The sequence below is a fragment of the Salvelinus fontinalis genome, unplaced genomic scaffold (genome assembly GCF_029448725.1).
Source record: "Salvelinus fontinalis isolate EN_2023a unplaced genomic scaffold, ASM2944872v1 scaffold_0648, whole genome shotgun sequence".
In the NCBI taxonomy this organism is placed as follows: domain Eukaryota; kingdom Metazoa; phylum Chordata; class Actinopteri; order Salmoniformes; family Salmonidae; genus Salvelinus; species Salvelinus fontinalis.
The window spans coordinates 1-111,436 of record NW_026600857.1 but is presented as its reverse complement, the minus strand read 5'-3'; the positions used below and the strand labels follow the sequence as shown (position 1 = coordinate 111,436).

At 44.8% G+C, this 111,436-nt stretch overlaps 4 protein-coding genes across 5 annotated transcripts; 1 reads left to right on the top strand and 3 right to left on the bottom strand.

The window, feature by feature from the left end:
* Positions 1 to 32,644: 32,644 nt before the first annotated feature.
* On the bottom strand, positions 32,645 to 67,106 carry LOC129846913 (ubiquitin-conjugating enzyme E2 H). Of its 2 annotated transcripts, none has more exons than XM_055914726.1 (7): positions 66,847 to 67,106; positions 41,991 to 42,067; positions 39,058 to 39,129; positions 38,815 to 38,854; positions 38,157 to 38,209; positions 35,923 to 36,051; positions 32,645 to 35,512 (listed from the first exon to the last, which is right to left on the bottom strand). In XM_055914726.1, exons 1-7 carry the CDS (start codon positions 66,897 to 66,899, stop codon positions 35,388 to 35,390), a joined length of 549 nt encoding a protein of 182 aa, XP_055770701.1. In that variant the 5' UTR covers positions 66,900 to 67,106; the 3' UTR covers positions 32,645 to 35,387. The 2 variants fall into 2 exon arrangements, with proteins under 2 accessions (XP_055770701.1, XP_055770700.1); XM_055914725.1 differs by having other exon boundaries at positions 39,058 to 39,132; positions 66,847 to 67,104.
* Positions 67,107 to 72,172: 5,066 nt separating this feature from the next.
* On the bottom strand, positions 72,173 to 80,146 carry LOC129846912 (zinc finger C3HC-type protein 1-like). The gene is made up of 10 exons (XM_055914724.1): positions 79,969 to 80,146; positions 75,613 to 75,715; positions 75,201 to 75,351; positions 74,956 to 75,039; positions 74,621 to 74,748; positions 74,242 to 74,390; positions 73,674 to 73,938; positions 73,259 to 73,474; positions 72,730 to 72,945; positions 72,173 to 72,408 (listed from the first exon to the last, which is right to left on the bottom strand). Exons 1-10 carry the CDS (start codon positions 80,103 to 80,105, stop codon positions 72,337 to 72,339), a joined length of 1,521 nt encoding a protein of 506 aa, XP_055770699.1. The 5' UTR covers positions 80,106 to 80,146; the 3' UTR covers positions 72,173 to 72,336.
* An 11,945-nt stretch (positions 80,147 to 92,091) lies between these two features.
* Positions 92,092 to 108,297, top strand: LOC129846911 (kelch domain-containing protein 10-like). The gene is made up of 9 exons (XM_055914723.1): positions 92,092 to 92,477; positions 100,013 to 100,234; positions 101,848 to 102,002; positions 104,165 to 104,313; positions 104,502 to 104,586; positions 104,947 to 105,013; positions 105,110 to 105,157; positions 105,451 to 105,590; positions 106,124 to 108,297. The coding sequence occupies exons 1-9, from the start codon at positions 92,393 to 92,395 to the stop codon at positions 106,331 to 106,333; spliced, it is 1,161 nt and encodes a 386-aa protein (XP_055770698.1). The 5' UTR covers positions 92,092 to 92,392; the 3' UTR covers positions 106,334 to 108,297.
* Positions 108,298 to 109,242: 945 nt separating this feature from the next.
* LOC129846914 (uncharacterized) lies at positions 109,243 to 111,425 on the bottom strand. Its single transcript, XM_055914727.1, has 6 exons — positions 111,290 to 111,425; positions 111,003 to 111,142; positions 110,511 to 110,605; positions 109,680 to 109,758; positions 109,398 to 109,506; positions 109,243 to 109,316 (listed from the first exon to the last, which is right to left on the bottom strand). Exons 2-6 carry the CDS (start codon positions 111,084 to 111,086, stop codon positions 109,243 to 109,245), a joined length of 441 nt encoding a protein of 146 aa, XP_055770702.1. The 5' UTR covers positions 111,087 to 111,142; positions 111,290 to 111,425.
* Between the last annotated feature and the right edge of the window lie 11 nt (positions 111,426 to 111,436).

Sequence of the window (111,436 nt, the reverse complement as noted above, 5' to 3'; positions counted from 1 at the left end):
TTACAACGCACCCCTAACGTTACAACGCACCCCTAACGTTACAACACACCCCTAACATAAAATAATAATCATGCCTTTTGTGAACTAACACTGGCACCCCCCCTTTCTAGCTCTGACTTTGCTGATAGCTACTTAATTGATGGAGAATGTACTTACTGTGATATGTGGTTGTCTCACCTAGCTATCTGAAGATAAATGCAACAGTAAGTTGCACTGGATAAGAGTGTCTGCTAAATTGCTTAAATGTCAATTCAAACAACAGCCCTAACATTGAACCGATGCAGCCCTAACATTGAACCGATGCAGCCCTAACATTGAGCCCACGCAGCCCTAACATTGAGCCCACGCAGCCCTAACATTGAGCCCACGCAGCCCTAACATTGAACCCACGCAGCCCTAACATTGAACCCACGCAGCCCTAACATTGAACCCACGCAGCCCTAACATTGAACCCACGCAGCCCTAACATTGAACCCACGCAGCCCTAGCGTTTGAGCCCACGCAGCCCTAGCGTTTGAACCCACGCAGCCCTAACGTTTGAACCCACGCAGCCCTAGCGTTTGAGCCCACGCAGCCCTGGCGTTTGAGCCCACGCAGCCCTAGCGTTTGATCCCACGCAGCCCTGGCGTTTGAACCCACGCAGCCCTGGCGTTTGAGCCCACGCAGCCCTGGCGTTTGAACCCACGCAGCCCTGGCGTTTGAGCGCACGCAGCCCTAGCGTTTGAGCCCACGCAGCCCTAGCATTTGAGCCCACACAGCCCTAGCGTTTGAGCCCACGCAGCCCTAGCGTTTGAACCCACGCAGCCCTAGCGTTTGAACCTACGCAGCCTTAGCGTTTGAGCCCACGCAGCCCTAGCGTTTGAGCCCACGCAGCCCTAGCGTTTGAGCCCACGCAGCCCTAGCGTTTGAGCCCACGCAGCCCTAGCGTTTGAACCTACGCAGCCCTAGCGTTTGAGCCCACGCAGCCCTAGCGTTTGAGCCCACGCAGCCCTAGCGTTTGAACCCACGCGTTGTTTCATATACGCCATGCATACAAAACGACTACATCACTCAGTTGAACATAATCCTCCCATATCATGATGACCTGTCTGGAGTGTCAGCTACAGGTGAAACAGCACATACAAACACACACCTGTCCCCCTGCTCTCGCTAGGATAACCCAGGTTCCCCAGTTGTGCTGTTTGTGTGTGTGGCTCGTACTCAAAACAAGAAAATAAGTATTTCAAATAGTTAAATAGGCATATGTATTTAAACCCAGGTCTGGACAGTATGTGAGGGAATAGGACAGGAGCTGCCAGTGAGCTTCTCTATTCTAGTCCACTCTGTGTTGATGCCACAGATGGTGGGCGTGGGCACGAGAGACCCATATGAGTATGTCTCTACAACTCTGCAGCAGACCGTTCATACTGTAGATGCACATTTACAATACATACTGATTAGTTATTTAAATTATTTCAGTTCGTATGATACCAGCTCTCATCAGCTGATGGTTACATCATGATCTCAGCAGCAGCTTTTATCCACGTAACATTCCACCTCCATCATTCCAGAAACTCCATCCCTCAACCCAACTCCCATCCTTCAGGCCGTCCCTCTCTGCCTTCAGGGCTAGTTTCCTGTCTCTTCACGTCACTCCCCTGTCCTACAGTTGGTGACAATCCCTACCCCCTTCCCCCCAGGCACGGGGGCGTTGTCATCTCCCTGAAGTGCTCTTGCTAAAGAGGCTTTGATCCACTCCATTATCAGTCTATAGTCTAATCACTGGGCCAGCTGTCATCGCCCTGGGACCGGACAGCAACCGGCCTCATGGTGTCACACACACTGTCCCCTCCTCTACCACTGCCCACAGGCTGCATTAGGAAGAAGGCCACTAGCAAAGGCGTGTCTTTAAACACCCAAAGCTGATTAGCAAGCATTACAACTACATTTAAAGAAATGGACATCGGGAAGCCTTCTTTCCCCCCCACAATGTGCCTGCCCATCATTTTACAGTCGCTGCATTGCATTGCAATGAGAATCTAATGCTTTTCTCTGTGAAGTTAACTAAGTGAAGTTAAAGCTGTCCCTATTGGATGTGGTATGTTTCACAGGAGTGACCGACAGTATGACACACGAAAAACATGTTCCGATTTGGACATGCATCATACTGTCATTTGCAAAATGGCTACCCTTTTTAAGATGCCCATCTGTTGGGTCGTCACTAGTTAACACAGCCACAACGTCGTAATTATGGCTAAACCCACCCCTTTCTGCAATGTATCCTCATCAAATCTGATTTTAAACCTAACTTTAAGACCAAAAACACCATTTAGACTTTGTGGCTGTGTTATCTAGTGAAACCCCATCTGTTGTGGCTTTTTGTGAGCCATCAAAAACTCTGTTTGGTGAATGGACAGGGAGGGAGGCAGCAGAACCCAGGAGACTGGAAAAGGAAAAGGCATTGTGGGATAGCTGGAGCCCCTTCCGTGCCCCATCATTCTACAAGTGGGTTATTTTAGCCAGTTGATAGAAGCCACAGCGCTAAACCTCCCTCCCTTGTAGCTTCTGCTGTTAGGGTGCATCCCAAATGGCACCCTATCCCCTATATATTTCACTACTTTTGTCCAAAGCGGTCACAAGTAGTTCACTGTATAGGGAATAGAATGCCATTTGGAACACATCCTTAGTCTGTTAGCTAGCAGCAGGCCCCACTCAGCTAACAACCAGCCCCTTCACCTGTTGGCCCAGTACTGCTCCTCTCCTGAGCCTGTTGACCTTTACCTAATCACCGTAATGGAGGAGTGGAGGGGCCACTGTTTGAAGTGCTGCCTGATTGGCTAGCTTTGTACCTAGCACACATACACACTCGCACACACTCGTCGACCATGGCCCTCAATGTCACAGTAAGTGAAGTGTGAGCGGCTTGGCCTGGTACTTGACTCAGTAAGCACCGGGCTCTCTCTGAATGCCAGGCTACCTGCCGCATATTGACAACATGTAAACTATATTAGTCTCCAAATGTTTATTGAAAACAATTACATTTGCACAATGAGCGCTTGTCTCTCAAATACAGTGTTACAGTTGTTGGTCAGCTAGCTAGCTAATTGTGCCATATTAGCATTGACTTGAAATCAGTCAAGACATGGTAAACTTACTATGCCAGACTGCCCCCACCACCGTATTGTATTGCCCTGCTACTATACAATCATCACAGCCAGTCAATCAACACAACTTGATTCTGTCATGTAGCTGGACCGAGGGGGCTTATTAGACTACTACAGAGGGGGACCTGTGGCCTCATTTAGAGAGAGCATCATACGAGTCGACCAAATGGATTTACTTGGCATTACATTTAGTGATTTTGTAAATGAAACATAATTGAGACTTTATTAATGTGTCTAGACAGACATTGTTTAAATTGAGTTTCTAACGTTACATTTTAACACTAAAATGTGGTGTTTAAACACATGTTATGGAGGAGGGGTCTGGACCTGGTGGATAAGGTAAAGAGGTGTGGGTTATCATATTGTTGATCACATTTATGCATCATTTTCAAAATGCCCGCATTAGTTATCATTATGCCAGTGTGTCACTAAAATGTGGAATGACCACGAGCATCCGCCCGCCACCATACCCAGCTATGACCTCCTTCCCCTAGCCTGTGACACTGTGACAGCTTGTGGGGCTGGGCAGAGACCCACGTGACTGCAGTAGTAATCCCCAGGCAGAGTCTTTCACACACACACTCACACACAGCTGGGCAGGGAGGAGAGGCAGTCAGGCTCAATTGGACCATTGTTCTGCAATGCAGCCTCTAAAATGGCTGCCTAACGCGGTTTGACTCTAGCATGGCTCTCTCTCAGGCCCTAACCCCACCTTAAAGACCCTCATGGACCAAGGCACAATACAGCAGAACTAAAATGGCCATTTATCCATTTCATCAGTCCCTTTGTCAATACTGCATTGTATGTGTGGCCAAAATATAGAATTGCATAGAAAAATGGATTGTCCTCTCATTCTGGGAAATGAATATTTCACTTCAAGAATTACATTTATAACATCAGACAAGAAAATATGGAATATAAATGTTTATTAGGATCCCCATTAGCTGACGCCATGATGTCAGCTGGTCTTCCTGGGGTCTGACACATAACTAAAAATAAATGTTCAAACAATTACAATTAACGACATTAAACATTGTAGAGGTCCTTGGCTGGCATGGTTACTACACGTGGTCTGCGGTTGTGAGGCTGGTTGAGCGTACTGCATTGAACGACCTCTCTTTCATATCGTCTGAGATCCCTAAAGATTGAAAAGCTGCCGCGGTCATCCCCCTCTTCAAAGGGGGAGACACTCTAGACCCAAACTGCTACAGACCTATATCTATCCTACCCTGCCTTTCTAAGGTCTTCGAAAGCAAAGTTAACAAACAGATCACCGACCACTTCGAATCCCACCGTACCTTCTCCGCTATGCAATCTGGTTTCCGAGCTGGTCATGGGTGCACCTCAGCCACGCTCAAGGTCCTAAACAATATCATAACCGCCATCGATAAAAGACAATACTGTGCAGCCGTCTTAATCGACCTGGCCAAGGCTTTCGACTCTGTCAATCACCACATTCTTATCGGCAGACTCAACAGCCTTGGTTTCTCAAATGCCTGCCTCGCCTGGTTCACCAACTACTTCTCAGAGTTCAGTGTGTCAAATTGGAGGGCCTGGCAGTCTCTATGGGGGTTCCACAGGGTTTAGTTCTCGAGCAGACTCTTTTCTCAGTATACATCAATGATGTCGCTCTTCCTGCTAGAGATTCTGATCCAACTGTACCCAGACGACACCATTCTGTATACTTCTGGCCCTTCTTTGGACACTGTGTTAACAAACCTCCAGACGAGCTTCAATGCCATACAACACTCCTTCCATGGCCTCCAACTGCTCTTAAATGCAAGTAAAACTAAATGCATGCTCTTCAACCGTTCGCTGCCCGCACCTGCCCGCCTGTCCAGCATCACTACTCTGGACGGCTCTGACTTACAATACATGGACAACTACAAATACCTGGGCGTCCTGTTAGAATGTAAACTCTCCTTCCAGACTCATATTAAACATCTCCAATCCAAAATTAAATCTAGAATCGGCTTCCTATTTCGCAACAAAGTATCCTTCACTCATGCTGCCAAACATACCCTCGTAAAACTGACTATCCTACCGATCCTTGACTTCGGCGATGTTATTTACAAAATGGCCTCCAACACTCTACTCAGCAAACTGGATGCAGTCAATCACAGTGCCATCTGTTTTGTCACCAAAGCCCCACATACTACCCACCACTGTGACCTGTATGCTCTCGTTGGCTGGCCATCGCTTCATATTCGTCACCAAACCCACGCCTTATCTCAGCTCACTGGCCACCATAGCAGCACCCACCTGTAGCACGCGCTCCAACAGGTATATTTCACTGGTCATCCCCAAAGCCAACTCCTACTTTGGCCGCCTTTCCTTACAATTCTCTGCAGCCAATGACTGGAACGAATTGCAAAAATCGCTAACGCTGGAGTTTTCTATCTCCCTCACTAACTTTAAGCATCAGCTGTCAGAGCAGCTTACCGATCACTGCACCTGTACATAGCCCATCTGTAAATAGCCCACCCAACTACCTCATATTTATTTTTTTGGTCCTTTTGGTCACCCCGGTATCTCCACTTGCACATTCATATTCTGCACATCCTCCCTAATCTTACTACATTTGCACACACTGTATATAGACTTTTCTATAGTGTTAATGACTGTACTTTTGTTTATTCCATGTGTAACTCTGTGTTGTTGTTTTTGTCGCACTGCTTTGCTTTATCTTGGCCAGGTCTCAGTTGTAAATGAGAACTTGTTCTCAACTGGCCTACCTGGTTAATAAATGGAATAAAAAGACATTTAGGTCGATGGAGAACAGAAGTGCTACTTTTTACTATTTAAACGTGTCTAAGCCTGTATCCCCCCGTCTGTCTCGCTCCAGGCCTGGTGCAGATCCCAGTCAGCATGTACCAGACGGTGGTTACCAGCCTAGCCCAGGGGAACCGGCCAGTACAAGTGGCCATGGCGCCCGTGGCCACACGCATCGACAACACGGTCACACTGGACGGCCAGGCAGTAGAGGTAGTGACTCTGGAGCAGTGACACTGAATCCTCCCTTGGCAGGTGTGTTCCACTGGAACAAAGTCCCAAAATGGCCGCCGCCGGGAGCTGAGGGAGGGATAGTCCGTTTTCACCATAGAGATAGATAGAGGGCTCATCTTTGTATCTGTGCCATTATAGCGTCTATGACAGCATGGGCAGTGCCATTGAGGCCATCTCCATTTTGAATTACTCCATTTTCCTCTTCACAATTGACTGATCCCTCCTGATAACCCGGTTTGACATTACTCCGTCAGTGGAGGATCAGCCAATGAAGTTGGAAGTCCCCCAACAGTTGACTGCATTAAAATGGTGGAAGCCCTAAATGGCGCTGCCCATGCTAATACAGCCTTTTGGCCAGTAGAGGCCTCTATCATTCTCTATGGTTTCCACATGCTGCGCTCTGTACAATGTAAAAAAATATATTTTTTATGTACATCTGCAGGGGAATAAAAAGTGACGGATTTATCAATGCATTGTTTACTATGTGTGTGTATATAGTAGGAGATGTTTTTTGTTTGAATGTCCATTTTTAGCTTTGATGTTGAGCATTGTGTGACATGGGTTAGAGAGTATTTAGTATTTATTTCTGCACACCTTAACATTTACTTAAAGAATAACCAAAAAGCCAAGGAGGACGCCACCACCACCACCAATTCACCTTTCATTCTGAACCTATATCACAGTCCCATTAATGATGTTTTGGTACGATGTGTGTGAGTGTTATTCCATGTTTGTTATAGAATGCGGTTACCAAATCACAATCACTCTCTGCTCTGTTGTCATGGACTTCATATGCAATCAGGTTGTGCTGAAACCCTGGAACCTTTCCACTAATTCCACCCCCTGCTATATTAGTCAATGTTCCTCTTGTACCCTGGATGTCTACGAAGCATCCCAATTATCAACTGTCCACTGTAAGACACTTCACTGCCTAGAATGATTCCAATGAAACATTACTTCTGAAATATGTTACCTGTTGTTGTGTGGTTTATTGTACTGTAGTCCACTCCACACACATACTGGGATTTGTGAAGACTCAGGATTTATTAGTAAGGTATTTTTTTGTGCTGGATATTTGACGACCTGGCTAGGCAGCCATTTTGACTCCAGAGAATATCACAATTGGTGTCTCTAATGCATGAGTAGCTGTCCCTTTGAGTGTTTTTTTTTATTTTAAACAAAGACGCTCCTTTTGATGTCAGTGGTAGGAACGTATTCTAAATAATTTTATAAATTGAGGGGGACTGTACTGTATACTACAGAGCATTCGATGACTTTTGTATTTGTACAGAATACGTGTGCATTTGTCTGGTTTGATATGACGGTATGAATAAATTCAGCTCATTACAGAGAATCCTCTCCGTAGAATTAATGATTTAGGAAATACATGAGGTGACTGAATTACACCAAGCATGCAGTCCATGTGATCGCCCAATAAAGTGACTACTGTTCACCGGTCACACTAGCCAGTGTCATCATTGAACTCTGAAGGTGAAATACTTCCTTTCCAAAACCCTACTATTATTCTTCACATCATACACTATATTGGTTGTTGTGGGACTTGTTGGTCCATGCCCCTCTTTTTCTACATGGTTTACCGATTGGTTGGTTTACCGACCTCTATACACTCCACTGTCATCCCCCTACCCGCCACACACACTCAGAGCCTGTCGTGACGGACGGTCAGGGTCCTGGTTACATCATAAGCTGTATTGCACTGTGCAGCCCTCCCCGTGGTTAAAGCCTGGGATTTGCTAGCTGGGTCCTTCTGTTGCGGAGTGGGAGAGAGAGACGTTGGTTCGGGCCCTAATCCGTCAGGCGTCAACGCACATCCCATTCTGCCTCCCAGATTACAGCAGAGGAAGCAGGTTACAACCTCATGGATGGAAAGATACACCATGTCCTGTTTCCTGCTTTGCTGTCTTCTCTGTATTGAAGCGCTTGTTTATGAGACATTTTAAGGAGATAATTTTGAGAGGATGTCTAAATGGTGTTTGTGTTAATGTGGGTGGGTGATGTTGTGGGTTAGAGGGCAGCTGGCCACTGGGATGATAGGAGCGTGACACGTGTGCATCACCCTGTAGCACCAGATTAAAAAAGCCTCAGAATGCTTTCTGAGAAACAGGCCTTGCCCTCTCTCTCGAAAATATCCACCTATACAGGGAATTTAAAGCCACATTCGTTCTTACCTCGTCTCTCATGACATACTGCTACATAAATGAATGGACTCTAATGGAGTAGCTGGCCAGTGGCAGACACCAGATTTGGTTCTGCGTGTGGAGATTGATTCTTACCATGCCTGTTTGTTGTTTTGTCCATCCAAACATATTCTTGGGATTTATAGAATGAAGTATCCACTACAAAATAGGAATTAACAAAGTAGCAGGAAGTAACCACTAAGTGCACATAGTAACTCAACATGAGCAGCAGTGTACGCGCCCTGACATACACCTAACACCTCTCAGCACCCTGCGTCCCAAACAGCACCTTATTCCCTATAGTGGATGTTCCCTGGTCAAAAGTGATGCACTATAATAGGGAGCCATTTAGGACGCAGCCTTCATGTTAACTGTTTCATGTCCAGGGTCTGATGAAGGCAGGCTCACTGATGAAAGGTTCTGTGGTAAGCCGGTCAATCAGTGAGGTGGGTGCTGGTGATGTAATCAGCTAATGGTGGCAGCAGATGGATCCATGCGGATGCCTGTCGGGGGGCTCGGTGATGCGGTGAGGTGTGTGACCTGACCTGTAAAGGCTGAAGAGAAGGGGGCATCTGTGGTGACAAATCACCTGTCCACCAATCCTGACTGCTCTACATGCCCCCGGAAACCAAGGTCTTTTTCAAAAGGACACACCGTAATAAAGTGATTTGCAACGGAAAGCAAAAACGTGCATTTCTTATTGGATTCAGATAGTACCTCCCTGTTTACCTCTGTTTCTGACCGTTTTTTTGCCTTTTCGTGACAACTGAACACGACCCAGTTATGTTTCAGCACTAAGCTACTCTGTCCAAGGGAATACCACTCAGGACAATACACTGCAGTCAAGCCTTGTAATATCAATAGCATATCATTTTATTACATATGACATCATTGGCTGTGTGTGCTGGTACTCAGTTGTACACAGTACCTACACAGTACCTACACACACAGTAGTAGTAGTAGGAGGCGTATTGATATTGATTCTCTCTGGCTGAGCCAGCTCCATTCTTGTTGCCTGGAGTCGTGCAGACTCTGGGGCAGGCCTTTAATCTCCACTAATCGTTTCTTAATACTCCAGCACAGGGGATAATCTCCACTCCCTCCCCTCGTCCCAGCACCAGCCTTAGGAGATGAGGGGGTGGGGCTGATAGGGCAGGGGGAAGAAGGGGTCGGCTGATAGGAGATGGGGGAGAGGGGGTGGGGCTGATAGGAGATGAGGGGGTGGGGCTGATAGGGTAGGGGGAGAGTGGTGGGGCTGATAGGAGAGGGGGTGAGGCTGATAGAAGATGTGGGAGAGGGGGTGGGGCTGATAGGGGATGGGGGAGAGGGGGTGGGGCTGAGGGGAGAGGGGGTGAGGCTGATAGGAGATGGGGAGAGGAGGTGGGGCTGATAGGAGATGGGGAGAGGGGGTGGGGCTGATAGGAGATGGGGGAGAGGGGGTGGGGCTGAGGGGAGAGGGGGTGAGGCTGATAGGAGATGGGGAGAGGGGGTGGGGTTGATAGGAGAGGGGGTGGGGCTGATAGGAGATGGGGAGGGGGGGTGGGGCTGATAGAAGATGTGGGAGAGTGGGTGGGGCTGATAGGGGATGGGGGAGAGGGGGTGGGGCTGATAGGAGATGGGAGAGATGGGGTGGGGCTGATATGAGATGGGGAGAGGGGAAGGGGCTGATAGGAGATGGGGTGGGGCTGATAGGAGATGGGGGAGAGGGGGTGGGGCTGATAGGAGATGGGAGAGGGGGTGGGGCTGATAGGAGATGGGGGAGAGGGGGTAGGGCTGATAGAATGTGGGAGAGAGTGGGTGGAGATAGGGGGAGACGGGGAGGGGCTGAACAAGACTCCACTGTCCACACTTCTACACACACACAATGTGTTGGATGAACCAGGGAATAATTCTGAATTATAGCAACATTTACTATCAGTATGCTAAGTGCTCTACTCTGTCACATAGTGGGTTATAACTATGATAGTTAGCATATGCTCTACCTGTTTCATCATAGATTAGACTAAATATTTCAATGGAAAGGCATATTTTGCTTAACGTACAGCTGTATAAACTTTGAATTGGGTTGAATTAATTGCACCAACGTGTAACACATTTCATCTATTCTCTAACCTCTCCTTAAGATCACCCAAAGATATTGACAGCCAATCAGCATGTGCTGATGCTGCATCCTCTAGTCTCCCTTCACGCCCCAATAATGGCCTCCACACCTTCCCCAGCAACACTACTAACTCACACCACCTCTGTTACCCTCCCTCCGGCCCAGACACTGGCGTAAGAACGATGGGTCCTAATCTCATTTCACTAATGCCCCTGGGTGCATTAGAGGAGTACAGGCACGGCTGTCTCTGCCCTCAGCCCAACTCTCCCAATCTAACCCTGAGCACCACTCATCACGCCTCTGAGGGAGAGAGAGAGACAGAGAGCAACAGAGCGAGAGAGACAGAGAGAGAGACAGAGAGAGAGACGGAGATTGAGAAGGGCCGGGGTGGGGGGCTGGTGGTAGAGAGAGACACAGAGAGAGAGAGAAAGAGAGAGAGAGAGAAAGAGAGAGAGACAGAGACAGAGTGAGAGAGAGAAAGAGATACAGAGAGAGAGAAAGAGAGAAAGAGAGAGAGAGAGAGAGAGAAAGGGGGCTGAAAAATGTGGTGTAACCTGAGAGGTGCAGCCCATCTGGAGAAGGCCCCTGCATTGACGATGGCTTTCCCACAATGCACTATACTACACCAGAGAAAATCGTTACAGGAGTCTGAGACAATGGGCTAGTCTTTTGAATAAGTTTATTATTTGCATGAGAGAGACTGTGATTTTCTATGGAGGAAAAATGTAAAAGCTAGAATGTCAACAGGTGCACTTACATTACAAAGTCAGGACTGGGTTTCACAAGTCACATAATCATCACATTATCAAGAGATAAAAATGCATTTTCCTTAATAATGAACATGTCGCCCATGCATGTTAAGTTCGGCAATATGAGACTAAAATAGAGTCAAGTGAATCTGAATCTGTTAGTCAAGCAGAAAACAGGTTACACCACTCACCAGAGATTTGTCTATCGAGGCTTACTGGCTGTCTATCGAGGCGTACTGGCTGTCTATCGAGGCTTACTGGCTGTCTATCGAGGCTTACTGGCTGTCTATCGAGGCTTACTGGCTGTCTATCGAGGCATACTGGCTGTCTATCGAGGCGTACTGGCTGTCTATCGAGGCTTACTGACTGTCTATTAAGGGCATACTGGCTGTCTATCGAGGCATACTGGCTGTCTATCGAGGCATACTGGCTGTATTGAAGCATACTGGCTGTCTATCGAGGCTTACTGGCTGTCTATCGAGGCTTACTGGCTGTCTATCGAGGCATACTGGCTGTCTATCGAGGCTTACTGGCTGTCTATCGAGGCTTACTGGCTGTATTGAAGCATACTGGCTGTCTATCGAGGCTTACTGGCTGTCTATCGAGGCTTACTGGCTGTCTATCGAGGCTTACTGGCTGTCTATCGAGACTTACTGGCTGTCTATCAAGGCTTACTGGCTGTCTATCGAGGCTTACTGACTGTCTATCGAGGCATACTGGCTATCTATCAAGGCTTACTGGCTGTCTATCGAGGCTTACTGACTGTCTATCGAGGCATACTGGCTATCTATCAAGGCTTACTGGCTGTCTATTAAGGCTTACTGGCTGTCTATCGAGGCGTACTGGCTGTCTACTAAGGCTTACTGGCTGTCTATCGAGGCTTACTGGCTGTCTATCGAGGCTTACTGGCTGTCTATCGAGGCTTACTGGCTGTCTATTAAGGCTTACTGGCTGTCTATCGAGGCATACTGGCTATCTATCAAGGCTTACTGGCTGTCTATTAAGGCTTACTGGCTGTCTATCGAGGCTTACTGACTGTCTATCGAGGCATACTGGCTATCTATCAAGGCTTACTGGCTGTCTATTAAGGCTTACTGGCTGTCAATCGAGGCTTACTGGCTGTCTATCGAGGCATACTGGCTGTCTATTAAGGCTTACTGGCTGTCTATCGAGGCTTACTGGCTGTCTATCGAGGCTTACTGGCTGTCTATCGAGGCTTACTGGCTGTCTATCGAGGCATACTGGCTGTCTATTAAGGCTTACTGGCTGTCTATCGAGGCTTACTGGCTGTCTATTAAGGGCATACTGGCTGTATTGAAGCATACTGGCTGTCTATCGAGGCTTACTGACTGTCTATTAAGGCTTACTGGCTGTCTATCGAGGCATACTGGCTGTCTATCGAGGCTTACTGGCTGTCTATTAAGGCTTACTGGCTGTCTATTAAGGCTTACTGGCTGTCTATTAAGGCTTACTGGCTGTCTATTAAGGCTTACTGGCTGTCTATTAAGGGCATACTGGCTGTCTATCGAGGCTTACTGGCTGTCTATCGAGGCATACTGGCTGTCTATTAAGGCTTACTGGCTGTCTATCGAGGCTTACTGGCTGTCTATTAAGGGCATACTGGCTGTATTGAAGCATACTGGCTGTCTATCGAGGCGTACTGGCTGTCTCTCGAGGCTTACTGGCTGTCTATTAAGGCATACTGGCTGTCTATCAAGGCATACTGGCTGTCTATCGAGGCATACTGGCTGTATTGAAGCATACTGACTGTCTATCGAGGCTTACTGGCTGTCTATTAAGGCTTACTGGCTGTCTATTAAGGCTTACTGGCTGTCTATCGAGGCTTACTGGCTGTCTATTAAGGCTTACTGGCTGTCTATTAAGGCTTACTGGCTGTCTATCGAGGCTTACTGGCTGTCTCTCGAGGCTTACTGGCTGTCTCTCGACCACAATCTTACCACTTCCCTTCTTTTAAAATTTGAATGGCTTTCAAACACAAAGCTAAAACCACCGCGGTGCAGGTCAAATGACAGCATGCTCACAGAACAGACACAGCCCCCGGCTGAATGAGTGACGATACAAATCATATAAGCCGACGCTGAAGTGTATAGCAAGGATTTATGCAAAAGCAGATGAAGGGTTTTAACCCCCCCCCCCCCCCCCCCCCCCCAATCCCCCTGTCACCTACACTAGCAGATACCCTGACCCTGATCTACTGAGCAGAGCACTGCACTAGCTTTCTGGCTACGGGCTTCTCTAACAACCAAAGTCATTCTCTCTCTGAAAATACAGACTCCTACTCTCTCACTCTTTTCTCAAGCAGGTTGGGATGGGAAGGAAAAAGAGGTGCATTGAAAGAGATTGTAAGACGACACCACACAGTTTGCTAATTCTGTCTGGGACTCCAGAGAGGGAGGCATGGCCCCCTGTTGGCTGGCCATGGGCAGAACAGACAGGGGGCTCATTATACAGACTTGGGAACTGGACTCGCATTCTATTCAACTATGATGGAGCTATAGCCTGGCACTAGATCTGTTTCTGCTGTCTTGCCGTCTTATGGTTGTTTGGCATGACAAGGGCCATTGGGGTTGGCAAAACAGCACAAGCTGATATGGGACCAGGCTAGTAAAGCAAGGTTAAGTGCAACAGCAAGAAAACAGTACTTACTCATTCTAAACACACAGCAATATACAAATACACAGACTTCACAGTGAAATACCAGCAGACATGACAAATAACATTCTCTATTCAAAAGCTATTTTTTACTAGCATAACTACTCAAGAAAAGTCTGGGTGCATTACATACACAGTCACGTCCAACGGAGGAGAGACCAGATCTTGTCACATTTCCTGACTGATATTCCTGTAGTTGGAACACAAACCCTCTTTTCCTCTGAGACTGTTGCCTGTATGGTTGGATCAATGGAGCTCTGAGACTGTTGTCTGTATGGTTGGTTCAATGGAGCTCTGAGACTGTTGTCTGTCTGGTTGGTTCAATGGAGCTCTGAGACTGTTGTCTGTATGGTTGGTTCAATGGAGCTCTGAGACTGTTGTCTGTATGGTTGGTTCAATGGAGCTCTGAGACTGTCGTCTGTCTGGTTGGTTCAATAGAGCTCTGAGACTGTTGTCTGTATGGTTGGTTCAATGGAGCTCTGAGACTGTTGTCTGTCTGGTTGGTTCAATGGAGCTCTGAGACTGTTGTCTGTATGGTTGGTTCAATGGAGCTCTGAGACTGTTGTCTGTATGGTTAGTTCAATGGAGCTCTGAGACTGTTGTCTGTATGGTTGGTTCAATGGAGCTCTGAGACTGTTGTCTGTATGGTTGGTTCAATGGAGCTCTGAGACTGTTGTCTGTCTGGTTGGTTCAATGGAGCTCTGAGACTGTTGTCTGTATGTTTGGTTCAATGTAACTCTGAGACTGTTGTCTGTGTGGTTGGTTCAATGGAGCTCTGAGACTGTTGCTTGTATAGTTGGTTCAATGGAGCTCTGAGACTGTTACCTGTACGGTTGGTTCAATGGAGCTCTGAGACTGTTGTCTGTACGGTTGGTTCAATGGAGCTCTGAGACTGTTGCCTGTAGGGTTGGTTCAATGGAGCTCTGAGACTGTTGCCTGTAGGGTTGGTTCAATGGAGCTCTGAGACTTGGTGTAAGGTTGGTTCAATGGAGCTGTGAGACTGGGGTGTGGAGGGGAGGAATACAGAAGACTCACCCCACCCTTCACCACCAACAGCCACTCACTCAGGGAGGAAGCTATCCCTATCCTAGCCATGCAGAAGGTGTCTTCATTTGGAGAATGTTGAGATACGTTATAGAAACATTGAAGAGTTACACCATAGAGAGTGCCTTGATGTCTTCACCGGTCTCGATGGGCTGAGCTGAAGCTCTGGAGCAGTAGTTGGCAAGTCTAGAACCACCGGATCCAGCTACCTCACCAGTGTGAGTTCTACCATTGCCAAACACCGCCAGAGAGCTGCCTGGCCAATCCAGGCCTGTCCGTCCGAAAAGCGAACCAGTACCTCCGATGGATGGGACATGGATGGTTTAAGGTTGCGTCTAGCATTGTCTCTAAAACCACGGCTATTACAGGGGGAAGAAGGTACAGGCAATAATCAATCTGCTCCTATCTGCTGTCATGCAACATTCCACTCTGCTATTATATTTAATACATATTTTTGAGTTTAGGCAATAAAAACCCATGACTTTCATCTTCATCATTGCCAATGCTAAAAGGAATGGTTTCAGAGGGGATGGCATGCGAGACTCCCACACACTTGCAGTCAGCAGAAAATATTTTGAAAGTGGTCCATTGGTCTATTGAATTTTCTGTTGATCCATTCAGATAATGAGGCTCAGATTCCATTGTACTGAGAATAGAAAATGACCTACACAGGACAGGGGAGCAGGGAGAAGACAGATCAATCAAGTCAAAGTCCTACAATGGTCAATGCAGGAGACAAGACAAGGTAGTATTAGTACACAGTGAATGTTGAATTCCCCCCCAAAAAACGACGTCAATCTATCTTGTCCTATATTGGCACTACACATGATTGCTCAAAGCATATATACAGAAGCAAAAATGTGCTAGTGCCAAAATGGGCGAAGAAGAAAAGCAGAGGCGGAGACGTCCCAATGTAAGTCGATGCGGTTGTCGTGAGGGACGCACCAAAGCTCGATTGACCCACAAAGATCCCAAAGGCCCAAAGGTACCCAATCAAAGATCCATAGCAGTACTCATACCACCCGAAACAGAGACATCACATTCACCCCAAGCAGAAGAAGACAAGGGAGAGTTTAGTTAGCTCTAGGAATGGACGGGCGTCATCCAGTGGTTCTTTCTCTGCTCTGTTTATGGCCCTATGGTAATTCACTGATAGTGTGCTTTCACAGTGAATTCTACCAGTGCCATACACAGAACAGGAGTCATCATCACCCCAACACATATAAGAGAACCAGCCAGCCAGCCAGCCAGTCAGCCAGCCCTGTAAAGCCAAATTCTGCAGGAAACGAGAGACCACAGGAGAGAGAGAGGGAAGAAGAAGAACACTGAAGAGAGACAGAGAGAAAATGTGAGGAGGGAGGGAGACAGGTGAGAGGAGACTGTAGAAAGAGAGATGTAAACCGAGTGAGAGAAAGGTGGCAACATTCCAAAACTCAATGTTTTTCCCACCTGAATGGAGTGACGCAGCTTAGCCAAAGAAGCCCTGCTGCAGTGGATGGAATGGCGTTCGAGGAAATAAATGGATGGTCAGCATGCCTTGGAGATGTGAGACTGACCGTAAGTCCACTTCCTGGGATAGTAGACCGCCACGACTAATTCCTCCCCGCTAATCGCCCTGAGCTGCCATCTTTGGATTTCTGGGAAAGGCTGTGTGATATTGGCAATTCTGGCAATTGTGTGTGAGCAACAGAGCGAGTGATCACACAGTCACTACATTTAGTGCAGTGAAGAGGTAAATGTGTAATAATGTGTAATCCATTCATAACATAAATCTCACTGTTTCCGAGATGTTACTGCACACTTCATTCACTTGAGTTGTAAGTTTGAAAACAGGGCATTTCTTGTGCCAATCATTTGTTACAAAACCGGCATCTTTAGTTTGAATATTTTCAATTTAGCTGGAAGATATGCAGTACTTTTACACAACGTATGAAGAGGACTACGAGATTACCCCAGCCCTTTGGTAAAGATGCCAGATGGTCCTTGGCCAAAGCTAGTCATCTTGTAAATGTTGTAAAAGGCTGTTCAACATCAGTATTCACCCATCTTTATTAGATGTCTGGGATTTGTTTTGGGGTCTTAATATCCTTAGCATTAAAAAATATATATATTACGCTGTTATAACACATTGATATAACAAGGCATCATTATACAACCACAGGATACAGAAACACAAAACCAACTGGGCAAAAACCTGGCTGAATCAACATTGTTTCCATGTCAACCACAAAAAGTCAGGTGATGAAGTTGAATCAACATGGAATTTGGTATTTTTTTAACCCAACTTTTAACCTAAATCCAATGACATGGTAAATGTTTATGTTGATTTCACGTTGAATTCACGTTAGTTGACATCTCAACCAAATGTAAATCAAAACTAGACATTGAACTGATGACATCTGTGCCCAGTGGGAACGACCTTCAGAACGACTTATTACACCATCTTCACCTAATAACACCGCAAGTGAAAAAGATGGCACAACATAAAACTATTAATAAGGACACAGAATATGCCAGTCATCCTCTCACACTAACCACCATTCTAACCTTCCAAAGGGTGTCAATGGCCCAACATTCGGTTATCCAAATAGCATGGCAGTAGCACCAAACCCTGAAGTAACCTGAAGTCTTCCACCTGAATCTAGACGATTACCGTCTGCATGGAGACTCATTGAGAAAGAGCCCGTCTTAGAAGCATCCAACATTTACCTATAAGCCTTTTTCCCTCAAGTTTAAGGGTGGGTCATGCTCATTAAGCACAAAATGGAAGAAAATGTACTGGAAAAGGGAGGGACTACCTGGCACCACGTGCCCTAATGAACACGACCCTGGTTGTGACAGCAGTGGTCCTGAGGACCCTAATGAACACGACCCTTGGTTGCTAGGTGATCTCTTTACATCTACCTCTGTTCCCCTACTCTCTTCTGTCAGAGAAATGCTGATATCGTCCGGTATGACGCCCTCCAACTGACATCTTAATTGGCTATACTGGCCTGGCAGATAGATTACCCATTGATACATTGACACATTAGGGTCTTTGCACAGGCAGGCCAGAGAGAAGGCAAATGTATCATCCATAGAGGCTTACAGGCCTCTTTTAGGAACTGACTGTTCTGCCCAGCAGCTAAAATATTTCCATCATTTAATCTTCACAGATTAAACCAAAATTCAAAATAGAACAATATTGTGGATGACATCCACGGGAGCTGTTGTGCCCTGCCAAACTGCAACTGTTTTCATCAAGGTTGTTGTTGCACCAGCTTTTACACTAGAGACACATGGCTGCAATGGAAAGATCCGGAAAACAGACGATGTCCCTGACTCCCTAACATCCTGCGTTGCTGGATCGAATCCCCGACCTGACAAGGTAAAAATCTGTCGTTCTGCCCCTGAACAAGGCAGTTAACCCATTGTTCCCCGGGCGCCGAAGACGTGGATGTCGATTATGGCAGCCCCCCGCACCTCTCTGATTCAGAGGGGTTGGGTTAAATGCAGAAGACACATCTCAGTTGAATGCATTCAGTTGTACAACTGACTAGGTATCCCCCTTTCCCTTTCCATTGTGCCAAATAGGCCCTTATTTATAAATAGCCTACTGTTCTATGATACCAGCACACTTAAAACCTTTCCCTTGACTATAAAGCACAGACAAACAACATACATATTGCAGCGGTAATCGATTTATAAAGAGAAAACCTCCAGCATAATGTTATCATGCATAGATTCCTTTATAAGGCAATGAGCATAGTCCTTTATGGTGAGTGTGCCGCCAAGCTCAGGACGCTGCAGTGCCCTCTGTCCACAACAGAGACAACGGTATGTGTGTGTTGACAGCCAGTCAATGGGTCTCACGGTCACCCATGGGTTTCTGGGCTATGCAACACAGTCCCTGTTCGAAACAGAAAATGGCCGCCAGCCTGCCTTTGCACTAGGCGTTGCAGGGAAAGTGCAGCAGTTTGACATCATAACTGCAGTGTCCTCTATCCAATCCAAAGGCTATAGGCTATACACTCTTAGAAAAAACAGTTCCAAACGGGTTCTTCAGCTGTCCCCATAGGAAAACCCTTTTTGGTTCAAGTTAGAACCAAATTTGGTTCCAAGTAGAACCCACGCATAAAATAACCCCCATCAAACAAACCTATATTCCTCCATAGGACATAAACCAAGTTCTCCCTTACGAGTCATCTAGCCTGTCTATTTCTCATTTACAGCTTAATATTTCCCTACCATCTGTCTGTGAGTGTGATGTTCCATCCTAAACTCTGCTCCACCCCGATGGGCCCCACACTCAGCCATTAGCTCCCTCACCCTGGGCCCTGCAGTGGAGGAGAGCCCACATTGATTCCAGCTCTCAACCCATGTTCTAAGTGATTTCTCAGACACCCAAATGGCTCCCAGAGCAGGACTCCTGTTGCCATTTCCTGGAGAAATCAATAGCACTAAAAAGCCCAAGTTGAAAAAGCACTGCATCCAGTCAGATTGACCTGTCTTCAGTTCTTTCAGCTGATTAAAGAGCCTAATTTCTGTGTATCATTGGCCATTCATTCTAATTTAAAGAACCTGAGATTTACATACGGTAGCCCCCCCCCCCCCCCCCCCTTATTGCTTATCTAAAAGCCGTTTGAAATTCAGAAGATTCTATGAAAAAACAAACAGATTTGAAATGAAATATAGTATGGTAAACAAGTCATTCACAAAATGTTTTATGTGACTGAAGATGAGATTTCAATCATTTCAATAAGATGAGTTCAAATTTTGAAACAGAAAATAAATGACATTTTGGTTAGAGATTGAGTTTTCATTGATTTGAGACATGTTTAAACATAGACATTTTTAAACAAATAACAATTAAATTAGTAAACTGATCCACATGTATTATGTAGCCTAGGCCTATCTATGAATTGAGCTATTTTGAGTACAGAAACAAAACAATCCTTAGCCTACTCAGTACTCACTGCCAACTAAAGGTGCTGTGTGTTGCGTGCCCGTCTCTACCATGGTGTATTCTGGACACCCATCGTTCATTTAACCCCAATGACAGTTGCAAAGCCTTTTCGTCTAATCGCATTTGTCTGATTACGGAGTCTGCAAGTCCTCCAACTTCGGTTATTTTAGGAGAGATTTGACGCGATGTTGCTATGGTCTCTCTCTGAGGTCACGATAGGGTTGACGAAATAGTTGACAAAAAACAAGACTGGAAAAATGGGAAATAAAATCTGAATTAATAATATATATATATAAATGTGCAGCATGATATGGCACATAAATAAAACAAACGAAATTGTAAATAATTTAATTTTAAGATCATCATATTGTAGCCTAGATATATGGGGGATTTCGTTATATTTTTCCATTTACAAATGATTGTAGCCGAAATACAATTCCAGAAATATTCTACACTATTCTACACTACAGTTAGACTAAATGAAATACAAACATATGAAACTAGTCCATTTCCTTTGCAAAACGTGTAAACTACTGTATAAACAGGTGTAATGGCTCAAAATACACTAATTAGCCTACACCTGCTCTAATTTCACCCCTAGCCTGTGGCATGATGCAAATAATTTCCGTAAAACATTTTTTAAGAACGATATTTCTCATTACGATGTAATAGCTAGGCTACAAACTTCCAGTAAAATATTGTTCGAAATGTTTTATTGTAACAAAATAATAAAATTAAATGTTAGGCTACACATGGTTTATATATTTTACTGAATGTATTTTCTAGTCTAGCCTAATTTATAAGCTAATAATTGTTCTAGTTTGCTGAAGCATGTCCGAATTGCTTTATCTTGGAATAGGCTAACGGATTACAGAAATGTAATTTTGCCAGATGAAATGTCTCTCCAACAAAATAAAGACATTTTTTAAAGGAAAATACAGTCATTAAAAAAGTTTTTGAGGACCGATGGTCTACCAAATCGAATTATTAGCCTATATAAAACTATTCTCAAAAAAGAATCAGCCTACCTGTTCTCGATGCGCGACGAAATGTGCATTAGCAAATCGAATAAAAAATTAACCTAACCTAAGACTAGACTTATTCTAAAAGCTGGGGGGAAAATAAACACTTAATTGAGGTCCCCTTTACTTTTTTTTCAGAGCTCACCACTTTGAGCAAAACATATTCAAATCAACATTTGACTAGCCAACGCTTTTTAAAACATAAAGCTATTTGCTCGCCCCATTTTGACAAAATAAAACGTCGTTCGAAGCTCCCTAGACCTCAGCAAAACTGTAGAATTACAATGAAACAAAGAAATCCAAGCGGCGTCGTTAACTTCCTGAGTATCAAATGTCAATTCCAACCCCGTTCCCCCCATACGATTCGCCTCTCTTTCCCAACCTTTCTTTTACCTGCGAGAGAGGCTCAATCCGCGGCGTTTTGTCGACTCCAGGTGCGCTAGTCTCCTGTTGCCTCGTTTACTGCCTTCTATCCTGCCGCATGCTGCAAAGGCTCTACTTCTGCCCACAAGCCGTTGCTCCTTGTTTGGGCTGTGAGAGCAAGGATTTGCCAATGGAAAGATAATTAGTTTGTAAGCATCTTACTATCGTACCAAAGGAATAATCCAAACCCGCCTCTGTCTCTCGTATTCTGCGATGTCACTGGCTCAAGTGCTTTTTTTTCTTTTAAGGTGGAGCTCGCGGGAGGCAAGGCAACATTAAAAGTGCTTCGATTTTGGCTGGAGGACTATTGCAGCCTGAGCAGATGAGGATTGGTTGCTCCCTGGATTAAATTATTTAATGGAGAATCATTTGGTCCAGCCCCTCTTTAGCCTATTGCTTGATTTAACAAGAGGCTCTCTGTGATTCTGTATCTATGTTGCTCTGATGGTTTTGGGACTACATTGGAGAGAGACCTACGTTTTAACCATTAGGGATAATAATTTTCTATTTTAATGCCTTTTAATTAAGTCTTTTGACCTCACATACACTCACATACACATATTACAAATTAAATAGAAGTTATCCGAAATTCGTTCAGCAAAATCCTGCTGTGGGTCATTTTACTATTGTTTTATGGGGGACAATGATACAACATGATACATGTTATATAACATCTAAACATAATAGTAAGTACTTTTTTGCAACGGACATGTACGCAAAACAGTCCTGGTTGTGTCTGTCTGGATAAAGTTCGACAGGTGTTTACCTGCGGTGCCCAGCAGACAAAAGAGGCTCTGTCTAGGGTGGAAAGGAAAGGGAAAGGGGGAGGGGGGGAGTATAACGGATCGACGGACTTGCCCTGTATTGAATTGTATTTAAAAAAAAAAAAAAAACTTTTAGAAAGGGCTATTTGATATTACCTCTGATGATTACAATTAGCTATTTATGGATGTAGGGCAGGCACAGCCCATCCAATTGCCATTGCGAATTTCACGCAGCCTTTTTTATTTGTTATACCGACAATCTCTACATATGGTACAATACATAAACTAAATGAATATAAATAGTTAGTGCACTACTTTTTAGCTTCCCACAACATCAGGCATTGCATTTTATACTTTTTATTTTAATTTAATCATATGATTTTTCTAATTGTAGAATAGGTCTAGCTATGCTGCATTTTCTGATATTAAGCCATAGGCCTGTGATACAGAGAAAATGGCTGCATCTTCCCAGCCCCCACTCAAGGATTAGGTTTAGTCGGCTGGAATACTGTTGAGCCTGCAGTTCTTGGGTTAAATTGATGTAGGAGGATCAAATGACCGCGTCCAGGTGGCCAATAATTATCAAGAAGAACTAAAAAGCAGCATTTCATATGAACAAGCTGCCACAATGCGGTATACGTCTGTCCCTATTACCCATCATGTTAAGGCTGACAATAGGCTTACACAATTTCAGTCTACCAATATGTGTATTGTAATTTACCAAACAGTTGAGATAATTGCCAAATAAATCATCATGCGCTTGTTGGATGCATGTAAGACTAAAGTGAATGAAATGTTGCCAATTGTCCGCCGACGACATCCCCTTTCTGCTGTACTACTATTTCAGCACAATCATGATCTTATACAACCTGAAGAGTGAGGACCATGACGTGCAGAGAGTCCAAGCAGTTGACAGTCAACTCTTCGGCGAAGACGTCACTCGATTCGTCCATAACGCATCGTCCATAACGCACAAACCCGTGAACCGATAGCCAGGCCGTGCGGTTTTACGCAGCTGAGCGCCTCACCACTAGGCCAAGGTCGCTCTACTAAGCTAAACTAGGTTTGGCATTCTTGAGCTTTGGATGTCTAATATATGCAGGTGAATTCTACCCATACTCCTCTCTGAGAGCTAACCAGAGTCCATTCACCTGCTGTTGATAATTGGACAGATATCGCAGTGGGAAAAAACGACCTAATATTTTGGAGTAATCCAAACGGCTTTAGTAGCCCTATATGTCCGATCTGGTTACCTCCCTTTCAAAAATAATAGCGACAGTGAAATCTATCCTTGGTAACACACTGTCGTAGTAGTCAGCGGTGAACCTGAGCGCGGCCTAAACCTCTCCAAGTCGCATACTTGGTTTCCACCTGGAAAAGTGGAAATTCGAGCTGCGAATCATCTGTGCACGAAGCACAATATAGAAGAAAGAGTAGCCCAATAAATATTTAAAATTCTAATTTCGCTCTGCCCCACTGTGCCATGCCATTCCAGATTACGTTTTGGGTTCAGCCTACTCTTCCACCTGCCAGGAAAGGTATCGGATGTACCGCTGCTCGTGTGGCATGGCGTCTCCTTTTCAGGGTTTAGGCTATGCGATAGCGGCCAACTGAATAAATAATGCGGGCCCTCAACATGTACACTTGTTAATGATGGACATCCGTTTTTTGATGATCATTCGAGATCTGAAGTTGATTCCTCGAGCAAATTGGTGTTACAGTCTGCACTTTGTTCATCTCCCATTCACCTTTAGGGACAAGTGATGTGAAATATGCATACTTTTCCGATCACATATTCTCCTTGGTAGACCTTCAGTAATAAGAATAATCAAATAAATAACTTTATCCTGTAGAATAGTAGGCTTATATGACTTTTGGCAAAGTCAAAGGCAACCCACTGGGCACAGACTTCCATTCAAAGTCTATTCCACTGGCCCAACGCTGTAACCACTAGGCTAACTGCTGCCTATAAGCCTAGGATGCCACTTTTCCAACAAGTCAGTTAGTCAAGTTTCTGCCCTGCTAGAATTGCCCCGGTCAACTGTAAGTGTTGTTATTGTGAAGTGGAAAGTCTAGGAGCAACATTGGCTCAGCCACAAAGGGGTAGGCCACACAAGTTCACAGAACAGGACCTCGGTGTGCTGAAGCGTGTAGCATGTAAAACTAGTCTGTCCTCGGTTGCAACACTCACTACCGAGTTCCAAACTGCCTCTGGAAGCAACATCAGCACAACTGTTCATCGGGAGCTTCATGAAATGGGTTTCCATGGCCGAGCAGCCACACACAAGCCTAAGATCACCGTGCGCAATGCCAAGCATCGACTGGAGTGGTGTAAAGGTCGTCACCATTGGACTCTGGAGCAGTGGAAACGTGTTCTCTGGAGTGATGAATCATACTTCACTATCTGGAAGTGTGATAGACAAATCTGTGTTTGGCGATGCCAGGAGAACGCTACCTGTCCGAATGCATGGTGCCAACTGTAAAGTTTGGTAGAGGATAAATAATGGTCTGGGGCTGTTTTTCATGGTTCGGGCTAGGCCCCTTAGTTCCAGTGAAGGGAAATCTTAATGTGACAGCATATTGTGACATTCTATATGATTCTGTGCTTCCAACTTTGTGGCAACAGTTTGGGGAAGGCCCAAAGCAAGGTCCATACAGAAATAGTTTGTCGAGATCGGTGTGGAAGAACTTGACTGGCCTGCACAGAGTCCTGACCTCAACCCCATTGAAATTGTTTGGGATGAATTGGAACGCTGACTGAAGGCCAGGTCTTATCGCCCAACATCAGTGCCCAACCTTGCTAATGCTCTTGTGGCTGAATGGAAGCATGTCCCCGCAGCAATATTCCTACATCTAGTGGAAAGCTTTTAGTCACGTAGTGTACGTGAAATTGCACATTGATAGAAATAACACTATCCTAGATGATAAAAATAAATAGTCTGATTTATTATGTTGTCCCTCTACATTCTGATTCGCTATCATTTAATTTGTTTTATCTGATCACACTATTCTTTGCATTTTCCCGAGCCTATCATACAAAATGTATATAGCCTATAGACTAAAGGCATAATATCATGCGCAGTATGACACATAATCATTTGGAAAATCCCAAAAATTTGTTAGGGGTAGGATACATATTTTCTTTATATCACAGTGCATATTTTGTTTCATGTTGATATGATACAATGCCAGAATGTGTGCATAAATAAATGTCCAGAAAGTTTGAATACTTTTCTTAAATGAAAACGTATACATCCTCGACCTGAATTATATATTCTTAACACATGTAAGAATATGCTTATTGGATGAAATATGTTTGTTCCAAAAAATTCATTTGCTAGATATTTCTGTCTGATTTCGAACGCAAATCTGGTGCTGCTAATCCACCCTTGTGTAGCGGATTACGACGCATTAATCTTTCTGGGATGGAAAGGACACCGCACAACGCCATTTACCCTAAAAATATCAACCAGTAGGCAAAGATGTCCATACATTGGTTTTAGGTTAGATAGTCTATAATATATTGATATGTTTAGAAGGCTGGATATTTGGTGCAGGCTATGGCTACATGCAATTGTTAATAAATACAATGAAATAGGCTACACCAAATTCATTACATTATATACAATTTAAATATTCATTTAAAATGATAGCCCATATTTAATATGATAGGCTACTCTGTAGGGTCCATTTCTCACACGATGCAATCATTGAAATAATATCAAATTAGAATAATAGAGTCTCCATATACAACTACGGGGGAATCATTGTCAATATACATTTAGAATATATATAGGCAATATTTATATATATATTAGCAACATATATATATATATATTTTCCAATGTAAAGAACGTCACGCTGCTTGCTTACAGAGTACCACTTCCTTCTGACCATACTAGTGGGTATAATGTTTTGTATTTTTTTCCTGAATCGAAAATGATGGTGATGATGCAATATTGCTGCAGAATATTGCACTACCATTGGGCATCAGCGGCACTGTTATCCATAAACGTTCCCTCTTGAGAGTCTCTGATCATGTGAATAACATACAGCACACTTGAAGGAAAACTCGACATCAAAGCATGAGGACTTCATCAACACCAATAGTGTTTTAGATATTATTTCAATTTTCCATCCAAGTAGTCTTTAGTTAAAAAAAAAAATATATAGCTTGAGGTTGTAAATTGTGTGTGTGTGTGTGTGTGTGTGTGTGTGTGTGTGTGTGTGTGTGTGTGTGTGTGTGTGTGTATACCTGTATATGTGGACTGGGAGGCCTTTTTAATCAGTAGGTCATCCATTAATAAAGACCTGGGATCAATGTTCAGTAGGCCCCCACTGTGCCCCTGAAACTGAGCTGGAAACCTGAGAGAGTCTGCTGCCTGCCTGCCACCCAGCCCCAGCCAGAGAAACCCTGCCATGTTGCATGGTGTTACATTCCCCCATGGGGATGTCATTTCATCCACCTGGGACCGGCACCCAGTCTCCTGACTGCCAGGCTCAGATGAGAGGGGAAAGCCGTCTTGTAGTTGTACCTTCATCACTAGTAGGCCTAGGCTTAGAGTTAACTCGTTTCTAGCCTCAATAGCCTGGGGCGGAGGTTATACTTAAACATACATGTATTTGAAGCCAGGTCTGGTGTGAAATGGTGTTTGGGTGAATACCATTTCAATTATATTAAATGGAAATGGACATAGATGGAGTAGCGTGAACTGAACTGTTGTTTTTAATTAAAATCGTCAAAAAGGAACAAAAATAGCTTCTTAGTAAATATTTTTTTTATTTTACCTTTATTTAACTAGGCAAGTCAGTAATGAACAAATTCTTATTTTCAATGATGGCCTAGGAACAGTGGGTTAACTGAAATAGCAATTTCTCAAGCAAGAACTTTGCTAGGACTGTGGAAGGGGTCTGAGTGGGGAGGGGAAAATCAAAATGTAGCTGTTATTGGCAGATGTTTGGAACTCTCTTTCTTATTGGTCTATTAACTAATTTAACCGCATGGTGATGTCACCATTGAAGGCCAAAATTCCATCCCACCAAAACTGGCTGAAAGTTCAAGTAGTCTTTTCAAACAGCTACAATTTCACAGTATTATTCCAACCTCAGTGTGGAAATACATAAAACACTGGAAAATCACCCGTTTGACTGCACTGGGCCTTTAACCATCAGTGGGGGACATGCTAAACTGACCCAAAATCAGCCTCTATGGGCAACTTCATCCTACTCCGTTATAAACAGAGAGGAGAGAGCATTTGGGCGGTGACCATACCTCAATCCCACTGCGGCATTCTGGGACAGCAGGATTCTGACTCCACACCCTTGTACCAGCATCCTGCATTAAGCTCACAGAGAGCCCCACCCCTAAGCAGTGCAGCAGGAGATGCGTGCATTGTGCACGTTGTTTACAGAATTAGATTTCTCCCAATCTCAAAATGTTTCTGCAGGTTTCATTCAGTTTGGATGGTTTTAGATTGACACAGTGTGTTAGGCAATGACATTCTGTAACATTGTACCATATTTACAGAGTTTTTATTTTATTTAACATTTAAATATACAGTTTAGTCTCACTGACATCAAATCTATTTCACAAGAGAGATCTGTTAGAGATGACAGCAGTCACTGATGACAGTCAGTAGCTCAAAACATACACACTGATGACTGTCAGTAGCTCAAAACATACACACTGATGACTGTCAGTAACTCAAAACATACACACTGATGACTGTCAGTAACTCAAAACATACACACTGATGATTGTCAGTAACTCAAAACATACACACTGATGACTGTCAGTAACTCAAAACATACACACTGATGACTGTCAGTAACTCAAAACATACACACTGATGATTGTCAGTAACTCAAAACATACACACTGATGACTGTCAGTAACTCAAAACATACACACTGATGACTGTCAGTAACTCTTGGGTAAAACACAGTATTGACAAAGGAAGGCCGCTGTCCTGCAGTCCTTGCCAGTGAGTATCTTTACTCTCAGTATTCAGCTAATGGGTCCACAGGTCATGAGGACATCATTCACCAACTAGCCTACAGTAGTCGAACCAATAGCAGTCCGCTGTGGAGCCTGGGGGAATTGGGATGGTTTATAATAGCGCCAGAGGCACAGCCCACGGGTCACCTGACCAAACGGGCTCTGCCTCGTCCTATCAGAAGGTCAGTATGAGGTTGTGCATTACGTCATGCAGCCAGGCCCGGGTGGCGCAGCCCTTTTGACCAACGCACTGCGGATAAAGCAGCAGCTCTAAATATTTCATTGAGGAGCTCGGGTTTCTGGACTCTTGGAGGTCAGGCCTGTGGAAAGAAGCCTCTTCCTCCGCCCATCCTCCACGGCTACAGGGAGAAGGCAGGAGGGTGGGGGGGGGGTGGGGGGGGGGGGGGGGGGGGGGAGTGGTGTGAGGCTGGTGTTCTTCCTCTCTGTGTAGGCTGTGGCCCAGTACTGCGTGTTTCAAATCCCACCTCTGAAGACCAAAGTGCTTGTGACTTTGAGCGACGACCAGAGGCAAATCTTGCTCATTTGTCCGTTTAAAAAGTTCCCCCACAAGAATATTAGGTTCATGGCTCCCGTTAGCAACAATTAAATCAACCGACAACTGAAGTCGACAGTAGAACAGTGGTGGTCCTGTATAACTCATGTCTGTGTTGGGGCCTATTGGCAGTAACACATGTCCATCACTGACATTCCTCCCAGTGTCCATGTCCCTTTAGGGGAGAGCCCTGGACAGGCTGGGGCTTGTCCCTTTAGGGGAGAGCCCTGGACAGGCTGGGGCTTGTCCCTTTAGGGGAGAGCCCTGGACAGGCTGGGGCTTGTCCCTTTAGGGGAGAGCCTTGGACAGGCTGGGGCTTGTCCCTTTAGGGGAGAGCCCTGGACAGGCTGGGGCTTGTCCCTTTAGGGGAGAGCCCTGGACAGGCTGGGGCTTGTCCCTTTAGGGGAGAGCCTTGGACAAGCTGGGGCTTGTCCCTTTAGGGGAGAGCCTTGGACAGGCTGGGGCTTGTCCCTTTAGGGGAGAGCCCTGGATAGGCTGGGGCTCGTGGGCTACGACAGGCTGGGGCTCGTGGGCTACGACAGGCTGGGGCTCGTGGGCTACGACAGGCTGGGGCTCGTGGGCTACGACAGGCTGGGGCTCGTGGGCTACGACAGGCTGGGGCTCGTGGGCTACGACAGGCTGGGGCTCGTGGGCTACGACAGGCTGGGGCTCGTGGGCTAGGACAGGCTGGGGCTTGTGGGCTAGGACAGGCTGGGGCTTGTGGGCTACGACAGGGGGCATGTTCACAGAGGGAGAACAATGGCAGGGGTGAGGGAATTTAGAGGTTTAAAGAGGGAGACAACAATAGAGAATAGAGAAAAATAGGGTGAGAGAGAGTGAGGGAGTGAAACTGAGGTAGAGTCAGTGAGTGAAACGGAGGTAGCGAGAGAGAGAGGGAGTGAAACAGCGAGGTAGAGAGTGAGTGAAACAGGGAGGTAGAGAGTGAGTGAAACAGGGAGGTAGCGAGAGAGGTAGAGAGAGTGAGGGAATAAAACAGCAATTTAGCGAGAGAGTTTTGTTTTCCCTGTTTTGCCTTTTGTACTTTAACTACTTGCACATCATTACAACACTGTATACAGACATATGAACCTTTGTAAGTGTAATGTTTACTGTTCATTTGTTATTGTTTATTTCACTTATGTTTATGTTTCACTTGCTTTGGCAATGTAAACAAACATTTCCCATGCCAATAAAGCCCTTAAATTGAATTGAAATTTAATTGAGAGAAAGGGACAGAGTGAAGGAGGAAGTGAGGGAGGCACAGAGAGAAATATAGGGAGATCTACCTTCAGATCCCTGTGAGTTCTAGGGGCTCCATCCTCCCTAAAAAAAACTAACAGTGAGAAGGAAATGACATGACACATTTTAATTCTGCTCCTCAGGACTCCAGTGTTCACATGAAAGCAGACAGAGATAGATTACAGATTTCTATGTGAGTTTATATTTTTGGGTGGAGGAGATTAATAATGCTTTATAACGTAGAGTTTAGGTACAGCAGTGATAAGGAAAGCAAATGTGTAGCAGCGCCATCATCTGGGCTAATGTGGAACTGCAGGATCTTTGGGGATCAAGTGGCATCATGGCAGCTACAAACTACCCATCCCTTCACAGTAATGTGCCTACCCCAACCATAGTGTGGTGGCTCAGATAGTTATTTTCACAATGGTGGCCGTGTAACCAGTTCACCACAGTACAGCTTGGCTCAGTACTGGTATATCAAGGTTCATCCAACTCCCATGCCCAGCATGAACTCTTTGTTAGCCCCTAGCAGAGACACTCTATGATGGTTGCTTGATCGTTCTGAAAGGATCTGGTTTCTGTAAGCATTAAAAGGCTGAAACTCCCTAGCCCTCATGAGAGTTTCTGCCATGTTGCTTACACTGATCCAGTTCTTTCCTATCCATCTTCCAAGGTCCACCAATAGCTGTCTGGTTATCCACACTCCAAACTGGTACATATTGAATAATGATAAGCTCAAGCTTTCTGCTCATTTATTCAACTATCAACTTGTGAAATGCAAAGATTGTTGGTTGCAGTCATGAACAGGTTTCAGCCACCTAGGCCTGGCATACTAGCCTGAATCTCAGGATTCGCTGCACCCTGGCTGTTCATGTGGATGTTGGAACAGTGGTCCACATTGTTCGGAGAGTGACACAAGTACGTTGTGGGAGAGTGGACTGTAGTGAGAGGCTGCCATCTATCGGTAATAAACAGTATGACAACCATTAAAGATGTAAGGCGGGGCTCTAACTCTGGTTCATTACAGTTAGGGCTCTAACTCTGGTTCATTACAGTTAGGGCTCTAACTCTGGTTCATTACAGTTAGGGCTCTAACTCTGGTTCATTACAGTTAGGGCTCTAACTCTGGTTCATTACAGTTAGGGCTCTAACTCTGGTTCATTACAGTTAGGGCTCTAACTCTGGTTCATTACAGTTAGGGCTCTAACTCTGGTTCATTACAGTTAGGGCTCTAACTCTGGTTCATTACAGTTAGGGCTCTAACTCTGGTTCATTACAGTTAGGGCTCTAACTCTGGTTCATTACAGTTAGGGCTCTAACTCTGGTTCATTACAGTTAGGGCTCTAACTCTGGTTCATTACAGTTAGGGCTCTAACTCTGGTTCATTACAGTTAGGGCTCTAACTCTGGTTCATTACAGTTAGGGCTCTAACTCTGGTTCATTACAGTTATCTAAAAACTCTACTTTGAGTCAAGGCAGATCAACTCAATAACCGTTCATAAAGGGACTAATAATTCTAAATTTATCTTTANTTGTAGATAGTGTTAATGTGCATACATATACACAGTTCACTACACTATGAGGGGGAAAAACTACTAGTATACACAAAAACATCTACCCTGGGAACAGAGTGTTATAAATACTGAGCTAGATGAGGAAAATCCCCAAACTGAAACAGACAGTTTATACACAGTTAATGTTTATTTAAAAAAAAGAACTTACAGTTTATTTATACACAACTATTTATGAGGTTATAATCCTGTAGATAGAGAGCAGTGGAGGCTGCCGGGAGGAGATATAGGAGGATGGGCTCATTGTAATGGATGGAATGTTATAAATGGAACGGAGTTGTGGTTTCCATATGTTTGATACTGTTCCATTGATTCCATTCCAGCCATTACAATGAGCCCATCCTCCTTAAGCTCCTCCCAGCAGCCTCCTCTGATAGAGAGCGTCTGTCTTGTGACAAGCATGCCCACTTCACAATGCAGAGTAAACGGAGAGGAGAAAATGTAGAAGAGAGAGGGGATGAGGGAGGAAGAGGACTGAAATTCACGTAAGACCAAGGACAGATTTTAAAAAATGAAAACACCCTTGACTTTCAAGTAGTAGACAGGTACCAAATACAGTTCCGATAATGTTTTTTGTTAAGCATTTGTCCATGCCGTGTGCCCAATGTCCCCTGTAGTGAAAGCAGTAGGACTGTCTGGGTGTGGTGCGTTCCACTCTGGAGAAGCACAAAGACAGAACGCGAGGTGCACATGATGAATCGAGCCCCTCCACACCAGATGCATGCAAGACAAGTGCATGGGAGAGGTACAGTACAGTCAACACAGGGGTCAGGGGTGACGCCACGAAACAGGACTAGGTGGGGGGCGCCGATGGTGCAGATGGAAGCCAGGCCTCTACTTTCCCCTCTAATGTAATAGTCTGGACAGAAGCCACCAGCTGAGTCCCTCAGTACTGACTTCACTATGCACAAAGTGTGGTTGTGTGTGTGTGTGTGGGGTACCACTATCTCTTAGTAACACTAACCTTACTACAGTAATTGGTTTGGCCCCCTCCCACCCTCGATATTACTTGGAACAGGTTGACTTGGGTCAGTGTTGATAGTGTGTTGGGGGAAATTAGATCTCACATTGGGTCAGTGTTGATAGTGTGTTGGGGGAAATTAGATCTCACATTGGTACACCTATGGTCTAATGTATTTAAGAGAGCGAGGGGCTAAAAATCTAATCAAGTAGAAAAACTTTCACAATCTTTTCAAAAATAATTTCGAATCAAAGTTGCAATAGAAGCACACATGTTTATTGGAGATTTTTGGATTGTAGGAGTCATTGAGTCTTCGACTTGGGAATTAAAAACAAACAGAAAAACAAAGGTTATAAATAGTCCTCTCATCATTGAATTAGTTTGGGGGGAATAAAAAGGAGTGAAGGAAAACAAAATATTTACCATGGCAACAGACCACAGCTGAGTACATGTCGTCTTTGGATCGCCCCGTTTGTGGGAACATCGACACTTCTGCTTGAAAACCAAAACCATAGTTATAACAAGGACAACACAAGAGCACTCTCTTTAAAAATACCGAAATATCACATTTGCTCCTCTATGCAAGTGTCCAAAACACAAAATGGCCTCCATTGCCCTTTTCCACTTATTCTGGTTCTGATTTATTTTTCTTTCTTTTTCACTTTAGTACAATACTGCATAAATGTGAAAAAAAGAAAAAAAAAACATTAAATCCAAACTGAATACTTAAAATAGAAAGAAAATTCAAGTTCTAATTCTCTTCAGCATGACACAATTTGGCTGTAGCCTAAGTACATACACCTTTGTTTTAACAGCGGTGCCCGTAAATGATTTGATTAAAACGAGAAAGAAAAGCGAAGGTTTCAATATAGAGTGAATAAATATAGGCAGCTCAGGAAACGGCAGAAGCCAATTGCAAGGTACTCTGCTGCGTATCCTTGTGACATCATTCTGTTTTTGCAGGCTCCATTTGGCCTGTGAGGAAACATGGGAACCCCAAACCCACTTTCCTGTCTTATACCAGGCAATGGATTGGAACCCAATCCATATTTGACCATCTTAATCCAGGAGCCTTGAACAGTCAAACTTTTAGGGAACACTGAAATTAAAACCGTGGTCTCCCATCCAAGCTCTATCCCAATGTGGCCTTGATCACACTGTGCAGTGTCTGATACTTTCATCGGGCCCAATGCTTTTGTTTTGCACAGACTATCATACATTCAGTCTAGTTTCTCCACCAGTCAATTCATTGCCATTGTCTGATATCACTCTCACGTTGATCTGTACATCTCTGAAGGGGACCAGCAGGTATAGATCTATGGAATATCTGATGTAAACCCTACAATGGACATTACCTTCAAACTTAAAATCAGCTATTGTTGTTTTACTTATCAGACAATTGCCTGAAACAAGCTAACTCTGTAATATACCCATATATGTCTTTAGTTGAAGACACCGCCCAGTAAACTAACTATCGCTACATCAAGTCAAAAACACATATCATAGTTTAGCGCGAGCAATAGGCTAAGTTGGTCATTTCAACAATGTTAGCAAAAAAAAGACCTGCAGATATCCCCCCTGCATTTCCCCCCATCTAAGAGTGAAGGGTAACCCAGGTAAATCACTAAGCCTTGTACACAACGCAACTCAATACTTCAGACAGTAGCCACACAAGCAGTACTACTTTAGTTGAGCCTTACACTAGCCTAGCGCAATACAGACCAACACAACGTCACTTCTGGATCATGCCCAAACTGTACAGAATGATGTCCCCCCCGCCCCAAAAAAATCCTGTCTTTGCCACCAAAATAAACAAATCAACAAGGTCCAAATCATCTAGGAGGGAGGAGTTTGTAGGAAATAAAACCTTGTGCTTTTCTTTTTTGTTACAAAAATGCTTCTTGCGATTTTTTCTACGCTCCTTTAACTTTTTTTTTACAAAAACAGAGCGGAGGAGAATTTGTTGGGCGTCTGTGCTGTGGCCGGTGAGGTAAGGTCGGCCACTTCTACCTCACTTTCCAACACATCAGCGTCCAATCCCTCATTCTGGGCATTATTCACCCCCAAAACTTCAGTGGATACATAATACCTATGGCGTTCCAGGAAGTGATGTACTTTTCTAAAGGGGTACAGGTAGTCTGACAGCCACACCAGCTCGGACAGGCTCAGAGAGATGTAAGCGCTTTGATTGACGCGCTGGCTGGGTTCATAAGGCTCTAATGAGAAAGGTGAAGTATCACTGTACAAGCTAGGTGCTGCACACACACACCATAGGCAGCTCCTAACCCCAGCCAAATGAAAAGCACAAATGACAAATGAACACTAGAAAAACATTGGTGAAAGAAAATAGATATTGAAGCTGCAATTCCCCTCTTACATATTACTTTAAAATACCCAATCACCTGTCTAGCAGGACAAGTCGACAGCCAACGCCGGCAGGGTGATGTATCCAATTCAAATCCAACTTTACCATTCAAACAAAAATCAGATCCAGACAGGTACGAATTCGGCTGAAGACCTGGACCTGAATTGCCATGACCATGAATATGACCTAACTCTCTAGTTCCTCTTCTTCAACACATTCATGAGATAAAGAGAAGGGAAATCCCCCGGTGCCCACCTCCCATTCAGCCCAGCCCATAGAGCTAGTCTCTATTTTGTCCGGTCGTTGGTGCAGTGAGGGTAAGGCCGAAGGTCACCGGGTCAAAGGGGACATTCCAACTACCGGTGGAATGTGGGGACTGCTACCGCTAAGTCCAACGCACCTTTACAGGGATTGAAGGAGGAGAAAGCGACTGGGACATGGCAAAAACACAAAGCGGGTGGTGTGTGATATACGCCGAGGCTTGATATCCACAAAAATCCTTGTTTTAGCAATAATAATAATAATAATTATAATAATAATAAAAAAATCAATTTATATGAATATGATGTCTGCTTTCTCATGGTTAGGAAATCATACAGTCTGTGGTTTTAAAGGGGAGTTGTCTCCCATCACTACAACTCCATATCCTGGGCTTCGTCTTCAGAGAAATCCGACATGGAGCTTTCCGATGAGGAATCGCCCTGGCCCTCCTCCTGCTCCTTGAGAGCCTCCTCTGTTGCATATTTCTGGATGTACTCTGTGGAGAGCAAGGCAGCAGGGTCAGTAAGACTCAACCTCGTTGGCTAAGAGCTCCGAGCCAGGGAGCAGACAGGCGCTTTAAAACAGGGAACAAAGCAACAGCCAGAAGTGACAGACAAGACACACACACACTTTGCTATATCAAATCTGAACAAAGGGTAGACTATGGCTTAAGGCAGGGGTATCTACTTCACATGATCAAATAGTAATAAAATAAAAAATGCACACAGAAAAAAAATGTAGCTGCTGTATGTCAAAGTATATTATTGACCAACAGTATTAATTTCATTAGTGAGCCTCCTGATTCTACATGGACCCATTACGCAACGTTTGAAAGAACATCTGCACTTCTGAATTCCCTTGAGACAGACAACACTGAGAAAGCAAGGCGTAGGGAGAGAAGCGTACCTTTGATTTTCTGTTTGTACTCCTCTGGTCGGTGGAGGTACATGGCGGCCGCGTCTCCGTTCAGCGGGTCGATGGGGTTGGGGTATGCCAGCAGCTGAGGCAGGAACGACTCAAAGATATTGGTGAGATCTGTGGAAGTGGACGAGAGAGGCAGAGAGAGACAGAGAACAGAATGTTATTGATAAAACAGGGCACAATGAACATACATATGACTTTGATAAAATATTGACTCTTACAATTAAAGCATTCTTTTTAAAAAAAAACATCCTTTCTGACATAACTGGATAGGTGATAGTTATGTAATAGAACCCTTGCTTACACCTATCCAATCATTTTAGGATTGGGCCTCTATGTAAGAATAAAATAAAAATCCTGCCGGAGGAAGGACCTTCCACTAGACATACGGTTGCAGGACTTGCTTTGTCTCTGCAAGAAAATTAGCACTCAACGGAAAATGGGCAATGCTGCAGATGTCTACTGGGTGCAATGATTTATATATACACACTAGATTACCCCTAGGGGGTGCTGTTTTGAAGCCACCACACCTCCATCTTGGAACTCCACCACCATTGGAAGTTATAGAAATGCATGTATTAACGTCTACATTTGTTTTTACCACGTTTACTCTATTACAGACTTTTAATTATATTATGGAAGCTAAACATAATAAAAAATATATTTTTTCCCTTAAAGTAAATATATTTTTTAGATTATTAATATTAATTGTCCCCACGACAACAACAAAATACTTAAATACATGTCATCTTGTCCTTGAAACATTTAATTGAAATACTGTAGAATTCCACTCATTCTTATGGAGGACTGCTCCTACTGGGGAGTGCCAGTATGGCCGACCGGTGGCTTCAAAACCTCTCAACGGTCAATACACAGCATCAGCAATCCAGGGTTTATATACATTGACTGGGTGTCACTATTGGTCAAGTACAAATATGACGAGAAAATACATTACCGGGTAAAACTGTAGACTGACTGTAACCCAGTGTTTTAGACATCAAATCAAGTGTTTGTTCCCTACCCACAATCAGGACCCAGGCCTAGAGTAGACAATGCTTCACTGATTGGCTTGTTTTTGTCCCAAGCCCTCCACTACAGTTCTGGAAATCTAATTTGTTAGAGCTCTCAAAGTCCATTACACTGCTGGAAGTCCACACAAAGCCCACAATAGCCAAATCAAACATATCAACTACTCAACTTGAGTGACTCATCTCGAACAACAAAGCCGCGGTCCAAAACACACAGAACGAACGCCGCGTGGAATGAACCAGGAGGCTTCAGAACTTCAATAATCTTCTGATAAGAAATCCATTCCATATTGATTAGTCTCTAAAAACCTTCAGTTTCTATAACTGCAGAGGTCAGCAATGTTTGGTGTCCCGTATGGGTTAATGTGAAAACTCAGTGAAAGTAAATAGTGAAGGCTAATGAAACATCTGTTGTGGACCTGTTATTGACTTGTTATTGTTTACTCTATGTGTAACTGTGTTGTTGTCTGTTCACACTGCTATGCTTTATCTTGGACAAGTCGCAGTTGTAAATGAGAACTTGTTCTCAACTAGCCTACCTGGTTAAATAAAGGTGAAATAAAAACATTAAATGAAAATAAAAGAAAAGGTCATTTACACCAGTGTGCTGCTGTCTTAACCTTGTCAAGCAGGTGGGGGGGGTCAACTTCATTCCATGGAGGGCCCAGTGTCTGCTGGTTTTGGTTTCTCTTTTCAGTTAAGACCTAGACAACCAGGTGAGGGGAGTTCCTCACTAATTAGTGACCTTAATTCATCAATCAAGTACAAAGATGGAGTGAAAAAAACCTGCAGACCGAGAGACTGGTCATTATTACTGAGGAATTAATTGCGATATGAAGGGGGGAGACAAACAGACAACCAGTGCGGTTTTGTTCTCTCAGCTGAAGAGTTGTTCATTATTAGTGTCAGGAGAAGCAGCTAGGCTGTCTGTTTCCTGACTTTGCTGGCTCAGGGTATTACCTTGTTAGTCTTCTAGCACCAGTAAGAGGATTACAGGAGAACTGACCACGCTGCGCTCCTACATGAAGCCACACGCACCACTTTTTACACTTGTTTCTCATGTTTTTGTTTTCTTTTACACTGGACAGGGGAACTGTGACTCATGTGCCCGTGTCTCACATATGCATAGACAAAAACACAAATTCCCACACACACCTCCAAAACATCCAAGCTCTGAGTCACCCCACTCACCGTAAAGGGCTGTCCACGTCTGGTTGATGACATCTAAACACACTGTTCCTGACCTGGAGATGAGAGAAGAGGGGGTTAAGGAGGAGGCTCTCAGACACTTCCTCTCTACACAACACGAGGAGCACCCCAAAGTGAGGTTGGTGGCAGAGGGGAATACATTCCTTAAAAATAACCCACTGAAATGCTCGAGGCAGTGTTATCATCTTGAGTGTTTGATGTTTTGTATTCACGTCAGATTATTATGGTCAGTTAACGTAGAGGATCAGACTGTTGTTCTGTGCTTTAGATCCTCCAATGACCCCTCTCACCATTTGATCTGGGAGACAAGCCAAACAAACCATTGATGTCCTTGAACGGAAATTCAATGAAATGGTATTAGATTACGCTACAAGACCTTAGAGATGGGTTTGCAAGTGGGGTCATCACTAGATGCTTGCGCAAGCTCATTAGCTACACGTTCTTATTTACGAGTTAGGGTCAAAAGGTCAGGGCCAGGGTTAAGGTCAGGGCTGGTGGTTTAAGATAGATGTGGTTAGAAAAGCTCCCTGCTGCCATTGCCTCCAGCAACACAAGACAAGGTTAAGGTGATGAGTCTCATGAGAGGGCACCCTCTACTATTTCAGTGTTCCTTTCAAATCGGAAGTCGTGATCAACTTACGCTTCATCGATGTTGGGATGGAAGATTTTATTCATGAATCCTGCAAACGAAAGAGAAAAACAATACGCAAGTCAACTACAGATGTTACGGGTTACTTCTAGTAAGAGGGAGCCGTACTACAATGGCTGACCCTGTAAAACTGCACCTATCCCGTGTTTGTGACAATAACAATACATATCTATGTATTTTTTGTGTGTGTCAACTGAGAAATGAACCCCCTCCGGCTGTATGCCGTCCCCCTACCTATTGATGGGGATTTGAAAGGGTATTTGTCCGGTAGATCTACGCGCACCTTCCATACGCCCCCCTCGTACGCTGCTGGATGGGAGGAGACAGAGAGAGAAGGGAGATAACAGACATGCTACAAGAAAAGATCACATATGCACATCCACTGTCTTTGAGCAGCCGCTGGACATCAAAACGGTAAATGGTAGAATTAGAGACTCTGCAGGTCGCAATATGAGACCTATGAGACTCTGCAGGTCGCAATATGAGACCTATGAGACTCTGCAGGTCGCAATATGAGACCTATGAGACTCTGCAGGTCGCAATATGAGACCTATGAGACTCTGCAGGTCGCAATATGAGACCTATGAGACTCTGCAGGTCGCAATATGAGACCTATGAGACTCTGCAGGTCGCAATATGAGACCTATGAGACTCTGCAGGTCGCAATATGAGACCTATGAGACTCTGCAGGTCGCAATATGAGACCTATGAGACTCTGCAGGTCGCAATATGAGACCTATGAGACTCTGCAGGTCGCGATCTAGACCTATGAGACTCTGCAGGTCGCGATCTAGACCTATGAGACTCTGCAGGTCGCGATCTAGACCTATGAGACTCTGCAGGTCGCGATCTAGACCTATGAGACTCTGCAGGTCGCAATATGAGACCTATGAGACTCTGCAGGTCGCAATATGAGACCTATGAGACTCTGCAGGTCGCAATATGAGACCTATGAGACTCTGCAGGTCGCAATATGAGACCTATGAGACTCTGCAGGTCGCAATATAGACCTATGGAGACTCTGCAGGTCACAATATAGACCTATGAGACTCTGCAGGTCACAATATAGACCTAATGCTGCCATGTGGTTGATTGGTTAGCAACATTGTCACCAAAAAAACACATTAGGAACATAGAATGCAATGTGCAGTGCCTTTTTCCCACGCATGTACATAGACATCATGTAGGATTCAGTCCTGGGTTCACAGTATCTGGTATTTAAAAATAAAAAAACTATGAGTATTTTCAAATGCACAGCCCAAAACAAGTACTTGAGTATTTGAATGGTTATTTGTAAAAAAACACAAAAAAAAGTTGACAGCATTTTCAAATACATGGGAGTGTATTTGAGTATATCAACTACTTCCCAAGTGTATTTCCAAATACATTAAAATATTCAACAACTTGTCTTTTCAAATGTAAGATATGAATACTTTGAATGCATGTGAAAGCAAGTGAGATCTGAAATAGTACTTCAACCCAGGTCTGGTAGGCTTATATACTACTGACATTGAGGGAGATACTTAATATGAGTACAGGGATTACAGCAGTTAACCATAGAAACCCTATGGACTTGACACTGCAAGGCTGTAGCCCTTCACAACGGTCAGAGGAACAGTCTTCTCCACACCACTGACATCAACAGTCTTCTCCACACCACTGACATCAACAGTCTTCTCCACACCACTGACATCAACAGTCTTCTCCACACCACTGACATCAACAATCTTCTCCACACCACTGACATCAACAGTCTTCTCTACACCACTGACATCAACAGTCTTCTCCACACCACTGACATCAACAGTCAGGAACAGTCTACTCCACACAACTGACATCAACAGCCAGGAACAGTCTTCTCCACACTACTGACATCAACAGTCTTCTCCACACAACTGACATCAACAGTCAGGAACAGTCTACTCCACACCACTGACATCAACAGTCTTCTCCACACTACTGACATCAACAGTCTTCTCCACACTACTGACATCAACAGTCTTCTCCACACTACTGACATCAACAGTCTTCTCCACACTACTGACATCAACAGTCTTCTCCACACTACTGACATCAACAGTCTTCTCCACACTACTGACATCAACAGTCTTCTCCACACTACTGACATCAACAGTCTTCTCCACACAACTGACATCAACAGTCAGGAACAGTCTTCTCCACACCACTGACATCAACAGTCAGGAACAGTCTTCTCCACACCACTGACATCAACAGTCAGGAACAGTCTTCTCCACACTACTGACATCAACAGTCTTCTCCACACAACTGACATCAACAGTCAGGAACAGTCTACTCCACACCACTGACATCAACAGGCAGCGTGGAGGTAAAATGAGCAGGAATTGATTTTCCTTTGATTCTACACAGTAATGTACTTTAGCCATAGACAGCGAAGAGCTCTTTACTTCCAGATCAATCTCCATAATATAAAGACATCCCATGACTGGGTCCCAATGGAGAGGGCTTGTGTGGGTCCTGATCCACCAGAATACCTGGTATAGAACCAGAGGGTCGTGCCGAACTGGAACGGGACAGCACATGCATACACACACACACACAAAGAAAACAGACACTAGTGTACACACTCCAAAGAGTAATTTCCCAGAATGCTGTTGTCTGCATCATAACCACACACAAACGTCCTCTCTTTATTGCTGTGCAATCAGGGGAGGGTTTAGTGCTACAGATGTGAAAAACATGGTGAGAAGTACCTCCACCTACACCTTCTGTACAGGCCACGTTCCAATCCATTTTACACCCTGCCCTGGAACTTCACTCAGCATTCAGAGCAGGAGACATTCCTGTGGTAGCTGACCTGAGGGCTTCAGTCCAACAGGACCTTCATAACTGACTCTCTGTTGTGGTTCTCTTATGAGTAAACTTCAGACATGATAGTGATTCATGACATATGAACAAATACTTGAAACCTGTGATAATTCATTTCAAAGTCAATGTTTGTCAGACGCTTTCAGACCTCAGTGGTTTAGTCCGGGATTAATTTTGTAATGAACTAGGAGATTACTTTAACAATGGAGAATGTCTTTAGTTATTTGATTAGGGGCGGGACTTCATAATGGCATCTTGAACAGAAGGCAGTTAATAGGTAAATAGGACAGAAACATTTCCATAACATAAAAGACACTTACTTCCTTGTTGTCCATAAAACTTCACTACAAATTCATTGAGTCCGCTGAGGATCGTGACTTCGTGTTTGCTCTCGATGCTGTGTTGAAGGAGGTTAAGGATAATGGATATTGGACACACTGGATTTGAATTACAAAACAACCTGAAATGCTAGCGGAGGTGGCTGCAGCTAAATAAATAATACAAATCTCTCATTTCTCTTTGTTTTGGGTCACAGAAATGTTTGACCTCATTAATATGATAATGCACCTGTTGATGAGGAAACACTTTCTCTGTGGAATGTCACCACAAGCTTCCTCACAATGGAGTGGAGGAGAGAACACTATAAACGGGTTGGTCGTTTAGCAACAAAACCGACACGTGCGCAACTATGGACCAAAACTGACGGGTTGGCTTAGATTGTTGACAACATGTAAACAATTTTTATATTTGGGGAGGCAGGTAGCCTAGTGGTTGGAGCGTTGGGCCAGTAAACGAAAGGTTGCTGGATCGAATTCCTGAGCTGACAAGGTAAATATCTGTCGTTCTGCCCCTGAACAAGGCAGTTAACCCACTGTTCCCCGGTCGTCATAGTAAATAAGTATTTGTTCTTAACTGACTTACCTAGTTAAATAAAGGTTAAATAAAATACAAATATTTAGTCTCCATTGTTTATTGAAAACAAATACACTGCTCAAAAAAATAAAGGGAACACTTAAACAACACAATGTAACTCCAAGTCAATCACACTTCTGTGAAATCAAACTGTCCACTTAGGAAGCAACACTGATTGACAATAAATTGCACATGCTGTTGTGCAAATGGAATAGACAAAAGGTGGAAATTATAGGCAATTAGCAAGACACCCCCAATAAAGGAATGGTTCTGCAGGTGGTGACCACAAACCACTTCTCAGTTCCTATGCTTCCTGGCTGATGTTTTGGTCACTTTTGAATGCTGGCGGTGCTCTCACTCTAGTGGTAGCATGAGACGGAGTCTACAACCCACACAAGTGGCTCAGGTAGTGCAGCTCATCCAGGATGGCACATCAATGCGAGCTGTGGCAAGAAGGTTTGCTGTGTCTGTCAGCGTAGTGTCCAGAGCATGGAGGCGCTACCAGGAGACAGGCCAGTACATCAGGAGACGTGGAGGAGGCCGTAGGAGGGCAACAACCCAGCAGCAGGACCGCTACCTCCGCCTTTGTGCAAGGAGTAGCACTGCCAGAGCCCTGCAAAATGACCTCCAGCAGGCCACAAATGTGCACAACCTGGCCTTTTACCGCGCCGCTACTGTTGTCAACCTGGCCTTTTACCGCGCCGCTACTGTTGTCAACCAGGCCTTTTACCGCGCCGCTACTGTTGTCAACCTGGCCTTTTACCGCGCCGCTACTGTTGTCAACCTGGCCTTTTACCGCGCCGCTACTGTTGTCAACCTGGCCTTTTACCGCGCCGCTACTGTTGTCAACCTGGCCTTTTACCACGCCGCTACTGTTGTCAACCTGGCCTTTTACCGCGCCGCTACTGTTGTCAACCTGGCCTTTTACCACACCGCTACTGTTGTCAACCAGGCCTTTTACCCCACCGCTACTGTTGTCAACCTGGCCTTTTACCACACCGCTACTGTTGTCAACCTGGCCTTTTACCGCGCCGCTACTGTTGTCAACCTGGCCTTTTACCACACCGCTACTGTTGTCAACCTGGCCTTTTACCACGTCGCTACGGTTGTCAACCTGGCCTTTTACCACGCCGCTACTGTTGTCAACCTGGCCTTTGACCACACTGCTACTGTTCTCATCTGGGGGCTAGAAGCAGTTTACAGAACATATACACACACACATATTTGTTTAACCTTTAACTAGGCAAGTCAGTTAAGAACAAATTCTAATTGACAATGACGGCCTAGGAACAGTTGGTTAAATGCCTTGTTCAGGGACAGAACGACAGATTTTTACCTTGTCAGCTCGGGGATTTGATCTAGCAAACTTTCGTTTACTCGCCCAACACTCTAACCACTAGGCTTCCTGCTGCCCCATAAGTCAAGCTCTGCAGACCTACAACACGTTTCAATAGAGAGTGAGAATCAAATGCTTCCAACAACTGGTGTTCTGTTGCTTTGTGTGGTGTTGTCTTTTACCGGTTATGTAAAGGGTTTATGAGATTTGTCAATCTCTAGCCTGGTCCATAATCTGTATCTTTAGCCAACAGTCCTGGTGCTATTGTTGTCCTGCCATACATGACATGTTGAACAATAGTCAGAGCTGGCAGCTGAATCAAGAGTGGCACATACAGATCTGGGACTAGGCTTGTGTTTTTCATGTGTTTGACTCCCTCATCTGGAGTGTGACATACCCATTTAAATTCTATTCCAAAGAGACGTTGGATAATCTGCCAGTCTTCAGGTGGATCTCTCCTCTTCTGGCCATTTAATGCCCACGACTCCAGATACACCAAGTTAATTACAGTAATCACTTAGGATTTCATCCCAAATGGCACCCTATTCCATATATAGTGCACTACTTGGTCAAAAGTAGTGTACTATGTAGGGAATAGGGTGCCCCCTACCCCTTAGCGCAACTGGTTAAGAAAAGGATACATCCATCTCCCGTTACCACTCAGTACAGTATGGGGTCATGTTATCCCCCATCTCCCGTTACCACTCAATACAGTATGGGGTCATGATATCCCCCATCTCCCATTACCACTTAGTACAGTATGGGGTCATGTTATCCCCCATCTCCCGTTACCACTCAGTACAGTACAGGCTCATGTCATCCCCCATCTCCCATTGCCACTCAGTACAGTATGGGGTCATGTTATCCCCCATCTCCCATTACCACTCAGTACAGTATGGGGTCATGTTACCACTCTGTACAGTATGGGGTCATGTTATACCCCCCATCCCCCATTACCACCCAGTACAGTATGGGGTCATGTTATCCCCCATCTCCCGTTACCACCCAGTACAGTACAGGGTCATGTTATCCCCCATCTCCCATTGCCACTCTGTACAGTATGGGGTCATGTTATCCTCCATCTCCCATTACCACTCAGTACAGTATGGGGTCATGTTATCCTCCATCTCCCGTTACCACTCAGTACAGTATGGGGTCATGTTATCCCCCATTACCACTCAGTACAGTATGGGGTCATGTTATCCCCCATCTCCCATTGCCACCCAGTACAGTATGGGGTCATGTTATCCTCCATCTCCCGTTACCACTCAGTACAGTATGGGGTCATGTTATCCCCCATTACCACTCAGTACAGTATGGGGTCATGTTATCCCCCATCTCCCATTGCCACCCAGTACAGTATGGGGTCATGTTATCCCCCATCTCCCATTGCCACCCAGTACAGTACAGGGTCATGTTATCCCCCATCTCCCATTGCCACTCTGTACAGTATGGGGTCATGTTATCCTCCATCTTCCGTTACCACTCAGTACAGTATGGGGTCATGTTATCCCCCATCTCCCATTGTCACTCTATACAGTATGGGGTCATGTTATCCCCCATCTCCCATTGTCACTCAGTACAGTATGGGGTCATGTTATCCCCCATCTCCCATTGTCACTCTGTACAGTATGGGGTCATGTTATCCCCCATCTCCCATTGTCACTCTATACATTATGGGGTCATGTTATCCCCCATCTCCCATTGTCACTCAGTACAGTATGGGGTCATGTTATCCCCCATCTCCCGTTACCACTCAGTACAGTACAGGGTCATGTTATCCCCCATCTCCCATTGTCACTCTGTACAGTATGGGGTCATGTTATCCCCCATCTCACGTTACCACTCAGTACAGTATGGGGTCATGTTATCCCCCATCTCCCATTGCCACTCTGTACAGTATGGGGTCATGTTATCCCCCATCTCCCATTGCCACCCAGTACAGTATGGGGTCATGTTATCCCCCATCTCCCGTTACCACTCAGTACAGTACAGGGTCATGTTATCCCCCATCTCCCATTGCCACTCAGTACAGTACAGGGTCATGTTATCCCCCATCTCCCATTGCCACTCAGTACAGTATGGGGTCATGTTATCCCCCATCTCCCATTGCCACTCTGTACAGTATGGGGTCATGTTATCCCCCATCTCTCATTACCACTCTGTACAGTATGGGGTCATGTTATCCCCCATCTCCCATTACCACTCTGTACAGTATGGGGTCATGTTATCCCCCATCTCTCATTACCACTCAGTACAGTATGGGGTCATGTTATCCCCCATCTCCCGTTACCACTCAGTACAGTACAGGGTCATGTTATCCCCCATCTCTCATTTCCACCCAGTACAGTATGGGGTCATGTTATCCCCCATCTCCCATTGCCACTCTGTACAGTATGGGGTCATGTTATCCCCCGTTACCACTCAGTACAGTATGGGGTCATGTTATCCCCCGTTACCACTCAGTACAGTATGGGGTCATGTTATCCCCCATCTCCCGTTACCACCCAGTACAGTACAGGGTCATGTTATCCCCCATCTCCCATTGCCACTCTGTACAGTATGGGGTCATGTTATCCTCCATCTCCCGTTACCACTCAGTACAGTACAGGGTCATGTTATCCCCCATCTCCCGTTACCACTCAGTACAGTATGGGGTCATGTTATCCCCCATCTCCCATTGCCACCCAGTACAGTATGGGGTCATGTTATCCTCCATCTCCCGTTACCACTCAGTACAGTACAGGGTCATGTTATCCTCCATCTCCCGTTACCACTCAGTACAGTATGGGGTCATGTTATCCCCCATCTCCCATTGCCACCCAGTACAGTATGGGGTCATGTTATCCCCCATCTCCCGTTACCACCCAGTACAGTACAGGGTCATGTTATCCCCCATCTCCCATTGCCACTCTGTACAGTATGGGGTCATGTTATCCCCCATCTCCCGTTACCACCCAGTACAGTACAGGGTCATGTTATCCCCCATCTCCCATTGCCACTCTGTACAGTATGGGGTCATGTTATCCCCCATCTCCCATTGCCACTCTGTACAGTATGGGGTCATGTTATCCCCCATCTCCCATTGCCACTCATTACAGTACAGGGTCATGTTATCCCCCATCTCCCATTGCCACTCAGTACAGTACAGGGTCATGTTATCCCCCATCTCCCGTTACCACTCAGTACAGTATGGGGTCATGTTATCCCCCATCTCCCGTTACCACTCAGTACAGTACAGGGTCATGTTATCCCCCATCTCCCGTTACCACTCAGTACAGTATGGGGTCATGTTATCCCCCATCTCCCATTGCCACTCTGTACAGTATGGGGTCATGTTATCCTCCATCTCCCAATACCACTCAGTACAGTATGGGGTCATATTATCCCCCGTTACCACTCAGTACAGTATGGGGTCATGTTATCCCCCGTTACCACTCAGTACAGTATGGGGTCATGTTATCCCCCATCTCCCGTTATACCCAGTACAGTACAGGGTCATGTTATCCCCCATCTCCCATTGCCACTCTGTACAGTATGGGGTCATGTTATCCTCCATCTCCCGTTACCACTCAGTACAGTACAGGGTCATGTTATCCCCCATCTCCCGTTACCACTCAGTACAGTATGGGGTCATGTTATCCCCCATCTCCCATTGCCACCCAGTACAGTATGGGGTCATGTTATCCTCCATCTCCCGTTACCACTCAGTACAGTACAGGGTCATGTTATCCTTCATCTCCCGTTACCACTCAGTACAGTATGGGGTCATGTTATCCCCCATCTCCCATTGCCACCCAGTACAGTATGGGGTCATGTTATCCCCCATCTCCCGTTACCACCCAGTACAGTACAGGGTCATGTTATCCCCCATCTCCCATTGCCACTCTGTACAGTATGGGGTCATGTTATCCCCCATCTCCCGTTACCACCCAGTACAGTACAGGGTCATGTTATCCCCCATCTCCCATTGCCACTCTGTACAGTATGGGGTCATGTTATCCCCCATCTCCCATTGCCACTCTGTACAGTACGGGGTCATGTTATCCCCCATCTCCCGTTACCACTCAGTACAGTATGGGGTCATGTTATCCCCCATCTCCCGTTACCACCCAGTACAGTACAGGGTCATGTTATCCCCCATCTCCCATTGCCACTCTGTACAGTATGGGGTCATGTTATCCCCCATCTCCCATTGCCACTCATTACAGTACAGGGTCATGTTATCCCCCATCTCCCATTGCCACTCAGTACAGTACAGGGTCATGTTATCCCCCATCTCCCATTGCCACTCAGTACAGTACAGGGTCATGTTATCCCCCATCTCCCGTTACCACTCAGTACAGTATGGGGTCATGTTATCCCCCATCTCCCGTTACCACTCAGTACAGTACAGGGTCATGTTATCCCCCATCTCCCGTTACCACTCAGTACAGTATGGGGTCATGTTATCCCCCGTTACCACTCAGTACAGTATGGGGTCATGTTATCCCCCCCATCTCTCATTACCACTTTGTACAGTATGGGGTCATGTTATCCCCCATCTCCCATTGCCACTCAGTACAGTATGGGGTCATGTTATCCCCCATCTCCCGTTACCACTCAGTACAGTATGGGGTCATGTTATCCCCCGTTACCACCCAGTACAGTATGGGGTCATGTTATCCCCCATCTCCCATTGCCACTCAGTACAGTATGGGGTCATGTTATCCCCCATCTCCCGTTACCACTCAGTACAGTACAGGGTCATGTTATCCCATCTCCCGTTACCACTCAGTACAGTATGGGGTCATGTTATCCCCCATCTCCCGTTACCACTCAGTACAGTACAGGGTCATGTTATCCCCCATCTCCCGTTACCACTCAGTACAGTATGGGGTCATGTTATCCCCCGTTACCACTCAGTACAGTATGGGGTCATGTTATCCCCCCCATCTCTCATTACCACTTTGTACAGTATGGGGTCATGTTATCCCCCATCTCCCATTGCCACTCAGTACAGTATGGGGTCATGTTATCCCCCATCTCCCGTTACCACTCAGTACAGTATGGGGTCATGTTATCCCCCGTTACCACCCAGTACAGTATGGGGTCATGTTATCCCCCATCTCCCATTGCCACTCAGTACAGTACAGGGTCATGTTATCCCATCTCCCGTTACCACTCAGTACAGTATGGGGTCATGTTATCCCATCTCACATCATCCAGAGATTTTAGTCTACATCCCACTCTAGTACATTAGAGCTAGATTCATCACAGAGAGATTACCCACTGCTGGCTGAGGGGGGGGGGGGGGGGGGGGGGGGGGAATGCTAGAGAAGAGAGCGGGGGGGCTAGAGAAGAGAGCGCGGGGGGGGGCTAGAGAAGAGAGAGCGGGGGTCTAGAGAAGAGAGCAGGGGGTCTAGAGAAGAGAGAGCAAGGGGGTCTAGAGAAGAGAGAGCAAGGGGGGGCTTAGAGAAGAGAGCGCGGGGGGTCTAGAGAAGAGAGAGCGGGGGTCTAGAGAAGAGAGAGCAAGGGGGGGCTTGAGAAGAGAGAGCGGGGGGTCTAGAGAAGAGAGAGCGGGGGGTCTAGAGAAGAGAGAGCGGGGGGTCTAGAGAAGAGAGAGCGGGGGGTCTAGAGAAGAGAGAGCGGGGGGTCTAGAGAAGAGAGAGCGGGGGGTCTAGAGAAGAGAGAGCGGGGGGTCTAGAGAAGAGAGAGCGGGGGGTCTAGAGAAGAGAGAGCGGGGGGTCTAGAGAAGAGAGAGCGGGGGGTCTAGAGAAGAGAGAGCGGGGGGTCTAGAGAAGAGAGAGCGGGGGGTCTAGAGAAGAGAGAGCGGGGGGTCTAGAGAAGAGAGAGCGGGGGGTCTAGAGAAGAGAGAGCGGGGGGTCTAGAGAAGAGAGAGCGGGGGGTCTAGAGAAGAGAGAGCGGGGGGTCTAGAGAAGAGAGAGCGGGGGGTCTAGAGAAGAGAGAGCGGGGGGTCTAGAGAAGAGAGAGCGGGGGGTCTAGAGAAGAGAGAGCGGGGCGTCTAGAGAAGAGAGAGCGGGGGGGCTAGAGAAGAGAGAGCGGGGGGGCTAGAGAAGAGAGAGCGGGGGTCTAGAGAAGAGAGAGCGGGGGGTCTAGAGAAGAGAGAGCGGGGGGGCTAGAGAAGAGAGAGCGGGGGGGCTAGAGAAGAGAGAGCGGGGGTCTAGAGAAGAGAGAGCGGGGGGTCTAGAGAAGAGAGAGCGGGGGGTCTAGAGAAGAGAGAGCGGGGGCTAGAGAAGAGAGAGCGGGGGGTCTAGAGAAGAGAGAGCGGGGGGTCTAGAGAAGAGAGAGCGGGGGGGCTAGAGAAGAGAGAGCGGGGGGTCTAGAGAAGAGAGAGCGGGGGGGCTAGAGAAGAGAGAGCGGGGGGTCTAGAGAAGAGAGAGCGGGGGTCTAGAGAAGAGAGAGCGGGGGGGCTAGAGAAGAGAGAGCGGGGGGTCTAGAGAAGAGAGAGCGGGGGGTCTAGAGAAGAGAGAGCGGGGGGGCTAGAGAAGAGAGAGCGGGGGCTAGAGAAGAGAGAGCGGGGGGTCTAGAGAAGAGAGAGCGGGGCGTCTAGAGAAGAGAGAGCGGGGGGTCTAGAGAAGAGAGAGCGGGGCGTCTAGAGAAGAGAGAGCGGGGGGGCTAGAGAAGAGAGAGCGGGGGGTCTAGAGAAGAGAAAAGCAGCAAAAGAGAAAGGAAGAGGGAGAAAAAGAGAGAGTGATTCAAACAGAGAGCCATCATGTTCTGACACACAGCAGCAGCTGGCTGTGGATCCTGACAGAGTAGGCTGGGATCCCATTAGTGGAGTAGTGACCCACCCCCAAAGGGTTAAATCAAACTGAAGGTTATTTTAAGCTCTGCGGAACATGCAAGGGCAGATTGAGTGAGTCCCGACATGTCACAAGAAGTGTTGCTCTCAGAAAGGAAGTACTGTAGTGTGTTGGGTAGCAACCGATAGCCATTTTGGATGACACAATTTCAAAACAAGGCTTTGACAGAGTCTAATACAACACAGACATCAGTTGATTTGATGAAGTTAAAGGAAACCGCAGCCAGCCAGCAATACAGCTAACACGCTGACCACACCGCTTGCGTCACAAAATAAATTTTTCACATACATGTCACTCAATCATTGCAGCCACACTGCTCATGCGCGTCTGCGTAGCCAGGCACTAAATTAGAACTTGGCTTCGTTTGTGACGCTTGACTCGCTGCAAGTCCCGCCTCTCGTTGTTTTGTTTAGGAGCATATACCCACGTGCCATCTCATTGGTTATTAGGAGCATATACCCACATTGGTGATTGAAAGAATAAAAATATATATTTTATCCCTTTATCTCTCTAATGTTGTGGTATCCAATTGATAGTTACAGTCTTGTCTAATCGCTGCAACTCCCGTACGGACGACTCGGGAGAGTTGAAGGTCGAGAGCCATGCGTCCTCCGAAACACAACCAAGCCGCACTGCTTCATGACCCAATGCCCACTTAACCTGGAAGCCAGCCGCACCAGTGTGTAGGACGAAACACCATACACCTGGCGACCATGTCAGCATGCACTACACCCGTCCCGCCACAGGAGTTGCTAGTGCGCGATGGGACAAGGACATACCTGCCGGCCAAACCTTCCCCTAAACCGGACACTGTGACAATTGTGCGCCTCACCATGGGTCTCCCGGTCGCGGCAACAGTGCCTGGACTCAAACCCAGAATTTCTAATGGCACAGCTAGCACTGTGATGCAGTGCTTTAGACCACTGCACCAGTGGAGAGGCCGGGTGATGGAAAAACGAACTGAAGTTCACACTCCAGTCGGTAGTGGTAATGCACATTAAAGGTGGTTGCCAACCGTCATATCAAGTCCAAAGACGCTTGAAGGACGAGAGATTACTAGAAACGGGCTCTGTTGACCCTTTTAACTGTGACTTAATTATCGGAGTAGAGGACCTTGTGCATTTCAGGTAAAATAACAGCCCAATGTTGATATCCCAGGACAACAGCAAGCTAGCTAGCTAACTTACCATAAATGTTTAATGCTTTTTGACCTGTCCCCAAATTAATATCGTTGATTGAGAGTATTGATATTTCAACCTGCGTGTCCTGATCGCGTCTGGTGTGGGGGGACAACATCAACATGCGAGTGATGGTGCGTGTGCGGTCTGATCAGCATGTCAGCCTAGTACTTATCCCTTAACGAGGACACAATGTACACACTTATGAGTAGCCACTATTGACAAAACAAACCCTTCATGTGCTGTACTTGTCTATAGGAGTCTGTCTGAACACAATTCAAGACAAGGGATCAAAATGGTTGTTTTATCAGAAAGCTCAAGCCTACTCTTTGTCTTTATCTCCATGTTAATCCAGCCTTCATGTCAGGGGAATCTACCAGTAGGGAATTACTAGTGTGTTAACTAGGAGACAAAAGTTCCCCTTGAGGATGGGAAAGGGATGTGCTGGAGGGTAGGGAGGAGGAGAAGGGGGTTAGGGTTATTAATGGGGTTGAGTCAGCAGTAGTGACCAGCAGACGCCTCACAGACTAACTGACACTGGGCATATTGAGCACGGCCACTAAACAGGTGATAGAGCTACATCTCCTACAGAGCAGAGTCGGCCTGCCAACACCAGCCCTGCCTGGCCCAATCACACGTGGCAGAGGACCTACTGTCTTTGTCTGGGTCACACACACGACAGCAAGACATGAACACAAAACACACACGACAGCAAGACATGAACACAAAACACACACGACAGCAAGACATGAACACAAAACACACACGACAGAAAGACATGAACACAAAACACACACGAAACCTGCATATACAAAAACTAAAAATACATTCACACAGGAAGAAACACACACTCTCTCTCTGCCTCCATACCCAGTGGCCTGTGAACGAACCCGTCCGCCGATGGATTCAAGGGTCTCACCGTCCGTCATGATTTAGTAACAGTTTTACAGTCAGATCCCACTGTTTTTTTTATATTGAGACAGCCCAGGAAGCTATGTAGCAGTTTATTCACTCATTCTTCCTGGCAAGAAAATAAAACCATGTCATTGTCAACTCCACACACACAGTGATGTGAGGGCAGCTCAGGTGTTAAGAGGGTGTTGGGCTACTAACCTGCCTAAACTCCAACTGTTACACTGACTGATGCAGCAGAAGACAGTTGGCTATGCAGCCTGACAGCTACTAAAACAGAGGGAGATGAGCAGGTTTACCTTGCCTCTCAAGTCCTACTGCAATTTACTAACAATTCCATACGAACTTCCACTAACTCCAGTTTGACATATGTCATGATGGTGACACAGGAGAAGCAGTCGCTAACTCACCCTATCCTTCCTTTCATCCCTCCTGTTTTCTCCCATCTCGTCACCCCTCTATCCCCCCACCTGGGATCTGTATAGATTTAGTCATAATCTGCGGAGGGCCATTAGGTCAATATCCCGTTACGCACACACATAATCTAATATCTCAGGGGCCCAATCAATCGGCTTCCCTGTGAGACAACAGACATGTTTTTTAATGTATTCTGTTTGGACACTCACCAACACTGGTTTGGTCTGGTCTAGACATCACGTCTTGCCTAAGGGCCTAGCCCCTCAGGCCATTCTGACCAATACTATCGTCCCTCTCTGACCCACCCGGAGTAAAAATATCCCCGGAGCAAAAAGACTGAAAACACGATAATTATCATAAATGGCTATGTGCTGTAACGTGGTGTAACCACTCAAACATTTTCCCTCTTTAGAAAGCAAAGTAATGGGGAAGTTCTTCAGAGACCTGACACGACATTGGCTGAACACTGAGGTGAAGTGAGCTCTCTTCAAGAGGAATGCAGACCAGACAAAAACATCTCCTGATCGAACTCCCACCAACATAAACAGACAGAAGATAGATGGCTGTCCCATGCTGTGGAGTGTATCAGGCCCACTTCCAAATTCTTGCAGAGCCAAGATATTTATAAAAAAATAAAAAAGAGAAAACAGACAGACAGAGAGACAGAGAGACAGAGAGAGATCATCCTGGTGAATGCTGACCTAGCCTCACGGCAGATCTGGTGATCATAACAAATCCAAATGACATCACAGCACACTGCAAGGCCGATGGCTGCAGTAATGTCACTGTGTGTGAGTGAGAAGAGGATGATGATGAACCATAAAGGTGCTGAGAGAGCAGAGCAGAGGCCAAGGGCTGGCAGGCAGCATACTCCTCCCTCCATTCATGCCAGGGCTCCAGTAGGGCTCTGGTGAAAGGTAGTGCACTATGTAGGGAATAGGGCTCCAGTAGGGCTCTGGTGAAAAATAGTGCACTATGTAGGGAATAGGGCTCCAGTAGAGCTCTGGTAAAAAGTAGTGCACTATGTAGGGAATAGGGTGCCATTTGGAACACTGTACCACTTTACACCGGCCTTGTGCTGCAGGACAAATATTTACCAACTACCCATGCCATGGTCAGCTCATTAATTACCCCCTGATTACCTGCCTACATGGATTACCTACATTATTTGTGCTTGATTGAGCTTGCCTGGCTTAAAGGACCAAGAGAATAGACCCAAAACAGCAAACCCTTCCCATCTTGCACTCCAGGCAGGATAGAGCAAATGACTAATTTGAAAGGGTGAACTCAGATGCCCTTCTCAGATGTGCACCGGCACCTTTCACCAATGTTCACTGGTGAATAGTGCTTCTGAACACACCCCCTCTCTCTCTGGGCCCCAATGTGCAATCAAAGGCCTTGCAGATGAAAGGCAGGAAACAAAGAAGTCCTTAAGGGTGAGGAGGAAGACGGAGAGAGGAAGAACTAGAGAAAGACGCAAGTTCAAAAAAGAAGAGCCAATATTAGGACAGAGTGCTGAACTCCACAAAAATAAGCCAGCAACAATGCTGTCCTTTCTCACATGACAGGTCCACTCTCTGACATAGGGCATTATAGAGAGAGAGAAAGACAGAAGTGTTGCCATGTGCCAATGCCAAGCAGGATTACTGTGAGTGACCTCACTACACTGAGTCTAGGAACACAAAACACAACACAGGCTACCAGTATGGCATGGCAACAGTCCTCGACCGAGTCCACGGCAACACGAGGAAAAGTAGGGCCATTCCGAGCGTGATTAAATCTGCTCGCCGCCAAACTAAAACTCCCCATAGTACACCGGCAGGAAACTCCAGTGACCTGCTCCTCTCTCTCCCCCCGCCCTGATCTATCACTTCATCCGCCCTTATTGTTCATTAACTCCTTATTGAATCACGGACATGACTGCAGCTGTTAGCTGGAGAGTTAGCCAAGCATTAGCCTGCACTGACAGAGCTGGGTTCACAGAGCTAGCAGCCTCTGGAGTATATAGGCCTTGTGCCTTCACAGGCTTCAAGGGCGGTAGCATAGCCAAACTTCTGAGGAGCCACCAAGTCAGCCATTTTACTTTCATCAACACTTAGACACCCACTGGCTCCAGGTTATCTACAAGTCTCTGCTAGGTAAAGCCCCGCCTTATCTCAACTCACTGGTCACCTTAGCAGCACCCACCCGTAGCACGCGCTCCAGCAGGTATATCTCACTGTTCATCCCCAAAGCCAAGTCTTCCTTTGGCCACCTTTCCTTCCAGTTCTCTGCTGCCAATGACTGGAATGAACTGCAAAAATCACTGAAGCTGGAGAGACATTTCTCCCTCACTAGCTTTAAGCACCAGTTGTCAGAGCAGCTCACAGATCACTGCACCTGTGCATAGCCCATCCAACTACCTCATCCCCATACTGTATTCATCTATCTATCTTGCTCCTTTGCACCCCATTATCTCTACTTGCACATTCATCTTCTGCACATCTACCATTCCAGTGTTTAATTGCTATATTGTAATTACTTCGCCACCATGGCCTATTTATTGCCTTACCTCCCTTATCTTACCTCATTTGCACACACTGTATATAGACTTTTCTACTGTATTATTGACTAAGTTTGTTTATTCCATGTGTAACTCTGTGTTGTTGTATGTGTCGAACTGCTTTGCTTTATCTTGGCCAGGTCGCAGTTACAAATGAGAACTTGTTCTCAACTAGCCTACCTGGTTAAATAATGGTGAAATATATATATATACATTTTTTAAGACAGGCTGTCTTGAATGATTCGCAAAAAATGCGAAAGTTAAAGACCAGTTACTGAGACAGGCTATTAGGCTTTTGCTTTAAGAGCAGCAAAGCAATTAGCCTAAGCAATGTCAATGTAACAAACTTGGAAATCAGGCTGTGAAAAGGCCATATCATTGAAGTGCTAGGTGTTGTCGTCCTCCCTCCTCCACTCCCTGGTCTGCAGTGATAAGTGAATGCAGGTGGGGTGCCACGGTAGGAGGGAGTGGGACTGCTGCAGCCTTCCACCAGCTGTTCCCACTTCCCTTTCCTGCCCTCGCCTCAGGGAAGGGTTTTGTGTCGACTTTTACTCACTGTCCCAACACTCCTCCAACACTGCTATGGGGCTTCTCAACTGGAGCCCTGTTGTGCAGGACAACTCCAGTCTCTTAGACTAGAGCTGCATCCCATGGGGCTCGTGTTAAAAGTAGTGCACTATGTAGGGAATAGAGTGAGATTTGGGACGCAACCTAGGGCTTCCCACCACCCATTCAGTAACCCCAAGCCTAAATTGTAACTTGGATGATCGTATAGCTTTTGGCCTAGAATAAACCAAGTTGCCACTTAGTTGTTCTCCGTTTCCTCACAATTCAGTATTGAAAAGGAGCAGCAAAATCTAATCCAAAAGGAAACCGTCTAAAACCAACACCGGAGTCAAATAAACGGGAAAGACTGAGGAGAAACATGTCTATTCATCTGAAGGACAGGGTATGACGGCATTTCTCCACAGATACTATTTTCTACAGTACAGGGGGTTTTACATGACCAGATGGTCAGGCGCACTTAGATTTTTCTTGTACAAATCCCAAATATACACTACTGTTCAAATGTTTGGGGTCACTTAGAAATGTCCTTGTTTTTGAAAAGCAAATGTTTTGTCCATTAAAATAACATCAAATTGATCAGAAATACAGTGTAGACAATGTTAATGGTGTAAATGACTATTGTAGCTGGAAACGGCTGACTTTTTATGGAATATCTACACAGGCGTACAGAGGACCATTATCAGCAACCATCACTCCTGTGTTCCAATGGCACGTTGTGTTAGCTAATCCAGGTTTATCATTTTAAAAGGCTAATTGATCATCAGAAAACCCTTCTGCAATTATGTTAGCATAGCTGAAAACTGTTGTTCTGATTAAAGAAGCAATAATACTGGCCATCTTTAGACTAGTTGAGTATCTGGAGCATCAGCATTTGTGGGCTCAATTACAGGCTCAAAATGACCAGAAACAAAGAACTTTCTTATGAAACTTGTCAGTCTATTCTTGTTCTGGGAAATTAAGGCTATTCCATGCGAGAAATTGCCAAGACACTGAAGATCTGGTACAACGCTGTGTACTACTCCCTTCACAGAGCAGTACAAACTGTCTCTAACCAGAATAGAAAGGAGTGGGTGGCCCCGGTGCACAACTGAGAAAGAGGACAAGTACATTTAGTGTCTAGTTTGAGAAACAGACGCCTCACAAGTCCTCAACTGGCAGCTTCATTAAATAGTACCCGCAAAACACCAGTCTCAACGTCAACAGTGAAGAGGCGACTGCGGGATGCGCTGTTCTGTGAAGGGAGTAGTACATAGCGTTGTACGAGATCTTCCGTTTTTACATTAACAATGTCTACACTGTATTTCTGATCAATTTGATGTTATTTTAAATGGACAAAAAAAGTGCTTTTCTTTCAAAAACAAGGACATTTCTAAGTGACCCAACTTTTGAATGGTAGTGTGTACCTGGATACGTTTTCATCCAAGACTGGCAGCTTTGATGTGAACTGAATATGGCACCTACAGTAACGTATAGGCCCATTTAGCTTTCTCTAGAAACAGTGACCTATAGAAGTCAACAAGTTAAGCTCAACAACATTTAAGGGACTGATTTCCCTACTTCCACTGGTCCTTGCATCTCAAAAGAAGTGGATATCACAGAGCTCATCTTCAAGACACTGGGACAGAGAAACATAACATGGTCTATTTAATTCTATACCCTGAGACTAACTGTATAATACACAGCAATCTTACTAACTTGTCATCTAGCTTCAGGCATTCCAATTCTATTTAAATCTCATCTATAACCAACTGCATTTCCCCACTGAGGCATGAGGAGTGAAGTGGAGTACAAGCAGTAGAATGCTGCCATGCTACGTGCTGAAAATGTACTAGTCACCGACTCTACTATGGTACATGCTGGAGATGTACTGGTCACAGACTCTACTATGGTACGTGCTGGAGATGTACTGGTCACAGACTCTACTATGGTACGTGCTGGAGATGTACTGGTCACAGACTCTACTATGGTACGTGCTGGAGATGTACTGGTCACAGACTCTACTATGGTACGTGCTGGAGATGTACTGGTCACAGACTCTACTATGGTACGTGCTGGAGATGTACTGGTCACAGACTCTACTATGGTACGTGCTGGAGATGTACTGGTCACAGACTCTACTATGGTACGTGCTGGAGATGTACTGGTCACCGACTCTACTATGGTACGTGCTGGAGATGTACTGGTCACAGACTCTACTATGGTACGTGCTGGAGATGTACTGGTCACAGACTCTACTATGGTACGTGCTGGAGATGTACTGGTCACAGACTCTACTATGGTACGTGCTGGAGATGTACTGGTCACAGACTCTTCTATGGTACGTGCTGGAGATGTACTGGTCACAGACTCTACTATGCTACATGGTCACAGACTGTACTTTGGATGGGTCACACGTCTGATATGGTTAAAAAACAACATGGAGTAATTAAGGAGAAGTGGATCCCCCTACTTTTGCTCCAGAGGCCCAAATGGCAACATGTTATCAGCAATATACATATATTTGTAATCAAATATCTCATGGTTCTCTCTTGAACCTCTGCAGCAGACATAGCCTACTATGGTAAGCAATGTGTTTGGAACATCAAATCACTAAATTGCAGTATTGAATTGTGATATAGAATCGTGATACATCAGATTTTATTGGATGAAATTATATAGCGTATATGATTTGAGACTGCTAGACCAATTGATCCAGCCTTTCCCAGGCGCTCTCTAGCAGCCAGGCCTAGAGAGACACACCCAGCCTGGTGATAGAGGCCTTGATAGTACCTCCCTGTCCCTGGTGGTACCATCTACCCCTTGGGGTGGGGCTGCCTGTGACAGAGCTACATTACAAAACCACTAAAGGCTAAACCTGTGTGACCCAGAAACAACACTGACTAACAGAACAGTCCTGGGGCACGCACAGCATTATGGAACATTCAGATAGAAATATGTTATGTAGAACAAACATGCCACTTCGACATGTAGAATAAGGAATCATGTCAGCTCATGTCATTTCTATCTGCAACAATCTACTAGTCTTCTTTCTTTGGATTACCTGCCATTTAGGGACCTACCTTCTGCAACAACGCAGCATGTTTACCACAGCACAGGATCATGTCTGGGAACAGAGAGAGCTAGCTAGATCAGTGAGCTACACTACAGGCACTTTCCAGGGCCTAGCTCTCTCTCTGTCTCCTCTCTGGTGTGAAATCCCCCCCACTGCAGTAATAATGACTCCCTCCCTGAGTGAGCACTCCACGCCACTCTCCCCCTCACTAGATGAACTATCTATTTACAGAGCATTGTGCCACGTACGATCAAACAACCAAACCAGGCATCCATCCATAAGCAGGCAGGCTTGTGATTGCATTACTTTGAATGGAGAGGGCTGAGAAAAACAAAACGCTAGGCGATTGCTTAAAGAGTGCTGCTCACTGTAGCTAAGAATAAAGGAGATGTGGACAGAGAGAAGACATCTTTGGCAGCTTGTTGTGGGGTGGATACGGCTGTAGCTAGCAGCAGCCTTTGTCGGGGAGCTGGAAAGGGAGTGAAATTAATCATTGCACAAAAACACACACGACAGGGGCTGCTTTTAGTAAGCTGATCCAGGGAGAGCCACAGAGAGCTCCCCATCACCAGATACAGTCCAGGGAAGTGTTGATAGGACGGATTACTGTACACATTAACTTCACTCTCATTCCACTTCTATTTAACCAGCTGATGGGCTATGGAGCACGCTGTAATAAGGTAACATTGCTATTCCAGAGAATGATTAACATGTAACCTAGTGTTTCAAACCGTTGGACAGGACAAGCCATGTACACGCAGCAGCAACAGCAGCAGCAGCAGCAAATGTTGGGAGACAAAGACAGGAACTGGAGTCCATCTGTTCTTCTGAGACGACTCAGCCATGCGTGCAGGAAGCCTTTACAGTTAGCGCTGTGGGATTACAGAGGGCCTCAAATCTCCCACTGTCACAGATGCCCTGATCCAAGACCCTGGAAAACACAGCCCGTCACTCAGGTCTGGGCCCCTGCTATAGAACCCTGAAACAGATTTACGAATCGTAACGAAGACCGTTACAAATATTGACCAATGCGAAAACAAGACGGTAGGCTGTGGGGGTCTAATGTTTGAAAGTGTAAAACAGCATCACAAATGTAATACAGCAGGGTAAATATGACTTACTATTATACCCAATAGGCCTTTCTCATTGTCCCCACTGATTCAACAGGAGCCTTTTCTCCTTGTCTCAGTCACCACACAAAACCACTGGCTCCTTCCCTACAGTGTGCCAGCAATCTAGTTAGTGCAGGCCTGTAACAAAGGCGCCATGCAGTGAAGGACCTGTTCAATGTGGCATCACATGGACTAACACAGCAGCAGAGGGAGGGATGGGGGGGTCACACGGTTCCTGTAAGGGCAGACAAAGGCGTGCTGATGAGGGCCGGATGTCAGACGAGGGGGCACAACGGGGCCAAACCCGGGACAGCAAAAGCCCAGAATTGGTATTCCACTCAGTGACTGCCTGATTGACTCATTGCTTGGGATATGTGTGCAGTGGAATGGGACCCACACAATGTCTAACAAGAAGGGAAGCGTTCCTGCCAGCCCAACCCTTCGCTCCCTCACTTCTGGGGTCACTTCAGCAAAGACACAATGTAACACATGCACACAGACCACCTCACCCAACGGACCCCTTCCCCCACGCACAAAAAGATGCTGAGTTGAGTGACGGACCTTGAGGCAGGCGACTCCAGGAATGATGACGGATAACTCAGCCCAGCGAAGCACATGAAAACACAGCCCCAGGCTCCCATAGCACAGCCTCCCTGAAGATTCACTGGCTGTCCGACATGCTTCAGAGAACCGCTATCCAATCACTTATTATGGGCTTTCAGTTAGGGATTCAGGCCCTATCCAGCCCAGCCTGAGAGAGGTTTAACCTTACACAACAATGTCTGGTTATGAATATACATAATAATACAAATAAAATATCCATATCCTGATTAACTCTCAAGTAATGAAAATGTGTCACCGACTCAGTACAACACAAGATGGGCAACATCAGAAAAAACGACGTAAGGAAGAAGTTCCCTACATGTTAAAGGGCACCTTCAGAAAAGTTATCTTCCCTTGTTGCTACTGCGAGCACAACTTCAAATCAAATCAAAGTTTATTTGTCACGTGCGCCGAATACAACAGGTGTAGACCTTACAGTGAAACGCTTACTTACAGGCTCTAACCAATAGTGCAAAAAAAGGTGTTAGGTGAACAATAGGTAAGTAAAGAAATAAAACAATAGTAAAAAGACAGGCTATATACAGTAGCGAGGCTATATACAGTAGCGAGGCTACATACAGACACCGGTTAGTCAGACTGATTGAGGTAGTATGTACATGTAGATATGGTTTAAGTGACTATGCATATATGATGAACGAAGAGTAGCAGTAGCGTAAAAGATGGGTTGGTGGGTGGCGGGACACAATGCAGATAGCCCGGTTAGCCAATGTGCGGGAGCACTAGTTGGTCGGCACAATTGAGGTAGTAAAGTGACTATGCATATATGATAAACAGAGTAGCAGCAGTGTAAAAAGAGGGGTTGAGGGGGGCACACAATGCAAATAGTCCAGGTAGCCATTTGATTACCTGTTCAGGAGTCTTATGGCTTGAGGGTAAAAACTGTTGAGAAGCCTTTTTGTCCTGGACTTGGCACTCCGGTACCGCTTGCCATGCGGTAGTAGAGAGAACAGTCTATGACTGGAGTGGCTGGGGTCTTTGACAATTTTTAGGGCCTTCTTAGCCCCAGTGATGTACTGGGCCGTACGCACTACCCTCTGTAGTGCCTTGCGGTCAGAGGCCAAGCAATTGCCGTACCAGGCAGTGATGCAACCAGTCAGGATGCTCTCGATGTTGCAGCTGTAGAACTTTTTGAGGATCTCAGGACCCATGACAAATCTTTTTAGTTTCCTGAGGGGGAATAGGTATTGTCGTGCCCTCTTCACAACTGTCTTGGTGTGTTTGGACCATTCTAGTTTGATGTTGATGTGGACAACAATGAACTTGAAGCTCTCAACCTGCTCCACTACAGCCCCGTCGATGGGAATGGGGGCATGCTCGGTCCTCCTTTTCCTGTAGTCCACAATCATCTCCTTAGTATTGGTTACATTGAGGGATATGTTGTTATTCTGGCACCACCCGGCCAGGTCTCTGACCTCCTCCCTATAGGCTGTCTCGTCATTGATCAGGCCTAACACTGTTGTGTCGTCTGCAAACTTAATGATGGTGTTGGAGTCGTGCCTGGCCATGCAGTTGTGGGTGAATTGGGAGTACAGGAGGGGACTGAGCATGCACCCCTGTGGAGCTCCAGTGTTGAGGATCAGATGTGTTGCTAATTACCCTCATCACCTGGGGGCGGCCCGTCAGGAAGTCCAGGATCCAGTTGCAGAGGGAGGTGTTTAGTCCCAGGATCCTTAGCTTAGTGATGAGCTTTGAGGGTACTATGGTGTTGAACGCTGAGCTGTAGTCAATGAATAACATTCTCACATAAGTGTTCCTTTTGTCCAGGTGGGAAAGGGCAGTTTGGAGTGCAATAGAGATTGCATCATCTGTGGATCTGTTTGGGCGGTATGCAAATTGGAGTGCTTTCTGGGATAATGGTGTTGATGTGAGCCATTACCAACCTTTCAAAGCACTTCATGGCTACGGACGTGAGTGCTACGGGTCTGTAGTCATTTAGGCAGGTTGCCTTTGTGTTCTTGGGCACAGGGACTATGGTGGTCTGCTTGAAACATGTTGGTATTACAGACTCAATCAGGGACATGTTGAAAATGTCAGTGAAGACACCTGCCAGTTGGTCAGCACATGCCCGGAGCACACGTCCTGGTAATCTGTCTGGCCCTGCAGCCTTGTATATGTTGACCTGTTTAAAGGTCTTACTCACGTCGGCTATGGAGAGCGTGATCACAAAGTCATCCGGAACAGCTGATGCTATCATGCATGCCTCAGTGTAGCTTGCCTCGAAGCGAGCATAGAAGAAGTTTAGCTCGCCTGGTAGGCTTGTGTCACTGGGCAGCACGCGGCTGTGCTTCCCTTTGTAGTCTGTAATAGTTTGCAAGCCCTGCCACATAAGACGAGCGTTGGAGACGGTGTAGTATGAATCAATCTTAACCCTGTATTGACACTTTGCCTGTTTGATGGTTCGTCGCAGGGCATAGCAGGATTTCTTGTAAGCACCTTGAAAGCTGCAGCTCTACCCTTTCAGTGCTTAGGGTTAAGTCTACTGTACCTTTGAAATACTAGGCTAAGTGTAGGCTACACCTATTCTCAATACTAAGTGTCTACCTTCAAATATAAAAATGGCTCACATGTTTTTGTCCATGTGTTTAACAACAAGAGGAAACTTTGTTCAACTCTCTCCAAGTCTTTTAAACCATAGTTTGTAGTCATTCCGTATAGCGACAGTGCTATAGATAATAGCCCATTGTACTCAGTTGTTTGTTTAGTCCTGGGGGCTTCCAGATCAACAGCCAGGGTAAATTACAGAATAATGAGGCTCTCTCAGGTCCTCACGAGCACCACTTCCTACACAAGTGCACCTTCACAGATCAATGCAAAGCCTACATGTTGTTGAAAAGATGCCCATCCAGTGAAGTACTGCCCAGGCAGGTGAAAGAGGAGTGAGGACACAGGGTTAGGCTTATTCCCACTACACGAGATGCTGAGAAAGAAAAATACCGGTCAACCAGTACAGTATGTCACCAATTAACTGGAAACATTCAAGCAGTCAGTGTAACTTAGCTATAACAGTCACATATAAAAGTAGATAGAAGTGGATTTATGTAGTAGATTATAGGTATTTCATGTTGCAGGCATTACTGATGCAAGATCCATTGCCACTCAGACAGCAAGCGTTGATGTGGTGTGAGTGATCAAGAGGGAGAAGGAAAGAGGGAAAGGAGAGAAACAGAAGAGGGGGAGACAGAAGAGAAAAACAGAAGAGGGAGTGCGCCTACAGCAGCATGAAGTGTAACACAAGACATTCCATACCTCTACTGGGACTGTTTCATTCAATCTGAAGGACAGACCTGACCTATTCCATGTTATGGAGGTAGGTGCCAACGTCACAGGCAGATCCCCATTTTGTTTTCTGTCTTAGGAAGAGTTTCAAACCCTATGTTACATGGCCAGGCCATTCTGACATGAAGTCCCTATTGAGCTTGCTCCAGATTTTTAAGCTCTCTTGTGCCGCAGCAAATTATGTGTGTGGTTTGTTCTCGGCGTCAGTCAGCCCCATAAGAAGTCCCTCTCCAAAGATGGCGTTAGTTTCGGGTTTTGGTTACATGGGGGAGGCTGTGGTGATCTGGAGCACAGAGGACTGTGCTGTGCTGCCTACTGCAGGGACACACTCCACACAAAACAGCTGCGCAGTTTCGCTGACCCCAAACCCGCTAATACACAAACAAGGACAACTCAAGCGTAGATGGAGGTACGCACAAGCGTGCCATGCATGCACACAAATAGCTTTTTTTCTTGAACATATGCCCCACACACAGGTCCTTGTATGTGATTGTGCAGGTGGCTTCCAGTAAGAGTAAACCTGCTCTGACCCGTCACAGACACAGTGACATCTTCAGAGAACAGTTGGGGTTCACTTCACAGCGCTACACTCGTGCGTGCTCACAATACACTGTCATCGCTATCATGCAGGCTACAGACAAGAGCCGAAAACTAGCTGAAACAAATGCGGTTGCTAGAAGTGACCACTATCCACATTTAACTCCGGCAAACTACACCCAATGACAAAATAAAAAAGCACAAGTAGGCTAAAAGCTTAACTAGAGCTGCAAAGGGTTCAGCAGCAAGTATTGACAAAGAAGCATTTTCACCCTACTAGAAAAGAACTGCCTTTGTTCAACAACTTTTTCCCTGCAGCACTTGTTTTTGTGACTCTCAGCGGAGGAAGGGCTTAGTCTTGTTTGTGGTTTTCTCCAACCCCATATTTGAACAAGAACTGAGGTCACTCAATCAGCTGTTCCTAGTCCCACCCTCTACTGGTTTCCGGGTAGTAACAGACCTACCCAATCATTAAACTCCCTTCCACTGCAGGGCACACTGGGGACAAAAACAAAACTTGTTCTCCCCCCTCCTGAATCTTGCAGGGAACTTCAATAGGCCTAGAATATTTTTCAATAATTTTGCACTGCACTTTGGCATATACAACGAAAATGAACTTTAAAAAACAGTTTTGTAAATTGCCTTTGTTCTTTTCTTTGTAGATGTATAAAGGCAGAAAGCGATCTATAACAAAATGGGAACTCTCGAGTTGTTGTTGAAAGCAAAGTAAAGAATTAGACAGCACAACGCAAGTCCATGAAGCCCCACAATCCTAGATGGTTAAGCCGTAGTTCTCTAGCCAATGGTTCTTTAGTGGTTATCGAAATATGAGAATAAGCTTTTCTGCAAACTATTCTATTCCGCAATGCAGCCATATTATGATAGATACACATCCAATATTTCTGCCTACCTAGCAAAGCATACTTAACAGCTAATCAAATAAACAGATTAGTATTTTCGTGATAGATAAGTTATTCATAATTTAATAGAAAATAACAAAATAGCGAGCTATACTTCGAAGAGGACTAAATCTCAGATAGGGCTCGCGTTTAGTTTGCCTTCGAGACTCAGTGATGGTCGAAATAAAGCAGTTTTCATGTAGCGTTATGTAAACAAACATGATAAGTCAACCTGAAAATGGGATAAAAAGTGCTTTAGCTAATAGCCTTCATGACCTCAGGCTTGAGTCTTAATCAATGTTCGTCATTTCGGTCAATAATACATACAATTTATAAAAATCGTTAAGTTTAAATTGCATTTTCCACTAGGTAAGTTAAGATAGCTAGCTAGGTCAACTCGAGCAAAACAACAGGATGTCCGTTTGTGTAACGATAGCTAGCTAGCCGGACAATATTTTTTTATTTGGGCTTATTAGCTACTGTAACCACGTCAAAAATACTGAGCTTTGTTTATACACCTGGCTGGTTTGAAAAAACTAATTACCGTTATACTCCTTGTTCCAACATTTTAAAAGGTTTAAAAACAAGATAGCTAAAGCTAACAAGCAGGTAATTATCAACAAACTTGGCAACACATTCTATCAGTCTCTGTGCCTGGTCTGGTTAATTAGCTAACGTTAGCTAGGCATCATAGCTAACTGTGGCATGCAATTCATCAAGGTAACGTTAGCTAGCTACCTAAGCCAAGTTATCTACTGTAACGTTAGCTAGCTAGCATTAGAAATACACTTTTTTTTAATAGACATTGTTAACGTTACTGCCATTAAACGTGAGCAATAATCAATGCTATTAATGTATTATACAAACTATGCATTTCAAGCAGCTGTCATTACTAGTCATCTGTAGCAAGATGGAAAACCACAGAAAAAAAATATCGCTAGCTAACTAGTGTAAAACGTTAGCAGCTAGCTTTAATTCTTCTGTTGTTTATGTTCTGAAAGGATACAGTTTCACCACGTCAGTATCCATTCGCCTTTTACCCGGACTTGGAGACGACATTTTTATATTCCACTGTAGAACACCAAGTCGTAAAGTGATGGCAGCTCAAACGTCTAGCTGTATTATCCCAAAGTTTACATTTGCTTTCGTTGCAAATGCGTATAACGAAATCTTTCCACGTCCCCTACTCTATCTGAAGCAACGTATAGCCCTTCTCTCTCGCTGCCTAGCTCTCACTGTCCTGAAGCTCCTGCTATCCCTCCGCCGATTGCGTCATATACACGAGACAAAAAACGTCAACATAAATGGCAAAATTGTGTTAGTAGTCTTTACAGATTTATCAACGTAAAATGTTTTGATGGACAAGCTACCACAAAGCTAAGCTATTATTTTGACTATAGACTGAGATTTTAATATGAAAATAAAGTGTTTGCTTTAAAAAAAAAAAGTGGTAATGGCACTCCCTGTGAATTATCTCTCTCCCCCTGCCAGAACCCACCCCCCTTCTAATTTCCTTAATTTTGTTGCTAGAGTCAAATACATTCTATGGTACACATCAGAGTAAAATACTTTCTTTTGAACAAACTTCACGTCAGATTAGGCAACCGAAATTAATAATGAATGTATGTGTGTTATATTAAACATAGAGGAGAGAGTAAAATGTTGGCAAGCAATAAACATTTCAGAACAACTATGGCTGAATTATTATCCTTACACTTTCAAAAATATTAGTCGAATAAGACATGGGAGAGATGACGATTTTTTGTCAGAGATTTATTCATAGACTAATACATATCAGTAGCGGATTTAGGTACAGGCGACATCTTGCCAGAGGCGGCACGGGGCGCCCGCACTCAGGGCGCTGAAGGGGGTTCGCCCAGGGCGCCATACAAGCTAGAACCGCCACATACACCTGAAACAAATAGCCAAAACGAAAACTGCAGACAAAAATGCTTTCCGCTACTAAGATCAGTGAAATGTAGGGTAAACTGACAACGGAGTTAAGAGCAGAAATCTCAACTAGCAAACAAGTTGCAGCAATGAAGAACTAGAATTCTGTCGGGGAGATTTTCGGCACAACACCGTTCTCACAAGGAGTATTCCATTACGTACCGTCGGACAGCAGGATCTCTTTCCCCACAGCCCAATGCAAACTGCACATCGTGTAGTCCACCCGCAACCCCAATCCAGCCACACACACACACACACACACACACACACACACACACACACACACACACACACACACAGCCTACTCATGAATCACAAGGTCAAAGGCGCTGCAGAGGCAAAAAAAAAATACGAAATAGAGCAGAGGGCCACATTAATCAGCGTAAGTGTGTGAGAGGGAGCAATCAGTTGCTGGTATCAAATCCTATCAGTTGTGCCCTTCAGCAAGGCACTTAACCCCCCACAAGAACAGGCCCCCTCTCCAAAACCTGTATATGTACAGTACCAGTCAAAAGTTTGGCCACACCTACTCATTCAAGGGTTTTTCTTAATTTTTTACTATTTTCTATAGTAAATAGTGAATACATCCAAACTAGGACATATATGAAATCATGTAGTAACCAAAAAAGTGTTAAACAAATCAAAATATATTTTATATTTCAGATTCTAAAAAAGTAACCACCCTGGAATGCATTTCAATTAACAGTTGTGCCTTGATAAAAGTTAATTTGTGTATTTTTTTCCTTCTTAATGCATTTGAGCCAATCAGTTGTGTTGTGACAAGGTAGGGGTGGTGTACAGAAGATAGCCATATTTGGTAAAAGACCAAGTCCATATTGTGGCAAGAACAGCTCAAATAAGCAAAGAGAAATGACAGTCCAACATTACTTTAAGACATGAAGGTCAGTCTATCTGAAAAATGTAAAGAATTTGAAAGTTTCTTCAAGTGCAGTTGCAAAAACCATCAAGCGCTATGATACTGGCTCTCATGAGGACCGCCACAGGAAGACCCAGAGTTACTTCCACTGCAGAGGATAAGTTCATTAGAGTTACCAGCCTCAGAAATCGGCAATTAACTGCACTTCCGATTGCAGCCCAAATAATTGCTTCACAGAGTTCAAGTAACAGACACATCAACTGTTCAGAGGAGACCTTGTCAGAATCAGTCCTTCATGGTCAAATTGCTGCAAAGAAACCACTACTAACAGGACACCAATAAGAAAAAAGACTTGCTTGGGCCAAGAAACACAAGCAACGGACATTAGACCGGTGGAAATTTAAGTCCAAATTTGCGATTTTTGGTTCCAACCACCGTGTCTTTGTGAGACGCAGAGCAGGAGAATGGATGATCTCCACGTGTGGTTCCCACTATGAAGCATGTAGGTGGTGTAATGGTGCTCTGCTGCGGACACTATCAGTGATTTATTTAGAATTCAAGGCACACTTAACCAGCATTGCTACCATCCCATCTGGTTTGCGCTTTGTGGGACGATCATTTCTTTTTCAACAGGACAATGACCCAAAACACACCTCCAGGCTGTGTAAGGGCTATTTGACCAATAAGGAGAGTGATGGAGTGCTGCATCAGATGACCTGGCTTCAACAATCACCCGATCTCAACCCAATTGAGATGGTTTGGGATGAGTTGGACCGCAGTGAAGGAAAAGCAGCCAACAAGTGCTCAGCATGTGGGAACTCCTTCAAGACCGTTGGAAAAGCATTCCAGGTGACTACTTCATGAATCTGGATTGAGAGAATGCCAAGAGTGTGCAGAGCTGTCATCAAGGCAAAGGGTGGCTACTTTGAAGAATCTCAAATATAAAATATATTTTGATTTGTTTAACACTTTTTTAGTTACTACATTCCATATGTGTTATTTCATAGTTTGATGTCTTCACTATTGTTCTACAATGTAGGAAATGGTAAAAAATAAAATAAAAACCTTGAATGAGTAGCTGTGTCCAAACTTTTGCCTGGTACTGTATGTCTTTCGGAGGGGTTGGGTTAAAAGTGGAAATCAAATTTCAGTAAGTCCTTGTGTGTAATTGAGCAATGAAGTGATCTTAATTAAATGGGTGTTTGAATATAAAAGCTTGCATTGATCCTTGATGCAATAAAAAGCTAAAAGGCACGCTTGTCAGATTCCTCATCCATCAAATCGTGAATATCTTAAGTTCTTTCGTGCTTCTACATCTGCATTGCTTGCTATTTGGGGTTTTAGGCTGGGTTTCTGTACAACACTGAGATATCAGCTGATGTAAGAAGGGTTTTATAAAAACATTTGATTTACGTATTTTGGTTCTGAGTTCAGGAATATATTATTTTTATGGACACGTTCTTCTCTGTGGGATTGCTTCCATTTCAGACAGATTCACCCCCATAATGTGGCATATTTGTTTGACTCCCCTTCTCTCCCTCAGCGGTGAATGCACAGATGTTGGGTGGCAACTGGCAAGGCAGACCCCAGATAGCTAACATTGACAGTCCATAGGACACAGCCTCTCTCTTCTAAATAAAATGACCAGAATGGACATCCCCATTCAAGTCAACATTCCTTGATAGGATCATTCTATTTCTATGGCCTCTCTCCCCCATAGCAACACTAGCAGGGGAAGCCAGGCCACAAAATGGCATCGCTGCCAGGTTTGTTTTAGCTGCACACTTAGTACCTTTCCAGGATCCTTTAAGATAACACATGTTAAGGATTTCTACCAGCTTTCTCACAGTTGAATTGCCTCTTAGAAACAGAAACATTACGGTATAACTCGAAACTTGTGCAACAACATAGGATACAGATGGGACCTAACCAAGGGAGTTATTTCTGAGCAAGACCAAGGCTATAAATGCAATGATGTACCAAGGACAAGCTCAGTTAGCTGCTGCTCTCATAACAGCCATGTTTTTCTTCTCTACTAACTGCTTTCCCTTTTTCTAATATATTACCATTGGTTGTGTAAGTCAGACTAATAGGCTACATATTATGCCTCAACCTGAGCAGCATTACTAGTACTAAGCTCGGCTGATTCTGAGATGTGAAGGAAAACACTGCACATGTTGTCTGGTTTTAAATGAGAGCAGACAAAATGGCCACCAGGGAGGACCCTGAAATGCAACTCTTCACTGCCACTGTAATGTATAATGGGCTGACCTTGAGTACTTCAGTGTGGAACCACAGGACAGCCCGGGAAGAGTTAGGGCTATTGTGTAGGTCATAGACGCTGCTGTGAGAAGACTAAGGGCCACTCAAAACCAGGGCCTGTATCCACAAAGCATATAAGAGTAGGAGTGCTGGTCTAGGATCAGTTGTGCATTTTAGATCATAATTGACAAGTTTATACGGGCAGATCTTAGATCAGCACTCAGATGCTATGTGGATACAGGCTCAGAGCTTAGCTTTGTTCTCCAAACTACTTATTAAGACCACATTTACTGGAACAGTGCCAGCGACATGTTCTCTTTTGAAGCTGCATTTGAATTTGTCATTAGTTTATCCTTCCAAAACAAATTGGATATGCCGTGGAAACACATGAAAATAAAATGCAGAGTAAAAATAAACATGCAGAAAGAGGAACATTTTATTAAATCCTCTTAGGAGAGTAAAAGCACATGCACAGTAGAAGGGACTGCATTGGCTAAGAAAACCACAAAGGCAAATGGAATGAAAGACTAAATCAATGTTATCCCCAAACATCCTCTGACTTCTATGGCAAATGATTTGTTCTACCTGGTTTAACATCTACAAAAAAAATAGATTTCCCCCGCTCCCTCCCTTTAGCACTTTAGACTTGCAAACAAACAAAACCAAAAAGCCTTTTCAAAGTTTCTAAAAATATTTGTGTAACAAAATTGCTTTACAACAAAATTTAGTATGCGTAAAGTTTAGAAATCCTATATCTACGTCTTTATACTCCCTGGAAGAAACAGCACTGAAAAAAAATGACTTCCTCACAGCTTTTAGGGTAAAAATGTAAATAAATGTTTACACTTCTACATGATGGAGTATACCCTTTGAAGATAATACATATGACTTTTTTTCCAGTGTAAGCCAGATGGCTCTTTCTCTCCCGGGATAGATTTCAGAGTCCTTGTCCCTCATATATTCCATAGACACAGGACAAGAGCACATGCGGTCTTCATAGGAGGTAAAACAAACGAGGCAAGGCGCTGGACTGAGACCAGGCAGTGTCCGTGTGCCTTTGCATTCTGTGGTTCTAAGTTTAGTGTAAAGTCAACCCACTTTTAAAAAACTGCATTCAGAACAGAATTTCCTTGGTGGGCAATGTCCGTGAAGAACTCATCGCTTTCGAACCATGCAGCCGGGCAACAATCCAAAGTTCATTGGCAAAACCATCCTCATCTATACTTCAATTCATACCACCCCCCCCCCCCCCCCCCCCACGATTGTAAACCAGACTTAACGGATGGGAGAAATACACGGATATGAAACCACTGTCAGTGCAACTAGTACAGTACAGCATACCACAGGGAAGAATATCAATGGAGAATGTCACGATGACCCTGTCTCTGGGGTGGAGAGAGAAAGACCTTACTGAGATGGGGAAGATACCTGCCACTGACGGAATATAGCAAACACTCTTTTAGACTTGTCATGTGGACCCTGGAGGAAAGAGGGAACAGAAGTGTTAGAAATGGAAGCTTGCTCATATAGCAGAGGTATGACCAAATGCTGAAACTGTAACAATGCAATAGACATTGCTCCATTGTAGAACATAGCTATGTCAACCCTTCATATTGTCATAATAGTATGCCGTTTTTGCAGACGCTTTTATCCAGAGTGACTTACATCATTGAGAGCATACATTTTCGTATGGGTGGTCCCAGCAGGAATCAAACCCACAATGCGGGAATTGTTAGAGCCATGCTCAACCAAGTGAGACACAGGACCACCATTTTACCACATCCAGGTTTTGATTCTCACCTGTAGGGGACTGGCTGCCTTGTTTGGGCTGAAGCACTTCTTCATGGGGAGGAGGAGAGTGAGTGCGGCCTTCCAGCCCTGCTGGTGCTCTCCCTCTTGACCCAGCAGGGGTACACCACCAGTGGGCTGGGTGTTCTCCTTGCCTACATTCACCCAGGGGCACCAGTCTCTGTGCTGGGCTAGTGGGTCAAACACACTCCTATGCAGGGGGCCCTCCTGAAAACAAGAGAATGGAGAAAGTCAATAGGCGACTGTAGCATATGCTGTGGCATGCACCGGAGTAGGGTGAAGTTAGATGCTGCTCATGGGTCAGTTTAGTAGCTTAACTTCACCTTGAAGTGCATCCCCCTCCCCCATGCACCCAGTGAACAAGATCAGTTAGAACAAGGCAGACATTTATAGGTAAGGGTGGTGTTAAAATAGATGATAGATTTGTCTGTATTATATCTGCTACAGAGTACACACACACATATCCCAGGTCTGGACAATCCAGACACACCTGGTGTGATCACAGAGAGTAAAGACTTACAGGGCTACTGGCTGAGGAGAGGCACATGCGTTTGGGGTTGCGTTGGGGACTGGAGCCCCCCGAAGCAGTCCCCTCGCTCCCTGTCCCCTCCCCCTGGCCTCGGCCCCCGGTCATGGGCCTCTTCCCCCTGGGCAGAGGGCTGGGCTGCTCCTCGCTGGGGCTGGGAGAGTCCCTGCTGCGGGTGCGGACCACCATGGGGGACAGACTGCCCACAGACTGCCAAGACACAATCAACAGAGAACAACTTTAACAAACAGATCCATGACTAGAGGTGTGAGAGTCCATGTTACAACATTCTGAAAGCTACAAAGAAATGAGAAACTGGAGAAACGGGTTTGCTAGAACTTCCAACTCATCCAAGTTCCACCGTAACCTATTCACCCAGTTAAAGTGGCCTGTCTTGCCTGAGACCTACCTGCTCTGAGCCTCTGGTCTTGTCCTGGCTCCGCAGCCCCCTTCGGTAGGGAGTAGAAGGCGAGGGCGAGGTGGGAGTCTTCCTGTCCCCCTGGGCCTCGGGTGCAGGCAGGGGTGTAGATGACGTCGGGGTGGTGGGGGACTTTGGGGCGTCTCCCTCTACCTCTTTTCCTGTTCCCTCCATCTGGTGGAAGTTCCACAGACCCACTTTGCGCATGCAGAAGGAGCAGGTGAGGAGGGGTAGGCTCATGGTGTGCAGAGCGGAGCTGCAAAAACAGCAAGAGGAGAAGGTGGAAACAAACCTATTAATAGAACATGAATACAGAGGGGGAAAAAAGAGTTGAGTTAATATGCTAAGCTGCTTTTTGCTTTCCCAAATTTAAAGACAATCAAATGTTTTTAACTTTCCTACATGGAGATGCCAATTCAATGCCAATTCAATAAAGGCTTTCAATAAAGTGCCACAATCTGGTAAGAGTGACCTGGTATTTTTCTAATGTTACAATGTTTCGCCTCCCCATTTTTTGGTCAATAAAAAGGAGAATGGCAGACTTGTTCTCATATCTAACCTTCCAGTCCAGCCACAGAGGGCCACGATGCAGGCAGCCACCTGGACAGCCAGGGCCTCAGAGGTGGACTTCAGAGGGGACCTGCCCTGCTTCTTCTGTTCCTCCTCAATCAACTGCAGTAGAACGCTGATCACATCCTCCGTCAAAGACTGCAGGGAAACAAAGTGGTGAGATGGGTGAGATTCTCTTTTTGCAAAGGATAATGGATCGTAGTGCAAGAAGCCATGTGGGAAACAGCTAAACTGCATTCCCAAACCAAGGGTTCATAGATAGACCTCCGCTAGCAGAAGGGGCTAGCAGAGGGGGTTAGTATCTGGACAGAGCCCGTCTTTCTATAGGGGATTCATTGTTGTGTAGGAACATGGCTCCCCTCCCTCACCATGGTTTTAAGCTGTTCTGGCTTCATGGCAGGTAGCTGCTGCTCCAGGAGACAGGTGGTGTGAAAGCGCTCCAGGAAAGCACTGAGCAGCACTGATGGCTCGTTCGCCGGGACAAGCCAGAACCGGTCTAAAACGGCAATACAACATCACGGTCATGTTCAGTAAGGCACACAACATAAATAAAAAATGACTGTTTCTTATTGGACAAGTCCAGGTAGTCCCTCCCTGTTTCAGTACATCCATACATTTTCTTCCTTTTGTTGCCTAATGAACACAGACAAATGTACCCACCTCCAATCAACAAGAGGATTAATTAATTAAAGTTGTGCATTACCTGGGCATGGAAAGTCTGGCCATGGACAAAACTTCTCATGCTGTGTCTGTAGTTGTCTAGTTATCTCTGCTATCCGGGAATCATCTACGGAGAGGAAAGAAGTAGAGGCAAACATTGATCCAACCGCTAAAAGTATTTAGCTACAAATTAATGACAACATTCTGTGTTTTAATTTTAAAAAACAAAGGCTTTTGCAATAATGGTTGAAAGTTCAGCAGACGTGTCAAACCGGTTGCTCTGCTCACATTTCTGGTAGTCCAGGGTTGGTTGTAGTGATGCACAGAGGAAAGCCTGGCAACTTGAACATTTCAACATGTCACATCCCACGTTGATCCAGCCATAGCTGGCACACTTCAGGGGGGAGAGAGTCCGAGGCTTTCCTGCCCATCTCAAACAGTGCTTCCGCTAAGGAAACGTTTTACACAGAAAGTTTACACAGCACACTAGAAATTATCATAATGAGCATTATGATTAAATAAATGTGAAAAAGTATTTATTGATGGAAAATGTGAAAAGGGGAATGTAGGCAATGTTCTTAGTGTGTAAAAGGCAACACAAAGGGTGTGCTGGACAACTACAGTACTACTCAAAAGGTTATTTACACAACTCTTTGGCAGTACAACATGTAATGTCCTGGCTTGGATGCGGAAAGGATATAGAGTAGGACTCCACTCTTGTGAAAAAGGCTTCTTTGTTAGACGCTTCACAAGGAACTTGACTGTTGCCGTTCGGTGCCACCTTATCCAGCTCCCCCTGAACACTGAAATTCACAAGAAGAAAAAACATTTCACAGAAGGAATTTGCATTAGCTATAGTTATAGGGCTAAACAAACATTCATCAAATACAACAATTCGTATAGGGTACTTTAAAAATGTTACGTATGATATTCTGTGTCGCGCACGCTCACAAGTCAGCAATATCTCATGTACACAGTGTACCAACCATAGAATTAGGAATTAGAATACTAGAACGGTCATGGACCTTCTTATAATGGATAAAGGTCAGCCATTTTGGTCAACCATGGTTTGCCAGTGCTGTCATAACATAGTGTAAATTATAAACTGGGTGGTTCGAGCCCTGAATGCTGATTGGCTGAAAGCTGTGGTATATCAGACCGTATACCATGGGAATGACAAAACATTTATTTTCACTGCTCTAGTTATGTTGGTAAACAGTTCATCAATAGCAATAAAGCCCCTCAGGGGGTTGTGATATATGGCCAATATACCATGGCTAAGGGCTGTGTCCTAGCACTCCGCGGATCGTTGTACATAAAAACAGACATTAGCTGTGGTATATTGGCCATATAAACTCAGCAAAAAAAGAAATGTCCCTTTTTCAGGAACCTGTCTTTCAAAGATAATTCATAAATATCCAAATAACTTCACAGATCTTCATTGTAAAAGGTTTAAACACTGTTTCCCATGCTTGTTCAATGAACCATAAACAATTCATGAACATGCACTTGTGGAACGGTCGTTAAGACACTAACAGCTTACAGACGGTAGGCAATTAAGGTCCTAGTTATGAAAATGTAGGACACTAAAGAGGCCTTTCTACTGACTCTGAAAAACAGAAAAAGAAAGATGCCCAGGGTCCCTGATCATCGGTGTTAACGTGCCTTAGGCATGCTGCAAGGAGGCATGAGGACTGCAGATGTGGCCAGGGCAATACATTGCAATGAGACGCCTAAGACAGCGCTACAGAGAGACAGGACGGACAGCTGATCGTCCTCGTAGTGGCAGACCACGTGTAACAACACCTGCACAGAATCGGTACATCCCGAACATCACACCTGCGGGACTGGTACAGGATGGCAACAACAACTGCCCGAGTTACACCAGGAACGCAAAATCCCTCCATCAGTGCTCAGACTGTGTGCAATAGGCTGGACTGAGGGCTTGTAGGCCTGTTGTAAGGCAGGTCCTCACCAGACATCACTGGCAACAACGTCGCCTACGGGCACAAACCCACCATCGCAGGACCAGACAGGACTGGAAGTGCTCTTCACTGACGAGTCGCGTTTTGTCTCACCAGGGGTGATGGTCGGATTCACATTTATCGTCGAAGGAATGAGCGTTATACTGAGGAGGTGGAGGGTCTGTCATGGTCTGGGGCGGTGTGTCACAGCATCATCGGACTGAACTTGTTGTCATTCAAGGCAATCTCAATGCTGTGCGTTACAGGGAAGACATCCTCCTCCCTCATGTGGTACCCTTCCTGCAAGCTCATCCTAACATGACCCCCCAGCATGACAATGCCACCAGCCATACTGCTCGTTCTGTGCGTGATTTCCTGCAAGACAGGAATGTCAGTGTTCTGCCATGGTCAGTGAAGAGCCCGGATCTCAATCCCATTGAGCATGTCTTGGACCTGTTGGATCGGAGGGTGAGGGCTAGGGCCATTCCCCCCAGAAATGTCCGAGCACTTCCAGGTGCCTTGGTGGAAGAGCGGGGTAACATCTCACAGCAAGAACTGGCCAATCTGGTGCAGTCCATAAGGAGGAGATGCACTGCAGTACTTAATGCATCTGGTGGCCACACCAGATACTGACTATTACTTTTGATTTTGACCCCCCCTTTGTTCAGGGACACATTCCATTTCTGTTAGTCACATGTCTGTGGAACTTGTCCAGTTTGTCTGTTGTTTTATCTTGTTATGTTTAAAAAAAAAATGTACACATGTTAAGTTTGCTGAAAATAAACTCAGTTGACAGTGAGAGGACGCTCCTTTTTTTGCGGAGTTTACCATACCCCCTCGGGCCTTATTGCTTAATTATACCATAGCATTGTTGAAAACGTGTTTCTGATTGGCCTGAAGGGCATTCCAGAGCGTGCATTATTTCCCTATAATGCACAGTATATTTGTATGGTAGAATTCAATGGCCATAGTTCATGTTTACATGTTTTGTTTGAGCTGCTTTTGAAAGCAAAAGTGAACTTGAAAACAGTATTGCTATTGTTGAATTTGATTTTCATAATAGCAAGCTAGGACTGATGGTTTGGTTAGCTAAACTAGCAAGTCTGTTTGTTTGGTGTCGTGGAAATTCTAACCAATAAGGAGAGACTTTGTTATTTCTTCAAACAATTATACTTTAATATCGATGAATTTCTGCAATAATGGAGCTGGTCTATAACCACCCGGAAGTGATCGTTGAGAGTCCGAATAATACAGAAACGCAAGGGGTCTATATAGAAACCAAAAAACTGCTTAGTCATGGTTGGTTCCACCCATCCGCAGCAGCCCGGGGCATCATAAGCTACCTTGTTATCTTCTTGTGCCTATGTGTATTGGTTGTGTGAGATCATAGCGCACAAACAAGTGATAACAGCAGTTCCGTTTCTCCTTTCAGTTCAAGCTAGCCTCTGTTCTCTTCATACCTCCACACAGCTGTGCCCTTGGAAGATAGCAAAAGAAAAGGATAGACTCAAGAACTGTGGTCACTCTTGGCTTATGCTGTGTGACCAAGTTACTCAGAAGCAAAGCTAACAGGTTATTCTGTCCCTCAAGTTCTCTCTATCCCGTAGTCGCCAAGAAAGTCCTTGACTACACGCCTAGACCAGCTGAGGGGAGTGAACGTGTAAGAGAGGAGCCAACCCTTTACCGAAGCACAGCATTAGTAGTCATGAATAACTCTCACTATTTGTTAAGCATATAGTTGTTAACTATTAATATTCAGCAAATCAGGTAAATACTTAATTTCTCTCACATTGGTTACCACGGCAACTACTGTAGCTATCTAGTAAACTTGCTAGCTACTTCAGTGGATGTTTAACACATTTCTAGTGGCAAATGTGTTAAATTATAGCCATGGTTTAAAAGGGATAATCAACTCGGGGCTGTATGCGTTCTCTGGAAAGTAATGCCACTCTGCTGGCACATCGCTAAACACACCTTCCACATTCTTTATTATTTTCAATAGAAAATATAGCCCCTTGTTGATCATCCCTTTCATAATGCATTTATCTGCACTGTACGTTTGTTAGCTAGCTAGCCAGATAATTTATAGTATCATACCTCTAAAACTGTTTTAATTAACTGCCAATATGCCAACATTCCATTCAAACAATGCAGTCAATCCACAGCCAGACACTGGCTGACATCAGTTGATGATTGGACTTAGACAAGTTGTAAAAGCAACAAACACTGATATTGTATCATATAATAGCACTCACATCTTTCCAAGAAAACAAACAATTAGATATTAATGATGGTCTGTTTACATATATTTTAGAGGATATTTATACAGAACATTGGTATAAAACCTGTATAAACTATTAAATGATGTGACAATATTTTAGGTTGAGAACAATTACACCATTTCTGATATAACACATACCTTACTTTTATTTTCCCGCATAAGTACAATTAGGACTATGCCTCTACTGCCGTTCATTCCAATTACACTGGTTTGGATTTCTCCCTGACCAACATGGATGCCATTTTAACCTCATGCTGGTACTTCGAGGGTTATGACATAGCCACTCCAGTAATTGAATAGTTACAAACCCTAATTTATGCACACACATGTGGACTCATTTGAGCAATCAAATATGGTTAAAAAAAACATAACCAAGTTCACACTCGAAGACATTGCATGTTACTACAGTGGTGCATGCAGCAGCTACTATGAAAACAATACTGCAATTAAATGTCTTGATCATTTGTGATTATTATTTACATTGCATATATGATTGACCGTTTACGTAACATAGCCAGCTCTAATGGCTAGACTTTATAGCCAGCTAACGTTATAATGGCTAGACAGTATTGTAAATAACAAAACAGACCAACACAAATTAGCTGTCGAGTAAGAAAGGCATCAAGAAAAAAATAACCTGTCTCTATAAAGTGTGCAACTTGCTTGCTAATGTATTGAAACATGTGGAAACTAGATCCGTAACTGGGTACCTAGTTAGCTAGATGGCGAGCCAGCCACAGTACGCTAGCTAGCTAACTAGTTAACGTTAGGTTCCTAAAAAATTGCATTCGTAGATTCTCCAAAAACTTACCCAGTTGATCTGTTTTCATCCGACAACACACCTGCGTTAAGAAGTTCACGGACTTTCTCTGGAGTTGCTAAAACAGATTTTAATTGTCTGTTAGGAGAATTGTCAAGACGATTTCCACGACTGCCAAGGGTCGCCATGATCGGTCTGTGCTAGATGCTAAATCTTCCCCCCTGAAAGAGGAACGCTATCTGTTCCGCTTGGGATGATGCCCTGCTTAGATTTCAACTCACGTGGCCAATGTTTACAAGTCCATATAAAATCTATTATATTCTTCTAAATGTACCTTTGCTGTAGGCTACTGTCGAAGTCCATACACTGTAGTCGTTATACTGTTACAGTGCTATTTATCAAATACATGTTTTAAATATTTCCTTATGAAATCCTTTGCCTTGGTGGTTAAATTATGAAATTCTTAAAGGGAGGATCCACTCAAAAATGTATCTTTCAGAAGAAAAAAAATCACTAGTCCACTGTTGATACAGTTCCAAAATGTTTTGCATGTCAAGTTTTCAAGATATTGGACTTGAGGGAAAATGTTGTCTGAAGAGATAGCAATGAATTGTACACATCCCTCCAGGTGACTGTGACCTCCTCTTCAGACCAATTGGCAGTACGCCCACAACATTGTTTTGGGAACCAAAATCAGTATCTCAGTTTAAGGGTCTGTCATCATGAGGTGTCAGTCAGTCATGTGCAGCAAACAACATTAATGATAAATAATGAATAATGTAAATCATGCTTATATGACTTGTTTGTGTAGCAGTATACGAGGACTGAAATGGAACACCCTCTTCAGAGTTTTCATCATTCAGCTTGGATTGAGTTTGTGAACCTCTCTGGCCATTATAATTAAGATTGATTCATTTACATTGAGTTTGAGTCCTTAATGGTGAATTTCCACGACAATCCTGGCGTCATGAACAGGATGTTTGATCTTCTCGACGTGATCCTTCAGTGAAAGTCTGAGAGGGAACACCGGTGGCACATTCTTGGGAAGGCATAAAGGGAAATTCCCGTCTCACTTAAAGAGGGTGAGGACCCACCCGTAACAGACCTCCACTGTGGGACGCGTCTGGGAGGAAACACAACATCTACGAAACCTAGAAGGACAACTCAACTGATTTCAGTTAGTCAATTTAAATGAATGTGTAGAAGAAAAAAAAATACAACAATAAAACCAAACATAAAAATGAAGAAAGGTAACATGGTCTTTTTATTTTCTAACTAGGTAAGTCAGTTAAGAACAAATTCTTATTTACAATGACAGCCTACCCCAGTCAAACCTTAACCCGGACGAGGCTAGGCCAATTGTGCACCGCCCTATGGGACTCCCAATCACGTCCAGTAGTGATACAGCCTGGAATCGAACCAGGATCTGTGGTGACGCCTCTAGTACTGAGATGCAGTGCCTTAGACCGCTGTGCCACTCGGGAGCCCAAAAGTCTTAAGAGAACGCTATAACTAGCCTTAGGAGAAGGCTAGAGTGAGGGAAGGAAAACCCCCACTGACAATTGTCTTTAGGCATTTATGAGAAGTGTCTACGTGGTCTGAGAATCAATGATAATAGCACAAGGTGTTATTGAGCACAAGGTGCTATTTTACATGTACAGGAAGTAGCGGCAAGAGAACCGTTGAAGATACATATGTATGCATAGGAAGTAACAACAAGATAATTGTTGAAGATGCATAAGGAGTGATAAGGGAGATTACTGAATGTGTTTGGGAATAGTACTGAGTGAATGTGGATGTGAGTATTGTGTGATTGACTAATTAACTGAACAGGGGCTTAGCCCCGGTGTGAGAGTTGTGTGAGTGTGGGATGGTGTGATAAACTGGATGTTTTTTCTAAAGAGTTCAACAAAGGATTTAATATGGGAAAGGGAAATAGTAAGAGTAGGATGGAGGATCCATGCTGGTAACCAAAAGGGCCGTGTAGCGTAATGGATAAAACATTTGTTAGGGGTGTGCTGACCTGTTGTATTCGGCACACATGACAAATAATGTTTGATTTGATTGGATTGAAACCAAACATAAGACTGGACCAGATGGACAGATGGAGATTTCTGTGAGAGGCCAACTTGAAAAGAAAGAAGGAGAAGAAGCCTGGCTGGCCTTTCTCCGAAGGCAACCATTTCATGGGGCCCCCCTTGTATCCTCCACTACCAAATCCTCCACCAGCAGATGGAGATGGTGGCCTCCCACCCCCTCATAACCCACTCGAGGGTAGGCCTGTGCCAGGTGGAGGAGCTGTTGGATTAGGAGCTGACAGAGGGAGAGACTGGAGCTGCTACAACTGTGGGAAGTTAGGACATTTCTCAAGACACTGTCCTGGACGAGGGGCTCCTGCTGACGGAGGGAGAGACTGGAGCTGCTACAACAGTGGGAAGTTAGGGCATTTCTCAAGACACTCTTGGAGTAGGAGAAGGCTAAGGAGAGTGGCCGTCACCACCTGTTGTTGTGCAGGTGGACAAACCATTTGGAAGAGGAGGTGGATGAGGGGCTACCAACCGTGGGATGAGGCGGAAACAGAAAAATAAATGAATGAAGAAAACAATGATGAAGAACCAGAAGAGACCTGTCAACTGCTAAAATTGACCAATTTTGTCCACCCAAAACCCCTTTATTGATATTTGAGCTAATCAAACATAGAATTATGCCCTGTCTGCCCCCCTCAAATAAAAAATGAATTTATCTGTTGCCTGTACTGAAGAAGGATTGTCATTGGGATTGAGAGAAAATGGAATCTTCCCATGCCTGATGAATTGTTACTATGCTGGGCACTTGAATGATCAACATGTTGAGGGACAGCTGAGATAGCTATCCCTTGCTTCCCCATTGCATGCTAACCGGGAAGTGTCTGAACACCTACATTCTACTGCTGCTGTTCCCTTATGTGAAGAGGACCCTGAATACCAACAGAGATTGTCAAAACAAAAAGAGAAAGTGGAGATAACCATGAATGGGATACACAGAGGAAAAGACTTTGTAGCAGCTGGAGTGTTGCTGACGGATACTATGATGAGTCTGTATGAACTCCCTAGCTCTGTTCCCCACTGTAGCTTATCAAAGGCTCCTGGAACACAATGGAAAGATGTAGCTGTTCGGATGAAGAAAGTGATGGAAACAACTGATTGGGTGGCTTGGGAAGAAGAGAGAAAGTGGTCAGCTCCAACAGCAACTTTCTATTCCCCATACTGTGCTACTGCAATGACAACACCAAGAAAATAACCAATTCCTGTTGATCAATGATTGGCTAAAAGATATACCTGAAGAACTGTGGGCTAAATCAAAGACCGACATTGCACGCATGAAAGGAGCTGCGCAAGTTGTGGTTGTTCCAAAAAGCACCCACAAACCTTACAAAGCTCAGTACCCTCTCAGCAAAGAAGCCAAAAGGGATTCAAATCAAATCAAATTTTATTTGTCACATGTACCGAATACAACAGTGTACTGTTACTTACAAGCACTTAACCAACAATGCAGTTTTAAGAAAATACCTAAAAAAAAGTAACAAATAAAAGTAACAAATAACTAAAGAGCAGCAGTAAAATAACAATAGCGAGGCTTAATACAGGGGGTACCGGTACATAGTCAATGTCAATGGGCACCGGTTAGTCGAGGTAATTGGGGGAATATGTACATGTAGGTAGAGTTATTAAAGTGACTATGCATCGATAATAACAGAGAGTAGCAGCAGCGCAGAAGGGGGGGGGGGGGGGGCTATGCAAATAGTCTGGGTAGCCATTCCCATTCATAGTGCTCTTGTTGAAAGAGGCGCTCTGGTTCTCTGCCCGAATTCGCCATGTAACAGACCAATTTTCCCTGTTAGGAAACAATCTGGTGATTATCGTGTTGTGCAAGACCTTAGAATAGTAAATGATGCTGTAGATGCTAGAGCACCCCTGATGCCTAACACTGTTTATCCCAGGGGCCTCCATGTAGTTGTTGTTGTTCAGTAATTCATTTAGCTAATGCTTTCTTTCTTTTCTCTTCTCTTCTTCTGTTGCTCCTGGAGGGCGTATTTTGGTTCAGTATGTTGACCGTTTGTTGGTTTGCTCACAATCAGAAGAATTATGTCACAAGGACGCTCGGTCATTGTTGATTTTTTTGGCAGAAAATTGTCATAAAGTTTCCCCCAGTTTCCCCCAGTAAGATGCAATTATGCCGAAGCTCCATTAAATATTTGGTCATGGGGCCTCCCGGGTGGCGCAGTGGTCTAGGGCACTGCATCGCAGTGCATCTCTGGGTTCGCCCCCAGGCTCTGTCGCAGCCGGCCGCGACCGGGAGGTCCGTGGGGCAACGCACAATTGGGCTAGCGTCGTCCGGGTTAGGGAGGGTTTGGCCGGTAGGGATTTCCTTGTCTCATCGCGCTCCAGCGACTCCTGTGGCGGGCTGGGCGCAGTGTGCGCTAACCAAGGGGGCCAGGTGCACGGTGTTTCCTCCGACACATTGGTGCGGCTGGCTTCCGGGTTGGAGGCGCGCTGTGTTAAAGAAGCAGTGCGGCTTGGTTGGGTTGTGCCTCGGAGGACGCATGGCTTTCGACCTTCGTCTCTCCCGAGCCCGTACGGGAGTTGTAGCGATGAGACAAGATAGTAATTACTAGCGATTGGATACCACGAAAATTGGGGAGAAAAGGGGATCAAATTAAAAAATATATATATACACTGCTCAAAAAAATAAAGGGAACACTTAAACAACACAATGTAACTCCAAGTCAATCACACTTCTGTGAAATCAAACTGTCCACTTAGGAAGCAACACTGATTGACAATAAATTTCACATGCTGTTGTGCAAATGGAATAGACAAAAGGTGGAAATTATAGGCAATTAGTAAGACACCCCCCAAAAAGGAATGGTTCTGCAGGTGGTGACCACACACCACTTCTCAGTTCCTATGCTTCCTGGCTGATGTTTTGGTCACTTTTGAATGCTGGCGGTGCTTTCACTCTAGTGGTAGCATGAGACGGAGTCTACAACCCACACAAGTGGCTCAGGTAGTGCAGCTCATCCAGGATGGCACATCAATGCGAGCTGTGGCAAAAAGGTTTGCTGTGTCTGTCAGCGTAGTGTCCAGAGCATGGAGGCGCTACCAGGAGACAGGCCAGTACATCAGGAGACGTGGAGGAGGCCGTAGGAGGGCAACAACCCAGCAGCAAGACCGCTACCTCCGCCTTTGTGCAAGGAGCTACACTGCCAGAGCCCTGCAAAATGACCTCCAGCAGGCCACAAATGTGCATGTGTCTGCTCAAACGGTCAGAAACAGACTCCATGAGGGTGATATGAGGGCCCGACGTCCACAGGTGGGGGTTGTGCTTACAGCCCAACACCGTGCAGGACGTTTGGCATTTGCCAGAGAACACCAAGATTGGCAAATTCGCCACTGGCGCCCTGTGCTCTTCACAGATGAAAGCAGGTTCACACTGAGCACATGAGCACATGTGACAGACGTGACAGAGTCTGGAGACGCCGTGGAGAACGTTCTGCTGCCTGCAACATCCTCCAGCATGACCGGTTTGGCGGTGGGTCAGTCATGGTGTGGGGTGGCATTTCTTTGTGGGGCCGCACAGCCCTCCATGTGCTCGCCAGAGGTAGCCTGACTGCCATTAGGTACCGAGATGAGATCCTCAGACCCCTTGTGAGACCATATGCTGACACATGCACATTTGTGGCCTGCTGGAGGTCATTTTAAAGGGCTCTGGCAGTGCACCTCCTTGCACAAAGGCGGAGGTAGCGGTCCTGCTGCTGGGTTGTTGCCCTCCTACGGCCTCCTCCACGTCTCCTGATGTACTGGCCTGTCTCCTGGTAGCGCCTCCATGCTCTGGACACTACGCTGACAGACACAACAAACCTTTTTGCCACAGCTCGCATTGATGTGCCATCCTGGATGAGCTGCACTACCTGAGCCACTTGTGTGGGTTGTAGACTCCGTCTCATGCTACCACTAGAGTGAAAGCACCGCCAGCATTCAAAAGTGACCAAAACATCAGCCAGGAAGCATAGGAACTGAGAAGTGGTGTGTGGTCACCACCTGCAGAACCATTCCTTTTTTGGGGGTGTCTTGCTAATTGCCTATAATTTCCACCTTTTGTCTATTCCATTTGCACAACAGCATGTGAAATTTATTGTCAATCAGTGTTGCTTCCTAAGTGGACAGTTTGATTTCACAGAAGTGTAATTGACTTAGAGTTACATTGTGTTGTTTAAGTGTTCCCTTTATTTTTTTGAGCAGTGTATATATATATATATATATATATATATATATATATATATATATATATATATATATATATATATATATATTTGGTCATGAGTCATGACATTACTTCTGAGGGTCGCGCCCTCTCCAAAGATAGATATTTGGGTCATGAGTCATGACATTACTTCTGAGGGTCGCGCCCTCTCCAAAGATAGATATTTGGTCATGAGTCTTGACATTACTTCTGAGGGTCGCTCCCTCTCCAAAGATAGATATTTGGTCATGAGTCATGACATTACTTCTGAAGGTCGCGCCCTCTCCAAAGATAGATTATAGGCAATTAAAGCTTTGCCTAAACCTGTTACGCCCTCTCCAAAATACAGTACCAGGCAAAAGTTTGGACACACCTACTCATTCCAGGGTTTTTCTTTGTTGGTGGATACGGGTGCTACTACCTCCACTTTTGGTAAAGGTACAAGACTTACCCCTAACCAATAAAACTATAAACGCTTTTGGGATTTCCTCCACCCCAGTAATACATTGTGAAACAAAACCTATGCCCTATTCCATAGGATCAATGAATGTTGAAAATGTTTTTCTGTATTCACCCACCCAACCGTAACTTGTTAAGTAGAGACTTGTTAACTAAACTTAATGCTACAGTTTATTGTACCCCAGATAGAGTTTTCGTTGATATCCCAAAAGATGATATATTAAACCGATGAGTAAGCAGGCAAATTGAGGAGAGGGCACTCCCAGGAGGAGTGGGGGTCTGACACTGCCTCCCAGTCTATTTTGTCTCAGATGCCAGAAACCATATGGACAGAATATTTCAATGACAGTGGACTGTTGATCCCAGAAAGAAACCCTAGTCTAGATAGCTACTTTAAAAAGGAAGCTCTCTCCAAAGTTTATTGCTCCCCTTCTGAATTGGCCGATGTATTTTATAATTTCGGCGTATTACATATGAACCTCAAAATAATGGACATTTAATGAGTGTGAAGCAGAAAGTGAATATCCAACAGAAATTGGTAATAAATATTAAGAGTAGACTTAAATGCAAACACTGCCTTCCAAAAAGGAAAAAGTTATCATGTTTGTTTTGTTTGTTTTTAAACCTTACAGTGGCGGTGAAAGCAGAACACAGGTTGATAGTGATCCGTGTGCATTAGTAGTAGTGATTGAGAGGGTCTTTCCTATTGGGAAGAAAGGAGGGTCTTGTTGAAGGAAACAGATATGGAGACGAGTGAAAGTAACAAAGTGAATGGTAATATTAGTGGCTTTCAGACAGCACTCTAATAAGGCAATATCTTAGTAATTTGAAGGAGTAAATGTTTCAATACAAGGTCAGATGATGAACAGAGGGATTGAGCCTTGGGACTAATATAATATTAATTCGATAGTTTGAATATACCAGTGATTTAAGTAAGAAGGTAATGTCATCTAAAACAATCATCTGTTTCCATGATGTGGAACACTGTCCAGAATTGGAGTAAATCCAAGTCAATGTTTTAGTACTGAATACTGAGCTGATAAGTCAGCATTAACTTTTTGAAGGCCCTAGCAGATTTGCTAAAAAACAGGTTTTATATTTTGACTAGTTGATGTCACAGGAAGTTCGTACAGAACAGGTCAATGCAACCCAATTGTGGTAAGAGCTTGGAAACAATCTGAGTCTACAGATCCCTTGTGTATGTGTGTGTTTTTTAGATTGTACAACCCAGAGTGAAGGGTTTGAAGGTATGAAGTGTTTGGTTTAATGTGTTGATTTCGCTTACTTTAATAGAAGAATAGAACAGCCTTTGATAGCTTAAAATTGAACGATAATTATCACAGAGTGTTAAAAGGAGGAAAAGTGAGGGAAAGTGTTGTTGTCTGAAGAGATAACAATGAATTGTACACAGCATCTCCTCTCCCTCTATCTTGGTTCATGCAGTTGACTGTGACCTCTTCCTCAGACCAATTGGCAGTACGCCCAGAACATTGTTCTGGGAACCAAAAGTAGTATCTCAGTTTCAAGGTCCCAGCTTTGGGAGAAGAAGCCTTGTGAGGTGTCAGTCAGTCACGTGCAGGAACCAACGTTTTAATGATGAATAATGAATAATGTCAATCATGCTTATTTGACTTGTTTGAGTAGCAGTATAAGAGTACTGAAAGGGAACGCCCTCCTCAGAGATTTCATCAAGCTTGGATTGAGTTTGTGAACCTCTCTGGCCGTTATAATGAAGATTGATTCATTTACATTGAGTTTGAGTCCTTAGTGGTGAATATCCATGACAGACTTTCGAGAAGCAAAGTGTCACCGGCCACAACAATATGATGCAAAATGCCTCATTAGAAGGATCAGGTAGGCCCCCGGGCACACTCCCTGAGGAGGGCGTTGCACTCATAGACTAATATTGCTAGCAATGAAATCGTTTCCTGGTTGTTAAAACTCGAATTGTTCGCATAATTTCAGTTTATTTGAGAAAATAAGCTAGTATAGTGTAGAGAATCATTGTACCATCTAAACCGCTGTGAAATATATTTTCCATAACCAAAAATATTGTATTTTCAGCTGTTTGAAGCTGGTGTACAAAACCAAAAGTAAAATTATGCAAAAACAAAACTTAAAAACGGGAAGTATATAAAAAGCGCACATAGAACAGATCTACAGCTTCTTATACTTGCTTTCAAGTAGAATGATAGATCTATAACTCATATTTATATGTGAATTTTTTCAGGTTACATATTTAAGCAATAAGGCACGAGAGGGTGTGGTATATGGCCAATATACGACGGTTAAGGTATGTTCTAAAGCACGACGCAACGCGGAGTGCCTGGATACAGCCCAAAGCCGTGGTATATTTAAGCTTGTTTCAGGGTCAGCTAGACAAATCAAGGCTAGTGGAATCAACTGGTTGTGCACAGCACACAGGGTTTTGGCATCATCACCACACATCAGATGTTACAACCTGTGACAAGGTTGCACAACTGGCCATTCTCCTTACAGATTTGATTGTTTATTGACAGAAACAGTGTTTCTGACATGATCAACCATGCTCTTTGCACTGCAGCAGGGGTGAAATATACCATTAAGAAGTAAAGAAAGACAAAATCAAATCAAATCAAATTTTATTTGTCACATAAGCCGAATACAACAGGCGTAGACCTTACAGTGAAATGCTTACTTACAAGCCCTTAAACAACAATGCAGTTTTAAGAAAAATAAGTGTTAAGAAAAAATTAGATAAGTCAAATGCAAATAGTCCGGGTAGCCATTTGATTAGCTATTCAGGAGTCTTATGGTTTGGGGGTAGAAGCTGTTATGAAGCCTTTTGGACCTAGACTTAGCGCTTCGGTACCCGCTTGCCGTGCAGTAGCAGAGAGACAAATCTATGACTAGGGTGGCTGGAGTCTTTGACAATTTTTAGGGCCTTCCTCTGACACCGCCTGGTACAGAGGTCGTGGATGGCAGGAAGCTTGGGCTCAGTGATGTACTGGGCCGTACGCACTACCCTCTGTAGTGCTTTGCGGTCGGAGGCTGAGCAGTTGCCACACCAGGCAGTGATGCAACCAGTCAGGATGCTCTCGATGGTACAGCTGTAGAACTTTTTGAGGATCTGAGGACCCATGACAAATCTTTTCATTCTCCTGAGGGGGAGTGGGCTTTGTCGTGCCCGCTTCACGACAGTCTTGGTGTGCTTGGACCATGATAGTTTGTTGGGGATGTGGACACCAAGGAACTTGAAGCTCTCAGCCTGCTCCACTACAGCCCCGTGGATGGGAATGGGGGCGTGCTCGGTCCTCTCCTTTGTCTTGATCATGTTGAGAGAGAGGTTGTTATCCTGGAACCACTCGGCCAGGTCTCTGACCTCCTCCCTATAGACTGTCTCATCGTTGTCAGTGATCAGTCCTACCACTGTTGTGTCGTCTGCAAACTTAATGATGGTGTTGGAGTCGTGCCTGGCCACGCAGTCATGGGTGAACAGGGAGTACAGGAGGGGACTGAGCATGCACCCCTGAGGGGCCCCAGTGTTGAGGATCAGCGTGGCAGATGTATTGTTACATACCCTTTGAATTGAACTCCAGCTCTTTCTTGAAGTCAAGGTCACTTACACAGTGACCATCAACAGCCTGGATGAGAGCAATGGTTCCATAGTGAACTCTTCCCTTCTATGTCTGCCAGGACCAAAATTGTGACCAGGGATATCTCTGGCATCATCCATCCATAGATTTGTGGAGAAACTTTAGCAGAGAATGAACCCATCAATTTCCCTTGCACTAAAGAATTTGAGATCACAGTTTTTTAAACTCTTATTTTACCAGTTAAGCTGACTGAAAACACATTCTCATCTACAGCAACAACCTGGGGAATAGTTACAGGGGAGAGGAAGGAATGAGCCAATTGGAAGCAGTTCAGTTGTGTAAAGCAAAACAAACTATTTTGGCAAGAGCTGGAGTTCAATTCAAAGTTTGTCTGGTACCATCTGATGGCCATAAGCAGGTTATCTACAACAGTGGCCTCATCAGGGTCCATCTTCCACCTCACTGTCCGAAGACACACACTTTCAGCTGACATCATGACAGAGAGAAAGGAGACAGAGAAAATAAGACATAACACCAGCCCCAAGGACCATTGGGGTATGTTGTAGAATGCTGGCTGGTGAGTTATATGTACAATGTGAGTATTGTCTTCTCTGTTTGCAGTCTGTTGTGGCAAGTGGAGGATTTAGGTATAGGCGACATGGGCAGCCGCAAAAAAATTGGATTCGTGACATTTACGCGATCGGTTTTCTATCGCTCATTTTCAAGTCACGTCAATGATATCATGTCACCGTCTGGGACTGTGGGTCAATTAACCTTGTCGGAGTGGGTGCCCTAATTCAAGTTTGTGAGCTAGGCAGGCTATTGCCTGGGAAGGTCTACCACTCAGAAGTACGAGATGGGGAGGGGGCGGGGGTAGGTTGACCTCAGGTCTCCCCACTGGAAGCCCAAGGTAGGGGGAGCGGGGGAATCTATCAAATAGTGCACCTCTAACTTTGTACAGTACTAATTCAATTAGTAAAATCAGTGACACTACAAAATGTTACCAAATAAAACACAATTCATTCATGATACTGTGAATATATAGTTTCACAGACATATTGTTGAAGGGGTGGTTCCCCTCAGGGAGCCATATAAGCTAGAACCACAACTGGTTGTGGCTGTAACTCTGGCAATAAGCACAGCTATCCAGGACAGGGAGGGTAAGGAAGTCATTGCCATCCAATCAGTTCAGTTACCCTGAGAAAGTTAACTGACAGATAGATGCATTTTGTCTTCATATAATTTCATATTGTGGAATTTAAATGTTTAACAGGCCAATGTTTAAAACGTAAATGCTTCTTTCAATAAATAAAATGTATTTCCCTTTTGTTTATTTTCAGCTCGATGTTGTCCAGAAATCCAAGAGGGAAGATCCAACACTTCTTCTAGGGTTTTATGACTATTGTCAGTGATGTGCTTTTGCTTCATGAATTGATGGTGTCAATAAAGTGTTTTCGTCCCTGATGAATATTTTCCTCCTCAACAATTTCATGTGGCCTAGATATGAATAAATGCATTTTCATTTGACTTTAAGCCTTTTTCTATTAACCAAGTCACAGTGACACAGTATTAGTAATTGGTAATTCATGCTTAATCCATCATTAGGAAACATATGCCAAACTTTTTGCATTAAATCCAAGTAATTTATGGACAATTAGAAAAATTGGACCATCGATGAACTATGCAAAGCGCTCAATTATGCACCCTGGCTTGAAAATAAATTATTTCCAACATAGTATGTACCTCGCCCCGCCCATAATTTGGTCGTCACTAGTTATTACAGCCACAAAGTACTAAACCCCGCCCATTACTTAAATGTATCTTCTCAAAATATGATTTTAAACCTAACTCTAACCTTATCCACACTGCCAACCTTATGTCTAACCTTAGCCTTACATTAAGACCAAAAAGAAAACGTTTGTTTTCATAAATATTTACGATGGCTGTGGTAACTAGTGGAAACCCAATAACTTTCCTACGCGATGCACATCAATAACAGGCTCTCTGATTGGTCAGGGACACATGAACGGTGCATTTGTAAATGGCTTTCCTTGGGAATAATGTAATGTTTTATTTGTTGTAATGTATTATCAGCACCTTAAAGCATTTTGTCGCAATTTTGAGTAACATTTTTTTGATCGTCTTGGATCTGGAAAACGATGTCGGCCGCAGAAGGCGATCGCAGTTCGGAACAACTGAATAAATTCGAGAAACTGACAGTGAGGCCTCCAGTCAGAGTAGCAGGTCAGTCAAAAACAACATGTAGCATATCCAGCTAGCTAACGTTAGCCATATTACTAGAGACCTGTCCGCTGGTAACGTTACTGTTATGAAACCAATTCAATGAATATGTTTGACAAAGTCCGCAAATCTTGATTGCAGAGGATAACTGGGTTTTTGTGCTATTGACATTGAAAGGCAAGATGTTTAACCAAATGTAACAATAGCGGCGACCTAGGTAGCTAACTAGTTAGCCTATGTCTGAACCACTAACTAGCTAACGTTACCTAGGTAGGTAATTAGCTATCTATGTTTATTTTGGTTTGGTCAGAGAACAATAAACCATGGAAACAACGGTTAAGAATAAAATATGAACGTAAACAATCTCATATTAGCCTAATCTACTAACGTTATTAGCTGGATTGCAAATGTTTTAGCTGACTAACGTTAATTCTAGCTAACGTTATTTCACGTATGTCAGTTTTTTGCGCTTCATGTTGTTGGCTGAACCAGAATCTGTCTTTACAGGAGACGTTCATTAATAAGACCAGATTCTGGGTCAGTTGTTGGCTATACAAATGCTTGATGCATAACGTTCGCTAGACTGACATCATTATGATTATGGAAAGATGGTTGGTGGTCGACTCATCTGCAGAAATGCTCAACTCCAGGTGATCCTCCATCCTTGCAAAAAAAATCTGTTTAGTAGAACGTGATTCATACATTTAACTGAAGCTATTGACCACGGTATTGATTGATTTACAGTATGCGAATGACCTCGACACTGACTCCAAACCACCAAGATGAGAAATTGATCATATTTCATTATACACATCATCACATTATTTTGGTCCTCAGGCATTAGGCCTTCTATTGTTGTCAATACACAGGAATATAATCTAATGCTGTTTAATAATCACATATATACTGATGCCGGATGGATTTGTGTTTGTTACATCAAGGACTGCATCCGGAGCCCCAGGTACTGTGGTCCATAGTCCAACAGTTGTTAGCCAGCTGGCGGCAACCCTTGTTCATAGTAACATAGAGCTCGCCAGCTTGTAGTCCTAAATACAGGAAATCAGTTACATCTGGTTCGTTCAGCAATTCCTATGGTGGGAAAGAATGGGGTTTTGGAATAAACACTGAAAATGAGGTCTGAGGTTAACACAGGCTTAGGAGATCTTATGTTTTTTCCCCCCTATGAGATAATATTAGTCAATTAACAGGACCTTTATGAATTAAGAAGACTATGTGCTTGTTTTGATTAAAGAAATGCTTAAAGTGACAGCTAATGAAGATTATCACAAAACGTATAAGATCTCCTAAGCCTAAAAGAGGATAGGCTGCATGCTGTAGAAAGAGGATAGGCTACATGCTGTAGAAAGAGGATAGGCTACATGCTGTAGAAAGAGGATAGGCTACATGCTGTAGAAAGAGCCTAGGCTACATGCTGTAGAAAGAGGATAGGCTACATGCTGTAGAAAGAGGATAGGCTACATGCTGTAGAAAGAGGATAGGCTACATGCTGTAGAAAGAGCCTAGGCTACATGCTGTAGAAAGAGGATAGGCTACATGCTGTAGAAAGAGGATAGGCTACATGCTGTAGAAAGAGGATAGGCTACATGCTGTAGAAAGAGGATAGGCTACATGCTGTAGAAAGAGGATAGGCTACATGCTGTAGAAAGAGCCTAGGCTACATGCTGTAGAAAGAGGCTAGGCTACATGCTGTAGAAAGAGGATAGGCTACATGCTGTAGAAAGAGGATAGGCTACATGCTGTAGAAAGAGGCTAGGCTACATGCTGTAGAAAGAGGCTAGGCTACATGCTGTAGAAAGAGGCTAGGCTACATGCTGTAGAAAGAGGATAGGCTACATGCTGTAGAAAGAGCCTAGGCTACATGCTGTAGAAAGAGCCTAGGCTACATGCTGTAGAAAGAGCCTAGGCTACATGCTGTAGAAAGAGGCTAGGCTACATGCTGTAGAAAGAGGCTAGGCTGCATGCTGTAGAAAGAGGCTAGGCTGCATGCTGTAGAAAGAGGCTAGGCTACATGCTGTAGAAAGAGGCTAGGCTGCATGCTGTAGAAAGAGGCTAGGCTGCATGCTGTAGAAAGAGGCTAGGCTGCATGCTGTAGAAAGAGGCTAGGCTGCATGCTGTAGAAAGAGGCTAGGCTGCATGCTGTAGAAAGAGGCTAGGCTACATGCTGTAGAAAGAGGCTAGGCTGGACATTGAGTGACATTGAAAAAAGCCACCTAGCAACATAGAGAGGACATGAGTGCCTGGGCAATATAAAGCCAGGCTGTCAGACCAGCTCACAAAGTTGAATGCATGGGGATGTTTAGGTCCTGGGAGAACAGAATGCATGGGGATGTTTAGGGCTTGGGAGAACAGAATGCATTGGGATGTTTAGGGCTTGGGAGAACAGAATGCATGGGGATGTTTAGGGCCTAGAAGAACAGAATGCATGGGGATGTTTAGGGCTTGGGAGAACAGAATGCATGGGGATGTTTAGGGCTTGGGAGAACAGAATGCATGGGGATGTTTAGGGCCTGGGAGAACAGAATGCATGGGGATGTTTAGGGCCTGGGAGAACAGAATGCATGGGGATGTTTAGGGCCTGGGAGAACAGAATGCATGGGGATGTTTAGGTCCTAGAAGAACAGAATGCATGGGGATGTTTAGGGCTTGGGAGAACAGAATGCATGGGGATGTTTAGGGCCTGGAAGAACAGAATGCATGGGGATGTTTAGGGCCTAGAAGAACAGAATGCATGGGGATGTTTAGGGCTTGGGAGAACAGAATGCATGGGGATGTTTAGGGCTTGGGAGAACAGAATGCATGGGGATGTTTAGGGCCTAGAAGAACAGAATGCATGGGGATGTTTAGGGCTTGGGAGAACAGAATGCATGGGGATGTTTAGGGCCTAGAAGAACAGAATGCATGGGGATGTTTAGGGCTTGGGAGAACAGAATGCATGGGGATGTTTAGGGCTTGGGAGAACAGAATGCATGGGGATGTTTAGGGCTTGGGAGAACAGAATGCATGGGGATGTTTAGGGCCTGGGAGAACAGAATGCATGGGGATGTTTAGGGCCTGGGAGAACAGAATGCATGGGGATGTTTAGGGCCTGGGAGAACAGAATGCATGGGGATGTTTAGGTCCTAGAAGAACAGAATGCATGGGGATGTTTAGGGCTTGGGAGAACAGAATGCATGGGGATGTTTAGGGCCTGGGAGAACAGAATGCATGGGGATGTTTAGGGCCTAGAAGAACAGAATGCATGGGGATGTTTAGGGCCTGGGAGAACAGAATGCATGGGGATGTTTAGGGCCTGGGAGAACAGAATGCATGGGGATGTTTAGGTCCTAGAAGAACAGAATGCATGGGGATGTTTAGGGCTTGGGAGAACAGAATGCATGGGGATGTTTAGGGCCTGGGAGAACAGAATGCATGGGGATGTTTAGGGCCTAGAAGAACAGAATGCATGGGGATGTTTAGGGCTTGGGAGAACAGAATGCATGGGGATGTTTAGGGCCTGGGAGAACAGAATGCATGGGGATGTTTAGGGCCTGGGAGAACAGAATGCATGGGGATGTTTAGGGCCTGGGAGAACAGAATGCATGGGGATGTTTAGGGCCTAGAAGAACAGAATGCATGGGGATGTTTAGGGCCTAGAAGAACAGAATGCATGGGGATGTTTAGGGCTTGGGAGAACAGAATGCATGGGGATGTTTAGGGCTTGGGAGAACAGAATGCATGGGGATGTTTAGGGCCTGGGAGAACAGAATGCATGGGGATGTTTAGGGCCTGGGAGAACAGAATGCATGGGGATGTTTAGGGCCTGGGAGAACAGAATGCATGGGGATGTTTAGGGCCTGGGAGAACAGAATGCATGGGGATGTTTAGGGCCTGGGAGAACAGAATGCATGGGGATGTTTAGGTCCTAGAAGAACAGAATGCATGGGGATGTTTAGGGCCTGGAAGAACAGAATGCATGGGGATGTTTAGGGCCTAGAAGAACAGAATGCATGGGGATGTTTAGGGCTTGGGAGAACAGAATGCATGGGGAAGTTTAGGGCCTGGGAGAACAGAATGCATGGGGATGTTTAGGGCCTAGAAGAACAGAATGCATGGGGATGTTTAGGGCTTGGGAGAACAGAATGCATGGGGATGTTTAGGGCTTGGGAGAACAGAATGCATGGGGATGTTTAGGGCCTAGAAGAACAGAATGCATGGGGATGTTTAGGGCTTGGGAGAACAGAATGCATGGGGATGTTTAGGGCTTGGGAGAACAGAATGCATGGGGATGTTTAGGGCTTGGGAGAACAGAATGCATGGGGATGTTTAGGGCCTGGGAGAACAGAATGCATGGGGATGTTTAGGGCCTGGGAGAACAGAATGCATGGGGATGTTTAGGTCCTAGAAGAACAGAATGCATGGGGATGTTTAGGGCTTGGGAGAACAGAATGCATGGGGATGTTTAGGGCCTGGGAGAACAGAATGCATGGGGATGTTTAGGGCCTAGAAGAACAGAATGCATGGGGATGTTTAGGGCTTGGGAGAACAGAATGCATGGGGATGTTTAGGGCCTAGAAGAACAGAATGCATGGGGATGTTTAGGGCTTGGGAGAACAGAATGCATGGGGATGTTTAGGGCTTGGGAGAACAGAATGCATGGGGATGTTTAGGGCCTGGGAGAACAGAATGCATGGGGATGTTTAGGGCCTGGGAGAACAGAATGCATGGGGATGTTTAGGTCCTAGAAGAACAGAATGCATGGGGATGTTTAGGGCTTGGGAGAACAGAATGCATGGGGATGTTTAGGGCCTGGGAGAACAGAATGCATGGGGATGTTTAGGGCCTAGAAGAACAGAATGCATGGGGATGTTTAGGGCTTGGGAGAACAGAATGCATGGGGATGTTTAGGGCCTGGGAGAACAGAATGCATGGGGATGTTTAGGGCCTGGGAGAACAGAATGCATGGGGATGTTTAGGGCCTGGGAGAACAGAATGCATGGGGATGTTTAGGGCCTGGGAGAACAACAGTGTGACAGGAACTGGGCCAATGGACAGTGACAGTGGGATTTGGTAGCAGAGCTTGGGTGCGAGCCAGCCTCTTGAGCTTGGCACTGTCTGTCTGCTGATGGACAAAACACATGCCTGGTCCATTATACTGCATTATACAACGGCATCACCATCCCCACTCGGTTCGTGCTATGTGAAAGTGGCATTGAATGGTGGAATGTTCTCAAACCTAGAATAGATGTGTTGGTTTAAATGCGGAAGACACATTTCGGTTGAATGCATTCAGTTGTGCAACTGACTAGGTTTTCCCTTTCCCTTGACCTAAGGTAGCCTAGGTCCTGTACTTCATTAAAGTATAGCATTTTTGGATTCTAGTAGAGTGGATTTGATCATGCCTGCCCTACATTGAGACTGAAGATGAAGAATGACCTGTGCTCAACCCATTTATTATCTCGTCTTTTAGCTTGTTAGTTGAGTGTCGTTTTGGCATGGTAAAGCTTTATCCCGGTCTCAAGCCTGGCGCTGAGAGTATCAGTGTTTCACATATGGTGTGAATGGACAAGTACCTGACAAAATAAACCAAACACTTGAGTCAATAAGGGATATAAAGTATATTGAAAGCAGGTGATTCCACACAGGTGGAGTTGCAGAGTTAATAAAGTTAATAAAGGAATTAACATCCCATCATGACTGCCATGCATGGCTAGAAGAAGAGATCTCAGGAACTTTGAAAGAGGGGTCTCAAAAGAGCATAGGGGGTTTAAAGGGTGGTGTGTGTGTGTCTGTCAGATCTCAACCTAATTGAACACTTATGGGAGATTCTGGAGCAGTGCTTATTAAGATGGTATTTTCCACCACCATCAACAAAACACAAAATTAGGGAATTTCTTGTGGAAGAATGGTGTCGCATCCCTCCAATAGAGTTCCAGACACTTGTAGGATCTATGCTAAAGCGCATTGAAGCTGTTGTGGTGGCCCAACACCCTGTTATAAACAAACCAGTAACATTCTAGGTCTCTGGAATGTGTGTTCCTTTCTCTTGTACACAGTGTGCTGCAGAAACGGGTTATTCTGTTTAGCACGGACTCTCGCTATGCTGTTGGACATGGGAAACATGTTTTGGATAGCTTGCCCTCTGTAGTTCACACTGCAACCCACGGTCTCTGAAAAATGACTACCCTGTAAACAATGTCCTGGGTTCTGTTAGCCTAACCTAGGATCTGCATCTAATCACAACATCATCATGGTGCTATGTTAGAAGAGGCCATGTTGACCCCCTTGAGTCATTAGGGACCCCTTGCTCTGCTGCTGATGTTTAAGAAACAAGTGGTTGATGTGTGTGTACTGACCGACTGACGACTCTGATTGTGGTGACGGGCCCTAAGAAAATTAGTATGGCCTCTAGGTTGGGTGTGAGTGTGTCTGGGCGAGTTCGTTTTGCATGCCTCGGATGGGCAGACCCTTCCATCGGTCCTTCCATTTTAGACCATTTCATTGATCATTAAGTGAACTCTCCACCCACCCGGGTCACCGGGCCATGAAAAACACACTTGCCTTATGTTAGTGTCTTTTTGTCACTTTCCAGCACCCACCCATTTTGTTGATTCTCTCTGACTATCAGCTCAGTCAGTAGAGCATGGCGCTTGCAACGCCAGGGTTGTGGGTTCGATTCCCATGGGGGATCAGTACTTACAAATATACGAAAATGTATCCACTCACTACTGTAAATGTCTCTGGATAAGAGCGTCTGGTAAATGATTAGAATGTAAGAATCAGCGCGTTCTCTACGTGCCAGCTGCCAGTCTAATAGCTGACTACTCGCCCTAATCCTTATGTGGCTGGCTACTTAATTGATGCATCCAAATGAGAATTGAACTGTTTTCTTTATGTTGGCTGGGAACACTGGTATCAGCTGCAGTGTTGCAGGTTATGGACCAAATGCCCAGCCTAGGAATTAGGCTATTGGTGGTGAGCTCTGTGTTTTTACTGCAGAGAGGAAAGTCATGCAGCTGAAAGGTGAAGGTGGCAGGGCTCTTGTGATCTCTCTTGGTGGACAGTCACTGTGGAAAAGAGCGCCCATCGGTGGGACCTTTTGAAAGCTGTGTTCCTAAGTCTGAGACGTTTTGTTTTCAGTGAATCCACACACACACTTTGTTTTTCTATCCCTGTGGGGACCAAACATTTATTCCCATCAAAATACTATTTTCCTAACCCTGATTCTAACCCTTAAGCTAAGCCTAAAATATCCTTTGCCTTATTGGGGATCTGGGAAATGTCCCCACAAGGGAACATTTTCCTTGTTTTTCTATTTTTTGGTTCTATTTAGAACAGTTTATATTTTTTTGATCAACTTTTATTATCATGGCAGCATGATGTGAACCCATGAAGATTAACACAGGACTGATGAACGATGGCCAACTAGGCTATGTGTGATTCCTGTAGTTGTAGCCCGCTGTAGCTTAACATCTCTCTCCACCTTGTCCCTTACTGTCATCCTCCTCCTAATACCTCTACCACTCTGTACCACCCCACAGGTCTCCATATGCCCCCAGCTCGGAGCGGGCATCGCTGCGTGGCAGACAACACCAACCTGTACGTGTTCGGGGGGTACAATCCGGACTATGATGAGTCGGGCGGCCAGGAAAACGAGGACTACCCGCTGTTCAGGGAGCTGTGGAGGTACCACTTTGCCACGGGCACCTGGCAGCAGATCCGTACAGAGGGCTACATGCCCACCGAGCTGGCCTCCATGTCAGGTAAGGGAACCAGTAGGATTGTTTTTTTCAGGTATGGAATTTAAAGGGACACTACAGTGAAAATGATCTTTTAGCCTACGGTGTCCCTTGATGTAATATCTTCAGGTACCGAAGGGTATTATGTTCAGGGGTACTGAAGGGTATTATGTTCAGGAGTACTGAAGGGTATTATGTTCAGGGGTACTGAAGGGTATTATGTTCAGGAGTACTGAAGGGTATTAGGTTCAGGGGTACTGAAGGGTATTATGTTCAGGAGTACTGAAGGGTATTATGTTCAGGGGTACTGAAGGGTATTATGTTCAGGAGTACTGAAGGGTATTATGTTCAGGGGTACTGAAGGGTATTATGTTCAGGAGTACTGAAGGGTATTATGTTCAGGGGTACTGAAGGGTATTATGTTCAGGAGTACTGAAGGGTATTATGTTCAGGGGTACTGAAGGGTATTATGTTCAGGAGTACTGAAGGGTATTATGTTCAGGGGTACTGAAGGGTATTATGTTCAGGGGTACTGAAGGGTATTATGTTCAGGGGTACTGAAGGGTATTATGTTCAGGGGTACTGAAGGGTATTATGTTCAGGGGTACTGAAGGGTATTAGGTTCAGGGGTACTGAACGGTATTAGGTTCAGGGGTACTGAACGGTATTATGTTCAGGGGTACTGAACGGTATTAGGTTCAGGGGTCCCGTGTGGCTCAGTTGGTGTTGTGTAGTGGCTTTGCTGGCATGCATATAAAAACTTGTTTTGTTTTAATTTGCCCCACCAAGATTTACATGCTAAAATCGCCACTGATCTGCAGTATAAATGTAGCTCATTGAGCAGACTTAGCACAGATTTGACAGTCATTCAGTACAAATGAAATACCAGGGCCCATCTACTGTAGTAATTTACCCTTGACATTTATGAATGGAAAACTCAGGTTGCAGTATTTACTTTTTCATTTCCAATGCATGTAATCCATCAATAACAACTTAATACAGTATGGTCACTTCTTATCAAGAGGGTAAAGTAAAAATCCTAGAATTCTCCACATCTAAAATGTTTAATTAAATCAAACCAATTGTGATTGTATGAAAGAATGCTTGAATGAACAAGCACTGCCAATGAGATGCTGGTGGGGGTTAAACTGATTTAGAACGCAGTCACTTGTGACGAGTTTTGGTTAGTAAAATATGATTTAGCTAACTCATTGATGTATTAAATCACGAAAGAGCATTTCTACACCTCATTAACATCAAATGGACTGTTTGATAAATATATGGTCTGTGGATGATTTTCCGGTTTTACCTCGTCATCCCATGATATTATGACCTCAGAAGACAATGGATTATCAAGTTTAGTGATTTGGTGAAAAGCCTCCAGATGGACAATCCCACCTGCTGTCAGACCGCTGGGTATAGTGTCCAGTAGCCATGACAATGGGAGGGACTTCAAATCTAATTTTATTGGTTGAAAACACATATTTAGCTAATGTTATTTTGGGTGTAGCGAAATGCTTGTAAAATAAGTCCAGTAAGAAACACTTTGTTTTCCGTTGCAAAATGTCTTAAGGTTTTGCTACTGTGTGCCCTAATGAACACGACCCAGCTTAAACCCTCAGTATTGTGCCCCTCAGCTGTTTTACATGGAAACAATCTGCTGGTGTTTGGTGGCACTGGGATTCCCTTTGGGGAAAACAACGGGAATGACGTCCACGTCTGCAACGTCAAGTACAAGCGGTGGTCGCTGCTCAACTGCCGAGGGAAGAAGCCCAACCGAATCTACGGACAGGTGGGCCAATCAAATCTGGCATTACTGGCTCACCTCTGATTATCTTCTCTACTGGTTCTGTCTGCCACTGCCTCCTTGGCTTGCTCTGGACTCTTCTGAGGTTTAGGCCTACACTCCGTTTCCTGTTAAAGGGCACTTCCGCCACTTTTCAACCTCATTCATTATCTCCAGTACCATATCAGTGTAATCAGACACCTTGACTTTTTCCACATTTGTTAGGTTACAGCCTTATTCTAAAATGGATTAAACAAATATTTTACTCTCATCAATCTACACACAATACCCCATAACGACAAAGCAGAAACTAAAAAAAAAAAAGTTTGCTTAAAAAAAAGTTTATCACATTTACGTAAGTATACAGACCCTTTACTCAGTACTTTGTTGAAGCACCTTTGGTAGCGATTATAGCCTCGAGTCTTCTTGGGTATGACGCTGCAAGCTTGGCAAACCAGTATTTGGGGAGTTTCTCCCATTCTTCTCTGTAGATCCTCTCAAACTCGGTCAGGTTAGATGGGGAGTGTCACTGCACAGCTATTTTCAGGTCTCCAGAGATGATCGATCGGGTACAAGTCCGAGCTCTGGCTGGGCCACTCAAGGACATTCAGAGACTTGTCCCGAAGCCACTCCTGCATTGTGTTGGCTGTATGCTTAGGGTTGTTGTCCTGTTGGAAGGTGAACCTTCGCCCCAGTCTGAGGTCCTGAGCACTCTGGTGCAGGTTTTCATCAAGGATCTCGCTACTTTTCTCCATTCATCTTTGCCTCCATCCTGACTAGTCTCCCAGTCCCTGCTGCTGAAAAACATCCCCACAGCATGATTCTGCCACCACCGTGCTTCACCGTAAGGATGGTGCCAGGTTTCATCTAGACGTGGCGCTTGGCATTCACGCCAAACAGTTCAATCTTGGTTTCATCAGACCAGAGAATTTTGTTTCTCATGGTCTGAGAGTCTTTGGGTGCCTTTTGGCAAACTCCAAGTGGCTGTCATCTGCCTTTTTACTAAGGAGTGGATTCCGTCTGGCCACTCTACCATAAAGGCCTAATTGGTGGAGTGCTGCAGAGATGGTTGTCCTTCTGGAAGTTTCTCCCATCTCCACAGAGGAACTCTAGAGCTCTGTCAGAGTGACCATCTGGTTCTTGGCCACCTCCCTGACCAAGACCCTTCTCCCCCAATTGCTCAGTTTGGCTGGGCAGCCAGCTCTAGGAAGAGTCTTGGTGGTTCCAAACTTCTTCCATTTAAGAATGATGGAGGCCACTGTGTTCTTGGGGACCTTGAATGCTGGAGAAATGTTTTGGTACCCTTTCCGAGATCTGTGCCTTAACACAATCCTGTTTCGGAGCTCTACGGATAATTCCTTCGACCTCATGGCTTGGTATTTGCTCTGACATGCACGGTCAACTGTGGGGCCTTATATAGACAGGTGTGTTCCTTTCCAAATCATGTCCAATCAATTGAATTTACCCCAGGTGGACTCCAATCAAGTTGTAGAAACTTCTCAAGGATGATCAATGGAAACAGGATGCACCTGAGCTCAATTTGGAGTCTCATAGCAAAGGGTCTGAATACTTAATACATTTTATAATAAGGCTGTAACATAACAAAATGTGGAAAGTTCAAGTCACTATGTGAAAACAGCACCTTTCTGTGATCTGTGGTTAAAACACAAGAAGGGTCCTGAAAAAACTGCTTCTCTGTGACATAACAGGGTAGGATTAATCGTGAAACAAGGGATTTTCAAAGCCTGCAAATCGTTTCTAGCCAGAGGGAGGTTTTTTTCTTGCTGCCCACGTCACCGTGAATCTCATAGTGTTTGAAAATCACAGTTTTTCAAAATGTTTTAACTTTTGATGATGTCATTGGATATAACTTTTTAACGTCATATTTAGTTCTACAAAATGTAGAAATGCACTGTTTTCACTTGTAGACACTGGTATTGAGTTGGAGGTAATGAACATTAGATTAGAAAGCTCTTATGCACTTTGATATGCATTTGTAAAATTTGAATAAAATCTGATTGACTTAACTAGAAGGCATTAAAGAATCCCAGGGGAGCATATTATATAGCAGAAGTAGATATAGGCAATCCTTGCAAATAAAAATATTTATTGTTGTTGATTTCCATTAAAGTTTGATTTGGTAGCCATTTTGTTTCTCTCTCCCCAAGGCGATGGCCATCATTAACAGCTTCCTGTATGTATTTGGGGGAACAACGGGCTACATCTACAGCACAGACCTGCACAGACTGGACCTGAACACTAGAGAGTGGATCCACCTCAAACCCAACAACCCACCAGACGACCTGCCTGAGGAACGGTGAGCATCACGCCTTAATCGGTCCCACCGGATCATGTCATTGTCCCTCCCTGTTTGTCCAATTTCTTCTGGTTGGTGTCTAGCGAATACACCCTAGTCACTGGGTAGCATGACCTGACTTATTCCTTTCAGCTCCTAGAGGAGCAGAGGGCCTCATAAGTAATGAGTCACGTCTGTTTGTGTCACAGGTACAGACATGAAATAGCACACGACCGTCAGAGGATATACATCCTGGGAGGAGGGACCTCCTGGACCTCCTATCCTCTGGACAAGGTAGTACACCAATCTGTCATCAACATAAACCTGTGGTAGTTTGTGGCCCTGTTCCAATCACTTTCACCTATCCATTCAATTCAGATCTGTGATAACTTCAAGGAAGGTCAGAAGAATGATCGTAAACCTGTGATGGTAGTGAATCTGACTAGGCAAACAGACAGCTAATCTGGGTCATTTGGTCACTTGGTGATTTTCAGGCTATTTTTAGTGCTGTAAAGCCATAAAGATCGAGGAAGCAGCGACTTCTGTCACTGAGTGAGGCTGGGTTGTGAGGCTGGGTTGTGAGGCTGGGTTGTGTGGCCGGGTTGTGTTTGTGTGTGTTGGAGGTGAACTCATTTCCTCTTTTTTTTGTACCAGATACATGCGTACAACCTGGAGACAAACTCCTGGGAGGAGATCTCAACCAAGCCTCATGATAAAATAGGTTTGTGTTTGATGTTTCAATAGAAAACGAATGTGCTGTCTATGGGTCTTTTTCTTCACATATCACTACTCATCCAATTGCTTTGGGTTTTGACAGGGTACCCTGCTCCCAGGAGATGTCACAGCTGTGTGCAGATACGGAACGGTGAGATTCTTCTCATTTTATTCCATAGCAGTAGTATTACAATGTTTGTACAGGAGGTGTAGGGGTGTCGTTGCCCACTCCGGACCACTTAACCCTCTAACGGTGGTGGTTTTATCAGAGCCACTTTCAGAAGTCTTCATTAGTCTGCTTCTGTCTGCCTCCGCATCTCATTCAACAGTTCCATTCAATGAAGTCTCAAATAGGGTTTGGGGGAAAAAAAAAAAGTCATTTTCTTCATCCCATCAATATATTCTAACTGGTCTCAGTCTAACCCATGATGTTGTGTGTCTCAGATGTGTTTCTATGCGGAGGTTACAACGGTGAAGTCATAGTGGCTGATCTGTGGAAGATCAGCCTGCAGACGTTCCAGTGGACCAAGCTCCCAGCAGTGATGCCTGAGCCAGCCTATTTCCACTGTGCTGCTGTGACCCCGGTCAGTAGGGCACTACACCAGAGGAAAGCTCAGCTGTTTATTATGTAGTAGTTGATGTAGAACTGTCATAGTGTCCCATTTAGTGTATACGCATTTCGCTGGTTTCAAGATCTAGCATAGTAGACTTAAAAGGAAACGCCACTCAAAAACTACCAATGTTGATACAGTCCCAAAATGTTTTGCATGTCAGCAGTCAAACTTCAAAGATATTGGACTTTCAAGAAGCAAAGTGTCACTTGACGATGTTCCTTTAATAAGGTGCTATGTCTCCTTAACCCCTCTCTACTACCTCATTTCAGAACTCATTTGTAAGTCCCTTCATCTCTCTGGCCTAAGCCCATTTGTTTCCAATCCAACTAGCTTTATTGGCACGATTAGTCAGTATATTCTTACACTGCCAAAACAAGAACACAGGATCATCCTAAATCAATAACCACAATTCAATATCCAGCTCATATTTCACTCACTCTCTCTGTGCGACTGACTGTTGCATGGCGATAAAGGTTTCTGATTGTGATCTTCTCTCCGGTCAGGCTGGCTGCATGTACATCCACGGTGGTGTGGTGAACATCCACGAGAACAAGCGGACTGGCTCCCTGTTTAAGATCTGGCTTGTGGTGCCCAGCCTGCTGGAGCTGTGCTGGGAGCGTCTGCTCAAGGCCCACCCCCAGCTGGCTCAGTTGCCCACCATGCAGCTCCTCCACCTGGGCCTCACACAGGAACTCATCGAGCGCTTGAAATAAAGGAGGGAGGATGGATGGACGGACGGGAGGTGATGTCGGACGGAGAACACAGGATTTATTTTTAAGGGGGTCGCCTTGAAGGAGTTGATGGTCCCTCTGCCTACGTAGCCCCGCCTTAAAACCTAAAACAATGGGATTTCTTTTTGCGTTTGGACGTCTGATGATTTTAAAGGGAATCCAAGTTGAATGTTTCTTGACCCCGCCCCATTCCCCCGTCTCACCCCCATTCCCCCCCCACACGCCTCTAGCCTCTCAATCCGCCGGCCTACAGACCCAGTGCAGACCCAGAAATCATTTGCTCCACGGCTTTCAGATTCACGACGACCCTCACTACTTCCTCATTTTATATTGGCCTTCATGACTTTAATAAGAAAGACATTTCAGAGGAATGATTATTTATTTGAAGGACGTTTATTTGTATGTATTTTCACGAGACATCCTGTTCGGCATTTCTCTCACATTTATTTTCTCTCTACATACAATTAGGAAAGTTGGCATGTTTTTGTGTGACAAGGGGAAGGTAGTATTGGTACCACCCTCATGCCAGACTTAGACGGAGGTTGTCGTCAGCACTTTTCCCTATTCAAGGCTTATTAATAACAGATAGTGTCTGATTTTAATAGTTTGTGTGAAGAACAGACTGATGCTACTGTAGTTGGGTCTCTAATAGACCCCTTCCCTTTCACCTAATACCCATTTAACACTTATCTGATATGCATTCAGGTATCTCAGATATACATACAGGTATTTGGAACAATTATCTCTGATATACAGTTCTCTGTGATAGTTATCTGTATCAGTGTCCCAAATTGCACCCTATTCTCTCTGTAGTGCACTATTTTTGACCAAGGGACTTATATCCACCATAGTAGAAACATAATATGAATGGAAGATGGGTAAGAGTCAAAACACCTGGTCTCCATTCATTCTGAACTGTATCAGTCACTTTAGTATGCTTGTGGTAAGTCCATTTGTAAACTAAATCATCCCATCACTGTGAATATGGTGCTCCATAAAAGACTTTAAAATGTTTTTATTTAAATAAAATATTCAATTTCTGTTCCAACTTTTACTCCATCTTTGCTAATAGAACATAAATATAAACAGATTTTGGGGGATCTGTTTTAAGTAGAATACTAACATTGATCTGATTCAGTGCCTTTCCCAAAGTTTCAATGATATTGAAGTACCACAACCTAGAAAGGAGAAGGAAACATGAGTAATGGTTTAGCTTGATCTGAACATACTGACCATCTAAAAATGACTCCCATTTGGGATCATTTCTCCTTCTCTATAATTTCCCCTCACATTAAAGATAACATATGCATCACTTGTCAGATCAGTCAACAATGCATTGCTGAATTTTTTCATTGTGCCCTTTCCAAACACATTGAACTGCTCCATTGTCAAGCAATCATTGGACAAATAGTTAAAGCAGCAATAATGTGGGAATATGTATTTATGCTGCTGTATTTATGGATGACTTAGAGTTCATGTATGTTGTACTTGGGCTGAATCTGAACAGTATTCTGCTGTTAAGGCTCAATGTATGCAGACAGAGTGCCAGGGTCAGATAATCAACACAGTTCAGATTATATGCTGAGTTGGGGACGTGGTTTAACGCCAAATATTATGGCACCTTGAATTCAATGCCATTAAAATCTGCCTTGTGGAACAAAATTGTATTTATTGATCGTTGCCAAGGGGGTAGTTTAAAATGTTAATGAAAACCCATGATTCCCTACTCCCCATCAAGGAAATGCCTAAATCTGTGCCTGTCATTTTATTACACCTCTTCTCCGCATGATGTCATTAGTCACCTTTTGAGTTGGAAAAGTCATCTCCCTTGGACTTGAATCCCTTCTGTGCAGCAAATGGTTTTTAGGCGATCGCTGAATTGATAATTGTATTTGTGAATGTTTTGTTTCGATTGTTGACAAGTCAATAAACATGTACTGTAAATAGTTCGGTATCACCTTCGTTTGCTTAGCCTGGTCACAGATCTGTTTGTGCGGTCTTGCCGATAGTCGTTGAAGCAAGACAGCACAAACCGATCTGGGAATGGTTTGTCTGCTTCAACAGTAATGGTAACTGGCATGTAATGAGCTGTCATCCTTGCATGAACCCTTGTAGTGCACACTTTACCAAGTACTATCTAGGTTTGCCTAATAGTCAAGATTTATTTAACCACCATAACATCCTCTGTGCAACAAGCACATTGAAATTGGCATGCCCTTGCTTATGACTAGATACCATTCCTTTACAGAGAGCTGTGTGGAAGGTTGTTTACCTGCCTGCTCAGGTACAAGACCTTGTTGAAATAGACCTGGCTGCACCTTATCCAATGCAATACTTTGCAACAAAGAAAATCACAAGAATAGAAAACAGAACAGGAAGGTCAAGAAAGTGGCAGTAAATGTGTACTTTTTCCCATACAAATCCTAGCATAACACCATGTGTAGATTTCTTGGTCCATATGAACCCAGCTTAATACCCAAAGGCCAATGAATGTGAAGCACAATTGTGACCACTTTATAAATTCAATATTAACATACCCTGCTTTAACATTTGCATTTTAATCTACCAAAATCCTACTGAAAACACATGTCTCCTACATGTCATTTACATACACCCCAGGATGTGCAGTGCTTAAATAGAAGGAATGTTAATTTAAAAATCATAATGCAAATAATTCCAAAGGTAAAGGGCATGTTCATTAGGCACAAATGGAAGAAAACAAATTGCAACAGGGAGGGACTACCTGGACTTCCCACTGCGAGCCCTTATGAATACGACTGAAAGACAGAATATAACTCGACATGGCATCGAAATAGTTAACACAAAGGCAGCTCCTGTAAATAGTGACTGACAGGACTCTAGGAGTTGAAGTTTGTTCTTTGCGGAGCAGCTCAACAGGCACGGGGTGATGGGGCGAAAAAGTACAACGCCAGTAAAATGAGGTAAACCACCACCAAAGCAGTCCCTGGAAAGGAAACAGAGGTTTGGAATTCAGTCTAATCCGTGATATCCGGCATAGCAATGTGAAGCAAGCACAACAACTTACCCTGAAAGTAGTCAGACTTGCCATCCATGAAAATGTAGTTGACCACAATCACACTAAAGATGCTGGCCCAAAGATGTAAGTCACTGAACAGGAGCATGAATCCCACATCCTGGAAAAGAGATGGAGTCCTGTTTGATGGGACCTTCTCACTGACCACTACAGTCTACGATCAAAACTTGAGGCTTTATGTACAGAAACAAGTGAGATACTGACAATTATATTGATTAAGTGCACATCTGATGCAATTAAACACAATGCAGATAAAGATTTAAAACGACTTACATAAAAAGTGTTGAACAAGATGAGTAAGGGAATCTGAATCATGCAGACTTGCACTGCTATGCAGTTTCCCACCTCCAAGCTGCAGACAAATCAATGTGAGGTTACAGTTCTGGGAAACCCCGGGCCTAGGGGGGCAACAGCACTTGCTCTGGGAATCATGTCAGATTTTCATGGCCAAATCAATAAGGGTGATCTTCAGACAGACAACTCTCAACAAACGACGAGTTTGGGTAGGTGGGGCTTAAAAACAATCCCCTTGGAAACATGACAGAGGCGGACACACAACGCGGACGCGGACAGCTAGGCTAATTTTAGCCACAGCCAGTCAGTGGTTGTTGTAAGCTTGTAATACTACTAGTAACTGGAGAAATACACTCATTGGGAGTGTAAAATATCTTTCGCAAGCTCCATCAAGCTAGCTACCAGAAATGTTTACGGCAGGGTTCTGGACGGATTTCCCAGTGCTCAACTCCACCCTTTCCTCTCAGCCAAACTGATGTTGGTTTATGTTTTATTTAACTAGGAAAGTCAGTTAAGAACAAATTCTTATTTTTAATGACGTCCTCGGAACAGTGGGTTAACTGCCTTATTCAGGAGCAGAACAACGGATTTTTACCTTGTCAGCTCGGGGATTCGATCTAGCAACCTTTCGATTACTGGCCCAATGCTCTAACCACTAGGCTACCTGCTGCCCCCTATGTACAGTGTATCCTTGAACATTGGTACATTGTGGGAGGCAACCGGTCTGTCTAGAGATACTAGGTTATACATGACGAGACAAGATCCATCAGGAGAGTGAAAACGCAGTATTAGAGCTTGATAGTGGCTTACCTGAGACTGATGTTATTCTGCAGGGCAAACTGGATTCCGTTGAAGATCTCAGGAATTTCTGGCACCATCGCCAACACGGTCACGCCGATGAAATACTGCAGAAATGAATGACCGACAGTGACACATTGCACTAGCCTTTACATAGTCAGGACATAACATTGTAAAAGTTGTTTGGCTATCCTTATGCTTATCCTGAACAGCAGGTCACATCATGCGTGTAAAATTCTGTTTTAGAAAATGACAGGGGCTTTCAATAATAAGCTTTCCAGAGACATTTTCTACCCAATTACAAGAACCATATCATATTATTATTCCCCTGGGTATGGTCTCGGTTGGTCAATGGGCATGAAAAGGAAGGAAGAGGTTTAGAATGGAGTGAAACGGGGACGTACCATCTGAACCTAGCCAATAAGAAATGCAAATGCTTATTTTCTGTTGCACAACATTTTTCTACGCTGTGGCCTAATGAACATGGCTCAGGTGTGGGCGTACCTGGGAGATGGCGGAGTGGTCGAGGATGGGTTTGATGTGCTCCGTGGTGAGGTCGGCACAGGCAGCCATTAGCAGCGTGGCCATGATCAGCACAGACAGAGCCCTCAACCTGGACCAGTGGACGACCGTGCCGTGACCCCCTACACACACAAACAAACATTAGAAACCAATACAATGAAGTATCACACATTCCAGTTCCTGTCTACTATATAACCACGACACCACAAAAGTTTAGAACTTATGGGAAAAGCTTGAAATAATAAAGTGTTTGTGGTTGGTGGGCTCACCGCTGGCGCCCCCCGGTGGGCACTGACCCTGGTGGTGGTCGTGCCCGTCACTGACTTGGATGTCGTAGATGTGGGAGTGGGTCTTCAGGGTGAAGATGAGGCCGATCAGGTAGGCGGAGGGCAGCAACACGGAGATGGTGTATACCA

Bases quoted from the DNA above. Each gene is read 5' to 3' on its own strand.
- LOC129846914 (XM_055914727.1), bottom strand. From the start codon at position 111,086: ATGGCCACGCTGCTAATGGCTGCCTGTGCCGACCTCACCACGGAGCAC. The intron at 110,606-111,002 runs GTACGCCCACAC...TCATTTCTGCAG, and splicing joins ACCACTCCGCCATCTCCCAG to TATTTCATCGGCGTGACCGT. The intron at 109,507-109,679 runs GTAAGTCGTTTT...TCTCTTTTCCAG, and splicing joins TCTTGTTCAACACTTTTTAT to GATGTGGGATTCATGCTCCT.
- LOC129846911 (XM_055914723.1), top strand. From the start codon at position 92,393: ATGTCGGCCGCAGAAGGCGATCGCAGTTCGGAACAACTGAATAAATTC. The intron at 92,478-100,012 runs GTCAGTCAAAAA...ACCACCCCACAG, and splicing joins GCCTCCAGTCAGAGTAGCAG to GTCTCCATATGCCCCCAGCT. The intron at 100,235-101,847 runs GTAAGGGAACCA...TGTGCCCCTCAG, and splicing joins CGAGCTGGCCTCCATGTCAG to CTGTTTTACATGGAAACAAT.
- LOC129846912 (XM_055914724.1), bottom strand. From the start codon at position 80,105: ATGGCGACCCTTGGCAGTCGTGGAAATCGTCTTGACAATTCTCCTAAC. The intron at 73,939-74,241 runs GTTAGATATGAG...CTGTTTTTGCAG, and splicing joins CTCTGTGGCTGGACTGGAAG to CTCCGCTCTGCACACCATGA. The intron at 73,475-73,673 runs GTAGGTCTCAGG...GTGTCTTGGCAG, and splicing joins AGACCAGAGGCTCAGAGCAG to TCTGTGGGCAGTCTGTCCCC.
- LOC129846913 (XM_055914725.1), bottom strand. From the start codon at position 66,899: ATGTCGTCTCCAAGTCCGGGTAAAAGGCGAATGGATACTGACGTGGTG. The intron at 42,068-66,846 runs GTATCCTTTCAG...CCTTCAACACAG, and splicing joins GATACTGACGTGGTGAAACT to CATCGAGAGCAAACACGAAG. The intron at 36,052-38,156 runs GTGAGTGGGGTG...CCACTTCCACAG, and splicing joins GACGTGGACAGCCCTTTACG to ATCTCACCAATATCTTTGAG.